At 42.4% G+C, this 144179-nt stretch overlaps 2 protein-coding genes across 2 annotated transcripts; both read left to right on the top strand.

Annotated features, from left to right (window-relative positions):
• The first annotated feature begins 11125 nt into the window (after positions 1 to 11125).
• On the top strand, positions 11126 to 101876 carry LOC137430972 (acetylcholine receptor subunit alpha). Its single transcript, XM_068121783.2, has 9 exons — positions 11126 to 11494; positions 12101 to 12243; positions 37398 to 37442; positions 44185 to 44294; positions 50451 to 50646; positions 51090 to 51327; positions 72710 to 72933; positions 100949 to 101185; positions 101454 to 101876. Exons 1-9 carry the CDS (start codon positions 11452 to 11454, stop codon positions 101583 to 101585), a joined length of 1368 nt encoding a protein of 455 aa, XP_067977884.2. The 5' UTR covers positions 11126 to 11451; the 3' UTR covers positions 101586 to 101876.
• Positions 101877 to 113008: 11132 nt separating this feature from the next.
• On the top strand, positions 113009 to 115981 carry LOC137430974 (G-protein coupled receptor 84). Its single transcript, XM_068121786.2, has one exon. The coding sequence runs from the start codon at positions 113036 to 113038 to the stop codon at positions 114230 to 114232; it is 1197 nt and encodes a 398-aa protein (XP_067977887.1). The 5' UTR covers positions 113009 to 113035; the 3' UTR covers positions 114233 to 115981.
• The last annotated feature ends 28198 nt before the right edge of the window (positions 115982 to 144179 follow it).

Here is a 144179-nt window from a genome sequence, read left to right on the forward strand (position 1 = left end):
GCCAGACCTAGCCACAGCCATGCTACCACCTGCACGCCCGACTTAGCCACAGCCATGCTATGGCCTACACGCCCGACCGAGCCACAGCCATGCTATCACCTGCACGCCCGACCTAGCCACAGCCATGCGACCACCTACACGCCCGACCTAGCCACAGCCATGCTACCGCCTGCACGCCTGACCTAGCCACAGCCATGCTACCACCTGCACACCCGACTTAGCCACAGGCATGCTACCACCTGCATGCCCGACCTAGCCACAGCCATGCTACCGCCTGCACCCCCGAACTCGCCACAGCCATGCTACCGCCTGCACCCCCGACCTAGCCACAGCCATGCTACCACGTGCACGCCCGACCTAGCCACAGCCATGCTACCACCTGCACGCCCGACCTAGCCACAGCCATGCTACGGCCTACACGCCCGACCTAGCCACAGCCATGCTACCACCTGCACGCCCGACCTAGCCACAGCCATGCGACCACCTGCACGCCCGACCTCGCCACAGCCATGCTACCGCCTGCACGCCTGACCTAGCCACAGCCATGCTACCACCTGCACGCCCGACCTAGCCACAGGCATGCGACCACCTGCACGCCCGACATAGCCACAGCCATGCTACCACCTGCACGCCCGACATAGCCACAGCCATGCTACCACCTGCACGCCCGACCTAGCCACAGCCATGCTACGGCCTACACGCCCGACCTAGCCACAGCCATGCTACCACCTGCACGCCCGACCTAGCCACAGCCATGCTACCACCTGCACGCCCGACCTAGCCACAGCCATGCTACGGCCTACACGCCCGACCTAGCCACAGCCATGCTACCACCTGCACGCCCGACCTAGCCACAGCCATGCGACCACCTGCACGCCCGACCTCGCCACAGCCATGCTACCGCCTGCACGCCTGACCTAGCCACAGCCATGCTACCACCTGCACGCCCGACCTAGCCACAGGCATGCGACCACCTGCACGCCCGACATAGCCACAGCCATGCTACCACCTGCACGCCCGACCTAGCCACAGCCATGCTACCACCTGCACGCCCGACCTAGCCACAGCCATGCTACGGCCTACACGCCCGACCTAGCCACAGCCATGCTACCACCTGCACGCCCGACCTAGCCACAGCCATGCTACCACCTGCATGCCCGACCTAGCCACAGCCATGCTACCGCCTGCACCCCCGACCTCGCCACAGCCATGCTACCGCCTGCACCCCCGACCTAGCCACAGCCATGCTACCACCTGCACGCCAGACCTAGCCACAGCCATGCTACCACCTGCACGCCCGACTTAGCCACAGCCATGCTATGGCCTACACGCCCGACCGAGCCACAGCCATGCTATCACCTGCACGCCCGACCTAGCCACAGCCATGCGACCACCTACACGCCCGACCTAGCCACAGCCATGCTACCGCCTGCACGCCTGACCTAGCCACAGCCATGCTACCACCTGCACGCCCGACCTAGCCACAGGCATGCGACCACCTGCACGCCCGACATAGCCACAGCCATGCTACCACCTGCACGCCCGACATAGCCACAGCCATGCTACCACCTGCACGCCCGACCTAGCCACAGCCATGCTACCACCTGCACGCCCGACCTAGCCACAGCCATGCTACCACCTGCACGCCCGACTTAGCCACAGCCATGCTATGGCCTACACGCCCGACCTAGCCACAGCCATGCTACCACCTGCACACCCGACCTAGCCACAGCCATGCGACCACCTGCACGCCTGACCTAGCCACAGCCATGCTACCGCCTGCACGCCTGACCTAGCCACAGCCATGCTACCACCTGCACGCCCGACCTAGCCACAGCCATGCTACCGCCTGCACGCCCGACCTAGCCACAGCCATTCTACCACCTGCACACCCGACCTAGCCACAGGCATGCTACCACCTGCACGCCCGACCTAGCCACAGCCATGCTACCACCTGCACGCCCGACCTAGCCACAGCCATGCTACCACCTGCACGCCCGACCTAGCCACAGCCATGCTACCACCTGCACGCCCGACTTAGCCACAGCCATGCTATGGCCTACACGCCCGACCGAGCCACAGCCATGCTATCACCTGCACGCCCGACCTAGCCACAGCCATGCGACCACCTGCACGCCCGACCTAGCCACAGCCATGCTACCGCCTGCACGCCTGACCTAGCCACAGCCATGCTACCACCTGCACACCCGACTTAGCCACAGGCATGCTACCACCTGCATGCCCGACCTAGCCACAGCCATGCTACCACCTGCACGCCCGACCTAGCCACAGCCATGCTACCGCCTGCACCCCCGACCTAGCCACAGCCATGCTACCACGTGCACGCCCGACCTAGCCACAGGCATGCTACCACCTGCACGCCCGACCTAGCCACAGCCATGCTACCACCTGCACGCCCGACCTAGCCACAGCCATGCTACGGCCTACACGCCCGACCTAGCCACAGCCATGCTACCACCTGCACGCCCGACCTAGCCACAGCCATGCGACCACCTGCACGCCCGACCTCGCCAAAGCCATGCTACCGCCTGCACGCCTGACCTAGCCACAGCCATGCTACCACCTGCACGCCCGACCTAGCCACAGGCATGCGACCACCTGCACGCCCGACATAGCCACAGCCATGCTACCACCTGCACGCCCGACCTAGCCACAGCCATGCTACCACCTGCACGCCCGACCTAGCCACAGCCATGCTACCACCTGCACGCCCGACTTAGCCACAGCCATGCTATGGCCTACACGCCCGACCTAGCCACAGCCATGCTACCACCTGCACGCCCGACCTAGCCACAGCCATGCGACCACCTGCACGCCTGACCTAGCCACAGCCATGCTACCGCCTGCACGCCTGACCTAGCCACAGCCATGCTACCACCTGCACGCCCGACTTAGCCACAGCCATGCTATGGCCTACACGCCCGACCGAGCCACAGCCATGCTATCACCTGCACGCCCGACCTAGCCACAGCCATGCGACCACCTGCACGCCAGACCTAGCCACAGCCATGCTACCACCTGCACGCCCGACTTAGCCACAGCCATGCTATGGCCTACACGCCCGACCGAGCCACAGCCATGCTATCACCTGCACGCCCGACCTAGCCACAGCCATGCGACCACCTACACGCCCGACCTAGCCACAGCCATGCTACTGCCTGCACGCCTGACCTAGCCACAGCCATGCTACCACCTGCACACCCGACTTAGCCACAGGCATGCTACCACCTGCATGCCCGACCTAGCCACAGCCATGCTACCGCCTGCACCCCCGACCTCGCCACAGCCATGCTACCGCCTGCACCCCCGACCTAGCCACAGCCATGCTACCACGTGCACGCCCGACCTAGCCACAGCCATGCTACCACCTGCACGCCCGACCTAGCCACAGCCATGCTACGGCCTACACGCCCGACCTAGCCACAGCCATGCTACCACCTGCACGCCCGACCTAGCCACAGCCATGCGACCACCTGCACGCCCGACCTCGCCACAGCCATGCTACCGCCTGCACGCCTGACCTAGCCACAGCCATGCTACCACCTGCACGCCCGACCTAGCCACAGGCATGCGACCACCTGCACGCCCGACATAGCCACAGCCATGCTACCACCTGCACGCCCGACATAGCCACAGCCATGCTACCACCTGCACGCCCGACCTAGCCACAGCCATGCTACCACCTGCACGCCCGACCTAGCCACAGCCATGCTACCACCTGCACGCCCGACCTAGCCACAGCCATGCTATGGCCTACACGCCCGACCTAGCCACAGCCATGCTACCACCTGCACGCCCGACCTAGCCACAGCCATGCGACCACCTGCACGCCTGACCTAGCCACAGCCATGCTACCGCCTGCACGCCTGACCTAGCCACAGCCATGCTACCACCTGCACACCCGACTTAGCCACAGGCATGCTACCACCTGCACGCCCGACCTAGCCACAGCCATGCTACCACCTGCACGCCCGACCTAGCCACAGCCATGCTACCACTTGCACGCCTGACCTAGCCACAGCCATGCTACCGCCTGCACGCCTGACCTAGCCACAGCCATGCTACCACCTGCACGCCTGACCTAGCCACAGCCATGCTACCACCTGCACGCCCGACGTAGCCACAGCCATGCTACCACCTGCACGCCCGACGTAGCCACAGCCATGCTACCACCTGCACGCCCGACCTAGCCACAGCCATGCTACCACCTGCACGCCCGACCTAGTCACAGCCATGCTACCGCCTGCACGCCTGACCTAGCCACAGCCATGCTACCACCTGCACGCCCGACCTAGCCACAGCCATGCTGCCACCTGCACGCCCGACCTAGCCACAGCCATGCTACCACCTGCACGCCCGACGTAGCCACAGCCATGCTACCACCTGCACGCCCGACCTAGCCACAGCCATGCTACCACCTGCACGCCCGACCTAGTCACAGCCATGCTACCGCCTGCACGCCTGACCTAGCCACAGCCATGCTACCACCTGCACGCCCGACCTAGCCACAGCCATGCTACCACCTGCACGCCTGACCTAGCCACAGCCATGCTACCACCTGCACGCCCGACCTAGCCACAGCCATGCTACCACCTGCACGCCCAACCTAGCCACAGCCATGCTACCACCTGCACGCCCGACCTAGCCACAGCCATGCTACCACTTGCACGCCTGACCTAGCCACAGCCATGCTACCGCCTGCACGCCTGACCTAGCCACAGCCATGCTACCACCTGCACGCCCGACGTAGCCACAGCCATGCTACCACCTGCACGCCCGACGTAGCCACAGCCATGCTACCACCTGCACGCCCGACGTAGCCACAGCCATGCTACCACCTGCACGCCCGACCTAGCCACAGCCATGCTACCACCTGCACGCCCGACCTAGTCACAGCCATGCTACCGCCTGCACGCCTGACCTAGCCACAGCCATGCTACCACCTGCACGCCCGACGTAGCCACAGCCATGCTACCACCTGCACGCCCGACCTAGCCACAGCCATGCTACCACCTGCACGCCCGACCTAGTCACAGCCATGCTACCGCCTGCACGCCTGACCTAGCCACAGCCATGCTTCCACCTGCACGCCCGACCTAGCCACAGCCATGCTACCACCTGCACGCCCGACCTAGCCACAGCCACGCTACCGCCTGCACGCCCGACCTAGCCACAGCCATGCTACCACCTGCACGCCCGACCTAGCCACAGCCATGCTACCACCTGCACGCCCAACCTAGCCACAGCCATGCTACCACCTGCACGCCCGACCTAGCCACAGCCATGCTACCACCTGCACGCCCGACCTAGTCACAGCCATGCTACCGCCTGCACGACCGAACTAGTGGTCAATGTGAACAACCACCTGTACGCCCAGCTTTCCTGCGAGGGATTTTCATGGTACTCGGTACAAATCGATCTTCATCCATTGATTTTGTGCGATGAGCAAAAGGCCAGTTGTCCTCTCTTCATCTCTGAGTAATTAATTTTAATGGTGGAATGGTAATCCTGGAATGTTGCATTTGAAACATCTCCCTAAAGGTCAAGTGTAAAGCTCATGTGTACGATTCTGTGTTGGATTATTCAATAAACTTGCAATTGCCGTTGAATTTTAAGTGTCTGTTGTATCATTTTTAATGAAATTCACACCTTGTATTACAAACCTTCTTTCCATGACTCCCAAAGGAAATATCACGTGGTTGACAGTTTAGTGTAGCAGCATAGCAAACCTGTTGTGCATTTTGTCATACAAGCACCAAATTTGGCACAAATGTACATTAATATGTTGCGAACATTTTCAGATATTGGGCCACTTGAAATTCCGTAATTTTTTTTTTCAAATTTTTTCTAATTTCGTAATTTCAAATTTTTCGGGTGACACCGTCACAATTTCGGTCTTCGAGGCCGGCCGATATAGTGGGGCGGCTTAGCCCAAATATTCAAAAGAATTGTGCATTTTGTGATACAAGCACCAAATTTGGCACAAATGTACATTAATATGTTGCGAACATTGTGTGGTCAGCAATGAAGACGAGAGTCTGAATTACATGTATGCAAAAGACCTTGTGAACCAGTGAAGCAAATACACGGGTAAGCATGAATTAAATCTAGGGCATGATATAATTTCCATGATGTTTACCTCTACACTCAATGGTGGAAGGAGGTAATGTTTTGATCCCAGCTTGTCTGTATGTCTGTTTGTCTGTTAGTCCACAAAATTCCAGACAAAGCTTGTAGTAGTGGTAGTTGTAGTGGTAGTGGTGATAACAGAAATTGTTATATAGAACTGAACTTATATTATTATTATATGCAGAAAATAACTTCATTTCTATATGCCCTGCAGTGGACAGGTTAATTGGTTTATGCACTGAAGGGGTCACCCTGGTGTGCACTGCTGTGTTCTGCCTCACTGAGTTGTTCAGGTATGATGTACTCAGCACAAGCTTCCGGTCAGCCCGGAGGTGGGGGTGCGGGGCCTGTCACGGAACGTCAAAACAAACGGCCTGCCGGGGCCGCCCAAAAGTCGGGCGTGAGGGGCGGGGCGCGTCCACTAATGGAACGCCTCTCGCTTCCCAGATCGAGGGCCACGTGGTCAGGAGAACCTCGTCCCTTCCGGTCACACTTTGCCTATCGGTCGGCGTCGAAGACCGAAATTGTGACGGTGTCACCCGAAAAATTTGAAATTACGAAATTTGAAAAAATTTGAAAAAAAAAATTACGGAATTTCAAGTGGCCCAATATCTGAAAATGTTCGCAACATATTAATGTACATTTGTGCCAAATTTGGTGCTTGTTTCACAAAATGCACAATTCTTTTGAATATTTGGGCTAAGCCGCCCCACTAGTTGTATCAGTGGTCCATGGGATAATCATAGGCATATTGTGGTTACCTAGTACATCTTTGGTTGCTTTCATGATCTTTTTTATCATGATCGTTTTTATCATGAAAGCAAACAAAGGTGTCCTCCACAATAGCCCTTTGATTTTCCCATTGTCCACTGGGGGGTAGGAGGGGAGTAAAAAACATGGGGCATGACCATCACCTGTGGCCTGCGTCATCGCCCTATATCAATATAACATTGCCAGGTGTAGCCCATGTCGACCCTCAGATTAGTATTGCGGAAGTCATTTAGGGGTCCATACTCTTGCTTTGTCTCCTGTCTGTGGTGTGCGAGCGATTAACTTGAAGAAGAAACATTTTCCTGGTTCTTAGTTTTCTCACATCCTCAAGGCAGCCAGGTGTTGGCTTCACTGCTCAGGTGTGTCTGAGGATGCCCAGTCGGCGACTGGCTTTGGAGGCCAGCTTGGAAATGTTGTATATGGTTGTGTATGTATGTTGTTTTCGTATGCAGCCTGTGGCTGCTGGCTGCATCATTTCTCTGGAAGCGCATTTGTGCCGCTGATGCTGTGCCCCAATTACCAGCACGCTGGTATTCAATTTGCCCACCACGGAAGGATGACAGACTGAGTCAACCCACCTGGCGTTAATTCAACGACCGACTGGGATTCAAACTCAGGATCCTATGATCCCAAGCCGGCACCCAAACCGCTAAGCCAACACCAATACCAGGGAAGACCCAAAAGTACTGTATGTTTATTTGTTACCAAAACGTCTTCTTCTTCTTAAAATATATATAAAAATTAAAAATACGGTTCGTGAAGCAGTGAACGTAGTGAGATGATGAAGCTGTGTAACTATATATCTATTAATTACGTAATGTTTGATCGCCGGTTGCATCCTGTCTATTAATTACGGACTCTATTAATTATGTACTGTTGGTATATACCTTTCCGCCCTTTAGAATGCTGAGACCCCTTAGACCTTTGAAGACCATTTAAGTCCCCCAAGACCCTTAAATCCAACAAGACTCCTAAAGACACAACAGACCCTGAAGACACAGGAGACCCAAAAATCTCTAAAGACCCAAATTACCCCAAATACCCCAAAGACATAAAAGACCCTGAAGACCCAAAATACCCCAAAGAACCCAAATAACCCAAAGTCCCAAGAGACGCCAAAACACGTGAAGACCCTTAAAGACCCTGAAGACCCAAAATACCTCAAGGACCCAAAATACCCCCAAAGACCCTTAAAGACAGATGACCCCAAAGACCCCGAAGATTCAAAAGACCAAAAAGACCCCAAAGACCCAGAAGATCCAAAAGACCCTTGAAGACCCAGAAGACTCAAAAGACCCCAAAGATCATTAAAGACCATGAAGACCCTTAAGAGCCCCGTAAGATGATTTAGACAACTGTTCACCTGGCGGATATGAAGGGCTAACACCCAAAACGTGACCTTCCTTTGTTTCCGATGTTGGTTGACACCACCTTTGTCAACTTTGGTTTATACATAATGTCGTTGTATAAAAATACACCTTTCCTGTTATGTTCATTTTGTGAGCACCTTGTCCAAAGCATAACTCTTCTAACATTAATTTTTCACAGAAGAGGACGCCATGGTGTGATCTCGACAACTGGAAAGTGCAAACGAACAGCAAAGGTGAAGGTTCAGTGCGAAGACAGATGACCCCAAAGACCCCGAAGATTCAAAAGACCCAAAGGACCAAAAGAACCAAAAGAACCAAAAGACCCCAAAGACCCAGAAGACCCAAAAGACCCTGAAAGATCATGAAGACCCAGAAGACTCAAAAGACCCCAAAGATCATTAAAGACCATGAAGACCCTTAAGATCCCCGTAAGACGATTTAGACAACTGTTCACCTGGCGGATATGAAGGGCTAACACCCAAAACGTGACCTTCCTTTGTTTCCGATGTTGGTTGACACCACCTTTGTCAACTCTGGTTTATACATAATGTCGTCGTATAAAAGTACACCTTTCCTGTTATGTTCATTTTGTGAGCACCTTGTCCAAGGCATAACTCTTCTAACATTAATTATTCACAGAAGAGGACGCCATAGTGTGATCTCGACAACTGGAAAGTGCAAACGAACAGTAAAATGTCTCAATTTAGATCACATAGACAGCTGTCTTACAAATAGGCGTTACCGGATATGTCACCAAAGGAAAAATATCTACAACCACAACTGAATTCCAGACACCAGGTGCTGGAACTAAAATACTACATCATGGAATGGCCGGGACTCATCCATCAATAATGATGATATGTAACATACTCCACAGAGCATTAGTGCTGTTGAGGCAGTTTCTTGACAAGATTTTTGCTGGGTGGTTTAGTTGTGCTGGGAGGTTTGGTTGTGCTGGGAGATTTGGTTGTGCTGGGAGATTTGGTTCTGCTGGGAGGTTTGGTTCTGCTGGGAGGTTTGGTTCTGCTGGGAGGTTTGGTTGTGCTGCTGAGAGGTTTGGTTATCCGCGGGTGGTTTGGTTGTGTTCGCTGGCTAGTATAACTTGATAAGTTAACAAGGGAAAAGAAATATCCAAATGTAATAAGGGTATTTAATGATTTTAAACTTAATAAGGGTATTGTCGCGCGACTCCCCCTCGGTTAAGACCAGGGAAATCACAGATGGAAACGAGCTTACTTTGAGGTGTCAGGTCAATGGCGGATTTTCTATACACACGCGGGAGAAAGAAGGAAAGAAGAAGAAACGGTGAGATTAACCTGGCGGTTCGTGCGCAGTCTCCAACCTGCGAAAGTAACTCACAACGCAAATGGAATTTATGTACAAAAAGAAACACGTTTATTTTATGGAACCCGAGAACAATGGACGCGACGATAAATAAATAATGTTCCTAAATCGGGATCCCGCATACCTCACTTCAAATACAAGACAAATGGGAGAATATGAAAATAAATGTTTCGTTGTGTTTGTGAATGCGAGCTTATCTCAGTCTGGCAGTGTCGGGGATCGTCTGGCTCGAGCGCGTCGTCCGATGGAACTCCGGTCGGCGGGAAGTAGGCCTCGTTCCACCCCCGTTCGCGCTCCACCAGGCCCACATACGCCGCTGCACGGCAAGCCTTGCCCGTATGCTCGTCATTCGCACACCAACGCAGGGAAGAGAATCAACGGCGTTCCTTCTCTCCACCATCTTTCAAACTGCTCCTTCCTCCACCAAAGTCCGAAGGAAGAGAAGGTTCAGCGCGAAGGGGCAGTCCAGAGCAAGAGGGCAAAGTGAAGAGAGCAAAATGCTGGCGAGCGAGAGGTTTTACTCGCCGTCACGTGACGTCAGCCCTCCCATCCTCCAACCAGCACGGTGCCCCTTGACCTCACGAATCTTCTGATCACGTTGGTGTCCTCTCATTGGCCGAGCGCTTTTTGCCCTTCGTGTCATGCCATCGGTCGGTGCCCAATCAGTGCGTCGCTCCTTCCACCAATCACAGGGAAGCTTTCTGCTCTTCCCCTGACCAATCACACATCCTCCCCTACTCTGCCAATTGGTGACCTGCTATGGCGCCATAGTGCGTGGTTGCTTCCGGTCTGTTCTTCCAAAGTCATTGTGGCGGCGGGAGAATTTAATTAATGTGTGCACCAATGGATCTATCTACTGTATAAGAGTGCGTTGCCATACGGGACACCGGGATAATCACAAAGGGGATGACACACAATGGAATCTTATCCTTATTCCCTAATTCTAGTTACCAAGCCCTGCCCCCTCGTGGCGGGGACACAGATCCAACTTATCCGACAACCGGTCTGCAGAACTTATTACATCGAGCTTCTCTAGCACGACAGATGAAGCACCTACCGATGCAGATCTACCTAAATCTATATATGCCCCTACCCCAAAATTCATAATAATATTTAATGATTTTTTATTTAATAAAGGTATTTAATGATTTTTACTTAATAAGGGTATTTTATTATTTTTAACTCAATAAGGGTATTTAATGATTTTTTAATTAATAAGTGTATTTAATGATTTTTAACTTAATAAAAGTATTTAATGATTTTTTAGTTAATAAGGGCATTTAATATTTTTAACAGCCATCCCTAACAGTCACAATATGAATATAAACATCATTTTATTATTGGTCTCATGTAAACTGCAGGTTATTTTTGGCCTCGTTTTAACTGCAAGTTATTTTTGGTCTCGTGTTAACTGCAGGTTATTTTTGGTCTGAAACCACGAGGTCATGGATGCCAAGGCCGATCTGTAAGGGGACACCTGTAACATTTGTATTGGCCGATGGTTCTGAAGTTTGCGTAAACGTCCGCGCTGACAGCCGAACGAGCCGGAAAGTGAAGTTTTGTAAACGATCCTCCATTCACTCGTCGAGCGATAATAACCGTTTTATCACGAGTCGTCCGTCCTTCGTTTCGGGCCCGGGTGTGATTTGCCCCTCCATCTTCTTCCTGTGCCAACAGAGGGGGTGGTGGGCGTGTTCAGGGTCTTGTACAGCACGCCCTCTTCACACTCTACCTCCCCTCACCCACCTTTCCCAACTCTGCCGTCACCCCTTGTTCATACCCAGCTCTGCCCAATGCTCTTCCTCGCCAGTTCGTGATGAGACTTTATACGATCTTTCTACTTCTTCCCGTTTATGCAGGTGAGTATTCAAATAGAGGAAGGTAAAGAAGCTGTTTGTGTTTCCGTTTCACGCTGTTTTAACATGGACGACCTTCCTGTGATGTCGATGACCTGCCCGTGACACCTAATGATTGGTTTGCACCTGAGTGTTTAGCTGCAATTGATAAATTGCAGTGTGTTCACGAATACTCACATCTTAAACACACCAGGTGTCACAACCTGTGCTCATGCACAGCAGGAGTCGAGGAGCAGACAACCGCAGTTGCTTGCTTTTGATGGATCTGAAGTGGACTCACAAAAGATCTAATAAGTTTAGATTAACCTCAATGAGTTACTTGAAACTACGAGTTAAATGCCCCGTTTCCTTGAGCACGTCTCACATGTAAAGCCGCATTAAGCTTGCAGTGGAAACGTTCAAGTCTAGAACTGCCTCGAGGTCAGAGTAAGAACCTCATGTTGAGCATCAGCAGATCACAAATGTATGATGAGTGCTGTAGTTTCCTTAACATGCAGCGTCAGTCTCGGTTTCAGCGATTTGAAGATGATGCAGCTTCATGTTATTTCACTTATAATCAAATGGCCAGTAACTTTGCATTCAACTGAGATAACCTCGCCCACCTCACAGACTTGGTGGAATCATGGGACACCGAGACCAGGTTAATGGCGAAGCTCTTCTCAAACTACAACAAAGTCATTCGGCCGGTAAAGAAGTACAATGATCTTGTCTACGTCACTGTTGGATTACAGCTTCTCCAGCTCACCAGCGTGGTGAGGAATGCTGAGTAATGACCCCTCTTTAATTTATTTTAGCATGTCACTCACATTGGATTTATTCCATAATCGGTACAATAATTTAAAGCCGAGTTGCTACAATTTCGTTTCTTAGTGCTTTAACCTACTATTTCTTTAACAACCAAAGGTATTCTTTAAACACTTTCTCAATAAGCTAAGTTATTCTTTAAACTTTGATTAATAACCAAAAGTATTCTTTAGTCACTTTGTTTGATAACCAAGATTATTATTTTTTGTTTAATAACCAAAATTATTCTCTAAACACTTTGTTTAATAAGCCAAGTTATTCTCTAAACACTTTGTTTAATAAGCCGAGTTATTCTCTAAACACTTTGTTTAATAAGCCAAGTTATTCTCTAAACACTTTGTTTAATAAGCCGAGTTATTCTCTAAACACTTTGTTTAATAAGCCGAGTTATTCTCTAAACACTTTGTTTAATAAGCCGAGTTATTCTCTAAACACTTTGTTTAATAAGCCTAGTTATTCTCTAAACACTTTGTTTAATAAGCCGAGTTATTCTCTAAACACTTTGTTTAATAAGCCGAGTTATTCTCTAAACACTTTGTTTAATAAGCCTAGTTATTCTCTAAACACTTTGTTTAATAAGCCAAGTTATTCTCTAAACACTTTGTTTAATAAGCCTAGTTATTCTCTAAACACTTTGTTTAATAAGCCAAGTTATTCTCTAAACACTTTGTTTAATAAGCCAAGTTATTCTCTAAACACTTTGTTTAATAAGCCAAGTTATTCTCTAAACACTTTGTTTAATAAGCCAAGTTATTCTCGAAACACTTTGCTTAATAAGCCAAGTTATTCTCTAAACACTTTGCTTAATAAGCCAAGTTATTCTCTAAACACTTTGTTTAATAAGCCAAGTTATTCTCTAAACGCTTTGTTTAATAAGCCTAGTTATTCTCTAAACACTTTGTTTAATAAGCCAAGTTATTTTCGAAACACTTTGCTTAATAAGCCTAGTTATTCTCTAAACAATTTGTTTGATAAGCCTAGTTATTCTCTAAACACTTTGTTTAATAAGCCAAGTTATTCTCTAAACACTTTGTTTAATAAGCCTAGTTATTCTCTAAACACTTTGTTTAATAAGCCAAGTTATTCTCTGAACACTTTGTTTAATAAGCCTAGTTATTCTCTAAACACTTTGTTTGATAAGCCTAGTTATTCTCTAAACACTTTGTCTAATAAGCCTAGTTATTCTCTGAACACTTTGTTTAATAAGCCTAGTTATTCTCTAAACACTTTGTTTAATAAGCCAAGCTATTCTCTAAACACTGTATAATAAGCCAAGTTATTCTCTAAACACTTTGTTTAATAAGCCTAGTTATTCTCTAAACACTTTGTTTAATAAGCCAAGTTATTCTCTGAACACTTTGTTTAATAAGCCTAGTTATTCTCTAAACACTTTGTTTAATAAGCCTAGTTATTCTCTAAACACTTTGTTTGATAAGCCTAGTTATTCTCTAAACACTTTGTCTAATAAGCCTAGTTATTCTCTGAACAATTTGTTTAATAAGCCTAGTTATTCTCTAAACACTTTGTTTAATAAGCCAAGCTATTCTCTAAACACTGTATAATAAGCCAAGTTATTCTCTAAACACTTTGTTTAATAAGCCGAGTTATTCTCTAAACACTTTGTTTAATAAGCCTAGTTATTCTCTAAACACTTTGTTTAATAAGCCAAGTTATTCTCTAAACACTTTGTTTAATAAGCCTAGTTATTCTCTAAACACTTTGTTTAATAAGCCTAGTTATTCTCTAAACACTTTGTTTAATAAGCCAAGTTATTCTCTAAACACTTTGTTTAATAAGCCAAGTTATTCTCTAAACACTTTGTTTAATAAGCCAAGTTATTCTCTACACACTTTGTTTAATAAGCCAAGTTATTCTCGAAACACTTTGCTTAATAAGCCAAGTTATTCTCTAAACACTTTGCTTAATAAGCCGAGTTATTCTCTAAACACTTTGCTGAATAAGCCAAGTTATTCTCGAAACACTTTGTTTAATAAGCCAAGTTATTCTCTAAACACTATGTTTAATAAGCCAAGTTATTCTCTAAACACTATGTTTAATAAGCCTAGTTATTCTCGAAACACTTTGTTTAATAAGCCTAGTTATTCTCGAAACACTTTGTCTAATAAGCCGTTATTCTCTAAACACTTTGTTTAATAAGCCAAGTTATTCTCCAAACACTTTGTTTAATAAGCCTAGTTATTCTCTAAACACTTTGTTTAATAAGCCAATTTATTCTCTAAACACTTTGTTTAATAAGCCTCGTTATTCTCTAAACACTTTGTCTAATAAGCCAAGTTATTCTCCAAACACTTTGTCTAATAAGCCAAGTTATTCTCTAAACACTTTGTTTAATAAGCCAAGTTATTCTCTAAACACTTTGTTTAATAAGCCTAGTTATTCTCTAAACACTTGTTTAATAAGCCTAGTTATTCTCTAAACACTTTGTTTAATAAGCCTAGTTATTCTCTAAACACTTTGTTTAATAAGCCAAGTTATTCTCTTAACACTTTGTTTAATAAGCCAAGTTATTCTCGCAACACTTTGTTTAATAAGCCAAGTTATTCTCTAAACACTTTGTTTAATAAGCCAAGTTATTCTCTAAACACTTTGTTTAATCAGCCAAGTTATTCTCCAAACACTTTGTTTTATAAGCCAAGTTATTCTCTAAACACTTTGTTTAATAAGCCAAGTTATTCTCTCAACACTTTGTTTAATAAGCCTAGTTATTCTCTAAACACTTTGTTTAATAAGCCAAGTTATTCTCTAAACACTTTGTTTAATAAGCCTAGTTATTCTCAAAACACTTTGTTTAATAAGCCAAGTTATTCTCTAAACACTTTGTTTAATAAGCCAAGTTATTCTCTAAACACTTTGTTTAATAAGCCTAGTTATTCTCAAAACACTTTGTTTAATAAGCCTAGTTATTCTCTAAACACTTTGTTTAATAAGCCAAGTTATTCTCTCAACACTTTGTTTAATAAGCCAAGTTATTCTCCAAACACTTTGTTTAATAAGCCTAGTTATTCTCTAAACACTTTGTTTAATAAGCCAAGTTATTCTCTAAACACTTTGTTTAATAAGCCTCGTTATTCTCTAAACACTTTGTTTAATAAGCCTCGTTATTCTCTAAACACTTTGTCTAATAAGCCAAGTTATTCTCCAAACACTTTGTCTAATAAGCCAAGTTATTCTCTAAACACTTTGTTTAATAAGCCTAGTTATTCTCCAAAACTTTGTTTAATAAGCCTAGTTATTCTCTAAACACTTTGTTTAATAAGCCAAGTTATTCTCTAAACACTTTGTTTTATAAGCCTCGTTATTCTCTAAACACTTTGTTTAATAAGCCTCGTTATTCTCTAAACACTTTGTCTAATAAGCCAAGTTATTCTCCAAACACTTTGTCTAATAAGCCAAGTTATTCTCTAAACACTTTGTCTAATAAGCCAAGTTATTCTCTAAACACTTTGTTTAATAAGCCTAGTTATTCTCTAAACACTTTGTTTAATAAGCCTAGTTATTCTCTAAACACTTTGTTTAATAAGCCTAGTTATTCTCTAAACACTTTGTTTAATAAGCCTAGTTATTCTCTAAACACTTTGTTTAATAAGCCAAGTTATTCTCTAAACACTTTGTTTAATAAGCCAAGTTATTCTCTAAACACTTTGTTTAATAAGCCAAGTTATTCTCTAAACACTTTGTTTAATAAGCCAAGTTATTCTCTAAACACTTTGTTTAATAAGCCAAGTTATTCTCTAAACACTTTGTTTAATCAGCCAAGTTATTCTCCAAACACTTTGTTTAATAAGCCAAGTTATTCTCTAAACACTTTGTTTAATAAGCCAAGTTATTCTCCAAACACTTTGTCTAATAAGCCAAGTTATTCTCTAAACACTTTGTTTAATAAGCCAAGTTATTCTCCAAACACTTTGTTTAATAAGCCAAGTTATTCTCTAAACACTTTGTTTAATAAGCCAAGTTATTCTCCAAACACTTTGTTTAATAAGCCTAGTTATTCTCTAAACACTTTGTTTAATAAGCCAAGTTATACTCTAAACACTTTGTTTAATAAGCCTCGTTATACTCTAAACACTTTGTTTAATAAGCCTCGTTATTCTCTAAACACTTTGTTTAATAAGCCTCGTTATTCTCCAAACACTTTGTCTAATAAGCCAAGTTATTCTCTAAACACTTTGTCTAATAAGCCAAGTTATTCTCTAAACACTTTGTTTAATAAGCCTAGTTATTCTCTAAACACTTTGTTTAATAAGCCTAGTTATTCTCTAAACACTTTGTTTAATAAGCCTAGTTATTCTCTAAACACTTTGTTTAATAAGCCTAGTTATTCTCTAAACACTTTGTTTAATAAGCCTAGTTATTCTCTAAACACTTTGTTTAATAAGCCAAGTTATTCTCTAAACACTTTGTTTAATAAGCCAAGTTATTCTCTAAACACTTTGTTTAATAAGCCAAGTTATTCTCTAAACACTTTGTTTAATAAGCCAACTTATTCTCTAAACACTTTGTTTAATAAGCCAAGTTATTCTCTAAACACTTTGTTTAATCAGCCAAGTTATTCTCCAAACACTTTGTTTAATAAGCCAAGTTATTCTCTAAACACTTTGTTTAATAAGCCAAGTTATTCTCTAAACACTTTGTTTAATAAGCCTAGTTATTCTCTAAACACTTTGTTTAATAAGCCAAGTTATTCTCGAAACACTTTGCTTAATAAGCCTAGTTATTCTCTAAACACTTTGTTTAATAAGCCTAGTTATTCTCTAAACACTTTGTTTAATAAGCCTAGTTATTCTCTAAACACTTTGTTTAATAAGCCTAGTTATTCTCTAAACACTGTTTAATAAGCCTAGTTATTCTCTAAACACTTTGTTTAATAAGCCTAGTTAGTGCTCTAAACACTTTGTTTAATAAGCCAAGTTATTCTCTAAACACTTTGTTTAATAAGCCTAGTTATTCTCAAAACACTTTGTTTAATAAGCCTAGTTATTCTCTAAACACTTTGTTTAATAAGCCAAGTTATTCTCTAAACACTTTGTTTAATAAGCCAAGTTATTCTCTAAACACTTTGTCTAATAAGCCAAGTTATTCTCTAAACACTTTGTTTAATAAGCCAAGTTATTCTCTAAACACTTTGTTTAATAAGCCTAGTTATTCTCTAAACACTTTGTTTAATAAGTCAAGTTATTCTCTAAACACTTTGTTTAATAAGCCAAGTTATTCTCTAAACACTTTGTTTAATCAGCCAAGTTATTCTCTAAACACTTTGTTTAATAAGCCTAGTTATTCTCGAAACACTTTGTTTAATAAGCCAAGTTATTCTCTAAACACTTTGTTTAATAAGCCTAGTTATTCTCTAAACACTTTGTTTAATAAGCCAAGTTATTCTCGAAACACTTTGCTTAATAAGCCTAGTTATTCTCTAAACACTTTGTTTAATAAGCCTAGTTATTCTCTAAACACTTTGTTTAATAAGCCTAGTTATTCTCTAAACACTTTGTTTAATAAGCCTAGTTATTCTCTAAACACTGTTTAATAAGCCTAGTTATTCTCTAAACACTTTGTTTAATAAGCCTAGTTAGTGCTCTAAACACTTTGTTTAATAAGCCAAGTTATTCTCTAAACACTTTGTTTAATAAGCCTAGTTATTCTCAAAACACTTTGTTTAATAAGCCTAGTTATTCTCAAAACACTTTGTTTAATAAGCCTAGTTATTCTCTAAACACTTTGTTTAATAAGCCAAGTTATTCTCTAAACACTTTGTTTAATAAGCCAAGTTATTCTCTAAACACTTTGTCTAATAAGCCAAGTTATTCTCTAAACACTTGGTTTAATAAGCCAAGTTATTCTCTAAACACTTTGTTTAATAAGCCTAGTTATTCTCTAAACACTTTGTTTAATAAGTCAAGTTATTCTCTGAACACTTTGTTTAATAAGCCAAGTTATTCTCTAAACACTTTGTTTAATAAGCCAAGTTATTCTCTAAACACTTTGTTTAATAAGCCAAGTTATTCTCGAAACACTTTGTTTAATAAGCCAAGTTATTCTCTAAACACTTTGTTTAATAAGCCTAGTTATTCTCCAAACACTTTGTTTAATAAGCCAAGTTATTCTCTAAACACTTTGCTTGATAAGCCTAGTTATTCTCGAAACACTTTGTTTAATAAGCCTAGTTATTCTCTGAACACTTTGTTTAATAAGCCAAGTTATTCTCTAAATACTTTGTTTAATAAGCCTAGTTATTCTCTAAACACTTTGTTTAATAAGCCTAGTTATTCTCGAAACACTTTGTTTAATAAGCCAAGTTATTCTCGAAACACTTTGTCTAATAAGTCAAGTTATTCTCTAAACACTTTCTTTAATAAGCCTAGTTATTCTCTAAACACTTTGTTTAATAAGCCAAGTTATTCTCTAAACACTTTGTTTAATAAGCCTAGTTATTCTCTAAACACTTTGTTTAATAAGCCTAGTTATTCTCTAAACACTTTGTTTAATAAGCCTAGTTATTCTCTAAACACTTTGTTTAATAAGCCTAGTTATTCTCGAAACACTTTGTTTAATAAGCCAAGTTATTCTCTAAACACTTTCTTTAATAAGCCTAGTTATTCTCGAAACACTTTGTCTAATAAGTCAAGTTATTCTCTAAACACTTTCTTTAATAAGCCTAGTTATTCTCTAAACACTTTCTTTAATAAGCCTAGTTATTCTCTAAACACTTTCTTTAATAAGCCTAGTTATTCTCTAAACACTTTGTTTAATAAGCCTAGTTATTCTCTAAACACTTTGTTTAATAAGCCTAGTTATTCTCGAAACACTTTGTTTAATAAGCCTAGTTATTCTCGAAACACTTTGTTTAATAAGCCTAGTTATTCTCTAAACACTTTCTTTAATAAGCCTAGTTATTCTCTAAACACTTTGTTTAATAAGCCTAGTTATTCTCGAAAAACTTTGTTTAATAAGCCTAGTTATTCTCGAAACACTTTGTTTAATAAGCCTAGTTATTCTCTAAACACTTTGTTTAATAAGCCAAGTTATTCTCTAAACACTTTCTTTAATAAGCCTAGTTATTCTCTAAACACTTTGTTTAATAAGCCTAGTTATTCTCGAAACACTTTGTTTAATAAGCCTAGTTATTCTCTAAACACTTTGTTTAATAAGCCAAGTTATTCTCTAAACACTTTCTTTAATAAGCCTAGTTATTCTCGAAACACTTTGTTTAATAAGCCTAGTTATTCTCTAAACACTTTGTTTAATAAGCCTAGTTATTCTCTAAACACTTTGTTTAATAAGCCAAGTTATTCTCTAAACACTTTCTTTAATAAGCCTAGTTATTCTCTAAACACTTTGTTTAATAAGCCAAGTTATTCTCTAAACACTTTGTTTAATAAGCCTAGTTATTCTCGAAACACTTTGTTTAATAAGCCAAGTTATTCTCTAAACACTTTCTTTAATAAGCCTAGTTATTCTCTAAACACTTTGTTTAATAAGCCTAGTTATTCTCGAAACACTTTGTTTAATAAGCCTAGTTATTCTCTAAACACTTTGCTTAATAAGCCTAGTTATTCTCTAAACACTTTGTTTAATAAGTCAAGTTATTCTCTAAACACTTTTTTTTTTGTTTTTTTTGTTTTGTATACAAGATCGAGGCTCGTGAAAGAGCTAACATTAATCACACAAAAAGACAAACCGACACACAAAACACAAAAAAAGGGGAGCGGCAGACAAGATGGGGAGGGAGGGGGAAGGACACAAACACAACATTTGAGAGCAGGGACATCGGGAGGACTTGGGGGGAGGTGGGAGAGGAATAAAACATATGAACACTGCAAGGACTCTGGGGTGAATTACCGGGGGTAGAAAAGATCAAGGTTTTCGATGGGGGAAGATAAGAGATGGTGGTGAACAGCTGTTTTAAAGACCTGGAGGGAGGAGTGGGATTGAAGGGAGTGGGGGAGTTTGTTCCAGAGGCGGGAGAAAAGGGGAATGAAAGAGTGAAGGTGAGCAGAGAGCCTAGACTTTGGCAGTTTAACCAGAAGAGGGTTGCAGGCAGATCTTGTGCGACCTGAAGGAATATTGGGGGGACAGAGCACAGAGAGAGCTGGGGGAGCAAGGCCGGAGAGGAGTCGGTAGAAGACAGAAAGACCACCAACCTGCCTGCGGTGAGTGAGTGAAAGGCCCTCGGAGTTGACTACATCGCAGGAGATTCCAATGATTCTGAAATCTTTGGCCTCAACAGCGTGAAGCCGAGCAAGGTGTGAGGCAGGAGCACCAGCCCAGAGGGGGGAAAAGTATTCCATTGAGCTGCGGATGAAAGCCTTGTATGTGGTGAGGAGCTCAGGTGTGCCAAGGAAGGACTTCGCACGACGGAGGATGCCCAGTCGGCGACTGGCTTTGGGGGCCAGCTTGGAAATGTGGTTTTCCCAAGAAAGATCATGGCAGATAGTGAGACCCAAAAGCTTGAGCGACAGAACTTCTTGGAGAGGATTGTTGAGAAAGTAGATGGGAGGGTTGTCCAGTCGGTCCTTTCGGAGAGACATTGTAAGAGTGTGAGATTTGTCAGGATTGAAAGACATGTTCCACTTGTTTGACCAGTCTGTGATTTTGTCCAGGTCTGCAGAGAGTGAGGACGCTGCAGACTGCCGATCTGAGGGATGAGGAATGGAGCGGCAGATAGTGGAGTCATCAGCAAAGAGATAGAGAGGATTTTCCAGAGAGTCTGAGAGATCATTGATGAAGACCAGAAATAGCACAGGGCCCAGAACACTACCTTGGGGAACTCCAGCCAGAAGGGGAAGGGAAGATGAGAGAAATCCATTCAGGGCCACACGTTGCCTACGACCAGAGAGGAAATCTGCAAGCCATGAGTGGAGATTTCCCTGAATACCATAGGAGGTGAGTTTGGTGAGCAGAGCTGGGTGCCAGACCGTATCGAAGGCACGTGATATGTCAAGTGAGACAGCTCTGATTTCCTGTTTGGCATTGAGGACCTCCATCCATTGTTGAGACAGCAGAAGCAACATGTCCAGAGTAGAATGACCTGGTCTGAATCCAAATTGATGATCAGAGATCAAGCCATTGGAGAAGAGGAAGGATTTGATATCTGAAGCAATGATGGATCCATGACTTTGCTGATAATTGGGAGCAGGCTGATTGGTCTGTAGTTGCAAGGATCTGTTTTTGCACCTTTTTTGTGTAAAGCGGTAATGTTTGCTGATTTCCAAGATGCTGGCAGATGACCTTGAGCAAAAGAGAGGGTGAAAAGAACAGAGAGAGGGTGAGATAGAGCGGCAGAGCAGGATTTTAGGACCCGAGGGCTGATGCCATCTGGTCCAGTTGCAGAATCAGCGTCGAGGTTTGATAAAAACTTCTCCACCTTGTCAGGAGAGAAGGATACAGAGTCCAGGAGCAGTTGGGTTCGACTGGGAAAGGTGGGAACAGAGAGAGATGGGTTTGGGACACAAGATTTTGAGGCAAACACAGAGTTGAGGCATTCGGCTTTGTCACGTGCGGGGTCAACTGTGTAACCATTTGAGGTAAGGGAGGGGATGGAGGGGGAACAAACACCAGAAACGGATTTGACCAGACGCCACCAGGATTTGGAGGAAGGAGACAGGTTTGAGAGTTCAATCTTGAGTGTGGAGAGATAGTGCTTCCTGGCACTCCTGAGGGTAGAAACACACTTGTTTCGAGCTTGGTGGAAGGAACTGAGATTGCCTTCAGTTGGATTTGCCTTCCAAGATGCAAAGGCAAGTTGTTTCAGGGCAACTGCCTCACCACAAGATTCAGTGTACCATGGACGGGAGGAAGGGTAAGACAACTGAAGACGAGATGGGATAAATCTGTGCATGAGAGAAAGCAGTTTGCTTTGGAAGAATTCCCAGGATGAGTTGATGTCAGAGGCATTAGAGATGGGAGACCAGTCCAGTTGATTGATGGCTGCTTGCAGACCGTGCCAGTCGGCCTGAGTGAAATGCCAGACTCGTCGACGCTGAGGAGGCTCTCTGAGAATGGCCAAAGAGATGTCCACTTTAACAAGCACATGATCAGAAGAACCGATTGGAGCAGAAGAAGAGCAGCAGACATTTGCAGGGAAGTTCTCTGATTTGTTTAATAAGTCAAGTTATTCTCTAAACACTTTGTTTAATAAGCCTCGTTATTCTCTAAACCCTTTGTCTCATAAGCCAAGTTATTCTCCAAACACTTTGTCTCATAAACCAAGTTATTCTCTAAACACTTTGTTTAATAAGCCAAGTTATTCTCTAAACACTTTGCTTAATAAGCCTAGTTATTCTCTAAACACTTTGTTTAATAAGCCAAGTTATTCTCTAAACACTTTGTTTAATAACCCAAGTTATTCTCGAAACACTTTGTTTAATAAGCCTAGTTATTCTCGAAACACTTTGTCTAATAAGCCGTTATTCTCCAAACACTTTGTTTAATAAGCCTAGTTATTCTCTAAACACTTTGTTTAATAAGCCAAGTTATTCTCTAAACACTTTGCTTAATAAGCCTAGTTATTCTCTAAACACTTTGTTTAATAAGCCTCGTTATTCTCTAAACACTTTGTTTAATAAGCCTCGTTATTCTCTAAACACTTTGTCTAATAAGCCAAGTTATTCTCCAAACACTTTGTCTAATAAGCCAAGTTATTCTCTGAACACTTTGTTTAATAAGCCAAGTTATTCTCTAAACACTTTGTCTAATAAGCCAAGTTATTCTCTAAACACTTTGTTTAATAAGCCAAGTTATTCTCTAAACACTTTGTTTAATAAGCCAAGTTATTCTCTAAACACTTTGTCCAATAAGCCAAGTTATTCTCTAAACACTTTGTTTAATAAGCCTAGTTATTCTCTAAACACTTTGTTTAATAAGCCTAGTTATTCTCTAAACACTTTGTTTAATAAGCCTAGTTATTCTCTAAACACTTTGTTTAATAAGCCAAGTTATTCTCTAAACACTTTGTTTAATAAGCCTAGTTATTCTCTAAACACTTTGTTTAATAAGCCTAGTTATTCTCTTAACACTTTGTCTCATAAGCCAAGTTATTCTCTAAACACTTTGTTTAATAAGCCTAGTTATTCTCTAAACACTTTGTTTAATAAGCCTCGTTATTCTCTAAACCCTTTGTCTCATAAGCCAAGTTATTCTCCAAACACTTTGTCTCATAAGCCAAGTTATTCTCTTAACACTTTGTTTAATAAGCCAAGTTATTCTCTAAACACTTTGTTTAATAAGCCAAGTTATTCTCTAAACACTTTGCTTAATAAGCCTAGTTATTCTCTAAACACTTTGTTTAATAAGCCAAGTTATTCTCTAAACACTTTGTTTAATAAGCCAAGTTATTCTCGAAACACTTTGTTTAATAAGCCTAGTTATTCTCGAAACACTTTGTCTAATAAGCCGTTATTCTCCAAACACTTTGTTTAATAAGCCTAGTTATTCTCTAAACACTTTGTTTAATAAGCCAAGTTATTCTCTAAACACTTTGCTTAATAAGCCTAGTTATTCTCTAAACACTTTGTTTAATAAGCCTCATTATTCTCTAAACACTTTGTTTAATAAGCCTCGTTATTCTCTAAACACTTTGTCTAATAAGCCAAGTTATTCTCCAAACACTTTGTCTAATAAGCCAAGTTATTCTTTGAACACTTTGTTTAATAAGCCAAGTTATTCTCTAAACACTTTGTTTAATAAGCCAAGTTATTCTCTAAACACTTTGCTTAATAAGCCTAGTTATTCTCTAAACACTTTGTTTAATAAGCCTCATTATTCTCTAAACACTTTGTTTAATAAGCCTCGTTATTCTCTAAACACTTTGTCTAATAAGCCAAGTTATTCTCCAAACACTTTGTCTAATAAGCCAAGTTATTCTTTGAACACTTTGTTTAAAATGCCAAGTTATTCTCTAAACACTTTGTTTAATAAGCCTAGTTATTCTCTAAACACTTTGTTTAATAAGCCTAGTTATTCTCTAAACACTTTGTTTAATAAGCCTAGTTATTCTCTAAACACTTTGTTTAATAAGCCAAGTTATTCTCTAAACACTTTGTTTAATAAGCCTAGTTATTCTCTAAACACTTTGTTTAATAAGCCTAGTTATTCTCTAAACACTTTGTCTAATAAGCCAAGTTATTCTCTAAACACTTTGTTTAATAAGCCTAGTTATTCTCTAAACACTTTGTTTAATAAGCCTAGTTATTCTCTAAACACTTTGCTTAATAAGCCAAGTTATTCTCTGAACAGTTTGTTTAATAAGCGAAGTTATTCTCTAAAAACTTTGTTTAATAAGCCAAGTTATTCTCTGAACAGTTTGTTTAATAAGCCTAGTTATTCTCTAAACACTTTGTTTAACTAGAACGTTACTCAGTAGAGAGCATACCTCCGCCTGATTGGCCATATCACTCAATGTTGAAGAATCACTCAAAAATTTATACCAGCTGGATCCGGATCCAGATCCTCACCAAAATTGAATAAATTCTTCCTTGTCACACACTCAACCTGTCCAACAAGATTGTTCTAAATCCATCCATACCTTTTTGAGATATCCTGCCATGTATGTATCGTTTTTGGCCCCATCTCACAATGGTGAAGAATCACTTTTAAAAAAATTTCTCATATCCGAATCCATAATCAGAACTTCACCAAAATCGAATCGAATCGTCCTTGTCAGACAGACAACCAGTCCACGAAGTTTCGTCGAAATCTGTCCACAAATTTTTGAGATATCTTGTTCACAAACGGACAGACAAATTGACAGACAGGGGTGAAAACATAACCTCCGTCCACTTTTGGTGGCGGAGGTAATAAGCCAAGTTATTCTTTAAACACTTTGTTTAATAACCAAAGTTATTCCTTGACCTTTTTGTTTAATAACCAAAGTTGATCTTTAAACTCTTTGTTTAATAACCAAGGATATTCATGAAACTCTTTTGTTTAATCACCACCAAAGTTAATCTTTAAACTCTTTGTTTAATAACCAAAGTTATTCCTTGACCTTTTTGTTTAATAACCACCAAAGTTAATCTTTAAACTCTTTGTTTAATAACCAAAGTTATTCCTTGACCTTTTTGTTTAATAACCAAAGTTGATCCTTTAACTCTTTGTTTAATAACCAAGGATATTCATGAAACTCTTTCTTTTATAACCAAAGTTATTCCTTGAACTTTTTGTTTAATAACCAAAGTTGATCTTTAAACTCTTTGTTTAATATCCAAGGTTATTCTTGAAACTCTTTGTTTAATAACCAAAGTATTCATTAAACTCATTGTTTAATAACTAAAGTTATTCCTTGAACTTTTTGTTTAATAACCAAAGTATTCATTAAACTCGTTGTTTAATAACCAAAGTTATTCCTTGAACTTTTTGTTTAATAACCAAAGTTGATCTTTAAACTCTTTGTTTAATATCCAAGGTTATTCTTGAAACTCTTTGTTTAATAACCAAAGTATTCATTAAACTCATTGTTTAATAACCAAAGTTATTCCTTGAACTTTTTGTTTAATAACCAAAGTTGATCTTTAAACTCTTTGTTTAATAACCAAAGGTTATTCTTGAAACTCTTTGTTTAATAACCAAAGTATTCATTAAACTCATTGTTTAATAACCAAGGTTATTCTTGAAACTCTTTGTTTAATAACCAAAGTATTCATAAAAAAATTTGTTTAATAATCAAAGTTATTCTTGAAACTCTTTGTTTAATAACCAAGGATATTCATGAAACTCTTTGTTTAATAACCAAAGTTAATCTTTAAACTCTTTGTTTAATATCCAAGGTTATTCTTGAACCTCTTTGTTTAATTATCAAGGTTAATCATTAAACTCTTTGTTTAATAACCAAAGTTAATCTTTAAACTCTTTGTTTAATATCCAAGGTTATTCTTGAACCTCTTTGTTAGATAACCAAGGATATTCTTGAACCTCTTTGTTTAATAACCAAGGTTAATCTTTAAACTCTTTGTTTAATAACCAAAGTCATTCTTGAAAGTCTTTGTTAGATAACCAAAGTTAATCTTTAAACTCTTTGTTTAATATCCAAGGTTATTCTTGAACCTCTTTGTTTAATAACCAAGGATATTCTTGAACCTCTTTGTTTAATAACCAAGGTTAATCTTTAAACTCTTTGTTTAATAACCAAAGTCATTCTTGAAACTCTTTGTTTAATAACCAAAGTATTCATTAAACTCGTTGTTTAATAACCAAGGTTATTCTTGAAACTCTTTGTTTAATAATCAAAGTATGCATAAAAATATTTGTTTAATAATCAAAGTTATTCTTGAAACTCTTTGTTAAAAAACATAAAGTATTCATTAAACTCGTTGTTTAATAACCAAAGTTATTCTTGAACCTCTTTGTTTAATAACCAAGGTTATTCTTTTTACACTTTGTTAATAACCAAAGTTATTCTTGAAACTCTTTGTTTAATTCCTAAAGTTATTCTTGAAACTCTTTGTTTAATCACCAACGTATTCATTAAACTCATTGTTCAATAACTGAGGTTATTATTTTAACGCTTTGTTTAATCGCCAAAGTTATTCTTGAAACTCTTTGTTTAATAACCAAAGTTATTCTTGAAAGTCTTTGTTTAATAACCATTGTTATTCATTAAACTCTTTGTTTAATAACCAAAGTATTCGTAAACTCGTTGTTTAATAACCAAGGTTATGCTTTTAATGCTTTGTTAATAACTAAAGTTATTCTTGAAACTCTTTGTTTAATTCCTAAAGTTATTTTTGAAAGTCTTTGTTAAATCACCAAAGTATTCATTAAACTCGTTGTTCAATAACCGAGGTTATTATTTTAACGCTTTGTTTAATAGCCAATGTTATTCTTGAAAGTCTTTGTTTTATAACCAACGTTATTCATTAAACTCTTTGTTTAAGAACCAAAGTTTTCATTAAACTCTTTGTTTAATAACCAAGATTATTCATAAAACTCTTTGTTTAATAACCATTGTTATTCATTAAACTCTTTGTTTAGTAACCAAAGTTATTCTTCAAACTCTTTGTTTAATAACCAAGGTTATTCATTAAACTCTTTGTTTAATAAGGTTATTTCCGGGTTCGGGTTCAAAACAAAGTGTTCAAAGAATAACTTGGCTTATTAGACAAATCATACTTCCGGGTTCGGTTGCGAGAGGACGCTGGCGTTGCATATTCGCCGCTTCTCCGACTGGATGGATGTACAGGGTCTGCTTCTACCTTTCTGACCTGACATCTCACACCTGTCCTGCCTTTTCACACCCGCACGTGCCGCGTGTTCTCAGGCTGGATAACGGAATCTGCTTTTGATGGTACGGAATACGGAATTCGAAAGGCCCGCTCCCGTTGATTGTGGCCGTGGCCTTGTTTGCCGGTGGCCTTGTGGCCTTGTTTGCCGCTGTGGTCTTGATTAGCGGCTGCAGTCGTTTGCCGCTGCGTTTGCCGCTGCGTTTGCCGCTTTGCCTCCTCGACCTTGGCCTCGTACTCGTCCCTTCGCTCCTGCCTGGCATGGCTCTGAAGTACTCCGCCGCAAGGCTTCTTCTGCTCAATACCCGCTCCACCCCATCATGCATCTCTGCCATCAAATCAAATGGACTCCTCCGACGACCCAGGTACATTCACCGTGGCTCCGGTCGCAAGTTTGTTTATTTGCAATCAGGTCACTCCATCCCCGTCCTCTGGTCGGCTCAGCGCACTCTCACTCTTCGTCCCAGCGCACCTGGTCACAGCAACCCACACGATCGCACCTCTTGCCTACGAACCCTGGCTAAATCACCTGAATTCATCCCTGCTGTTCAAAACAACATCAAGCTCACCCTGTTCAACACCCGGTCCCTCAACAATAAATGCCTCATCCTGAACGAATACATCCTGGATAACAAACTGGACTTTCTCTGTCTCACCGAAACCTGGCAACAACCTCTGGACTACTACACACTCAACCTCACCACACCCAATGGATATTCCTACGTCAATAAACCACGCTCGGAGGGCCGAGGTGGTGGAATTGCCGTTATCCACCGTCAAGACATCAAGACCAACCTCATCTCCATCTCATCTGCTCCATCATTTGAACACCTGGCTTTAAAACTCTCTGGTCACACGCAGTCAGTCATGGCTGTCGTCTACCGCCCTCCCAAACCACACCCATCATTCCTGTCTGACTTCTCCTACTTTCTGACCCAGCTATGTTCCCTCTCCCCCTCAATCCTCCTCCTTGGTGATTTCAATATCCACATGGACTCCACTGACTCCACAATAACCACTGACTTCACTGATTTACTCACCTGCTTTAACCTCACTCAACATGTCGACTTTCCTACCCATATCCGTGGTCACATTTTGGACCTTGTCTGCTCCACTGGATTAAATTTGCACCATCTCTATGGCTCCGACCTCACCCTCTCTGACCACTTAGCCATCACTCTGACCATCAACATCCCCGCCCCAACACCAAGGCATTATCGCACAATCAACTTCCGTAAGCTAAACGCTCTTTCACCTACCTCATTCTCATCCACCCTCTCTGAAAAAATGTCCACTTCTCCCTTCATTGACCTCCACACCCCTTCCGACCTCACTGACTACTACAACCACACTCTCTCCTCCTGCCTTGACCAGCTTGCGCCTGTAAAAACCAAAACAGTTTCTTTCACCCATTCTGCTCCCTGGTTTACCCCTGAACTCCACCTGATGAAAACTCGTGCTCGCCAACTTGAAAGACTCCGCAATAAAACGGGTCTCACAGTTCACTCCCAAGCCTACAAGGACCACATACAACACTACAAAGATGCCCTCTCCCGCGCCCGCTCTGCCTACTACTCTCAAATTATCCACTCTGGCTCCGGAAACCCAAAAGCACTCTTCTCGACAATAAACAAACTCCTCCGCCCCCTGAACACCACCACCCAGTCATTCACAGTAGACAACTGCATCTCCTTCCTCTCTTTCTTCCAACGCAAAATTGACAACATCTACAACAGCTTGACCACCGCCGCACCCGCTCCCCCTCCAACCACCTGCCCCCCCTTGTCCTGCCATCCCCTGTCTCGGTTCTCCCCAATCTCTCCTACTGACCTCTCTGAACTCCTCATAGGAATGAAAACTGCCACCTGCACTCTTGACCCCATCCCCTCCAGCTTTGTCAAAGCCTCCCTCCCTGCTCTCTCTCCACTTATCATTGCAACAATAAACTCCTCCCTGTCTACAGGCATCGTCCCACCTTCCCTCAAAATTGCTGCTGTTACCCCCATTCTAAAAAAACCTGGTCTAAACCCTGACACCCTAAACAACTTCAGACCCATCTCCAACCTACCCTTTCTGTCAAAAGTTTTGGAACGCGCTGTAGCCACTCAACTCAAACATCATCTCTCTGCCAATAACTTGTATGAAACATTCCAATCCGGATTCCGCTCCAACCACAGTACTGAAACTGCTCTCCTCAAAATCACCAACGACCTTCTCCTCTCCTCTGACGCTGGCAACCTCAACATTCTCGTCCTCCTCGACCTCAGCGCTGCCTTTGACACCATCGATCACACTATCCTCCTCACCCGACTTGAATCCACCTTTAACGTCACCGGCACTGCCCTCTCTTGGATTAAATCATACCTCTCTGACAGATGCCAGTTCATCTCCATCAATAACTGCAAATCCCCCACTGCTCCCCTCCCCCAAGGTGTCCCCCAAGGTTCAGTTCTTGGCCCCCTCCTCTTCATCCTTTACCTGTCCCCGCTCGGTCACTTAATCCGCCGTCATGGTCTCCAATTCCACTGCTTCGCCGATGACATCCAGCTTTTCATCTCCACCAAGTCCGTCTCCACCGACACCCACTCTATCCTGACAAACTGCATCACTGAAATAAAATCCTGGCTTCAAATCAACTTCCTCAAGCTTAACTGTGATAAATCTGAAATAATCATCATTGGCCCAAAAACGCTCACAAAATCCACCCATAACTTTGCCCTCAACATCGACGGTATCCCAGTATCCACCTCCCCTCACATCCGGAATCTTGGCGTCATCTTTGACCAAACCCTTTCCTTCGACAAATACACTAAACAGATCACAAAGTCAGCCTTCTTTCACCTGAAAAACATTGCCCGTCTCCGCTCATCCCTCTCCTCCACGGCTGCAGAAACCCTCATCCACGCCTTCATCACCTCCCGTCTGGACTACTGCAATAGCCTCCTCTATGGTTCACCCTCAAAAATCACCAATAAACTCCAATACATTCAGAACTCCGCTGCCCGTCTACTCACTCATTCCCGGACCCGTGACCACATCACCCCCGTCCTTTACAAGCTTCACTGGCTCCCCATCCCCCAGAGAATCCAGTACAAAATCCTCCTCTTGACATACAAAGCCCTCCATAACCTGGCCCCATCCTACCTGGCTGACCTCCTCTCCAGACACACTCCCACCCGCAACCTCCGCTCTGCTGGTACCAACCTCCTGACCCCCTCCATCCGGACCAAATTCAGATCCTGGGGGGACAGGGCCTTCTCCATCGCTGCTCCCACCCTCTGGAACTCACTACCTCACACCATCAGAGACTCCTCCTCACTCACCACATTCAAAACATCACTAAAGACCCACCTGTTCAACGCTGCATTCAACATTCAACCCACAGCATTTAACCCCTGACTATCTCTTCTCCTTCTCCCTCCTTTTGCTTTAAATATTTCCCTATTGATTCTTGTCTTGTCTTTTTGATTCTTGTCTTATATATATGCCGTATATCGCTGCTGTTTGTTTTCTTGATTCTTGTCTTTTTGCAATTGTTGTTTTCATGTATTGTTATGCATTATGTTTTCCACTCTGTCAAAGCGCCTTTGGGCTTCTGGAAAAGCGCTATACAAAATAAATGAATTATTATTATTATTATTATTAATAACAACGGTTATTCATTAAACTCTTTGTTTAATAACCAACGTTATTCATTAAACTCTTTGTTTAATAACCAAGGTTATTCATTAAACTCTTTGTTTAATAACCAACGTTAATCATTAAACTCTTTGTTTAATAACCAAGGCTATTCATTAAACTCTTTGTTTAATAACCAAGGTTAATCATTAAACTCATTGTTTAATAACCAAGGTTAATCATTAAACTCTTTGTTTAATAACCAAGGTTATTCATTAAACTCTTTGTTTAATAACCAAGGTTAATCATTAAACTCTTTGTTTAATAACCAAGGTTATTCATTAAACTCTTTGTTTAATAACCAAGGTTAATCATTAAACTCTTTGTTTAATAACCAAGGTTAATCATTAAACTCTTTGTTTAATAACCAAGGTTAATCATTAAACTCTTTGTTTAATAACCAAGGTTATTCATTAAACTCTTTGTTTAATAACCAACGTTAATCATTAAACTCTTTGTTTAATAACCAAGGTTAATCATTAAACTCTTTGTTTAATAACCAAGGTTAATCATTAAACTCTTTGTTTAATAACCAAGGTTATTCATTAAACTCTTTGTTTAATAACCAACGTGAATCATTAAACTCTTTGTTTAATAACCAAGGTTAATCATTAAACTCTTTGTTTAATAACCAAGGTTAATCATTAAACTCTTTGTTTAATAACCAAGGTTAATCATTAAACTCTTTGTTTAATAACCAAGGTTATTCATTAAACTCTTTGTTTAATAACCAAGGTTAATCATTAAACTCTTTGTTTATTAACCAAGGTTAATCATTAAACTCTTTGTTTAATAACCAACGTTATTCATTAAACTCTTGGTTTAATAACCAAGGTTAATCATTAAACTCTTTGTTTATTAACCAAGGTTAATCATTAAACTCTTTGTTTAATAACCAAGGTTAATCATTAAACTCTTTGTTTAATAACCAAGGTTAATCATTAAACTCTTTGTTTAATAACCAAGGTTAATCATTAAACTCTTTGTTTAATAACCAAGGTTAATCATTAAACTCTTTGTTTAATAACCAAGGTTAATCATTAAACTCTTTGTTTAATAACCAAGGTTAATCATTAAACTCTTTGTTTAATAACCAAGGTTATTCATTGAACTCTTTGTTTAATAACCAAGGTTATTCATTAAACTCTTTGTTTAATAACCAAGGTTATTCATTGAACTCTTTGTTTAATAACCAAGGTTAATCATTAAACTCTTTGTTTAATAACCAAGGCTATTCATTAAACTCTTTGTTTAATAACCAAGGCTATTCATTAAACTCTTTGTTTAATAACCAAGGTTAATCATTAAACTCTTTGTTTAATAACCAAGGTTAATCATTAAACTCTTTGTTTAATAACCAAGGTTAATCATTAAACTCTTTGTTTAATAACCAACGTTAATCATTAAACTCTTTGTTTAATAACCAAGGTTAATCATTAAACTCTTTGTTTAATAACCAACGTTAATCATTAAACTCTTTGTTTAATAACCAAGGTTAATCATTAAACTCTTTGTTTAATAACCAATGTTAATCATTAAACTCTTTGTTTAATAACCAAGGTTATTCATTAAACTCTTTGTTTAATAACCAACGTTAATCATTAAACTCTTTGTTTAATAACCAACGTTAATCATTAAACTCTTTGTTTAATAACCAAGGTTGATCATTAAACTCTTTGTTTAATAACCAAGGTTAATCATTAAACTCTTTGTTTAATAACCAAGGTTAATCATTAAACTCTTTGTTTAATAACCAAGGTTATTCATTAAACTCTTTGTTTAATAACCAAGGTTATTCATTAAACTCTTTGTTTAATAACCAAGGTTAATCATTAAACTCTTTGTTTAATAACCAAGGTTAATCATTAAACTCTTTGTTTAATAACCAAGGTTAATCATTAAAGTCTTTGTTTAATAACCAAGGTTAATCATTAAACTCTTTGTTTAATAACCAAGGTTAATCATTAAACTCTTTGTTTAATAACCAAGGTTAATCATTAAACTCTTTGTTTAATAACCAAGGTTAATCATTAAACTCTTTGTTTAATAACCAAGGTTAATCATTAAACTCTTTGTTTAATAACCAAGGTTAATCATTAAACTCTTTGTTTAATAACCAAGGTTAATCATTAAACTCTTTGTTTAATAACCAAGGTTAATCATTAAACTCTTTGTTTAATAACCAAGGTTATTCATTAAACTCTTTGTTTAATAACCAACGTTAATCATTAAACTCTTTGTTTAATAACCAAGGTTAATCATTAAACTCTTTGTTTAATAACCAACGTTAATCATTAAACTCTTTGTGTAATAACCAAGGTTAATCATTAAACTCTTTGTTTAATAACCAAGGTTAATCATTAAACTCTTTGTTTAATAACCAAGGTTATTCATTAAACTCTTTGTTTAATAACCAACGTTAATCATTAAACTCTTTGTTTAATAACCAACGTTAATCATTAAACTCTTTGTTTAATAACCAAGGTTAATCATTAAACTCTTTGTTTAATAACCAAGGTAAATCATTAAACTCTTTGTTTAATAACCAAGGTTATTCATTAAACTCTTTGTTTAATAACCAAGGTTATTCATTAAACTCTTTGTTTAATAACCAAGGTAAATCATTAAACTCTTTGTTTAATAACCAAGGTTATTCATTAAACTCTTTGTTTAATAACCAAGGTTAATCATTAAACTCTTTGTTTAATAACCAAGGTTAATCATTAAACTCTTTGTTTAATAACCAAGGTTAATCATTAAACTCTTTGTTTAATAACCAAGGTTAATCATTAAACTCTTTGTTTAATAACCAAGGTTAATCATTAAACTCTTTGTTTAATAACCAAGGTTATTCATTAAACTCTTTGTTTAATAACCAAGGTTATTCATTAAACTCTTTGTTTAATAACCAAGGTTAATCATTAAACTCTTTGTTTAATAACCAAGGTTAATCATTAAACTCTTTGTTTAATAACCAAGGTTAATCATTAAACTCTTTGTTTAATAACCAAGGTTAATCATTAAACTCTTTGTTTAATAACCAAGGTTAATCATTAAACTCTTTGTTTAATAACCAAGGTTAATCATTAAACTCTTTGTTTAATAACCAAGGTTAATCATTAAACTCTTTGTTTAATAACCAAGGTTAATCATTAAACTCTTTGTTTAATAACCAAGGTTAATCATTAAACTCTTTGTTTAATAACCAAGGTTAATCATTAAACTCTTTGTTTAATAACCAAGGTTAATCATTAAACTCTTTGTTTAATAACCAAGGTTATTCATTAAACTCTTTGTTTAATAACCAACGTTAATCATTAAACTCTTTGTTTAATAACCAAGGTTAATCATTAAACTCTTTGTTTAATAACCAACGTTAATCATTAAACTCTTTGTGTAATAACCAAGGTTAATCATTAAACTCTTTGTTTATTAACCAAGGTTAATCATTAAACTCTTTGTTTAATAACCAAGGTTATTCATTAAACTCTTTGTTTAATAACCAACGTTAATCATTAAACTCTTTGTTTAATAACCAACGTTAATCATTAAACTCTTTGTTTAATAACCAAGGTTAATCATTAAACTCTTTGTTTAATAACCAAGGTAAATCATTAAACTCTTTGTTTAATAACCAAGGTTATTCATTAAACTCTTTGTTTAATAACCAAGGTTATTCATTAAACTCTTTGTTTAATAACCAAGGTAAATCATTAAACTCTTTGTTTAATAACCAAGGTTATTCATTAAACTCTTTGTTTAATAACCAAGGTTAATCATTAAACTCTTTGTTTAATAACCAAGGTTAATCATTAAACTCTTTGTTTAATAACCAAGGTTAATCATTAAACTCTTTGTTTAATAACCAAGGTTAATCATTAAACTCTTTGTTTAATAACCAAGGTTAATCATTAAAGTCTTTGTTTAATAACCAAGGTTATTCATTAAACACTTTGTTTAATAACCAAGGTTAATCATTAAACACTTTGTTTAATAACCAAGGTTATTCATTAAACTCTTTGTTTAATAACCAAGGTTAATCATTAAACTCTTTGTTTAATAACCAAGGTTAATCATTAAACTCTTTGTTTAATAACCAAGGTTAATCATTAAACTCTTTGTTTAATAACCAAGGTTAATCATTAAAGTCTTTGTTTAATAACCAAGGTTAATCATTAAACTCTTTGTTTAATAACCAAGGTTATTCATTAAACTTTTTGTTTAATAACCAAGGTTAATCATTAAACTCTTTGTTTAATAACCAAGGTTAATCATTAAACTCTTTGTTTAATAACCAAGGTTAATCATTAAACTCTTTGTTTAATTATCAAGGTTAATCATTAAACTCTTTGTTTAATAACCAAGGTTATTCATTAAACTCTTTGTTTAATAACCAAGGTTAATCATTAAACTCTTTGTTTAATAACCAAGGTTATTCATTAAACTCTTTGTTTAATAACCAAGGTTAATCATTAAACTCTTTGTTTAATAACCAACGTTAATCATTAAACTCTTTGTGTAATAACCAAGGTTAATCATTAAACTCTTTGTTTAATAACCAAGGTTAATCATTAAACTCTTTGTTTAATAACCAAGGTTATTCATTAAACTCTTTGTTTAATAACCAACGTTAATCATTAAACTCTTTGTTTAATAACCAACGTTAATCATTAAACTCTTTGTTTAATAACCAAGGTTAATCATTAAACTCTTTGTTTAATAACCAAGGTAAATCATTAAACTCTTTGTTTAATAACCAAGGTTATTCATTAAACTCTTTGTTTAATAACCAAGGTTATTCATTAAACTCTTTGTTTAATAACCAAGGTAAATCATTAAACTCTTTGTTTAATAACCAAGGTTATTCATTAAACTCTTTGTTTAATAACCAAGGTTAATCATTAAACTCTTTGTTTAATAACCAAGGTTAATCATTAAACTCTTTGTTTAATAACCAAGGTTAATCATTAAACTCTTTGTTTAATAACCAAGGTTAATCATTAAACTCTTTGTTTAATAACCAAGGTTAATCATTAAAGTCTTTGTTTAATAACCAAGGTTATTCATTAAACACTTTGTTTAATAACCAAGGTTAATCATTAAACACTTTGTTTAATAACCAAGGTTAATCATTAAACTCTTTGTTTAATAACCAAGGTTATTCATTAAACTCTTTGTTTAATAACCAAGGTTAATCATTAAACTCTTTGTTTAATAACCAAGGTTAATCATTAAACTCTTTGTTTAATAACCAAGGTTAATCATTAAAGTCTTTGTTTAATAACCAAGGTTAATCATTAAACTCTTTGTTTAATAACCAAGGTTATTCATTAAACTTTTTGTTTAATAACCAAGGTTAATCATTAAAGTCTTTGTTTAATAACCAAGGTTAATCATTAAACTCTTTGTTTAATAACCAAGGTTAATCATTAAACTCTTTGTTTAATAACCAAGGTTAATCATTAAACTCTTTGTTTAATTATCAAGGTTAATCATTAAACTCTTTGTTTAATAACCAAGGTTATTCATTAAACTCTTTGTTTAATAACCAAGGTTAATCATTAAACTCTTTGTTTAATTATCAAGGTTAATCATTAAACTCTTTGTTTAATAACCAAGGTTATTCATTAAACTCTTTGTTTAATAACCAAGGTTAATCATTAAACTCTTTGTTTAATAACCAAGGTTATTCATTAAACTCTTTGTTTAATAACCAAAGTTATTCTTGAAACTCTTTGTTTATTAACCAAAGTTATTCTTGAAACTCTTTGTTTATTAACCAAGGTTAATCATTAAACTGTATGTTTAATAACCAAAGTTCTTTAGACTCTGTTTCCCAATCAAATTTATTTTTTATTGTCTTTGTTTAATAACGAATGTTGTTCTTTAATCCCCATTGCCTAACAACCAAAGTTGTGCTTTTTTCCTTGTTGAAGAAACAGATAATTACCTTCTGTGCATGTTTTCAAGAAACAAATGTTCATTGAAATGTTAAGCGATATCATTTACAGATTTAAATCTTGAAGGTAACACCAAAGTCTACTTGCAACATTTATTTCATACAAATGTATTCTTGCAGGGGTTAAAATGCAAGATGAATCAAATCATAAATTAAAGATACCGTTTCCATGTTGTGCAGAGAAGCAGTAGTTTCCTTGTTCAAAGTGATGATGTAACAAAACTTTCAGGATGAAGTTAACCAGGTTGTGGAAACAAACGTCCGAATAAAACAGGTGAGGAAATGTGAAAGTGTTAATTTAAATGCTTGTTTATAAAATACAGTTCAAAAAATGTACGTAAATTACGATTTATTCCATTAAATGGATTTTTTGATGAACAATCTTCTATACATCATATATTTACAGTAGTTTGGCGAGAGCACTTTTGAAATCTGGACCACACACATGATATCTGTATAATGCACTTATATCTGTACCACTCACTTATGATATCTGTATCACACACTTATGATATCTGTATCACACACTTATGATATCTGTATCACACACTTATGATATCTGTATCACACACTTATGATATCCGTACCACACACTTATGATATCTGTATCACACACTTATGATATCTGTATCACACACTTATGATATCTGTATCACACACTTATGATATCTGTATCACACACTTATGATATCTGTATCACACACTTATGATATCTGTATCACACACTTATGATATCTGTATCACACACTTATGATATCTGTACCACACACTTATGATATCTGTATCACACACTTATGATATCTGTATCACACACTTATGATATCTGTATCACACACTTATGATATCTGTATCACACACTTACGATATCTGTATCACACACTTACGATATCTGTATCACACACTTACGATATCTGTATCACACACTTATGATATCCGTACCACACACTTATGATATCTGTACCACACACTTATGATATCCGTACCACACACTTATGATATCTGCATCACACACTTATGATATCTGTATCACACACTTTTGATATCTGTACCACACACTTATGATATCTGTATCACACACTTATGATATCTGTATCACACACTTATGATATCTGTATCACACACTTATGATATCTGTATCACACACTTATGATATTTGTATCACACACTTATGATATCTGTATCACACACTTATGATATCTGTATCACACACTTATGATATCTGTATCACACACTTATGATATCTGTATCACACACTTATGATATCTGTACCACACACTTATGATATCTGTATCGCACACTTATGATATCTGTACCACACACTTATGATATCTGTATCACACACTTATGATATTTGTATCACACACTTATGATATCTGTATCACACACTTATGATATCTGTATCACACAATTATGATATCCGTACCACACACTTATGATATCTGTATCACACACTTATGATATCTGTATCACACACTTATGATATCCGTACCACACACTTATGATATCTGCATCACACACTTATGATATCTGTATCACACACTTATGATATTTGTACCACACACTTATGATATCTGTATCACACACTTATGATATCTGTATCACACACTTATGATATCTGTATCACACACTTATGATATCTGGACCACACACTTATGATATCTGTATCACACACTTATGATATCTGTATCACACACTTATGATATCCGTACCACACACTTATGATATCTGCATCACACACTTATGATATCTGTACCACACACTTATGATATCTGTATCACACACTTATGATATCTGTACCACACACTTATGATATCTGTATCACACACTTATGATATCTGTCCCACACACTTATGATATCTGTATCACACACTTATGATATTTGTATCACACACTTATGATATCTGTATCACACACTTATGATATCTGTATCACACAATTATGATATCCGTACCACACACTTATGATATCTGTATCACACACTTATGATATCTGTATCACACACTTATGATATCCGTACCACACACTTATGATATCTGCATCACACACTTATGATATCTGTATCACACACTTATGATATTTGTACCACACACTTATGATATCTGTATCACACACTTATGATATCTGTATCACACACTTATGATATCTGTATCACACACTTATGATATCTGGACCACACACTTATGATATCTGTATCACACACTTATGATATCTGTACCACACACTTATGATATCTGTATCACACACTTATGATATCTGTATCACACACTTATGATATCTGTATCACACACTTATGATATCTGTATCACACACTTATGATATTTGTATCACACACTTATGATATCTGTATCACACACTTATGATATCTGTATCACACACTTATGATATCTGTATCACACACTTATGATATCTGTACCATACACTTATGATATCTGTATCACACACTTATGATATCTGTACCACACACTTATGATATCTGTATCACACACTTATGATATTTGTATCACACACTTATGATATCTGTATCACACACTTATGATATCTGTATCACACAATTATGATATCTGTATCACACAATTATGATATCTGTATCACACACTTATGATATCTGTATCACACACTTATGATATCTGTATCACACACTTATGATATCTGTATCACACACTTATGATATCTGTATCAAGTGCTTATGATATCCGTACCACACACTTATGATATCTGTATCACACACTTATGGTATCTGTACCACACACTTATGATATCTGTATCACACACTTATGGTATCTGTATCACACACTTATGGTATCTGTATCACACACTTATGATATCTGTATCACACACTTATGATATCTGTATCACACACTTATGATATTTGTACCACACACTTATGATATCTGTATCACACACTTATGATATCTGTATCACACACTTATGATATCTGTATCACACACTTATGATATCTGGACCACACACTTATGATATCTGGACCACACACTTATGATATCTGTATCACACACTTATGATATCTGTATCACACACTTATGATATCTGTATCACACACTTATGATATCTGTATCACACACTTATGATATCCGTACCACACACTTATGATATCCGTATCACACACTTATGATATCTGTATCACACACTTATGATATCTGTATCACACACTTATGATATCTGTATCACACACTTACGATATCTGAATCACACACTTACGATATCTGTATCACACACTTACGATATCTGTATCACACACTTATGATATCCGTACCACACACTTATGATATCTGTACCACACACTTATGATATCCGTACCACACACTTATGATATCTGCATCACACACTTATGATATCTGTATCACACACTTATGATATCTGTACCACACACTTATGATATCTGTATCACACACTTATGATATCTGTATCACACACTTATGATATCTGTATCACACACTTATGATATCTGTATGACACACTTATGATATCTGTATCACACACTTATGATATCTGTATCACACAATTATAATATCTATACCACACACTTATGATATCTGTACCACACACTTATGACATCTGCATCACACACTTATGATATCTGTATCACACACTTATGATATCTGTATCACACACTTACGATATCTGTATCACACACTTATGATATCTGTACCACACACTTATGACATCTGCATCACACACTTATGATATCTGTATCACACACTTATGATATCTGTATCACACACTTATAATATCTGTATCACACACTTATGATATCTGTATCACACACTTATGATATCTGTATCACACACTTATGATATCTGTATCACACAATTATGATATCCATATCACACAATTATGATATCTGTATCACACACTTATGATATCTGTATCAAGCACTTATGATATCCGTACTACACACTTATATCCGTACCACACACTTATGATATCCGCACCACACACTTATGATATCCGTATCACACACTTATGATATCTGAATCACACACTTATGATATCTGTATCAAGCACTTATGATATCCGTACCACACACTTATATCCGTACCACACACTTATGATATCCGTACCACACACTTATGATATCTGTATCACACACTTATGATATCTGGACCACATACTTATGATATCTGTATCACACACTTATAATATCTGTATCACACACTTATGATATCTGTATCACACACTTATGATATCTGTACCATACACTTATGATATTTGTATCACACACTTATGATATCTGTATCACACACTTATGATATCTGTATCACACACTTATGATATTTGTATCACACCCTTATGATATCTGTATCACACACTTATGATATCTGTATCACACACTTATGATATCTGTATCACACACTTATGATATCTGTACCACACACTTATGATATCTGTATCACACACTTATGATATCTGTACCACACACTTATGATATCTGTATCACACACTTATGATATTTGTATCACACACTTATGATATCTGTATCACACACTTATGATATCTGTATCACACAATTATGATATCTGTATCACACAATTATGATATCTGTATCACACACTTATGATATGTGTATCACACACTTATGATATCTGTATCACACACTTATGATATCTGTATCACACACTTATGATATCTGTATCAAGTGCTTATGATATCCGTACCACACACTTATGATATCTGTATCACACACTTATGGTATCCGTACCACACACTTATGATATCTGTATCACACACTTATGGTATCTGTATCACACACTTATGGTATCTGTATCACACACTTATGATATCTGTATCACACACTTATGATATCTGTATCACACACTTATGATATCTGTATCACACACTTATGATATCTGTATCACACACTTATGATATCTGTATCACACAATTATGATATCCGTATCACACACTTATGATATCTGTATCACACACTTATGATATCTGTATCAAGCACTTATGATATCCGTACTACACACTTATATCCGTACCACACACTTATGATATCCGCACCACACACTTATGATATCCGTATCACACACTTATGATATCTGAATCACACACTTATGATATCTGTATCAAGCACTTATGATATCCGTACCACACACTTATATCCGTACCACACACTTATGATATCCGTACCACACACTTATGATATCTGTATCACACACTTATGATATCTGGACCACACACTTATGATATCTGTATCTCACACTTATGATATCTGTATCACATACTTATGATATCTGTATCACACACTTATAATATCTGTATCACACACTTATGATATCTGTATCACACACTTATGATATCTGTACCACACACTTATGATATTTGTATCACACACTTATGATATCTGTATCACACACTTATGATATCTGTATCACACACTTATGATATCTGTATCACACACTTATGATATCTGTACCACACACTTATGATATCTGTATCACACACTTATGATATCTGTACCACACACTTATGATATCTGTATCACACACTTATGATATTTGTATCACACACTTATGATATCTGTATCACACACTTATGATATCTGTATCACACACTTATGATATCTGTATCACACACTTATGATATCTGTATCACACACTTATGATATCTGTATCACACACTTATGATATCTGTACCACACACTTATGATATCTGTATCACACACTTATGATATTTGTATCACACACTTATGATATCTGTATCACACACTTATGATATCTGTATCACACACTTATGATATTTGTATCACACACTTATGATATCTGTACCACACACTTATGATATCTGTATCACACACTTATGATATTTGTATCACACACTTATGATATCTGTATCACACACTTATGATATCTGTATCACACACTTATGATATCTGTACCACACACTTATGATATCTGTATCACACACTTATGATATTTGTATCACACACTTATGATATCTGTACCACACACTTATGATATCTGTACCACACACTTATGATATCTGTATCACACACTTATGATATTTGTACCACACACTTATGATATCTGTATCACACAATTATGATATCTGTATCACACAATTATGATATCTGTATCACACACTTATGATATCTGTATCACACACTTATGATATCTGTATCAAGTGCTTATGATATCCATACCACACACTTATGATATCTGTATCACACACTTATGGTATCTGTATCACACACTTATGGTATCTGTATCACACACTTATGGTATCTGTATCACACACTTATGATATCTGTATCACACACTTATGGTATCTGTATCACACACTTATGATATCTGGACCACACACTTATGATATCTGTATCACACACTTATGGTATCTGTATCACACACTTATGATATCTGGACCACACACTTATGATATCTGTATCACACACTTATGGTATCTGTATCACACACTTATGATATCTGGACCACACACTTATGATATCTGGACCACACACTTATGGTATCTGTATCACACACTTATGATATCTGGACCACACACTTATGATATCTGTATCACACACTTATGGTATCTGTATCACACACTTATGATATCTGGACCACACACTTATGATATCTGTATCACACACTTATGATACCTGTACCACACACTTATGATACCTGTATCACACACTTATGATACCTGTATCACACACTTATGATACCTGTATCACACACTTATGATACCTGTATCACACACTTATGATACCTGTATCACACACTTATGATCGCTGTATCACACACTTATGATACCTGTATCACACACTTATGATATCTGTATCACACACTTATGATATCTGTAGCACACACTTATGATACCTGTATCACACAGTTATGATACCTGTATCACACACTTATGATACCTGTATCACACACTTCTGATATCTGTATCACACACTTATGATATCTGTACCACACACTTATGATACCATGTCTGCATTATGTACCATGTGTGATTCTTATCGCTCTGCATAATGAATTTGTTCTTCTGAACAGCAATGGAGAGACTTCCGATTGATGTGGAACCCCCAAGAGTACGAGGGAATATCACGTGTTCGCATTCCATCTTCAGATATCTGGTTACCTGACCTCACTCTGTACAACAAGTGAGATCACATCGCTTACAATTTTTCTCTTTATTTGTCATCCCTTTATTACTAGCACAGCACCTAAAGTTGATAGAAGATTTTAAATTTTATTTCTACGTTGTCTAAGGCTGTTGGAAGCTTGCTGTTCCCTTAATGGTTAAAGTGGCTGGCTTGAGATCTTCGGGTCTTGAATGTGAGCCCCAGTCATGCAGTTGAATTAACACCAGGTGGGTGACTCAGCCTGTCATCCCTCCGATGTCGGAAAATGAGTACCAGCTTGCTGGGATGAAAAAGCAATTCAAGTATTGAATAAGCATTACCACGGGCAATGGCCCACAGTTCATTTCAGCTGAGTTCACTACATATCTTAGCGTCAATGGAATTAAACATATCCGCACGGCCGTGTACCACCCACAGGCCAATGGAGGGGTAGAAAGGTTTAACGAAATCCTCAAGAATGGAATTCGAGCGCACCTAGCTCAAGGTTGTACGTTTAAAACAGCCCTACTTCAGACCCTCATGCACTACAGGGCAATTAAGCACACCACCACAGGTGCCTCACCAGCAAAGTTAATGAAAGGACGTGAGCTATTGCTGCCGATGCACAGGGTTCGACCCAAGGGGTCTTGCTTACCCTCACCGGCTGCCAGCATTACCGCACAACTGAGCCAGCAGCGCATGGAGCAACGCTTTGACAGAGTGTACAGATCGAGGCCACTTGTGATAAAGGTTCATGACTGGGTCAGAGCTAAAATATACTCATCGGAAAAACAAGATGGAGTCATCCTGGTCCTCCCCACTTGGTGTGAGCCGACAGCTTGCACCAGTGACTTTCCAGCCTCAGGATGGGTCTCGGTGGCACGCCAGCAGACTACGGAAAGTGTCAGCCCCTGTGACCCAGCCTTTGATTACATCTAGCCAGCTGGGAGTTGGCATGTGCCCCACCAATACAGGTGATACGGCTGATAGAGGAAGGGATTGAACCTGTGGGGGGCACTGCAACGGCCTCAGAGAGCCCGAGAGAGGAAAGAGGATTTTGTGACCTCATTCCATACCTGAACTTGGTGGGAGAGGGGAGAAAATATTGTGTTCTTTCTTGCGTACTTGATTATTTTCGAGTTTGCAGTTGTTGTTGTTGTTGGTGAATTGCCGGATGTTTAGGGATTGCTGGGAAGGGATGATGATGTAAGCGGAGGGGATTGTAAGAGAGATGAGAAGTACGCCATCTTGACGGTGTCGGACATATGATGGTGGATCCATGCCTCGAATAAATGGTCTTGTACATAACGGTCAGTGCCATTGTTTAGCATTTATTGAGCGACACAACATTATTCATGAACACGTTCCCATTGTTTATTTGTGTGGCAGACCAGATTATTGAGGATATTCATGAACACATTCCCATTGTTTATTTGTGTGGCAGACCAGATTATTGAGGATATTCATGAACACGTTCCCATTGTTTATTTGTGTGGCAGACCAGATTATTGAGGATATTCATGAACACTTTCCCATTGTTTATTTGTGTGATGGACCAGATTATTGAGGATATTCATGAACACATTCCCATTGTTTATTTTTGTGATGGACCAGATTATTGAGGATATTCGTGAAAACATTCCCATTGTTTATTTTTGTGATGGACCAGATTATTGAAGATATTCATGAACACATTCCCATTGTGTATTTGTCCAGATTATTGAGGATATTCATGAACACGTTCCCATTGTTTATTTGTGATGGACCTGATTATTGAGTATATTAATGAACACATTCCCATTGTTTATTTGTGTGATGGACCAGATTATTGAGGATATTCATGAACACATTCCCATTGTTTATTTGTGTGATGGACCAGATTATTGAGGATATTCATGAACACATTCCCATTGTTTATTTGTGTGATGGACCTGATTATTGAGGATATTCATGAACACATTCCCATTGTTTATTTGTGTGATGGAACTTGATTATTGAGGATATTCATGAACACATTCCCATTGTTTATTTTTGTGATGGACCAGATTATTGAAGATATTCATGAACACATTCCCATTGTGTATTTGTCCAGATTATTGAGGATATTCATGAACACGTTCCCATTGTTTATTTGTGATGGACCTGATTATTGAGTATATTAATGAACACATTCCCATTGTTTATTTGTGTGATGGACCAGATTATTGAGGATATTCATGAACACATTCCCATTGTTTATTTGTGTGATGGACCAGATTATTGAGGATATTCATGAACACATTCCCATTGTTTATTTGTGTGATGGACCTGATTATTGAGGATATTCATGAACACATTACCATTGTTTATTTGTGTGATGGAACTTGATTATTGAGGATATTCATGAACACATTCCCATTGTTTATTTTTGTGATGGACCACATTATTTAAGATATTCATGAACACATTCCCATTGTGTATTTGTCCAGATTATTGAGGATATTCATGAACACATTCCCATTGTTTATTTTTGTGATGGACCAGATTATTGAGGATATTCATAAACACATTACCATTGTTTATTTTTGTGATGAACCAGATTATTGAGGATATTCGTGAACACATTCCCATTGTTTATTTTTGTGATGGACCAGATTATTTAAGATATTCATGAACACATTCCCATTGTGTATTTGTCCAGATTATTGAGGATATTCATGAACACGTTCCCATTGTTTATTTGTGATGGACCAGATTATTGAGGATATTCATGAACACATTACCATTGTTTATTTTTGTGATGGACCAGATTATTGAGGATATTCGTGAACACATTCCCATTGATTAGTTTTGTGATGGACCAGATTATTGAGGATATTCGTGAACACATTCCCATTGTTTATTTTTGTGATGGACCAGATTATTGAAGATATTCATGAACACATTGCCATTGTGTATTTGCCCAGATTATTGAGGATATTCATGAACACATTCCCATTGTTTATTTTTGTGATGGACCAGATTATTGAGGATATTCGTGAAAACATTCCCATTGTTTATTTTTGTGATGGACCAGATTATTGAAGATATTCATGAACACATTCCTCTTGTGTATTTGTCCAGATTATTGAGGATATTCATGAACACGTTCCCATTGTTTATTTGTGATGGACCTGATTATTGAGGATATTAATGAACACATTCCCATTGTTTATTTGTGTGATGGACCAGATTATTGAGGATATTCATGAACACATTCCCATTGTTTATTTGTGTGATGGACCAGATTATTGAGGATATTCATGAACACATTCCCATTGTTTATTTGTGTGATGGACCTGATTATTGAGGATATTCATGAACACATTCCCATTGTTTATTTGTGTGATGGAACTTGATTATTGAGGACATTCATGAACACATTCCCATTGTTTATTTTTGTGATGGACCAGATTATTTAAGATATTCATGAACACATTCCCATTGTGTATTTGTCCAGATTATTGAGGATATTCATGAACACATTCCCATTGTTTATTTTTGTGATGGACCAGATTATTGAGGATATTCATGAACACATTACCATTGTTTATTTTTGTGATGGACCAGATTATTGAGGATATTCATGAACACATTACCATTGTTTATTTTTGTGGTGGACCAGATTATTGAGGATATTCGTGAACACATTCCCATTGTTTATTTTTGTGATGGACCAGATTATTGAAGATATTCATGAACACATTCCCATTGTGTATTTGTCCAGATTATTGAGGATATTCATGAACACGTTCCCATTGTTTATTTGTGTGGCAGACCAGATTATTGAGGATATTCATGAACACATTCCCATTGTTTATTTTTGTGATGGACCAGATTATTAAGTATATTCATGAACACATTCCCATTGTTTATTTGTGTGATGGACCAGATTATTGAGGATATTCATGAACAGTGAGTGAGACCTCAAGCTTTTGGGTCTCACTATCTGCCATGATCTTTCTTGGGAAAACCACATTTCCAAGCTGGCCTCCAAGGCCAGTCGCCGACTGGGCATCCTCCGTCGTGCGAAGTCCTTCCTCGGCACACCTGAGCTCCTCACCACATACAAGGCTTTCATCCGCAGCTCAATGGAATACTGTTCTCCCCTATGGGCTGGTGCTCCTGCCTCACACCTGGCTCGGCTTCACGCTGTTGAATCCAAAGCTTTCAAAATCATTGGAATCTCCCGCGATGAAGCTATCTCTGAGGGCCTTTCACTCACTCACCGCAGGCAGGTAGGTGGTCTTTCCGTCTTCTACCGACTCCTCTCCGGCCTTGCTCCCCCAGCTCTCTCTGTGCTCTGTCCCCCAAATATTCCTACAGGTCGCACAAGATCTGCCAGCAACCCTCTGATGGTTAAGCTGCCGAAATCTCGGCTCTCTGCTCACCTTCACTCTTTCATTCCTCTTTTCTCCCGCCTGTGGAACAAACTCCCACACTCCCTTCAATCCCTCTCCTCCCTCCAGGTCTTTAAAACAGCTGTTCACCACCATCCCCCATCCATAACCTTGATCTTTTCTACCCCCACTAATTCACCCCAGATCCACCTTGTTTGAAATTCCAACTTCTTTCCTGGAAATCCTGGCAGTGTCCATATGTTTATACCTCTCCCACCCCCCCCCTTCACATGCCTCCCCCCCAAAGCCCTCTCCCTCCCACAGATCTCTCGATGTCTTCATGTCTCTCGGTCCCTGCTCTCAAATGTTGTGTTTGTGTCCTTCCCCCTCTCTCCCCATCTTGTCTACCGCTCCCGATGTTATTTGTTTTATGTGTCTGTTTGTCTTTCTGTGTGATTAATGTTCGCTCTTTCACGAGCCTCGATCTTGTATACAAAACAAACAAACAAACAAACAAACAAAAAAACAAAAAAACAAAACAAAACACATTCCCATTGTTTATTTTTGTGATGGACCAGATTATTGAGGATATTCATGAACACATTCCCATTGTTTATTTGTGTGATGGACCAGATTATTGAGGATATTCATGAACACATTCCCATTGTTTATTTGTGTGATGGAACAGATTATTGAGGATATTCATGAACACATTCCCATTGTTTATTTGTGTGATGGACCTGATTATTGAGGATATTCATGAACACATTCCCATTGTTTATTTTTGTGATGGACCAGATTATTGAGGATATTCATGAACACATTCCCATTGTTTATTTGTGTGATGGACCGGATTATTGAGGATATTCATGAATACATTCCCATTGTTTATTTGTGTGATGGACCAGATTATTGAGGATATTCATGAATACACTCCCATGGTTTATTTGTGTGATTGACCAGATTATTGAGGATATTCATGAATACATTCCCATGGTTTATTTGTGTGATGGAACAGATTATTTAGGATATTCATGAATACATTCCCATTGTTTATTTGTGTGATAGACCAGATTATTGTGGATATTCATGAATACATTCCCATTGTTTATTTGTGTGGTGGAACTGATTATTGAGGATATTCATGAACACATTCCCATTGTTTATTTGTGTGATTGAACAGATTGTTGAGGATATTCATGAACACGTTCCCATTGTTTATTTGTGTGGTGGACCTGATTATTGAGAATATTCATGAATACATTCCCATTGTTTATTTGTTTGGTGGAACTGATTATTGAGGATATTCATGAACACATTCCCATTGTTTATTTGTGTGATTGACCAGATTATTGAGGATATTCATGAACACGTTCGCATTGTTTATTTGTGTGATAGACCAGATTATTGTGGATATTCATGAATACATTCCCATTGTTTATTTGTGTGGTGGAACTGATTATTGAGGATATTCATGAACACATTCCCATTGTTTATTTGTGTGATTGAACAGATTGTTGAGGATATTCATGAACACATTCCCATTGTTTATTTGTGTGGTGGACCTGATTATTGAGAATATTCATGAATACATTCCCATTGTTTATTTGTTTGGTGGAACTGATTATTGAGGATATTCATGAACACATTCCCATTGTTTATTTGTGTGATTGACCAGATTATTGAGGATATTCATGAACACATTCCCATTGTTTATTTGTGTGATGGACCACTTTATTGAGGAAATTCGTGAACACGTTTTAATTGTTTATTTGTGTGGCAGACCAGTTTATTGAGGATATTCATGAACACGTTCGCATTGTTTATTTCTGCTCAGTGCTGATGGAGACTTTGTCCCACCAAGTGGGACCTCCTTGAAGGTGGAGAGCTCTGGGCAGGTTACTTGGACTCCTCCAGTTATCTTCAAGAGCTATTGTGAGATCATTGTCACCTACTTTCCCTTTGATCAGCAGAACTGCAGCATGAAGTTGGGCACGTGGACCTATGATGGCAGCAAGGTTTACATCAAGCAGGTGCTCCTTCGTTTAATTGGTGTTTGTCCCACAAACAGTTGTCTACATGTGAGATAAATAATGCCTTTCATTATAATCATGTTTAATTGGGACTTAAAAGGACCTCAAATGGCAGGTTGTCTAATTGAGGATATTATTGTACTATTGTTCCTTGAGACTGATTAGCTCAGTGTTGAGTGGGTAAAGCCTCATTGCATTTCCTTCACTGACATGGGTTTGATTCTGTGGCCCAGAGAAAAGATGGCCACCATGGATGAAAAAGAAAAGATAAGATGAAAAGATGGTTTACTTGCCCATAGAAAGCCACTATGGCACCCTAACAAGTTTAATTAGGTTTTTTTTTGTTTTACCACATCCACCACCAACACCAGTGGAATCACCTTTTCAGGAATTCTCACACATTCCTCCCTTATATTGTGCTACTTTGCATTCGTTTGATGCAGGAGGACTTACAGCCTGACCTTAGCAAATTTGCGGAGAGTGGCGAATGGGTGATGAAAAGTTATCGAGGCTGGACCCACTACGTGTACTACACCTGCTGTCCTGACACTCCTTACATCGACATCACGTACCACTTCGTGATGCAGCGCTTGCCCCTCTACTTCATTGTAAACGTCATCGTTCCTTGCCTCCTCTTCTCCTTCCTCACGGGCCTCGTCTTCTACCTTCCGACTGATTCAGGTCTGGTCCAAGCTTTCCATCAAATGACATTGGTGACACACTTACCACCTGCCTCGTCGATACACCTTTCACTTCTCATAACGTGCATTTTTTGTTTGTCCGCACTTTGCTTCACATACAGCATCTCACCTTGTTTTTGTGCTGCCGCAGAGTTGTTTGGTGTACGATTGCTAGATATCATACTAAAATATGCAATTTGGTGTCTGTCTGTCTGTCTGTCTGATGATTTTTGACCGTGATACATTCTGTCGTTACTTATCCAATCTCAACCAAATTTGACAGGAGGACTAAGGGTCACACAATGAAGGTTGTGGTGAATTAATATGACCTTCTCCGCCAAGGGAGTTTTCCCTGCTAATGGGGATGCGTGTTGAGGTGTATATATATATTCCTATACACTATACAGAGTCAAGACTCGTGTAAGAGCTAACACATTACACACGAGAACAGGCACAGACCCATAAAACATACAATAAATAAAGGGAGTGGGAAACAAGAGGGGGAGGGAGAGGAAAACATACAAGCACAACAACAGTAGAGAACAAGGATGTCGGTAGATCTGTGGAAGAGAGAGGGCTGGTGGAGGACAAGGGGGGGTGTGGGGCAGGGTGGTACACGGTATGAAACAAATTGACTCAACTATGAATTTTAGGAACGAAGTTGGAGATTGAAAGAGGTGGATTGGGGTGTTTTAACGGGGGTAGCAGAGATCAAGGTTTTGGATGGGGGAAGATAAGAGATGGTGGAGAACAGTGTTAAGATAGTTTTATCGTGGCGTTTTTCCAACACCGCTTGTAATTACAAAACTAATGATAATAGCATAATACTCGTATTAATGTTATTGCAAAACAATATTAATACTAATAATAGCCCACCTCCCCAAGGGGTTTCCCTCCTTGAACAAACTGCTGTGTTAACGTTTATAAACACCTCATGGTGCCGTTTTCGTGGGAGCACCTCTACCAGAGGTAAAATTATTACAAACAACAAACACGTTTGATTACCTTCTGAAACGGTCACTACTGCTGTTTAACACGAAACTGAAAGGGAGAAAACCCGGGGTGTGTTCAGTTACCAAGCAGTTTGCTGGCGCTTACCAAGCCAGCCGTTCCTTTAAACAGTTTTGAATGGAGTGCTTGCTCGAAAACCTAACGCACTTGGCAAGCTCTCTTCAAGAAACTTGCTAAATGAACACGCCCTCCGAAGTTCTTGAGGGTCGATCTTAGATCTACTGTAATCTATATAACCACAGAGAAGAATGATCCTTCCTGTAGGGAACAGGTGTACTAGTTGTTACAAATGTGCTTTTACACCTACAATGCAGCCTTTCCACTTCGTTGATGTTTGGCCTTCTCAGTTCATTTGTATTAGCAAATAGCCTCAAATTTCATATCTGGACTTTCTACAGGCCACATCATGCTTGTGAATGTGCCCTCGGGCTCCTTGAACTAATAAGTCCCCCACATTTCCTACATTGATGCGATTGCTATATGATTGAGATAATTGGCTTAATGGAAGGTGAATCCCATGCTGACGAGTTGTGGGTCGGGCATGATTGAACAGACCCTTCCTCATCAGATCCTAGTTTTGTGTTGATTAATGAGACCATTTGCTGAAATGCAGCCCCATACTTGAATTGAATATCCACTACGCTTCGATGAACATATTGTTCTGGTATTCCTCATTTAACGTGGTTTCTGCATTCCGAGAATTTACTGCATTAGCTGAAAATGCGTAAAACGAAATTAATTTTCCCATAAGAAACTAGATGGTATTCATTGAATACTTACCCTGCACAGTCAACTTGGTGTGAGCCAACTCTTCTGTTTTTGAACGTTTTTTAAATTTGATCCAATATGGCCACCAGACCATGTGAGCAATTACATCATAAGCTTATATTCTCCAATATAACTTTTGCATAGATTACGCTCAATAAATTTCAAACTGATCAGGCTAAGCATTGTCCCTGCCGAATTATGACGTCATAATTACAGCACCAATGAGATCATCAGTAACATATCTTATTCCCCAAGGTAAGGGGAGTACTTGACAATGAGCCATGTTTCAATTTTTTTAATGGAGTGGTTTCAGAGATGTAGAGGCAAAACTTTTTTCGATTTTTCCAAGATGTCGCCTGTACAACATGACCTATGACGTCACAATTATCATTAGAACAATTCTACAGGAGGAGCCGCTCATACTCTGAAAATTTAGTGTTCATCGGACTAACAGTTGTAGCGGAATAATTTTTTTCATACTGATCAGATCAAGCGTTGTACAGTCACGTGAAATTAGTAAGTACACCTTATGTAAAGTTTTGACTTTTTCAACATACTTCAACATACAGCTATTTGATCTTTATTTCAACAATATTGAAAGATAAAGGTGATATAATATAACAAATATCATGAAACATTTACATTTTGTAGTCCATTGTATAATTTAAATAAATATAAATGTAAATTTCGCATGTGGAAAAAGTAAGTACCCCCTTGGCTCTAATACTTCCGGACATGATCTTCCGGACACTCTAATAGGTGCTATTGCCCCCTTTGGCAGAAACAACCTCAAGTAGGCGTTTCTTATAACTGTCTACCAGTCTCTGACATCAACGAGGAGAAATTTTTGCCCACTCCTCCATGCAGAATTCTTTCAGCTGTGCGATGTTTGAGGGGTTTCTTGTATGCACAGCTCGTTTCAAATCCCCCCACAACATCTCGATGGGATTTAGATCCGGGCTTTGACTTGGCCATTCCAGAACCCTCCATTTCTTTCTTTTCAGCCATTCCTTGGTGGATTTACTGGTATGTTTAGGGTCATTGTCATGTTGCAAGGTCCACGTTCGGTTGAGCTTCAACTTTCTGACAGATGGCCTCACATTATCCTCAAGCACCCTCTGGTACAATGAAGAATTCATAGTGGATTATATGATGGTGAGCTGCCCAGGCCCTGATGCAGCAAAGCTGCCCCAAACCATAATATTTCCACCACCATGCTTTACAGTTGGTATCAGGTTATTGTGGTCAAATGCTGTCTTTGGTTTTCGCCAAACATGTCTTCTGGTACTGTGGCCAAATAGCTCTACCTTTGACTCATCTGTCCAGAGCACATTGTTCCAGATGTGCTGGTCTTTGCCGAGGTGTTTATTGGCAAACTTTAGTGTTGCCCTGATGTTCTTTCTGGACAGCAAAGGTTTCCTCCTGGCACACCTCCCATGTAGATCAAATTTGTGCAGCCTCTTTCTAATGGTAGACTCATGTACTTTGACATCAACAGTGGCAAGAGCTACCTGTAGGTCCCGTGATGACATTCTGGGGTTCTTCGAGACTTCTTTCAGCATCTTGCGGTCTGCTCTCGGGCTGAACATTCCTGGGGCGGCCTGGCCTGAACAAGTTGGCAGTTGTTTGGGATCTTCTCCACTTGTAGATGATCTTCCGGACAGTCGAATGATTGATTTCAAATTGTTTGGAGATCTTTTTAAATCCCTTCCCAGACTCGTAGGCATCTATAACCTTCTTTCTGAAAGCCTCAGAGTGCTCTTTTGATCTAGGCATGGTGACGCCGCACACTTCAACAACAAAGAGCAAACCAAACTAAATGTCTGAGGTTTAAATTAGACAGGTTCCTCCAAGATCCTCTCTAACGATGTTCTAATCATTTGCACCTGAGCTGGTGCACCTGATTTCTAATTTTAGGTATTTGAAGTAGTGATAAATGTAGGGTGTACTTACTTTTTCCACATGCGAAATTTGCATTTATGTTTATTTAAATTATACAATGGACAACAAAATGTAAATGTTTCATGATATTTGTTATATTACATCACATTTATCTATCAATATTGTTGAAATGAAGATCACATATCTGTATGTTGAAATATGTTGAAAAAGTCAAAACTTTACATGGGGTGTACTTACTTTTTCACGTGACTGTACTTGTCGAATTATGAGGTCATAATGGAGGCACCTATGACATCACCATTAACATATCTTATTCCCCATGGGGTGTATTTGACAATGAGCCATGTTTCATTTTTCTTCCATTAAGTGGTTTGGAAGATATAGAGGTGTAATGTTTTTCCAAATGGCGTCCGTACCACGTGACCTATGACGTCCTAATTATCAGCAAAAAAAATCTACAGGCAGAGGCGCTCCCATGGTAAAATTTCATGTCAATCGGACCAACGGTTGCTGAGAAAATGAATTTTTAAAATGCAGACACAGCACACATACGTCAATGCACATGTTGTTGCATTGTGACATCCACACCAGCCCGATTGCCTTCCAGGTCTTCTCCAGTTAAACATTCCCCATTTAAATTTGAGTTTCCCCCATTTACCTCCAGACGCTCCCCATTTACCTCCAAACATGCTGTCTCCTGTGCCCCAAACTCATTCTTTAGTTCTTCCTTCAATTCATTCGTTTGTTCTCTTTGGGCTTTTATTTCTTCAGTCCCAGCATCCAATCTTTCACTACAGGCCTCCAATCTTTTATTACAGGCTTCCAATCATTCATTGTTATTCATTTGTTCCTTCAATTAATTCATTCCCTTCATTTCGTCACTCATTCCCCTTAATAAATTTAACATGGCCTGGAAAGACATCGGACCCGTCTCCTGGCTCGATCGCTCTGTAGCAGGGGAGTTTTCAATCCTATTCTCATGCAACTATAACCCTGGCCTGCTTCCATACTCTTCGGGATCCCCCACTCACTCAGCCATGCAGTTCACATCCGCCATTACATGCTGACAATGCGGTATTTCCCCTCCCGCATACTTTACCTCAGATAAAAAGAAAATTTAAATTTAGCGACGCGCTGTTTGTGCTCTTTCTGACAACAATTAACTACAAAATTTGGACACCTAGTACTACAATCGCCCCCCCCCCCCGCTACCCCCCCCCCCCCTCGACGAGGGAAAGACAATCGTTAAAAAAATGGAATACCAAAAGCTGAGCACAATTTGCCCTCAGCGGGTGTCGAACTCGCAAACTTCAGACACTGAGTGTCCGAGGTTCGAATCCCACTCCTGACACCAGTTGTTGTGCGACTACCTTGTGGTGAACACCGCAGGGTGACAAAGATGACCAAACGAGCTTTACTCCAAGGCGTTCAATCCAAAAATGATGGTATTCTTTATAGGTGTGTGGGAAAATAGGATGACAAACTTACCTGGATGGCTTCCACCCAACTTATTCACACCTGGATAAATTAATTCCAAGCCGACACAGGATTAAAATGTACAAAAATACCGGCTTTTTAAAAGAAAATGCCGGTAACAAAGAATGCATGATAAAACTAAATTCCTAATTGGAGCGCCCCCATGCAGACCCGAATACAGACAAAGGGAATAATAAAAGTCGGGCAGAGCGTTCTTTTATACTCGGGGCTCTGACGTCATCTCACGATGTCTCCGTGTCCACTCCGATCAGCAAGTGCCATCTTAGCAGTCTTTGCGCCAATCAATCCCGGACCAATCACTGCTCTTTGGGGCATGGCCTCACGGCCCTGCCTTTGCCTGTATGTTCACCAGGTCGGTGATATCCGCTGTAGTGCTCAATGTCCTGATTCCGGTTGGTTTTTTATTTAGGGTTATTAATGCGCGATTTCCTGGCTATGAGTGTGCTGCGTGTCAAAGGAACAGAGGAAAAATAACAAAGGCCCTTACATACAGGGGATTTACCATTAATCCTGAACTAATTAACATAATCCCACCCCTCGTGATGGGAACAAAGATACGCTCTTCCACGGCATACGGTCTACCGGATCCCTACTTATGATACATGAGGGTTTCTTCTTCTTCACGACAGTTGGAGCACACTACCTATTCAATTCCACCTGAACTAAGGTATTGCCTACCCCCAACAAATGTAACTATATATATATATATATATATATATAATATATATATATATATATATAAATATATATATATATATATATATATATATATATATATATACATACATACATACATACATATATATACAGACTTGGCATTTAATATGGAATTTTATTTTTTTTCTTGACTTGGGTTTACTTTCTGAACTCGGTATATCAATATGGTGAGTTTCTTTTACGCTTCGGTGATTTCTTTGTTAAAAGAAGCATGTCACTGATTGTCTGTCGCAGCAAGAAGTCAATAACAGGATTATATCACAGGTGGCGTGACAAAATGTACGGACAGGTACATTTGACGATTGGCTTCACAATCGGGTAAATAAGGGTTGTTGCGTTCTGTATTCGTGGAAAACAACTGCTGCACGTCTACAAAAGTTATTGCCGCTTCCCCTGGAGATGGTCCGTCAACTCGACAATGCTGTTTGTCATTTAGTGGTGGCTTTACGAAATTCCGGCATGAAACAGCGTGCTATTGCTCGGCAGTATGGCATCACTCAAGGTCAGGTGTCAAAGATCCTGAAACGAAATGCTCAGAGGGGTGTCCCTACTCCAATACCGAGGCCAGGACGTCCCCGCAGAACCACAAGGAGGGATGATCGCCAGCTGCACCGGTTAGTCGGCAATGGCCGTACCAAGTCAGCTAATCGGCTTCGGGCTGAGTGGCAGCAACTGACAAATGTGCCTGTATCCAGAAGGCTAGTCAACCAACGACTGGTTCAAGCAGGCTATCGTGCCAGGCATCCCCTGAGAAAGCCACGTCTGACCAGACAACACCGCCAGCGCCAATTGCAGTGGGCCAGAGAGCACCATCAATGGCAGCCAGGACACTGGAATCACGTGATCTTCAGTGACGAGTCTAGATTTCTGGTCTATCGTCAAGATGGCCGCGTCCGAGTGCGCAGACAAGTGCATGAAGCCTACAACGAAGATTGTATAGTGCCAAGAGTCCAAGCTGGAGGTGGTGGGGTGACCGTTTGGGCTGCTTTTCATGCAGGGGGTAAAACTGACCTGGTTGTTCTGAATGGAAACCTGAACCAGTTCAAGCACAGGGCCATTCTGGAAGAAACATTGCTTCCATTTGTTCGTGCAGCCTTTCGAGGAAACTTTGTCTTCCAAGATGACAATGCACGGCCTCATCATGCTCGCATGATCCAACACTTTCTTGCTGACCATGGTGTAGAGCATATGGAGTGGCCTGCCATGTCCCCGGATATGAATCCGATAGAGAACTTGTGGGCAGAATTAACGCGTCAAATCGACAACTCGGACCAGCAGCCTGCCTCTGTGCATGAATTGCAGCAGGCTATTGTAACTGCATGGCAAGCGATTCCTGTCCAAACCTTGGCAAATCTCGTGAACAGCATGCCTCAACGTGTATGTGCTCTCCTGAATGCTCGTGGGGGTTACACGAAGTACTCAACTGTAATTTTACTGTCCGTAATCCCAGTCGTAATTTAACTTTTGTCTTTGTTAAAAAAAATTTTGTCTAATGTGCAAAAAAATAAAAAGATACTTCTGGAAAACGCACAGAAGTTTAACACAGTACTGTCCGTGAATTGAGTTCGATATCAGTTTACATCACTTTCAAGGATCAATTTATTTCCTTCAAAATGTCAAATGTGGTTTTTGTTTCTTTTAAAGGTCACATTAACAAAATCTAGAATAATTTCAACATAATTCCAATGAACTTTTGGTTCTCAGTCATCTTGCAAAGTAAGTTCACCCCCACAAAAAAATATTCCATATTAAATGCCAAGTCTGTATATATAATTATATATATATATATATATATATATATATATATATATATATATATTCAAAACATACCTGGTCACAAGTGTGCCGCACTGACCGGGTCCTCAGTCGAGGTCCTCAGCATCATCCCGTTTCGGCCCTTCAACCTCAATACGGTCAGCTAAGGTGGGCCAGCAGGAGCACATACACATCCATATGCAGCGACTACACCTGGATGCATACGTACCCCCACCCCCAGCCAGTGCAAATGCAGACTACAACAGCAAGACCTCCACATCCAGAATCCACAGCACCAAACAAACATGGTGGAACACTCAAACACCCACCTTTATACCCTTCACCACTCCCTAACAAAACACACCAGATCATTCATACACACACATCCACACACATACACACACAACACCAACCAACCACCTACCCTTACAACATACACCTGTCGAGGGCTTTGCGCAGCGGGTTTTATAGCTACGCCCCCCGAACCTTCTGGAACTCACCAGACTCTTCTAATCACGCCCTCTGACGCCACGCCGCCGCCACCACCTCTCAGCTCTGATTGACGGCTCGTGCTTACCGTCATCGCTTCTGCCGCCCCGCCTCGACTCCGGCCCGATCCTTCCTAGGCCTACCTCGTGTTAACTCGGCCAATGATCACCCAATGCTTAACAAACTGGATCGAGGCTAGGGTGGCTGGGAAATCGGTGGCAAGTAGGGCCTATCTCCCTGGCTCCTACTCAATGCAGAATTAACACTGGAAGGGAACTAAGCTCACAAATACTAAGACATAACGATACTATTGCGAGTCTACATTTGCTCGTGTGACTAACTATGGGGGACAGACTTTAACCTTTATTAACTCACTTGACAGACTCAAAACCGCAACAATATATTGTTATGGTTCTGAGAGTGTAAATATAACATCATTAAAGGTTAAAGGTTTGCCCCCATAGTTAGTCCACAAGCAACACGTAGGCCACCTTAGAACATTAGTTATGTCATAGTATGTGTCAGGATAAGGCCATTTCCATTAGTGATACCTGCATTGTGTAAAATAAATAAGTATAGGCCCCGTTCATTTTGCGGCCCACCCTCCAAATCGACCTCGTTGAGCAGCATCCATCCCGCGCCCCGATTCGGCTAATGCACCGTGCTTGCCAGCAGTGTTCGCTGCTCTTGGGTTTTTGCTCAAACTAGTCGGGTGGCCACGAGGTAGGCCTGGAAAATGGGAGGAGCACGAGGAAGAGGTGTGGCTGCATCAAGCAGCACATCAGAAGGCGGTGACGGTGAGAGCCAACAACCAACCAGGGCTCGGTGGGCATGGCTTAAGAGGGCGTGGTAATGGCGCATCCAGTAAGTGCTGGAAGGTTCGCTGAACAAGGCTATATAAATGCGCGCACAAAGCCCTTGAAAGGACTGTCCAGGACTGATGCAACAGCGCACATGAAAGAGGACTGATGAGCGAGGGGCTTTGTAATTGGAAGAGGACTGCAGCAGATACGCGCTTGTATGAAGACGTATGCTATTGAACTTGCATTGGGGAGTGCCTTTTGAGCAGTATTGGGAGCGCATATAGCGCCAGTTCATCTAATACGTACGCGACCATGGTCGCCAGTAACCACCAGCCAGCCTTGCCTTTCGCCCTATAATTGTCTGCTCCACGTAAACGACCCATGGGGAGCTTCTGCCGCCCTGACCATCTGCTTCACGGTAGGAGTCGGGGACCGGAGTGAACTGCCTGGACGCCATCATCCCTGGACCATCAACCCGACCATCTACATCCCCGTGTGAGTGTGTCTGAGAGTGAAACGGGCCCATGTCCTGGGATAAGTTAAGACTGTATAAGCTTCACTGTGTGTTCTTCTTCTCCTTCGTGTACAAATTGTAAATAAACCAATCTGTTCTTCCTGTCTTTCCTGATTCGACCGTATCAGTCTTTTCCTCCATTGGGTAAGCGTGGCATGATTCAGAACCGCTCAGATCGGGTTTAGTTCTTGTTAACGGCTCGGATCACGGCTCGCTATCGCTCGGCGTTTCCACTATAACCGTGATTTGGGCGGGGTTATTTCCTTGCTTCCTGGGAGGCGTTGGTAATTAGGTAATAGGAATTCGGCCTACGACCCTACTCAATGCTGACCGGAAGGAATGTCATAGCCCCGGATCGCGTCGGCTAGTAAAAGACAAGGGGACTAATCCCCCCTTGGTAAGGGGAAAGGCCGACGTTGAGATCCACAACATTTGGTGTCAGGGAAGTGGGATTGGACCCGAAGTGCGCCTAACGCACTCAAAATTACGAGCGGCCGAAATTTTATTAAAAACCAAATTATACTCGTGCCATGGATAGCCAAGATGGTCGGATGCCGGTGGGTGTAAATTAGGAGGTAGAGGAGGAATTAGAGTCAATAACACAGGACCCCCGGGAAGAATGGGAAGAGGAGGAGAACATTGATGAGGGTGCAGCAGTAGGGGTGGCAGGCGAAGAAAATGGCGGCGCATCACACATGGCCGCGGTAGCCGAGCCTGCAGCACCAATAGATGTGGGCCTTATTATGGTGCAAATGATGGGGTATATGGAAAAGATGGCTGAGAAATCCACCAGGAAAATGGAACAAATGATGGAAAAGACCGGTGCGCGATTGGGAAATCAAATTGGGGGATTAGAAAGCAAAATGGGGGGCTAGATGAAGGAAATGGGGGGGCAATTGAAGGCCATGGGTGGCCAAATGAAAGAAATGAAAGAGGGGTTAGTAGGGTTGGAAAACAGGATGGCCACCCAAGAAAATCAAATGAAAGAAATGAAAGAGGGGTTAGAGGGGTTGGAAAACAGGATGGCCACCCAAGAAAATCAAATGGTAGGAATGAAGGACGGGTTAAAAGGGTGTGGTAACAGAATAGGAGGCCAAATAAAAGAGATGGGGAAAGAAATAAAGTGCAGGTCAAGCGGGAAGGTCGCATTGGTACGCGACGAGGTAACACGATCTGAGAAACGTGTGGAGAGCCTGGTAGAGCAGAGCACGGTTGGGTGGACCGGTATAGAAATCGTGACTCGGGGTGTGGAAAAGCCGACGGCCGCTGAATTAGAAAATTTTATTTTATGTGCACCAGCGACCGTCGAGCTTAATAAGGAAAAAGAAATTATAGTTGAAATTGGGGTTGAGGAGATGGCAGAGTTAGTACATGAATTGAAGAAAGAAATGGAATGTACTCAAAGTCTGCATTCGCATTGTGATGTCGTGCTGCTTAACCAAAATGAAAGTTTGCAGATGCGGTTAGAGGAGAAAAGGATCCCGAAGGTGAGTAGGGCTGTGTATGGCGCGAAAAGGTTTGGCACGAAAGTGTTTGGCGGGAAAAGATTTTTCACGCGCTTGGGATCCCGACGTCACCCGGGCGCTTGTGGAAGGTCCGTGGTGCGCTGTGTGAAAGCGAATAGCGTGCGTGTGCAGACGGCGCCGGAGCGCGAGTGTATGACGGAATGTGAGTGGGAAGAGGGTGAAGAGTACGACACAGAGTGTGAGATGGACGAAGAGAGTGTGCGAGGATGCACACCAGAGCATGTTGGAGAGAGTATGCGGGAGTGCACACCAGAGCACGTGATTGGGTGTGCAATAGAGTGCACACCCATGGTGGTTACGGAGTACATAACGAGAGAGTGTGCGCGAGGGTGTGCGGTGATGATTGAGTGTGTGCAGGAGTGCACACCCGTGGGTATTACAGACTGTGTGCGAGAAGAGTGCACAACAGAGTATGTGGAAAGCGCATGTGCGCCTGGTTGTGCGGTAAGGGAGTGTGTGATAATGGAGTGTGCGAACGGCGTGAGTGCACCTGAGTGGTGTGCACCTGAGTGTGCAAGGGATGAGTATGCACGAGCGAGTGCAGTGACGAAATGTATGGGGGGCACTGGAACGCCTGGGTGTGCGAGAGAGGAGTGGGTCGCGTGGTGTGAAAATGCGGCTCAAGCATCGACACAGACCGGGGCAGTGTTTAGGCCGACGTATAGCTGACGCGAGCTCTCGGGGCGTGGTGTGCTTTGTGTACTGCGGGGGCCAGCGGGGATCGTTGCCGCGGCTGCGTGCATGATTCGGGCCGGGCCCCGCCCTGTATGGTCGGTGCCGTGCCGTGGCACAAGGGGCAAACGGCATGATTCCAGGGGAGGAAGGCGAGGTCGGACCTTCGCCCCCTGGCGGGCGCAGTGCTCCGACCGGGGGAGTTTGGGCCATCGTGCCGGAGACCAAAAGGCTCCGCGCAGGGATGGCGCCTGGAACCTCGGCCCGAGTATGCCTCCTCCCCTGAATCGAAAATGCCGGACGGACCCAACCAACAGTAGACCAACCACCCGCATGCATTGCTCGGCTTTTCGAAGCCGAGCTATGAAAATGTATTCCCACCCAACAAGGCTCGAGAGTAGTGGACTAGTAGTAATGGCGTTGGCGAATGGTAACTTTACCATTCATTTGGGGCAAAGGAGCAGTAGGTTTATGGGGTTTGGTAGTGTGAACTAACCGAGGGCGGGCTAGGATATTGTTAGGGATTTAGAAAATACAGTAGGGACGAGATTTAAGTGGAGACATTGATACAGGTAGAGGGGATGTAGAGAGATTAGAAGGATGTTAATGACGAGGGAAGTGCTTAGTATAAGGGAAGACGGGGAAAGCAAGAGTATTAGAGGGAAGGAGATAGTTAGATGATGCTGTGTGTGTGTAATTGTGGGTGCCTCTTGGGCTTGGTGAAATGAGGCATTGATCGAGAAAGGTTGTGTGTGTGAGGATCTTTGGAATGAACTTGGTGAAATGAGGCATTGGTCTGGGGTGACCCGAGAAGGTGTATGAGTGGTGTATTGAGGATAAGCGTAAGTGTGTTGAGTGATTGACTTGCATGGCGTGCAAGTGAGAATACTGAGTTGTGTGGAATAAATGGTGTGGAGTAAATGGTGTGTGGAATGAGTGGTGTGGAGTGAATGGTGCGAAGGAGTGGATGGGGGAAGATGGACCCCTTCACGAATATCCGGGGAGGGTAGTTTAAAGTTAGGTAGAGGGTTTAGGTAAATTGTTTGGATATTGACATATGTGGTGCAGGGAGTAGCAAGTTGTTGCTTTGAGGGGTGCATGAGTGAGTGGAATGGCTGGGCGTGTGGGCTTAATTGGTGAGTATGCTTAAATGGGCACTCCGCCACTGGTAGTCTGTCGGCCAGGTGAGGCCGCAGGTAGGCTCTGGGAGCCAGGTAGAGTTCAGTGTAGGGTTCAGCAGGGCCCGTGGACCCGAGAGAAGGACCCGGGTAGCCCAATGTGAGAGAGGGCATCAGAGGGGTGAGAGAGCCAGGAGGGCCTTACCCGAGTTAGGGTAGTTGTGATGAGCTAGGCAAGCTTGGGTGGTGACTTCAGTGGCGGAGGGGCGCAGGTAGGTAGACCTGCTGGTAGAGCCACATGACCCAGCCCCGAAATTGTGCGAGGGCACAGTCGGAAAAATTGGGGGAGTGAGACCCTAAATTGGAAGGCACCACAGAGTGGGTCAATGGGAATTCGTTTTTAGAACTGCATAGTTTGAGGAGGCCAATTGATTGGCAGGGCAAGACCCCAGGTAGAGTAAAAGAGTTAATGTTATTAGAAGGATAGTTAGGATGAAATCTCTTTGCACCATAGACATCCACTCACCAAGGAGACGGAACTCCACACCAGGTTTTTGCAGTTGATTTGGAATGAAAGACGCATCATGATGTGGAAGTGACAATGTGTTTATTCCATCTCTTCCTTCTTGGGAGGGATTGGAAACGAATTTGGCATAGAGGGAGATATGGGAGACAAGACAGTAGAGGCGGAATTTGTAAAGTGTAAATACGGGGAAGAGCAAGGGTAGTGTAGGTTGACATGGGGGGGGGGGGGGGTGGGGGGGGGTGACGAACGGCAAGGGACGAGCTTTCTCTGCTCGCTCCCCTGCGCCCCTCATGTTGCATTACCTTGCATTGTGTGTACCCTTGCGCCCTTTTCCCCGCTGACTCTCTCTGCTTTGTCTTTCCTCCCCACCCATGGACCCATTATCTTTTGTTGAGGGGGAGTGTGCAGGAACCCTGAGCTGTGCGGCTGCACTTTTGCACTGCACCCTGCTACCTGTTGCCTGCACCGGTACACCTATGGACCACACGTTCTGTGGCCTGGCACCTTTGCTGGGGCAGACAATTGCTGCAAGCATTACCTTGTGCCCTGCGGACCACTGCTTTAAGTGGCATCAATTCCATGCAGTCGGACCACCTAAGTTGGCCCTGCTGGCCGGAATAAAAATGGACACGGTTTGTGCCTTTTTATTAATTCCTTTGGTGTGTCAGGAAAAAAGACTCTACGTTTTTATGATGGCACACCGAAGACGAAGCAAGAAGACGCCGCAGCCCAGCAGCCAAGCACAAGACATCATTGATTATTTTAAAATGTGATTGTGCATTTATTGATGATTGTGCATGATTGTGCATTTTTTGGTGCATATTGGTGTATGGTGTATTGGTGCAGTGCATTCTATGTTTCTCTCTTCAAATTATTTCCCACAAAAGAACAGGTCCTGGGTTGTAGTGTGGTAAATCATTAGATTAGTCTTGTACATAGCATGCTCCCCACCGGCTTTATGTATAGTTTGCGAATTCTTTCCATAATTCGGTTAATTGTGGGTGTGAGTCTGATAGTTCGTACACAACGCAGTACGTGCAACATATCTCGTGTTTCAAACTGGGATGTTGTTTCAAACTGGTTTTTCACAGGGTGTTAGAGTAAATGTAGAGGGAAACCACACCTACGTGTCACACTAAGTTAAAAAGTAGTCCTGACACTTGCATCAGAACCGTTCGCACTCACTTGTGTGGGTTCGGCTCGGGGACGAGCCTGGCAAAGGAGGGGTGCAGTGTTACGGTTCTGAGAGTGTAAATATAGCATCATTAAAGGTTAAAGGTTTGCCCCCATAGTTAGTCCACAAGCAACACGTAGGCCACCTTAGAACATTAGTTATGTCATAGTATGTGTCAGGATAAGGTCATTTCCATTAGTGATACCTGCGTTGTGTAAAATAAATAAGTATAGGCCCTGTTCATTTTGCGGCCCACCCTCCAAATCGACCTCGTTGAGCAGCATCCATCCCGCGCCAGCCAGCCAGCCAACCGCCAGCCAGCCTTGCCTTTCACCCTGTAATTGTCCGCTCCACGTAAACGACCCGCGGGGAGCTTCTGCCGCCCTGACCATCTGCTTCACGGTACGAGTCGGGGACCGGAGTGAACTGCCTGGATGCCATTATCCCTGGACCATCAACCCGACCATCTACATCCCCATGTGAGTGTGTCTGAGAGTGAAACGGGCCCATGTCCTGGGATAAGTTAAGACTGTATAAGCTTCACTGTGTGTTCTTCTTCTCCTTCCTGTACAAATTGTAAATAAACCAATCTGTTCTTCCTGTCTTTCCTGATTCGACCGTATCAGTCTTTTCCTCCATTGGGTAAGTGTGGCACGATTCGGAACCGCTCAGATCGGGTTTAGTTCTTGTTGATGGCTCGGATCACGGCTCGCTATCGCTCGGCTTTTCCACTATAACCGTGATTTGGGCGGGGTTATTTCCTTGCTTCCTGGGAGGCGTTGGTAATTAGGTAATAGGAATTCGGCCTACCACCCTACTCAACGCTGACCGGAAGGAACATCATAGCCCCGGATCGCGTCGGCTAGTAAAAGACAAGGGGACTAATCCCCCCTTGGTAAGGGGAAAGGCCGACGTTGAGATCCGCAACAATATGTATATATATATATATATATATATATATATATGTATGTATATATATTTATATGCTCGTGGGGTATGCTTACACATTGTAAGCAATAACAAACCGTCCTTCGTACGTAGTTATATAATAAATATAAGTTTTATGATTATAGGCAAGCATTACCAACCTGCTGCTAGATATCAATTTAAGTTTATCTATTTACTTATTACTTGAAAAATCTTCGATTTTTCAAGTATATTTGTTGGTCTTGTGCATTATTCTGCCTGTTTGTCTGTCTCTCTGTTTGCCTGTAAATCATCTGCAGGTCACAATTTTAAACCAATCTTCACAAAACCTCACCAAATGGTAGAGTTGGTCATAAGTAAGAAGCTTATTAATTTTGAGGTGAAAGGTCAAAGCTCATGTTCAGGTCAAATTTCTAAAATTGTAATTTTTCATCTGATAGACATGAAAGTTGAAATGCATTTGCATATTGAGTCATTAAATTGGGAAACCAACTATTTTTGAGTTCAAATGGTCAAAGGTGAACTTAAGGTAAAACTTCTAATATGATCAATTTTCATCTGAAAAATAATAAATTTTTATCCGATTGATTTTAATGATTTAAGATTATCAATTTTAAGCTTGATGAAATGGACAATATGATGTATCCATGGCAACCCTTTATTTTGGGGAGGGTGGATTTTGCAAGTATTGTGCTCTGCATGACGTCTTCTTGTTTATTTATTTGACGGACATGTTTACAGTTTTTATGTAAATTTTCATTGGGATTTTTATTTTACAGTTTACATTTATAGAAATTACAATTTTCAAATGCTCGATATTGATTGAGTTTTTTTTTTTACATATGCATTTACGACTTTTTACGTAAATTTTCATTTACGGGTGCTTTCCGATGGTTCTGTGATTTTTCCTGTTGTACTAGCTTTGATGTCCGTTGGCACGCCAAATTTCAGCTTTCTACGACACCCAGAAGGCACCGAACACTAATATGAGTCAGTCACTGGTTAGAAAAAGCTTTATATGTTAGATTTATCGTTATATATACACACACGCACACACATACACACACACACACACACACACACACACACACACACACATACATACACACCACCGGCGCGGTTTGGGGGGAGGGCGGGGGCACAATACCCCACCTTAATTTTTTTCATTAGTTTACAATTAAGATAAAAACATCCCGTATTTAAACGTGAGTAACAACAAGCATTCTGAGTATTGCGCTGCAATACATGTCCACTACCAAAGTTCAAGGTGCCATAACTTTGTCAAAAATGATCGAATATGCAAATTTATGCACGGTTGATGCTGGTTTTCAATCTTGATCTGAGGTATGCTGAGACACGACACATGTGTGTCACGCCTCGCCTCGTTGATAAGCCCGCAAGGTCGCTCCGTGGAGCAGCCTGCACGTATTGCACTGTGTGAATTATATAATTTATTACCAACTCACGGTGTGAAGTACTGGCGATTCAAGAGATATCCATTTTTAAAAATATTTTCGTTTAATTAACGATATCTGCCAAACCACGTGCCCTATCGCAAATTCCAAAAGGTCATTTTAGTCGACTGATAAGCTGAACAGCTCTGTGAAGTTTCCCCTCGATTGGATCAAAAATGAGTGAGAGCTCGGTTTTAAACGTTCATGCTTAAAAACGTCATAAATCTGAAACCATTTGACGCATGACGTCATGCTCGCTGACTTTTTTGTTCGTCATGGGTATGCGATTCTGCCTGCAAAGGTTGGCCTCGATCTGTTCAGCCGTTGCAGAGAAAAAGGGGTTTTCGTGTTTTCACGAAAAACAATATGGCGGCCGAACCACGTGATCTGTGACATCATAATTAACATTAAAATATTCTACAGATCGATTCCCTCCTATGGTGGAAATTTGATCTCGATCGTTCCTATTATTGCAGAGAAATTGGTTTTCACGCGGCACGTGACATAGTCACTTTTTTAGTCACTTTAGTCACTTTTAGGGTGACATAGTCACTTTTTCGGTCTTCGAGGCCGACCGATAGGCACAGTGTGACCAGAAGGGACGAGGTTCTCTTGACCGCGTGGCCCTCGACTCGGTGGGGTTTGTCCGCACAACGTGGCGCATCAGGATGAACTTTAGCCGGGGAGCGTTTGGGCGCGTGGCGCCTTTGGGCGCCCCAGCCTGATACTGCTGCCCACGCGCAGAACAACTTGTGAGTGCACGTGGGTCCCGGCGATCCCACTGGCCTAGCGCTACCATGTTTAGACAGCGAGATCCGTCCCCGGGCACCGGCACCTACTCCCGGAAGTCGAGAGAATAGCGGCGCCAGGCACGGTAGGACACCCGCGGAGCCCCGGCGGACCAGGGGCGCGCGAGCCTACGCGTTAGCGTGCTACAGCGGAATCAACGGCTTCGGCCACGGCCGGGCTGATACTCGGCCCGGTCGCACCGGAAATGAACTGGTTCGACGCCCGCGCTAGAGAGGTCGCGGGCGACTGAGATGTTTTAACAAATTAGTTAATTAATTTGAGACGTCCGATTTCTAGTGTTTGGAAATTTGGAAGAGCTTGACCCTAGCCTTTCCCTTGCGAGGGCAAGGAGGAACTTAACACTTGACACTTAAGCTTAGTTTGAAGTACACCCTGCCAGCGCCCACGGCGGGACGGCAGGGCAACCAGAAGGGATGAGGTTCTCCTGACCACGTGGCCCTCGATCTGGGAAGCGAGAGGCGTTCCATTAGTGGACGCGCCCCTCACGCCCGACTTTTGGGCGGCCCCGGAAGGCCGTTTGTTTTGACGTTCCGTGACAGGCCCCGCACCCCCACCTCCGGGCCGACCGGGCGACCGGAATGAATCCCGGTGTCCCGATCTGAACCTTCAGAGCGGGCCGGCTGGGGAGTGCCAAGCACCCCGTACCTGCACTTTCCGTCCCTACGGTCCCAAATACCGGAACCACCCGAATACCACTTTATTCGACAAAATGAGGTGCGGCCTACAGCCTTAGAAAACTAACCCTATATAAGTCAATACCTCCAACGACACAGGCGCGCATTCGTGCCGCGTGACGTGGTGACGTCATCGCGCTTTCACCTTAAAAGATTTATTTGATATAAATTGATATTTTGATATAAGCCTTAGAAAACCAACCCTACAGAAGTCAAATGGTCCAATAAAGGGTGATGGGAGGGTGATGGCAGGGTGATGGGAGGGTGGTGGGAGGGTGATGGCAGGGTGGTGGGAGGGTGATGGCAAGGTGATGGGAGGGTGATGGCAGGGTGATGGGAGGGTGATGGCAGGGTGATGGGAGGGTGATGGCAGGGTGATGGGAGGGTGATGGCAGGGTGGTGGGAGGGTGATGGGGCAGGGTGATGGGGCAGGGTGATGAGAGGGTGATGGGAGGGTGATGGGAGGGTGATGGCAGGGTGATGGGATGAGAAGGAGGAGTTTGTTTTGATGTTCCGTGACAGGCCCCGCACCCCCACCTCCGGGCCGACCGGGCGACCGGAATGAATCCCGGTGTCCCGATCCGAACCTTCAGAGCGGGCCGGCTGGGGAGTGCCAAGCACCCCGTACCTGCACTTTCCATCCCTACGGTCCCAAATACCGGAACCACCCGAATACCACTTTATTCGACAAAATGAGGTGCGGCCTACAGCCTTAGAAAACCAACCCTATCTAAGTCAATACCTCCAACGACACAGCCTCCAACGACACAGGAAATTAAAACTTAAAATGGCACTGAGTTAAGGATCATGAGAATTATCATAATTCCCAAAGTTTAAAGTGCCATAACTTTGTCAAAAATGATCGAAACGTCGTGAAGTTCGAACTTGATCTGTAACTTATCATGAGGAAACCATGTGCCAAGTTTGAAATCATTAGCATTAAGAGTTTAGAAAAAAAGTCCGGAAAACTGTTCTTTGGGTGACGGACTGACGGACTGACGGACTGAGGGACTGCGTGAAAACCTATAGTCCCCTCCGGTGTACACCAGTAGGGGACTAATAATGAACGTAAACTGTATTTGTGATTTCACGTACACTGTAACTATACACGAACAAACGGTAATTTTGGAAGTCAGGCCAAGCTACCCATTATTAGTCCCCTACCGGTGTACACCGGAGGGGACTATAGGTTTGCACGCCGTCCCTCCGTCCGTCAGTCTGTCAGTCCGTCAGTCCGTCAGTCCGTCAGTCCGTCAGTCCGTCACGCAAAGAACAGTTTTCCGGACTTTTTTTCTAAACTCTTAATGCTAATGTTTTCAAACTTGGCACATGGTTTCCTCATGATAAGTTACAGGTCAAGTTCGATCTTCACGACGTTTCGATCATTTTTGACAAAGTTATGGCACTTTGAACTTTGGTAATTCTGATAATTCTGATGATCCTTAACTCAGTGCCATTTTAAGTTTTAATTTAATTTAAAAACCAATTTCTCTGCAATAATAGGACCGATTGAGATACAATTTTCCCCGTAGGGGGGACTCGGTCTGTAGAATATTTTAATGGTAATTATGACGTCAAAGGTCACGTGGTTCGGCCGCCATATTGTTTTTCGTGAAAACACGAAAACCCCTTTTTCTCTGCAACGGCTGAACAGATCGAGGCCAAACTTTGAGGCAGAATCGCATACCCATGACGAACAAAGAAGTCATCGAGCATGACGTCATGCGTCACATGGTTTCAGAGTTATGACGTTTTAAAGCATGAACCGTTAAAACCGAGCCCTTCCCTCATTTTTGATCCAATCAAGGGGAAACTTCACAGACCTGTTCAGCATGTCAGTCTACTAAAATGTCCTTTTGGAATTTGCGATGGGGCACGTGGTTTGGCCGATATCGTTAATTAAACGAAAATATTTTTTTAAAATGGATATCTCTTGAATCGCTAGTACCTCAGACCGTGAGTTGGTAATAATTTATACAATTCACACAGTGCAATACATGCAGGCCGCTGCACGGAGCGACCTTGCGGGCTTATCAACGAGGCGAGGCGTGACACACATGTGTCTCAGCATACCTCAGATCAAGTTTGAAAACCAACATCAACAGTGCATAAATTTGCATATTCGATCATTTTTGACAAAGTTATGGCACTTTGAACTTTGGTAGGGGACATGTATTGCAGCGCAATACTCAGAATGCTTGTTATTATTGAGCCCTTGTCCCCCCCAAATAGAGAAGTCAAACTACGCCTATGATTACACACAAACACACACACAAACACACTCACATACACACACATACATACACATACATATACACATACACACATACAGACATACACACACACAGACACACTCACATACACATACATACATATACACATACATGCATATACACATACACACATACACATGCATACATACACACACATACACACTCACATACACATACACATACACACACACATACATATACATATACACACACATACATATATACACACATACACACATACATATATACACACATACACACATACATATACACATACACACACACACTCACATACACATACATACATACACACATACACATACATATACACACACATACAAACATACATATACACATACACACAGACACACACACTCACATACACATCCATAAATATACACATACATGCATATACACATATACACATACACACACATACATATACACATACATACACACACACACACACACACACACACACACTCACTCACATACACACACATACATACACATACACACATACACACACATACACACACATACATATACCCATACACACATACACATACATACACATACATATACGCATACACACTTACAGACATACACACACATGTAGAGTATGGTACAAGTACATGATTGTGCCGAGTATGGTACATGATTGTGTAGTGTATGGTACAAGTACATGATTGTATAGACTGTAGAGTATGGTACAAGTACATGATTGGTAGGTCTACAGCATATATTAACGATTTCACAAAAAAAAATTCTAGGTGAGAAAATGACTCTAGGTATATCTGTCCTGATCTCTCTTACCGTCTTCCTCCTGGTCATTGTGGAACTCATCCCATCCACGTCGAGTGCCGTGCCCCTCATCGGAAAATACATGCTCTTCACCATGATCTTCGTCATCATGGCCATCATCATCTCGGTCATTGTTATCTATATCCACCATCACTCCCCGAATGCACAATCCATGCCTGAGTGGATGAGAAAGGTGAGGAAGAAGCACTTGCATCAACATTTATTTAAATGTCCATTTAACATCACTTTTTATTTCACAAATGTATACAGGTGAGACATGGCAAGGTTTTGTATTTCGTGTGTGTGTGTGTGTGTGTGTGTGTGTGTGTGTGTGTGTGTGTGTGTGTGTGTGTGTGTGTGTGTGTGTGTGTGTGTGTGTGTGTGTGTGTGTGTGTGTGTGTGTGTGTGTAAGTGTATATATATATGTGGATGTGTATTGTCCTGCCACCAGTGGTTAAGACCGCTGGATGATGGATAACCGAAACAGTTTTACTCCCGAGGTGGCACCCCCGAAAAATGGCGGTACTTCTGTGGGGCACAAAATGAAGGGATGTGAAGCATTTACCTGAACGGAACACACGGGTTTATTCCGAAACCACAAACAAGTAAACACGAGAAGGAAAATTCAACAAATATGATTTAATAAAGATAAATCAAAGAATGAAAATGAATGCTGAGGTAAAACTAAAATTCTAACTGAGGTACCTTCACACTCGGACTCAAAAACAACAGACAAAGGGAAATATAATGAAATAAAATAAAATCCCTTTTTGGCCTCCCGGCAATCAGCCTTGATCTGAAGTGGCCCTTTTTGAGTGGTGGTGACAAGGCTCAGAAAGCACACAAGATGGCGACCACCGACGAAAAACCCACGCTTCGAAGGCAGCCAGAGTCGTGGGGCAAGCAGTGAAGACCGCCTTCTTTCAGGCTCCACTGCCTGGGCGAGCACAACGCGGCCTCCAGCTCCCCCGAAGAGCACCAAAGCCGAAACCTCTTTAAAAATGCTGCAGATGCAACAAAAGCTCCACAAGCCCTTCAAAAGCATGCACACTTGACTCGGCACCAAAATGGCCAGCTTCCTGTCAGACCCACCAGAAGAAGCGCTTTCCACTTCCGCCCGAGCAAGAACCAATCGCGTCCCTCGGGGGTTGGTCTGCTGGCTTTCTTCTCCGCCCACTGATGCTCCTCCTCTACTCTGTGAGGCCTTTTGCCTATTGTGTTCATGTGGGTTGGTCTTAGTTACCGTGAGTGTTCCTAGGGCTGGTGCTGGTTGGAAATGTTGTTTAATGGGGGTTTTCATAGCTGGCCTTGTAAATGTGAAACGTTAGGGAAAAAATCAAATAGGGAATATCACATACTGGGGAAAACCAGCCGTAATCCCGAAATAATTATCACTGCTTCACCCCTCATGTGAAGATGCATAAACAATCTTAAGCTACAGTTTCCCGACTTAAGTACATCGAGTTTTCTCCTACGCGTCCACAGTCCATGCTATAATTATACAGCCCTACCTTTACTATGGGATTCCTTCATCTACCACCACAAATGTAACTATATATATATATATATATATATATATATATATATATATATATATATATATATATATTGTTGTGGATATGAGAATTGTGTTTTTTTATTGTGTAGTAAATGGTAAAATATCACCCTCCTTCCTCCAGTTGTGTATAAAGGTCAAAAGGGCGTCCCTTAGTTAGGTCATATACAATCACGTTAGCCAATAATAGATTTCCTCCTTGTTGGTAGTTTATTTCCTTATTCTGTGTATTAGGTTAAGGCTTTGTCTTCCATTAATTAATACTCCTTGCACCGAATTAAATAAGAATAGCTCCCCTTCAATAATTACATTTCCCAGCCCAAACTCCCTCTCTGGGTAAAGCAGCTTCACAAGCGTGAGGTGCGCGCCCTCTCATTTCGCTGCAAATAGTGAATATGTGCTTCGTGCTCTGTTTGAACAGGAGGGGCGGGGTCGCCAGGAAGAGGCAAGCCCAGGGCGCGCCACGAGGGGCGGGGCTGTTCAGCCCCATGCCCAAATAAGGGAACAAGCCCGTAGCTCGCCACGAGGGGCGCGCCGTTCGGCGCCATGTCCAAATAAGGAGGCAAGCCCGTGGCATTGCCATATAAGGTCACAGAGCACGGGGGGAGGGCGGTACCGAAACCGACGAGGGCGTGTCACACCCACGCTTAAGGATGAGATATGCGTGCGAAGATCGCGCAAGAGAGAGAGATGAGTGAGGGAGCCCCACGAGCAGTTCTGCAGAGGGAGTTCTGAAGTGAGAGTTCTGTGAAGGGAGTTGCTTGAAGGTTCAAGAGAGCTGGACAAAGTAGGTACAAGGTCGGTGAGAAGGCACGAACGAGAGGCGTGATCTAGCAAGACTGAGAGAGAGAGAGACGTGAGGGGGTGCCTGTATTGCGGCAATAGGTCAATACCCTCTAGGCCCTATTGCCGGTCGGTGAGACGCGAGGCTGTGTTTGCCGGGTTTTCGCCTCGACCCCAAAGCGTGGATCGGAGCGCGCGCTTGGAGCCGGACCTCGACGCCTACCATCTGCCTGGACCCTCCTCTGCCGTCCCAAACCATCCCTGCCTTTCCATCCTTTTGTGTACGTGAGTTTGTTCTGTGTGTCTTGTCCCTGGGAATAAGTTAAGCTTGTATAGTTAAGCTAGAAATTGCACTGTGTCCTTCTGGTCCGTAACTCTTTCTGTCTTTATTTTTGTATCCTTCCTTCTCCTTGGTTTCTTTGGTCTTGTAAATAGTAGAAATAAATCATATTTGTATTTCCTACCTTGGTTCTTCTTCTTCTTCTTTCCTTTACATCCGTGTCGTCCTTGTCTTTTCCCAATTGAATACCTGTGGCACGATTTGGCCAACGTTTCGGAATCGGGTTAGTGAATGCTAATGACTCAAACTTAGGGTTGCTAAAAACCGCTCGGCAACTAGACCATCTAAAACCGGGGTTCGAGCGGGAGTCCCTCCCTTGCTTCACGGTCAGGAGTGGCACTCAGGTCCTTGGGACTTTTTGTAGACCAAATACCCTGGCTGCTCCCGAGCGGAAGGAGCGTTGGGACCCCCAGGACTCACGTCGGTCAGTCACGGACAAGGGGATTAATCCCCCCTTCTTAAGGGGGAAAGGCCGACGTAGAGATCCATAACAATATATATAATATATATTGTTATGGATCCGGGGGACGGCACTCCCGTTAGCAAGGGGGGTTTAATCCCCTTGTCTTGTTAAGCTGGCCGTCCGACCGGTCCTGGTACTTGTAACGCTCCTTTGCGGGGTGGGATTGAACAGGGTTATTGGTCCAGGTATTAGCCCGAATACCTTTATCAATCCCTCCGCAAAACAGGGAGACAAGTACCGCTCGAATCCCGGACGAGATGGAGTTTGCCGAGCGGTTTAGCAATCCGGAATCCGAGCCGTTAACAAAAGACTAAACCCGATTGTAAGCGGTTCTGCCAAAATCGTGCCACAGATATTCAATAGGGAAAACACGAAGACGATCGGACGAGAATGAAAACCAAAGAATAAGGAGGAACTGGTTTGTATAGTTAGTTAATAAATACCTAAGGGGAAGAGAAGAAACGAAAGTAATTTACAGAAGAAGAAGACATAGTGCAAATCCTTAAACAAGCTTAATTATACCCAGGGACAAGAAAAACAGAACAAACTCACGTACACTAATGGGGTTTTCAGGCAGGAATGGCGGGAAGGATGAGAAAGGCAGATGGTCCACAGGGCTGGTGGCAGGGAGGTTCGGGAAACGCGGCACGCCGTTGGTGGCCCACGTGAGCGTCCACGCTCCGGTGCAGTGGCGAAAACCCGGTCGTCAGTGCTGGTTGGTAACGCGTCTCTCTCCAGTGTTCCTTTCTCATGAACCTCCTCCCGCATCTCTCTGGTGGGGGCCTCGCGCCAAGGGTTTTATATCCACGCCCGTGGAACTCTCTCGAACTCACCAGACGTTTCTTGCCACGCTCTTGGAACCCCCTCGAACTCTCTAGATGTTTCTTGCCACACCCTATCAAGCCATGCTCACCGAGCCCTGGTTGGTTGGTAAGGCTGGCTGACTCCACCTCTTTGTGACGAGGTGGGGCCACGCCCGTGCTCTGACGGCTCCTCCCCCCCTCCTTGGCCTCGTGCGTAATGGAGTTTGGGGCGATGTGGAGCCAGTAAACACAGCCCCATGCAACTTACTGGCACTTTCATGAGGCCATTGGGGATATTGAAAGGGATCTATCTCATTTGATTGATGCAACGTAGAGTCAACTATTGGAAACACAGCCTTACCTGAAACACATACTAATGAAATAACTAAAGAGAGGTCCTAAAGTGTCCTACGTGTTCCTCGTGGACTAACTAAGGTGCAATCTTTAATTAACAGCCAATTAAGGGGAAATGTACACAGGGGTTATTTATAAGGGAATTTACTACTAAATTTACATGTGAAGGTTCTAAAAATCATAACACAGCACCCTCATTCCTCACGGCACGTCTCGGGCCGAAAAAACTTTAACTGAATGTGACACGCAGGTGTAATACCCCTCTACTATTAACCTTGCCCTTGAGTGCGACAGTTTTAAAACACAATTAAGTATGTCCCGCCTGCTATGTTGCATCCTGCCTAACAGATTCACACCCACAGGATAACCGAATTGCGGAATTAATTCTCAAATTACACATTTACGGTGGGGAGCATTATTTACAAGACACTATTTGTATTTACACTGCAACCCAGGACCTGTCATTTTTGGGAAACAAAAGAGAATCCTGTGGGAGGGAGGAAAAAGCATGCACTGCATCGATACACCACCTCTACATGCCCGGGGATGCAGGATTGATATTGCAATGCATCCCCGAGCATGCGAGCACCAAAGCACCAATAAGCACCATCAAGCACCATCCAGTGCTACATTGCACACACAATAAAAACAAACTGATGGTCTTCTTTCTGCTCTGCTCCCTCTGCTGGCCGATGTCTCTTCCTGGTGTTGTCGTTCTTGGTGGCTTGCTGCCTATTTGCAATAATAACAATAAAAAGCACAAAACGTGTCCATTTTTTATTTGGGGCCCACAGGGGCCAACTATGGGTGGTCCACCTGTAGGGCAAAAGGGGCCACCTCACCGTGGTCCGCAAGCAAGATCTCTTTCTGGCCAACCTGGCCGGTCCCAGCAGAGGGGTCAGGCCCCAACACGTGGGGTCCATCAGTGGTGCTCGGCCACAGAACCGTGGTCCATAAGTGTGGTGCTTGGCCGCAAGACGTGCGGTCCATAAAGTGGTGCATCGATCCAGGCAGCTGGCAGCTGGAATGCGGGCGCACCGATGCGGCTCCCGCATGCTCCCCCTCAGTGCCCAGAGAGCACGGTCCATGGGTGGGGAGGAAGACAAAGCAGAGTCAGCGATGGGTAAGGGCACAAGGGTACACATCAATAAAGGCAATGCAGAGGTGAGGTGCGCCTGGAGATCGAGCGGAGAAAGCTCGTCCCTAACATACGTCACCCCCCCCCCCCCCCCCCGTCACCTACTCTACCCTCACCCCTTACCCCGTATTTACACAACAATTTACAATCCGTCTCTATCGTCTCGTCTTCCCCATATCTCCCCTAATCCAAATTCGTACCAATCCCTCTAACCAAATTTGCCATCACCCAATTCATCATCAATCCCTCCTAAGGAGTGAGAGATGGAACAACCAGCACAATGTCTCACCCACGTCATGATGCATCTCACATTCCCAAAAACATTTGCACAAAAATAAACAAACCATGGAATGGCGTGGAGCACTGTCGTCACCTCCAGTGAGTGGATGCAGATGGTGCGAGGAGATTTTAAAAAATCCTAACTACTTTCTAAATGACATTAACACACTTTACACTCTACCCGGGGTCTTTCCCTGCCAAACCATTGGTCATCTTACACTATGCGGTTCTAAAAACCGAACTCCCATTGCACATACTGTGGCGCTCTCCAATTTGTGGTCTCACTCCCCCGATTCAACTCCCTGTGCCTTCGCACAATTTCGGGGCTGAGTCGTGTGGCTCCCCTAGCAGGTCTACTCACCTGCACACCTCTGCCACTGCAGTTGCCTCCGAGCTTACCTGCTCCTTTACCCTAACCTATCTAACTGGGGAAGGCCCTCCCTGGCACTTACCCCCTTGGTGCGCTCTCTGGCACTGGGCTACCCGGGTCCGTCCTCCGGATCCTCTGGCCCCATTCACAACTCTACCAGCTCCCAGAGCCCACCTGCAGCCTCACCTGGCCGACATCCTCACAATGGCGGAGTGCCCATTTAACCACACACACTAACAGGCCACACGCCCAGCCATTTCCACGTCACTAATGCACCCATCCAAACACCATTCTACCACACGCACCACAGATGCCAATATCCACCACAATTTACCTATACCCTCTACCTAACTCTTAAACTACCCTCCCTGGGTATTCGTGATAGGGGTCCATCTTCCCCATCCACTCCTTTCGCACCAACCACTCCACTCCACGTTTTCCACCATACTCACTCCACACCATCCATTCCATACTCCATGTATCCCAGACCATTCATTTCATTCAACCATTCTCCATACACCTGTTCACTTGCACACCTGTGCTCACACACACCTGGTGGCTCTTGCACCCTCCTTTCCCCCCCAGGCTTCTTCTTTCACTACAATGCCATTCACCCACACTCACAATACTCTGCTCAATACTTATTCTACACACACATCCAGCATCATCTGATCTAACTACTCCCTTCTGAAACTCACGCTCCCCCGTCACCCCTTATACTATTGCGCTCCCTCGTCGTTATAATCCTACTAATCTACCTACGTCCCCTACTACAGGTATCATGTCGCTACTTAACCCTACAGTTACCTATGGTCATATCTTGGTCCCTAATCATTATCCAAACCCTCCCTCGGCGAGCTTACCCTGCCAAACCCCATAAACTATAGCTCATGTGCCCGGGGGGATGTGAGGGATGGTGGATTTGCCATCCCTCCACATCGGCTATCTCTCACTATTAATTTTGCCCATCCAATTTTCTGCCAATCAAAATTTGCCAATCCAATTTGCCAATCATCAATTTCACTACCTATCACATGTCCATTAAACTTGAGCCTCGGTGCGTCATTACATTTTCAAAGCTCGGCTTCGCAAAGCCGAGCAATGAATTCGGGTGGTTTGGTCGCCTGCAGGTTGGGGTCCGTCCGGCATTCGGTTCAGGGAGGAGGTTTGGTTGGGCCCAGGTTCAAAGCACCATCCCTACGCAGGGCCTTTCGCTCCCAAGCGCGATGGGCCAACCTTGTCCGGGTGGAACGCCGCCACCACGGGGGGGGGGGGGGGGGTGCCATTCCGATCCCTCCTACCTTCCCTCGAACCGGACCGGTCGCCTTGCCCGGCAAAGCCCGGACTCGACCGTGCGGGGCGGAGTCCGGCCCGGATCGTGCGCGACGCTCCGAACAGGAGGGACGCAGCACCGATCCCCGCCGGCTCCCGCAGTACACACAGCCCGGCACGGACCGAGGGCTCGCCTCGGTTATACGTCGGTCTGAACGCTGTCCCGTTTAACGTCAATGCCTTACTCGCATGCTCGCATCCATACGCGACCCCTTTCACACTCTCCAAACCCGGCACTCCAACGCCGTTCGTATATCCCACACACTTTGTCACAGCACTCGCTCATGCATTCTCCCCTCGCACAAACTCAGGTCTACTCATAACACTCACATACTCTTTTGTGCACTCATCCTCACTTTCACACTCTGTTTCCCACTCACCCTCACTTTCACACTCTGTTGTGCACTCATCCTCACTTCCACACTCTGTTGTGCACTCATCCTCACTTTCACACTCTGTTGTGCACTCATCCTCACTTTCACACTCTGTTGTGCACTCATCCTCACTTTCGGTAACACACTCGCGCTCCGACGCCATTCGTACACGCGCACCGTTCACCTTCACACACCTTTTCTTCACACGCGCGCCATTCGCTTCAACACAGCACACAAAGGACCTTCCACGAACGCCCGGGTGCTTTCGCGATCCCAAGCGCACGAAAAATCCTTTCGTGCCATATACAGTCCGACTCACCTGGGCGCTTCCTCTTCCTCCCTGCTCCAACACCTGCAAATTTTTATTGGGGTTAAGCACGGCATCAAGGTGTGAGCTTAGACTTTGTGCGCAATCCATTTCTTCCTTCTGCTGGTGCTCTTCTAATTCTGCCGTCTCTACAAGCCCGATTTCAACTATTTCTTTTTCTTTATTCACCTCAACGATCGCTGGCTTTATTAAAATTCCCTCTTCCACCTCAGCGGTCGCCGGCTTCCCCACACCCCGGGTCGCGATTTCTACCCTGGTCCAGTTACCTGAGCTTGGCTCCAACTCGCTCAATCCGCGCTCCTCGACCCGCGTTACCTCATCGCGTACCCGTGCGCCCCTCCCTCTCAACCTGCGGTTAACCTCCCTCTCCAATGCTTTTATTTGGTCACCTATTGTGGTTCTAAACCCTTCAATTTGATTTCCCACCTCCTTTTTCAATTCCTCAATTTGGTTTCCCAATTGCTCCCCTTGGATATCTATTTTACCATTCATTTTATTCATGCCAATATTCACTTCCCGAATTTCTTTGGTGGACTTGTCATTCATTTGCCTGATTTCCGACATGAATTGTGCCATTAACGCTTGCATGTCCCCAGCCAATACTTGCGCAGCGGGCGCGGCCCTCGTCGCCGCGTGCGAAGTGCCGCCATTTTGTCCCTCTGCAACCTCCTCTACTGTGCCCTCATCGGCTCCCTCCATTACCAATTGTCATCCTCCTTCCCTGGGGTCCTGGGTTAATTTTAACCCTTTTATTTCCCGGGTCGATTTGTCCCCACTTCTCCCATTTCTGCCCTTAATTTGGCCCTCTGCATTTCTACAGATGCTCGTAATTGCTCTATGAGTAAATGCAGGTCCCAAACCGCTGGTACCTTGGGCTCGACCCTCGCTGCCATGTTCGAGGCGTCATTTTGTGCCCCTCTAACCTCGTGCGAGGTGCCGCCATCTCGTGCGCCTGAAATCCCCTCTACCGCATTCTCAATGCTCTCCTCCTCCAATTCCTCCCTGGCGTCCTGGGTTACCTCCAACTCCTCTTCTTCTACCCCCACCGGCATCCGACCGCCTTGATCATCCATGGCACGACTTCAATTTGGGTGTTATAATAAAATTTCGGCCGCTCGTAAATTTTGACCAAATTTTTAGATGGATTAAAAAATTTGGCTCGGGCTTCAATCCCACTCCCCAACACCAATTGTTACGGATCCAAGGGATGGCACTCCCGTTAGCAAGGGGGGTTTAATCCCCTTGTCTTGTTAAGGTGGCCGTCCGACCGGTCCTGGTACTTGTAACGCTCCTTTGCGGGGTGGGATTGAACAGGGTTATTGGTCCAGGTATTAGCCCGAATACCTTTATCAATCCCTCCGCAAAACAGGGAGACAAGTACCGCTCGAATCCCGGACGAGATGGAGTTTGCCGAGCGGTTTAGCAATCCGGAATCCAAGCCGTTAACAAAAGACTAAACCCGATTGTAAGCGGTTCTGCCAAAATCATGCCACAGATATTCAATAGGGAAAACACGAAGACGATCGGACGAGAATGAAAACCAAAGAATAAGGAGGAACAGGTATTTATTAACTAACTATACAAACCAAAGGGGAAGAGAAGAAACGAAAGTAATTTACAGAAGAAGAAGACACAGTGCAAATCCTTAAACAAGCTTAATTAGACCCAGGGACAAGACAAACAGAACAAACTCACGTACACTAATGGGGTTTTCAGGCAGGAATGGCGGGAAGGATGAGAAGGGCAGACGGTCCACAGGGCTGGTGGCAGGGAGGTTCGGGAAACGTGGCACGCCGTTGGTGGCTCACGTGAGCATCCACGCTCCGGTGCAGTGGCGAAAACCCGGTCGTCAGTGCTGGTTGGTAACCCGTCTCTCTCCAGTGTTCCTTTCTCATGAACCTCCTCCCGCATCTCTCTGGTGGGGGCCTCGCGCCAAGGGTTTTATAACCACGCCCGTGGAACTCTCTCGAACTCACCAGATGTTTCTTGCCACACTCTTGGAACCCCCTCGAACTCTCTAGATGTTTCTTGCCACACCCTATCAAGCTATGCTCACCGAGCTCTGGTTGGTTGGTAAGGCTGGCTGACTCCACCTCTTCGTGACGAGGTGGGGCCATGCCCGTGCTCTGACGGCTCCTCCCCCCCTCCTTGGCCTCGTGCGTAATGGAGATTGGGGCAATGTGGAGCCAGTAAACACAGCCCCATGCAACTTACTGGCACTTTTATGAGGCCATTGGGGATATTGAAAGGGATCTATCTCATTTGATTGATGCAACGTAGAGTCAACTATTGGAAACACAGCCTTACCTGAAACACATACTAATGAAATAACTAAAGAGAGGTCCTAAAGTGTCCTACGTGTTGCTCGTGGACTAACTAAGGTGCAATCTTTAATTAACAGCCAATTAAGGGGAAATGTACACAGGGGTTATTTATAAGGGAATTTACGACTAAATTTACATGTGAAGGTTCTAAAAACCGTAACAATATATATATATACACACTACCGGTCAAAAGTTTTAGAACACCTCAATTTTTCCAGTTTATTTTGAAATTTATGCAGTTTAATGTCTCAATGTACTCTGAAATTAAGCATAGAACAAATAAACAATTGGAGATAAAAAATAAATCATGGAATCATTTTGTTTAACAAAATTTAATTTAAATTTTTGACTCAGCAAAGTATCCACCTTTTGCAGATATAACCGCCGAACACACTCGTGGCATTCTTTCTACAATGGAAATCAAATATTGTTTGGGAAGTTCTTCCCAACACTGTTGCAGAAGTTCCCACAAATGTGTTGCACTTGTAGGTTGCTTTGCTTTCACCCTTCTGTCCAGTTCATCCCAAACCAGCTCGATGGGGTTTAAGTCTGGAGACTGTGCTGGCCATTCCATGATTTGAAGCCTACCGTCTTGTTCTTTTCCTCGAAGGTAGTTTTGACATAGCCTGGAGGTGTGTTTAGTGTCATTATCTTGCTGTCGGATGAACCCCTGACCGTCTTGGCGTATACCAGAGGGTATTGCATGGCGCTGCAAAATGCTGTGGTCGCTCTTTTGGTTCAGGGTGCCAGTCACTCTGTGCAAGTCGCCGACTCTGGATCCAGCAAAAGAGCCTCAGATCATCACGCTTCCTCCTCTATGTTTGACAGTTGGTGTCACACACTGAGGAACCATCCTTTTGCCTACTCGACGGCGTATAAAAACCCTGTGTGATGAACCAAAGATTTCAAATTTTGATTCATCGGTCCAGAAGACCTTCTTCCAGTCTTCAGTAGTCCACTGGTGGTGCTTCATGACCCAGGCAAGCCTCTTTTTCTTATTTTGCCATCTTAGCAATGGCTTTCTTACTGCCACTCGACCTGTCAAACTTGCAGTTCGAAGTCTTCTCTTTACAGTTGAAACCGAGACTTGCTTGCTTCGATCAGTGTTAAGCTGTGCTTGAAGCTGTTGTCCTGTGAGCCGCGTATCACGCAAGCTGTTAACTCTCAGAAACTTGTCTTCTGATGCTGTTGTGGCTTTGGGTCTGCCATACCTCTTCCTGTCAGAGTTTCCTCCAGTTTCCAAGTGCCTTTTGATGGTGTAGGAAACTGTACTCACTGACACCATGGCTTTCTTTGCAATTTCTCTAAAGGAAAGACCTACACTTTTAAGGGTTATCATGGTCTGTCTGTTTTCCTTTGTTTATTGCCTTTGTCTCGCCATTGTGATAGCAATATACTACTTCCTTCAGTGCAATATTGTTCAAATAATGCTTCAGAGGGTGTAATAACAGTCTGTTCCAATGCTGCTTTTATACAGACAGGGGGTTTGTAATCAAGTAATCAGCAGACGTTGGGACACCTGTAGGGATTGTTCTGCATAAACCTGCAAGGCTTAATTTACTTACATTGCTGCAGAACAGCTGTAAGTTGTTAACCCATTACTTGTTCCCTGAAGAAGGCCTTTTTTCACAATATAATTGTGCAATTTACATTATTTTCCCGTTTTTGCGAACCTAAAGTTTTTTTTTAACCTCGAGCAGTTTATTGCTTACCTTTGTACCATTTCAGGTAATTCACTGGATTTGAACTGCTTAAATTTCAATAAAAACTGGAAAAATTGAGGTGTTCTAAAACTTTTGACCGGTAATGTATATGTATATATACTGTACATACATGGCAGTGTTCATGCCTTTATTTTACTGCAAAGTTACAAAGGAAAATGTTAAACCCCTTCCGAAACCGTTTGTATTCAGACATATTCTTCTTCTTCTTTCCTTTTGCTCAAAATAACGAAAACAGTTTTTAAAAGTACAAAATGAAAGATGATGATTTTATGCAGCCTTGACCTTTGAGCTTTTGAACTAAAAAACAATCTGCTTCTAGCTTTTTTTTGGTGAACAAATTAATTGACCCAATAATCAAATTCTTAAAATCCAAGGTAAATCGCATGAAAATTGAGATTTTATGTGACGCTGACCTTTGACCTTTTGACAAAATTATTAATTTGCCTTTTTTTTTTTTTTTTTTTTTTTTTGTATACAAGATCGAGGCTCGTGAAAGAGCGAACATTAATCACACAGAAAGACAAACCGACACATAAAACATATAACATCGGGAGCGGTAGACAAGATGGGGAGAGAGGGGGAAGGACACAAACACAACATTTGAGAGCAGGGACCGAGAGACATGGAGACATCGAGAGATCTGAGAGAGGGCAAGGGCTTTGGGGGGGGGGGGGGGGCATGGGAAGGGGGCGGTGGGAGAGGTATAAAACATATGGACACTGCCAGGACTTCCAGGAAAGAAGTTGGAATTTCAAACAAGGTGGATCTGGGGTGAATTAGCGGGGGTAGAAAAGATCAAGGTTTTGGATGGGGGAAGATAAGAGATGGTGGTGAACAGCTGTTTTAAAGACCTGGAGGGAGGAGTGGGATTGAAGGGAGTGAGGGAGTTTGTTCCAGAGGCGGGAGAAAAGAGGAATGAAAGAGTGAAGGTGAGCAGAGAGCCGAGATTTCGGCAGTTTAACCATCAGAGGGTTGCTGGCAGACCTTGTGCGACCTGTAAGAATATTTGGGGGACAGAGCACAGAGAGAGCTGGGGGTGCAAGGCCGGAGAGGAGTCGGTAGAAGACAGAAAGACCACCTACCTGCCTGCGGTGAGTGAGTGAAAGGCCCTCAGAGATAGCTTCATCGCGGGAGATTCCAATAATTCTGAAAGCTTTGGTTTCAACAGCGTGAAGCTGAGCTAGGTGTGAGGCAGGAGCACCGGCCCATAGGGGAGAACAGTATTCCATTGAGCTGCGGATGAAAGCCTTGTATGTGGTGAGGAGCTCAGGTGTGCCGAGGAAGGACTTCGCACGACGGAGGATGCCCAGTCGGCGACTGGCTTTGGAGGCCAGCTTGGAAATGTGGTTTTCCCAAGAAAGATCATGGCAGATAGTGAGACCCAAAATCTTGAGCGACAGAACTTCTTGGAGAGGATTGTTGAGAAAGTAGATGGGAGGGTTGTCCAGTCGATCTTTTCGGAGAGACATAGTAAGAGTGTGAGATTTGTCAGGATTGAAAGACATGTTCCACTTGTTTGACCAGTCTGTGATATTGTCCAGGTCTTCAGAGAGTGAGGAGGCAGCAGACTGCCGATCTGAGGGAAGAGGAATGGAGCGGCAGAGAGTGGAGTCATCAGCAAAGAGATAGAGAGGATTTTCGAGAGAGTCAGAGAGATCATTGATGAAGACCAGAAAAAGCACGGGGCCCAGAACACTGCCTTGGGGAACTCCAGCCTGAACAGGAAGAGGAGATGAGAGAAACCCATTCAGGGCCACACGTTGACGACGACTAGAGAGGAAGTCCGCCAGCCATGCGTGGAGATTTCCATGGATACCAAAGGAGGAGAGTTTGGTGAGCAGAGCGGGGTGCCAGACCGTGTCGAAGGCACGTGATATGTCGAGGGAGACAGCTCTAATTTCCTGTTTGGCATTGAGGACCTCCATCCATTGTTGAGACAGCAGAAGCAGCATGTCCAGAGTAGAGTGACCTGGTCTGAAACCAAATTGATGATCAGAGATCAAGCCATTGGAGAAGAGGAAAGATTTCATATCCGAAGCAATGATGGATTCCATGACTTTGCTGATAATTGGGAGAAGGCTGATTGGTCTGTAGTTGCTAGGATCTGTTTTTGCACCTTTTTTGTGCAAAGCGGTGATGTTGGCTGATTTCCAAGCAGATGGCAGTTGACCTTGAGCAAAAGAGAGGGTGAAGAGAACAGAGAGAGGGTGAGATAGAGCAGCAGAGCAGGATTTTAGGACCCGTGGGCTGATGCCGTCGGGTCCAGTTGCAGAATCAGAGTCGAGGGTTGACAGAAACTTTTCCACCTTGTCAGGAGGAAAGGACACGGAGTCCAGGAGCAGCAGGGTACGACTGGGTATGGTGGGTACAGAGAGGGATGGGTTTGGGACACAAGATTTAGAGGCAAACACAGAGTTGAGGCATTCAGCTTTTTCACGTGCGGAGTCAGCTGTGTAGCCGTTTGAGGTAAGGGAGGGGATGGAGGGGGAACAAACACCAGAAACGGATTTGACCAGACACCACCAGGATTTGGAAGAGGGAGACAGATAAGAGAGTTCGGTCTTGAGAACGGAGAGATATTGTTTCCTGGCTCTCCTGAGGGTGGACACACACTTGTTTCGGGCTTTGTGAAAGGAAATGAGATTTCCTTCCGTTGGATTTGCTTTCCAGGAGACGAAGGCAAGTTGTTTCTGGGCAACAGCCTCACCACAAGATTCCGTGTACCATGGACGGGAGGAAGGGTATGACAACTGAAGACGAGATGGGATAAATCTGTGCATGAGAGAGAGCAATTTACTTTGGAAGAATTCCCAGGATGAGTTGATGTCAGAGGTGGTAGAGATGGGAGACCAGTCCAGATGATTGATGGCTGCTTGAAGACCGTGCCAGTTTGCCTGAGTGAAATGCCAGACTCGTCGACGCTGAGCAGGCTCCCTGAGGATGGTCAGAGAGATGTCCACTTTAACAAGGACATGATCAGATGATCCGATCGGAGCAGAAGAAGAGCAGCAGACATTTTCAGGGAAGTTAGTCATAACCAAGTCCAGAAGAGAAGATGTTCCGTTGACTGAGATCCGGGTCGGGAAATTGACAGATTGTGTCAGTCCCAGTGAGTCGCAGAAGTCCTTTGCTGAGGAGCCATGGCTGGTGAGAGAGGTACCCACACCCAGCCAACTGGCATGATGACAGTTGAAATCACCACATATGAGGAAGAGAGAGTTGGGATGAGTAGATAGAAGTTGGTCCATATCATCAGACAGCGAGATGTAGATGGAGTCATCACTGTTTGGTGGACGGTACAACACACATATGAACAAGAGGTGGGAGCGAAGGGGAAGCCGTAGCCAGAGGTATTCCTGGGGGTGAGGTGGAGAGAGTGCAGTGCAGGGCGAGTGAGGAAGAGAGTTTTTGATAAAGATAGCAACCCCGCCTCCAGGACGAGGCTCAGGTCTATCCTACCGGAGGAGGGAGTAGCCCGGGAGAGATACTATGGAATCAGAGACATCATAAAGGAGGAAAGTTTCTGTTAAGCTGATCACGTCTGGTTTGACAGAAGCAACCTGTATGGAGAGATCAGTTAAGTTTGAACGAAGGCCCCGGATGTTTGAGGTCCATACCGTTAATGAAGAGGAAGGGGGAGCATCAGATACAGAACAGGGGGGAGGAGGGGTAGGGTAAGATGTGGAAGAGGTGGAAGGGATAGGGAGAGCTGTTGAAGGTGTGTCAGAGATTTCAGAATAGCTCGGAGAAAGGGAAGGATGGGGCGGACAAAAGGTTTGATGGTGATTGGGTGAGCCACAATGAGGTGTTATTTGAGGAGGGGGAAGAGCGAGGCAGAAGGTTGGGGGAGATGGAGGTGAGAGTTTGAAGGGGGAAGAAGCGGGGAGGACGCTTTGAGGAGGGGGAGTGAGAGGGGGGAAATTGAGAAGCAATGAGGGTGGGGAGATTTGAAGGGGAGGGGTGAGGGGGGAGTTTGGGAGGGAAGGGACAAGGGGAGGGATTTGAAAGGGATGGGATATGGGGGAGATTTGGAGGGGAGGGGTGAGGCAGGAGTCTAGGAGGGGAGGGGCGAGGGGGCGTCTTGGCGGGGAGTGGTGAGGGGGTAGTTTAGGAGGGAGGGGGCAAGGGGGGTGATTTGAAAGGGATGGGTGATGGGGAAGATTTGGAGGGGAGGGGTGATGGGGAAGATTTGGAGGGGAGGGGTTATGGGGAAGATTTGGAGGGGAGGGGTGAGATTGGATTTTTGAAAGTGTACGATTTATGGGAAACGAACATTTATTGCAAAATGAGTTTCTTGTGACCTTCGAGTTAAAAATACGTTTAAGGACGCTGGATGGAGGATGGAGTGCAGGAGAGTTTAGGGAATGTAGAAAAAAGGCACTATAGGAGATGGATATTTTTTTGGGGATGAATTGATTTGGTGAGCAAGTCGAAAGCAGCCTTTTAAAGAAGAAGAAGAAAAAGGTGTTATAAAATATGACGGAATACATAACTTGAGGGGAAAGTGTAAACATTGAAGGTTAATGAGTGAAAACTATCTGGGGAAATGGGGGAGAAACACGTGGTCGAAGAACGAACGAACGAATAAGAATGAATAAACGAATGAGAACAGAGAAGGAAATGTTTTTTTTGTTTGTTTGTTTTGTTTTTGAGTTGAGATTTACACAAGGAAGTAGGCTATGGGTGAAAAGACTGGGAATACAGAGAACGAAAGTTATTGGATCACAAACGACGGACCGCTGAGAGAAAACAAAGCCTCAAGGTTGTACAGTGCACACTGTACAAGGCCTCAAGACACGACACGGCAAACAGACGATCAATTTATGAAAGATAAACACCGAGAAACAACCAAAGTTGCACACAATAACTTCACACAGCGAAAGATAAATACAGTTTCGACAAAATACAATTGTGAACAGACTTAACTTCGAAAAACGTGGAGACCGTGTGGAGCTTCGAAAATCCCTCCCACCGTCTCCGAGATCTCCGGCTCGCCCAGGGCCTTCTCCATATTCTCATAATCAAGCTTTGGTGAAAATCTGATGACAAAACTCAAATAGTAAAAAGGTTACAGCCCTGACATGGACACGAAACACACACACGAACACACACAGGGAGACACACACAGACACACACACACACACACACACACACACACACACACACACACACGAAGACACACACACACACACGAATACACACAAATGGACACACACACCCACAGCATTCAAAGACTTATGGGAAGTTACGAGGAGCGGAAATTTAACATCTCTCCCCGAGCGTCATTTTTCCTTGATACGCCACCGCTCCACTGTACCTGCGATGTGTTTTTTAAATTTCCTCTAGATGATGGACCCAGATTGTGTATATCATATTCCCATCAGGAAAAGATTCATTGTTACCCAGCAACGCCGGGTACTTTTGTTAGTATATATATTGTTGCGGATCCGCTGCCGGCCTTCTCCCCTTACCAAGGGGGGATTAGTCCCCATGTCTTTGACTGACCAGCGCGACCCGGGACCTATGATGTCCCTTCCGGACAGCGCAAAATAGGGTATTAGGACCAAATTCGCTATTACCTAAATACTCGCGCTGCCATGAAGCGAGGAGATAAGCCCCACACGAACCACGTGTGGTGATATGCCGAGCGGTTGCGTACACGTGATCCGTGCCATTATCACTTACTAGACCCCGATTCAAGCGGTTCTTATTCGTACCACGCTTAGTCAATGGAGAAATCACAAAGGCGATCGATTTGGGAATCAAAGGAATAACAGGTTTAATTATTATTATTTACAATGTACAATGGTTCAACAGCAGAGACACAGAGCAATCCTTAAAAACAGTCTTATACTTAATCCCAAGGACACGGGCCTGTCTCACACACACATACTCACACGGGGCTTGCAGATGGCAGGACGATGTTCACCAGCTCGCCCAGGGATGGCTCTCGTGCAGTTCTCTCCGGTCCCCGACACGTCCTTTGGAGTAGGTGAAGGCAGGAGCTCTCCGCGTGTCGTCTGGACGGAGCGAGTTATCACGGGGCGAATTGGTAGGGAGCGGACTTCGACGCGGCTGGCGGTTATTCACTTGCGGCTATGGCCGCGCTTACTCGCATGGGTGAAAAGCGCTATTCGCGTTCCCGGGGCGTCTGGCTGCGCCTGCGTACGTGTACCGCCAACGCTTCTCCTTCTTCCCCTGGGCGCGCACGTTATACTGCGAGGTTATAGTTCACAATGGCGTCTCCACTGACCAAGTCCTTCTGACCCTCTTGCATCAAAGTCCTGCTGATAAGTCCTCTCCCAACAAGTCCTTTGACCAAGTCCTTTCCCAACAAGTCCTCTCTGTAAGTCCTTTTGAGGGCTTTGCGCAGCGACTTATATAGGCACGCCCCGCGAACCTTCTCGAACTCACCAGACGCGTCTCACCATGCCCTCTCACGCCATGCCGCTAGAGCCCTGATTGGCTGGTGGCTCTTACCGTCTCCCGCTGCCGCTCCCCGACCTCAATGCCGCCCCCACCCTTTTTAGGCCTACCACGTGTTACTCAACTAGTGGGCAGCCAATGCTTAACAAACTGGATCGAGGCTAGGGTGGCTGGGAAATCGGTGGCAAGTAAAGCCTATTTTCTTGTCTTTACACAACGCAGGCACTAAGAGGGGGAATGGCCTATTCTTACACATACTAAGACATAACTGTACTAAAAATGGGCCTTTATGTTGTTCGTGTGACTAACTATGGGGGGCAACCCTTTAACCTTTCATGACTTCAATGTGCCAATCTCAAAACCGCAGCAGTATATATACTAATCGTGGAATTTGAATCCTGTTTATAAAAATTGATTTAATCTTCAATGCACTTCTGCATATGCACACATACATACACATACATATACTTACGCTAACATTCAGGGTCTGCTTAGCAGGCATGTAAGACACCAGGCATTATAAAGCTCACAGTGTTAAGTGTGGAAAGTTTTGAGGAGATTACGGCTGGCTCAATAGCACAGTGGGCTGTTGACGCATAATCAATCGAGGTCTGTGGTTGGAGTCCCGTATTGAGTCAGAATTTTTCACACTTAGCCGCTCGCAGGAATTTGATTCCTGTTTATAAAAATATATATATACATACATGAGTATATATTGTTACATTTGTGGGGGTAGGCATGAAATATGTTAAGAAAGTTCAGAATATGTAGATTAGCATGCTCCGTATGCCGCGAAGCCATCTTGATGTACGTAAGTAGGCCGCCTGTTCATGTAAGAGCGTTTGCATGTCACCATAAGGGGCGTGGTTTTGTGCTAATTAATTCTCGGGCTTAAATATAAATTCCCCAGTGTGTAATTTGCCTCCTGTGGTCTTCTTCAGTTTTATTACATTCGGCCAGCCAAGAAATTGAGGGCTCAGTAAAACAACTATAACAAATGGACTCATTTGCTCACAGCGCCACCATGGCCGACAGCAACAGCATTTGCCGATCGGCAAGGGAATGACGTCATCCAAACATTCCTGAACAGAGATTAGACTCTGCCCCCCAGCGACTCGTAACATGGAGGCCACGCCCCGGCCTTCGTGATTGGTGGAGGCACGATTGGATGATTGAGTGGCGCTCGATGATTGACCAGAGTGTAATGCCAGCGTGGAACATTCGAGAGCTGGCGAAAAAGATGCGGTCTTGCCTTTTTTGGTCTCTCTGTCCTGGCGTTCGTTGGAGGTGGTCTCATTTCTCTTGTGTGCGGGCTTTCAAGAAAACGGCTGTGTTTGCCTTTTTCTCTTTGTTCTGGCTTGGTCGCGGGTGGTGGCTCATCTTTGGTGAGTGTGCATTTGTGGAAAGAGATTGAAAAATAGAGGTTCGGGGCAATCGGCATCGCGAGAAGTACCTCACGTTGGGATGTCGAGGAGCGTGACTCCGCGCCATTTTGTGCGCTTCCCGTGCGGTGGTTTGGAGGTGACGAACGACCAGCATGCCTTACCAGCCATTTGTGGACGCAGAGCTGAGTGCCGGCCGATTACCAAATCATTTTATTTTCTTTTATCATTCCCTTGTTTGTATATGAGTCTGACTGGGGATGTCTCAAATTAGGAAATAGTTTTACCTTTTATTCATTTTATTTGGTTTACAATTACTTTTAATAAATTCATTATTTGTTGGATTTTACTTTTATGTTTGTTTTGTTTTTGTTTTGTGGGTTCAAAATAACCCCGTGTGTTCCCGATCAGATAAAACTTCAAACCTTCCCACGTGCGCAAAGATATAATCCCGCCAAGTTTGAAATATGCCTCGGAGTTGAAGCTCATTTCGGTCATTTGTCCTCTTGGGGTGTTAACCCCAGGGACACGACAATTGGTGTCAGGAGTGGGATTTGAACCCTCTAAAAAAATAATTGGTGTCAGGTAGTGCCATTCGGACCCGGCGGACACTCAGTGTGCGGGGAAAGAGTGTGACACTCGCTGAGTGCAAATTGCACTCAGCTTTTGGAATCGAAAATTTAATGATCATCTCTCTCTTTCAGAGGGAGGATATATTGTAGTACTAGGGTGTCCGAATTTTCAGTCGATTGGTGTGCGAAAATGCAACATCGTGTTTTCAAAATTGTTTACAAAAACGTTTTTTCTGAGGTAAATTCAGCGCGCGCGGAGAAGCTCCTCGTCACATAATGGCAGGCGTGTATGAAATAGAGGAGCAGCTAGAAGGTTCCGAAGTGCAAGGAAGCGGGTTGGGGGTAGATTTTTACGGAGGTACGGCTGGAACCTCCCCAGTCCCGAGCAGCAGAACTCCTTTCCCAGTAATGTCGGAGTCTGAGACACAGGGAATAGTCTTGTCTCTTGGGTGCGATGCCCGACCAGATCTGGATACAATTATTAATGGGAATGACGGGTGTGAGTATAAACATTGAATGAATTGAGGGTAATATTAATGAATTGAAGGAACAAATGAATGTCCAATCTAACAAAATTGATGGAATGGAAAATAAAATGAATGCATTGAAGGGATAATTGAAGGGACAAATTAATTGAATAGAAAACAAAATTGATGCAATGGAGGGAAAATTTGAGGCAATAACACAGAAACAGGGGGAACGAATTGACAAAGTAGCGGGGGAGGAAATTGTATTAAAAATTGAAGAGGGTACAACCCAGGCTGTCCGAATAGGGGAAAAGTTTGAAGACCAAATTTGGGCCACTAGTACAAGAATCAATAAAGGAAATGAGGACCTGCAAGGCTATCGGACTTGTGTGGATGCCAGAATGTGACAACAGGTAGAGGAATGGGGACTTTAAACAACAGGGGGGGGGGGGGGGTGGTGAATTGGCTGAGGAGGTAAAAGGGTTGGAAGCCCGAATTGCAGAGCAAGAGCCGGTGTTTGTTAGTAAAGGCCTCTGGCAGTCAGAACTGATTGGGGATAGAGTGGATTAAGTGTTACAGGAGCGGCTGAACACCTGGGACAATACCTTCAAGGGGGAGGTTGCTCGGGTCCAACAGAGTCTGCAAGATGAGGTGAATTGGTCTGGTAAGCATCTCCAGGATGAGATTAAGGTGACCCTGGGAACCCTCACCACGAACCACAATTGGGCACCGGAGGATCCGAAATTGAATACCCAGTTAGGGGGGGGGTGGGGGGGAGGGTTGGTTTGGCCCCGAGCTGGATTCGGACAGAGAGGAGTTGGGGAAAAGAGCCTCTGGAAAAGCAATCCCCCTTGTGCATTTTGATTGGCCAGGGAGTTTAGAGGCTTTCCTGATGCAATTTCTGCGGGGGCCAGCTGCAGACATGCTAAACATTGTCCCAGAGGGAATATTGACCAGTAGGGGCATTTGCAACGCCTTGAACCATAGGCTTGAGACGGGTGCAAGGTGCGACCTGGTCCGGGCGCAGCTGCTGCATCCTAAGTTAAAATCTGGTGAAACATTGCAGGAGCTGGCCCAGGGTATTTACCAATCTGTGAGGATTGCGTATAGTGACCTACCAGCACAGGCGTGGGACAAGCTGGTGATGGAGAAATTTATGGTGGTTCTTCCTGACCCCAACGTCCGAACTCTGGTAGAATTACAGGACCCGGCCACGGTGCACCGAGCAGCTATGTGCATGGCGAGACTGACCTTTTTAAGGTGGTCGAACCGTGCACCAGAGATCTCACCTGTTACAGTACAGCAGGTGGAGGTATGGAAGCAGGAAGAGAAGCAGGAAGAATTGGCCATTCCCGAATGTTAAGGGAAATCAGCCACCAGCTGCCAAATTTGATGAGGGGTAAATTTGCATCAGGCGAGTCACAGCGGTGTGGTCCGGGTTCGCCATGAGGGCGGCCCGATTTTTGTTGGGTTGGCAAGGGAGTAAGGATTGTTCTGCCTGGGGTTCAGAGGGGTCCGTTCCTGGGGACTTGTTTTAGGTGCAGGAGAAGAGGACATGTGCAGCAGTACTGTCAGGAACCACCGAGGCCACAACCTGCTAACAGGCTTCACAGCCCAGAGAGGAGAGGACCTCCCGAAGGACCACAGGGTCCAGGGAGAGGGTCACCGCCTAGGGCTGTCCAGCCACTGTAGGCTGTTTGGGAAATTAGAACGAGCTGAGCATACGTGGCCATGCTCGGCTTGCAAGTGTGTGGAGAAGCATCCTCCTTTGGTGAAAGTAGTGAATTGCGGAAAAAAATGGCACGGGTAACCTGAGGGTTAGATGCAAAATTGAGGGGGACTTTTGTGAAGCTGTGGTGGACACTGGGGCCAGTGACACAATTTTTAATCCGAATGTGTTAGACCAAAGTGTTGGGGGCTGGGGCAAAATTGATAGGTTTGTAGGACACAGCCTTCAACTGGCTACGAGGGTGACGGTGCCAATATTGGGATGCGGGGTTGGACTGGGGGATGACAAGAAGGTGCAGGGGACGTGGCTGGAGGTGCCACCCACTATGACTGTGCCTCCCAGGTCCGAGGCCGTGGTACTGGTGGCGTTGGCAGCAGGTGCTCACCACATTGGCCAGCTGGGGCTAGTGGAGCCATGGCCCTCGCAGGGGACCAAAGGATTGGTGGTGGGTTGCACCCTTGTGGACACTTGTGGGCCTATGCTGGCGGTTCGGCTGCTCAACTTGTCCGATAGCCCTCGCACGTTAAGGGGCGGAGCTGTCGCAGCCAAGTTTAGTAGCGTAGTTGAGGTCACCTGAGGAGGTGGATCCACATGCTTGCCAGTACAGCCGGGAAAAGGGGAAATTTTGGGGGAAATTGGTTGGCCCAAGGGAGTGTGGGACATGATGACACGTTCTGAAGAGGGCCTAACATCGGAAAAGGTAGAGACATTGCACAATTTGGTTGGTAAGAAGTTGGATTTTTCTCTCTCTCCCCCGAGGATGTTGGATACACTAACCTCATCAGGTGGGAGATCAATGGGAAAGCGATGTGCTGGGACTCTCACCAAATTGGCTGTGTGAGGTGCTGTAGATGGGCTGTCTGAGCCAGCTAAGCGATGTGCTGGGACTCACACCAAATTGGTGGTTTGAGCATGGCTGTCACCATGTTCAGTGTGCTTTCAGTACAGACGCTCATTGCCCCAAACCCATTCCTCCTAAAGCCGTTTGCGTTTAGACCAACTCAAATCACTCAGAGACCACGTGACTTTATGTGCGTATTTAATAAGTAAAATGGGAGGGAGGGCTTAGGACATTAGAGCATTTATTTTCAGTTTATTCACAAGGACACGCATCCTGGGTATCAGAAGAATGGAATCGACTGTGGTCCATGTGTTAAGGACATTCTACAAAGCCTGGTGTAAGGCTGATTTATGCTTCTGCATTTGCGAGTCTGCGACCATGCACGCATGTCCCTGCAAAAATCCGCATGGTTGTTTGCCAACATACTTGCACGTTGTTGAGATTTTGGAGGTGTGCGCATCGACCCCTCTGCGAGCCTCTGTGGGCTACGGTTACCCAGAAACCCCTTCTCTGGCGTAGCTACGGTTACCCATAAACCCCTTCTCTGGCGTAGCTACGGTTACCCATAAACCCCTTCTTTGCGGGCTATGGTTACCCATAAACCCCTTCTCTGTGTAGCTACCGATACCCATAAACCCTCTCTCTGCGTAGCCATGTTTACCCATAAACCCCTTCTATGCGTAGCTACGGTTACCCATAAACCCCTTCGCTGGCGTAGCTATGGTTACCCATAAACCCCTTCTTTGTGGGCTACGGTTACCCATAAACCCCTTCTCTGCGTAGCTACCGTTACCCATAAACCCCTTCTCTGCGTAGTTACGGTTACCCATAAACCCCTTCTCTGCATAGCTACGGTTACCCATAAACCACTTTTTTGCAGGCTACGGTTACCCATAAACAAATTCTCTGCGAAGCTATGGTCACCCAGAAACCCCATCTATGCGTACCTATGGTTACCCATAACACCCTTCTCTGCGTAGCTATGGTTACCCATAAACCCCTTCTCTGCATAGCTATGATTACCCCTGAACCCCCTCTCTGCGGGCTATGGTTACCCATAAATTCCTTTTTTGCAGGCTTCGGTTACCCATTGTTACGGCCTGAAGCACACCAAGCCAAGCCTTCAATCACACTGTCTTTATTTATGGATTAATCACACGAAAATCTCTTCCCACACATAAAACCAAGAAGGGAGAAAAGAGGGAAAAACCCGAATAGGCCAGTCCAAGAGTAGGCAGGTCCAAGAGTAGGCCGGTCCAAGAGTAGGCCGGTCCAAGAGTAGGCCGGTCCAAGAGTAGGCCGGTCCAAGAGTAGGCCGGTCCAAGAGTAGGCAGGTCCAAGAATAGGCCCCAGGGCAGGCCCCGTAGTAGGCCCCACGGCAGGCCCAACAGTAGGCCCCAAGGCAGGCCCAACAATAGGCCCCAGGGCAGGCCCCATAGTAGGCCCCACAGCAGGCCCAACAGTAGGCCCAAAAGTAGGCCCCAGGGCAGGCCCAGTGGTAGGCCCCAGTGCAGGCCCAGCATGAGGGTAGGAGTAGGCAAGTTCACGAATAGGCCCCAGTGGTAGGCCCCAGTGCAGGCCCAGCACCAGAGGGTAGGAGTAGGCAGGCCCCAGTGGTAGGCAGCAAGAGTTCGATCAACGTCACCCTTCAGGTAAGGAGATTGCAGCTGGACACTCCACAACACCCGAAAAAGCACTCTGCCATAAGCCCTCCTCCAAAATGGCCACTCACTCCTCTGAATCACCTTCCTGGCCACTCCTCTGAATCACCTTCCTGGCCACTCCCCTGCCCCATAGCCAATCATAGGCTTTATACACGTGGACCAAACCACTTGGTCTAACTCACAGGGGGGGGGGTGGGGAGAAGGAAGATGAAAAAGGTCACAAACCGTAACACCTACCCCCCTTAAAGAAGAAAACTTTACCCCAAGAAAAGTTTTCTTTTACAAAGGCAGGATAAACAGTGCAAGCATAAACTTAACCCAGCATAAACAGTGCAATAAACAAACAGCCATCTCTCCTTGTGACATTTACAGGCATCATAGCTCATAGTACCTTTTAAGCATTGTAACGTGGCACACCCGGCGGGGTTTCCATCTGTCATGGGTCCGCACCACGTAGTTCACCTCACTCAGTTTTTTTTCGACCCAGTAGGGACCGCTAAACTTCGCCAATAGTGGCTCCCCAGGCAGAGGTAGTGAAACTAGCACTTTGTCTCCAGGCCTAAAATTACGAGCTGTCATATTCAGGTCAAAACGGGCCTTCATTACTCGCTGAGGTACTTTCAAATGTTCCTTGGCGACATTGCAGGCGGTGGTAAGTCTTTCCCGGAAAGTACCTACATAGTCCCGAAGGTTAGTGTTCTCCGTCTCTTCGAGGAATCTCTCTTTCACTACTGGGGAAACACAAACCCTATTGCCAGCCAAATCATTTCCCAATACGAAACTAATACCCTCTATGGGGAGAGTGGGGACTATTCCTACCATCACGGGTCCTGTGACCAAATCACACTTCAAGTTCACCCTATGTAAGGGGACTGGGACATAACGACCTGCAATGCCCTGAATTAAGGCACTCACTTTCCCCAAACTACTCAAAGTCAATGGTAAAACGGTAGACAACATCAATGACTGGGCGGTCCCAGTATCCCTCAGAATAACTACGGACTTGACTTTCCTGTCCCAAGACACCTGGCCCTTTGACACAAAGGGTTTATAATGGTCCTGTACGGGGCTCGGAAGGTCCGCAGTATACTCAGCCTTAATTGTAAGGGTACGATCCCTGTGGCTGTCCATTTTGGTTCGAACCAATGCAATAGGTCTAACGGAGTCTCTCTGCTTCTCCTCCCTTTGCAATTTCCAACAATTCGACTTCAGATGTCCCCTCTGTTTACAGTAATAACACGTGGGGGCTGGTCCCTGGCGAGATGCCTGACTGGACCACTCAAACTCTCTACCCAGAGACGGCCGCACCAATGGACCCCTATGGTCTGTCCACTTCCCCTCTGACCGGTCCTCACTAACCCCCTTCTTGTTATCCCAGGTAGTACCGTAATGAGGAAAACCAAGGCCTCTCTTATGGGTATGTTCATAATCATCTGCACCAACAGCAGCTTTTTTCAACTCACCAACCTTGTGATCCATAAGGTGTGTCCTAATGTCCAAGGGGATACTGTTCCTGAACTCTTCCATCAAGATAACCTCCCTTAGATTACCATAGGTCCTATCCACTTGTAGAGAATGATACCACCGATCAAAACTCATTTCCTTCTCCCTTGCAAATTCAACAAATGTCTGCCCAGCCTGTCTTTTTAAGGTTCGGAACTTCTGCTGGTATGCTTCCGGAACTTGCTCATAGGCTGACAACACAGCCTTTTTAACAGCCTCATAATTCTCTGACTGATCCTCTGACAGAGCTGAATGCACTTCTTGGGCTCTCCCTATGAACCAACTTTGTAGTGGCAGGGTCCTGTATTGTATGGGCCACTGAAGACGTTTTGCTATCTTTTCAAAAGACAGAAAAAACGTTTCCACCTCCTCCTCGTTAAACTTGGGAACAAGCCTAATGGTCCGAGCCACATCGAAGGAACGGGGGAGATCATTTTGACCCCCACCTGAATCGATGGAAACCGGGTGGGCCTGTCCCACCTGAATTTCTAATTTTCTTAACTCAAACTCTCGTTGTCGTTCTTCTTTTTCTCTTTCAAACTCTCTTTGCTTTTCTTCCTTTTCTCTTTCAAACTCTCTTTGCCGTTCCTTGTCTTCTAACTTCAGTCTGAGCTGTCTTTCTTCTGATTCTATCCTGGCCAATTCCAAGGCTTCACTCCTCAATCTTACCCCTAGTTCTAAACCCATGTGACCGACTCCAAAGAGACCCGACACCGGCGCGTCGGGGGCCAACGCACCGGCCTTCCACCGTCCATGGAGGAGGCCCCGATCGAAAGGACTTGGACCCCCGAGCAACACCGGGAGGTGCGAGCTCCTGTACGCAACAACTCCACGTATTTAGCCTTGGATGGAGTTTACCACCCTCTTTCGGCTGCATTCCCAAGCAACCCGACTCCAAAGAGACCACTCACTCCTCTGAATCACCTTCCTGGCCACTCCCCTGCCCCATAGACAATCCTAGGCTTTATACACATGGACCAAACCACTTGGTCTAACTCACAGGGGGTGTGGGGGGCAGGAAGAAGAAAAAGGTTACAAACCGTAACACCCATAAACCCCTTCTCTGCGGGCTATGGTTACCCATAAACCCCTTCTCTGCGGGCTACGGTTACCCATAAACCCCTTCTCTTCGGGCTACGGTTACCCATAAACCCCTTCTCCACGTAGCTACGCAGAGACGTTTACGTGGATCTTGGCAGAAGCATAACTCCGGCTTTTATGGTTAAGGAGGCTGGCTTAAGATCTTAGAGTCTTGAGTTCAAGATCTTAGAGTCCCGTTGTGCTGTTGGAATAACACAATGTGGATTGAAAATGAAACCACAATGAAATGGCCTATGATATCTGAGCTAGAGGTTTAACGTGGAGTTTCGTGGTTCAGTTACTAATATGGTATCTTACGAGTTTCAGAGCCTAGCCGCACTACCCACATGTGGTTGTTGTGTTTGTCTTTGCTGCAGATTTTTATCGAAACCATCCCCGGCTTGATGTTCTTCTCGTCCATGAAACGTCCGGTCGAGCAACACAAACCACCTCGGCTGCCCGAAGACTTGGACATTGCAGAAATCTCGGGAAATCAGCGTCCTGCGGGCAACTTGTACCAGTGGCCACTGGCCTATGATCCAGACGTCCGCTGTGCTATCAGTGGTGTCAAGTACATTGCGGAACAAATGAAACTGGAGGACGAGTCCAACCATGTACGGAAAGAGGAAGCACTTATCACTTTTGTTTATTTTAGACTTTGCAAACTTGTAGAAACAAAAGGTTGCAGAACTAAAATAATGTTTGACAGCATCAGAAACAGCTCCATAACCCAAACATTTCTTCTTTGTCATTTTGTGAACTTCAGTAATTTCTTTAGAGTTAAATTTCTTCATCATATATTTATCCTTTTAAACTCTTTTGAGGAGATACAACCATTTTAAGCAGTTCCTCAAACTCTCTGTTTTTTCTTCCCTTTTGCAGGAGGCAGATGAGTGGAAGTTTGTTGCTATGGTAATCGACCACCTCCTGCTTGGGGTCTTCCTCCTGGTTTGCATAATTGGCACAATTGCCGTGTTCGCTGGACGCCTCATCGAGCTTAGTCAGGAGGACTAGCTTCACAATGCACTCAATGCCAAAATATTCTTTCCAGGAGAACGACATTTGAAGGAAGTGGGATGCTGGTGAAGGTTGGAAAAGGAGGCTGACGTCAAGTGGATTTGATGTAAATGTTACTGCAAGTTAAGGAGATCAGTGGGAAAATGGGGCAATTTGTTGAGCATGTCCATTTCAGTTTGTGTGCTCTTGAGCAGAACATTAACGGAATGCAGTCCATGAAAGATTGAAAAGTGCCAGCATAACACTGAAGATGTGAAAATAAAGGAATCTGACTTTGGAATTTCATAATGTATAATGTGTGTGCACCAGTCGCCCTCTCTTATTGCTCGACCCCAATGGTTCATGTGGCCCTCACTCGATCACGACTTTACTGATGTCACCAAACTCTGCCCTTATTGCTCGACCCCAATGGTTCATGTGGCCCTCACTCAATCACGAGTTTACTGATGTCACCAAACTCTGCCCTTATTGCTCGACCCCAATGGTTCATGTGGCCCTCACTCAATCATGAGTTTACCCATGTCACCAAATTCTGCCTTTATTGCTCGACCTTAAGGGTTCATGTGGCCCTCACTCAATAATGAGTTTACTGATGTCACCAAACTCTGCCCTTATTTCTCGACCCCAATGGTTCATGTGGCCCTCACTTGATCACGAGTATACTGATGTCACCAAACTCTGCCCTTGTTGCTCGACCCCAATGGTTCATGTGGCCCTCACTCAATCATGAGTTTACTGATGTCACCAAACTCTGCCCTTATTGCTCGACCCCAATGGTTCATGTGGCCCTCACTCGATCATGAGTTTACTGATGTCACCAAACTCTGCCCTTATTGCTCGACCCCAATGGTTCATGTCGCCCTCACTCAATCACGAGTTTACTGATGTCACCAACCTCTGCCCTTATTGCTCGACCCCAATGGTTCATGTGGCCCTCACTCAATCATGAGTTTACTGATGTCATCAAACTCTGCCCTTATTGCTCGACCCCAATGGTTCATGTGGCCCTCACTCAATCATGAGTTTACCCATGTCACCAAATTCTGCCTTTATTGCTCGACCTTAAGGGTTCATGTGGCCCTCACTCAATAATGAGTTTACTGATGTCACCAAACTCTGCCCTTATTTCTCGACCCCAATGGTTCATGTGGTTCTCACTTGATCACGAGTATACTGATGTCACCAAACTCTGCCCTTATTGCTCGACCCCAATGGTTCATGTGGCCCTCACTCAATCATGAGTTTACCCATGTCACCAAATTCTGCCTTTATTGCTCGACCTTAAGGGTTCATGTGGCCCTCACTCAATAATGAGTTTACTAATGTCACCAAACTCTGCCCTTATTTCTCGACCCCAATGGTTCATGTGGCCCTCACTTGATCACGAGTATACTGATGTCACCAAACTCTGCCCTTATTGCTCGACCCCAATGGTTCATGTGGCCCTCACTCGATCATGAGTTTACTGATGTCACCAAACTCTGCCCTTATTGCTCGACCCCAATGGTTCATGTCGCCCTCACTCAATCACGAGTTTACTGATGTCACCAACCTCTGCCCTTATTGCTCGACCCCAATGGTTCATGTGGCCCTCACTCAATCATGAGTTTACTGATGTCACCAAACTCTGCCCTTATTGCTCGACCCCAATGGTTCATGTGGCCCTCACTCAATCATGAGTTTACCCATGTCACCAAATTCTGCCCTTATTGCTCGACCCCAATGGTTCATGTCGCCCTCACTCAATCACGAGTTTACTGATGTCACCAAACTCTGCCCTTATTGCTCGACCCCAATGGTTCATGTGGCCCTCACTCAATCTTGAGTTTACTGATGTCACCAAACTCTGCCCTTATTGCTCGACCTTAAGGGTTCATGTGGCCCTCACTCAATCACGAGTTTACTGATGTCACCAAACTCTGCCCTTATTGCTCGACCCCAATGGTTCATGTGGCCCTCACTCAATCACGAGTTTACTGATGTCACCAAACTCTGCCCTTATTGCTCGACCCCAATGGTTCATGTGGCCCTCACTCGATCATGAGTTTACTGATGTCACCAAACTCTGCCCTTATTGCTCGACCCCAATGGTTCATGTCGCCCTCACTCAATCACGAGTTTACTGATGTCACCAACCTCTGCCCTTATTGCTCGACGCCAATGGTTCATGTGGCCCTCACGCAATCATGAGTTTACTGATGTCACCAAACTCTGCCCTTATTGCTCGACCCCAATGGTTCATGTGGCCCTCACTCAATCATGAGTTTACCCATGTCACCAAATTCTGCCCTTATTGCTCGACCCCAATGGTTCATGTCGCCCTCACTCAATCACGAGTTTACTGATGTCACCAAACTCTGCCCTTATTGCTCGACCCCAATGGTTCATGTGGCCCTCACTCAATCTTGAGTTTACTGATGTCACCAAACTCTGCCCTTCTTGCTCGACCCAAATGGTTCATGTGGCCCTCACTCAATCATGAGTTGACTGATGTCACCAAATTCTGCCCTTATTGGTCGACCTTAAGGGTTCATGTGGCTCTCACTCAATCATGAGTTGACTGATGTCACCAAATTCTGCCCTTATTGCTCGATCTTAAGGGTTAATGTGGCTCTCACTCAATCTTGAGTTTACTGATGTCACCAAACTCTGCCCTTATTGCTCGACCCCAATGGTTCATGTGGCTCTCACTCAATCTTGAGTTTACTGATGTCACCAAACTCTGCCCTTATTGCTCGACCCCAATGGTTCATGTGGCCCTCACTCAATCATGAGTTGACTGATGTCACCAAATTCTGCCCTTATTGGTCGACCTTAAGGGTTCATGTGGCTCTCACTCAATCATGAGTTGACTGATGTCACCAAACTCTGCCCTTATTGCTCGACCTTAAGCGTTCATGCGGCTCTCACTCAATCACGAGTTTACTGATGTCACCAAATTCTGCCCTTATTGCTCGACCTTAAGGGTTCATGTGGCTCTCACTCAATCTTGAGTTTACTGATGTCACCAAACTCTGCCCTTATTGCTCGACCCCAATGGTTCATGTGGCTCTCACTCAATCTTGAGTTTACTGATGTCACCAAACTCTGCCCTTATTGCTCGACCCCAATGGTTCATGTGGCTCTCAGTCAATCATGAGTTGACTGATGTCACCAAACTCCGCCCTTATTGCTCGACCTTAAGGGTTCATGTGGCTCTCACTCAATCTTGAGTTTACTGATGTCACCAAACTCTGCCCTTATTGCTCGACCCCAATGGTTCATGTGGCTCTCACTCAATCTTGAGTTTACTGATGTCACCAAACTCTGCCCTTATTGCTCGACCCCAATGGTTCATGTGGCTCTCAGTCAATCATGAGTTGACTGATGTCACCAAACTCCGCCCTTATTGCTCGACCTTAAGGGTTCATGTGGCTCTCACTCAATCATGAGTTGACTGATGTCACCAAATTCTGCCCTTATTGCTCGACCTTAAGGGTTCATGTGGCTCTCACTCTTCCTCTAAGAAGCGGAGGAAGTTTTACCTCTAAGTTGTCGCCGTGCAATTGTGTGCCTTATCCCGAAGAAAGGAGACTTACAGTCTTTACAAAATTGGCGGCCTATCTTCCTGCTTTGTGCGGATTACAAAATCCTTTCCAAAGTAATTGTAAACCGCATAAAGCCTCTCCTTAGTTTTTTTTTAATACACTTTGATCAATCGTGTTTGTCTTGTGGGATGTTTAAGCCTGGTGTTGGCTTAGCGATTATGGTGCCAGCTTGGGATCCTAGGATCCTGGGTTCGAATCCCGGTCGATCGCTGAATTAACGCCAGGGGGGTTGACTCAGCCTGTCATCATTCCGAGGTCGGCAAATTGAGTACCAGTTCACTGGTAATTCCCTGTGTGTCGCAAGAGGCGACTAACAGGGTTTGCCGACAGGAAGAGCATGCGGCCATAAAACATTGCTTCACAAAAGGGACCATGGTGTCCGAAAAAGGCCAAGCCCTGCTCTGTGGGGAAAGATGGCCTCTAAAGGTGGTTCACTTGTGGGATATCTGTGCTGCACAAAAACAGAATGCTGGCCTGTTTTTACTTGCGAAAGAGAAAGCATCTATATCATAATAGCGTAAGGACTCGACTTTGTTATCCCTTTTACGCCGCACCCAGTGACCCGATGCCCACGGCACTAATGCATTTACGATCTACGAACCGCGCTCTTTGTTTATCACGTACAGCCATACTCGAAAAATCTGAATTAGCCGACGTTGGGGCCCAAAAGCTTCCGATTAACTGCCGATACGACGCCATCTTATGACGCCATCGTGTGGCGTCTGCTGGGCGAAGGCGAAGCAAGCCGTCCACTGATTGGACAGGTGAAGGCGAAAGCAAGCCGTCCACTGAGTGGACAATCCAGAGCATGCATTTGTGCCGGTGTCGGCGATCGTTGTTCATATACGCACTCTTCATTCTCATCTTTCTTCCTAACTCTTACTCGGACAAGCAAATCCCCTATGCCATCCATAATGGTACACTCTATCCATACACCACATCCTCCCTTCCATGGATGTTCCACGGGTTTCGGCTAGTTTGACACTATTAGCCATGAATATGTTTTTCATACCTTAAAACCCAAACCTGCAACTAACCCTGTTCCACTGGTATCCACCTACTTCCCCATCTCATCCCAATTGCCAAGTATTTTGAATAAGGCCCTTCTATCTCCTCCATCAGTCTGAAACACTCTGCACCACATTTCCTCAACCTCCACTGACGTTATTTTGACGTGGTCGGACACTCGGGGAGCTTTCAGTAAAAGCAAAGCACCGACAGCCCCACAGCAAAGAAACTAAGATTCCAGACTTCCATAATGCGTTTGTGTGGGAGATAGCACTTGTTACTAACAGGTCGTGCAACATTTGCTGTTATGGGACTCGACCTGCCTCATCAAGTTAGGGGGTTCGATTTTTATTTAACCAGCTTAGAATAGACACAAATAAATGATTTAGCAGTATGTCGTCCTGCCGAGCACATAACAACAGTGAAATGTGGATTGTCGGGTCTGCTTTCATTTATTTGGGACCATAAATCCCGGTCTTCAAAGCCACGAGTATCACATGGACGCGATCCTAGTTTTGAGGTGATGTGTTGGCTTAATGAATGCACATGATGTGAGCATCATGTTGTATTTACAGTCGGATTTGCTTTTTGTTGTACACCGCTCCTTCCCTATGCCATCTCCAGGCATTGCATGACGTCATTGCCGGGCACCAAAGGGGGCTCAGCAATGACGCACGCTGAAAGGGAGTACTCAGTTTTCACTCTGGTTGTTTGTTTTCTTGCTTTCTTGCTTACTTTCTTTCTTTCTTTCTTTCTTGCTTTCTTTCTTTCTTGTTTGTCCGGGCGATATCTCAGCCATCCTTTGAGCTAGGAAACTAAAATTTCGGCACAATAGTGAGCAAGTCCTTTGTCAAAAAGGCTAATTTTTTTTGATTAATCAATTAATTGAGGAGTTATTTAATTATTAGCAATTACTTAAGTACTTATTTAATTACTTAAATTTCCTTTCTCTTCTGACCATTAACTCAGGCACCTTTTGAGTTAGGAAGCTGATATTTGGACATGCCAATGACCAGGTGATTTGGCTGCAAAGGCTATTTTTGATTTATTAATCACTCCCGCCAGGGAGTAATGCATTCACTCGTGTCCGTGTGTGTGTGTGTGTGTGTGTGTGTGTGTGTGTGTGTGTGTGTGTGTGTGTGTGTGTTCGTGTGTTTGTGAACAAGATATCTGGAAAAGTTCTGAACGGATTTGGATGAAAGTTGGTGGGATGATTGCCCTTGCGATAAGGAAGAATTGATTAGTTTTTGGTGAAGCTCAGGATATTATTCCCGATCCAGGAATTTTTTGAAGGATTTTTTTTACCATTGGAAGACAGGACTCATTTTTTTAAACATTATCTTCTATATATTCTATATTTAACATTGTGATATGAAAATAGTTTTCATATTTGTTGTAAATGTAGTTTAAACACGTGGTTATGCATTAGAGCGGTGTATTTTTTTAGGAGCGTCGTCTTCAATGTTCATTTTTTAAATTATAATAAAGACATATTCTGTCATTTTAAAACCACCAAAGTGTGTATTAGGTTTCCCCGTTTAATAAAATGTATCGTTTGATACATAGAATGCTTTAAAACTTTTTTCTTTTTTCTTTTTTTACCTCAGAAGAGATATCAACATTTAGCTCAGCGAATGTCATTTGCGGTGTCAGTATTTGATGAACTTATAAAGACTTAGTTCCAGATTTGTCAATGGCTATGGTATATTAACAAACGAATAAAACAGATTTGGCAAAATTTCAACTTTTTAAAAAAAGATTGCATATTCATCCAGGGGTGTGAGTGGCTGAAGAAGAAGAAACTTCGTATGGGCTTCCCAGACCAAATAAATAATTCTGGTTCTGGCTCTGCGATTTTCAGGTTTATTACTCCCGCCAGGGAGGAACGCATTTGATCGTGTCCGTCCGTGTGTGTGTGTATTCGTATGTTCGTGTGTTTGTGAACAAGATATCTGGAAAAGTTCTGAACGGATTTGGATGAAAGCTGGTGGGATGATTGCCCTTGGGATAAGGAAGAATTGATTAGTTTTTGGTGAAGCTCAGGATATTATTCCCGATCCAGGAATTTTTTTTGGAAATTTTTTTGGGAAAGATTTTTTCTGTTTTACTGCATTAATGCTTTTATTCTTATTCTTAAATGATGTTTTTCTCCTCTAATTCTGAGATATATCAAAATAAATTATCTGACAGTTAGGGTTTACTTTCTTTTTCATTTATTGTTTTGGGGAGAGGGGATGTTAAACAAACTGTATTATTCCAACTAAACCCACGGTGGGAGTATGCGCTCTACTGAGTGGCGTTCTAGTTGATCAATTAATCAATTAATCGATTAATTATTTAATTATTCGATTAATAACTTTTTTTTTTTTTTAAGTTACAGATTCTGATGAAATGGTGGTGGTTTATGTGTTCTATGACCGAATTGATTAATAATTAAATTTTTTAATGATTATTATTTATTTATTTTCATTATTAATCATTTATTTATTTTCTTTCTCATTTGGCCAATATCTCAGGCACCTTTTGAGCTCGGAAGCTAATATTTGGACATGAGGGTGACCAAGTGATGTGGCTATCAAGAATATTTTTGATTTATTGATTAATCACTTAATCGATTAATTATTTATTGATTAATCAATTAATTAATTTTTTTTTTTATTAATGACGTATTTAATTGTCTAAAAGATACATCTTCGGATGAAGCACTAGTGGTTTAGTTATGCTATTAGCCAATTTATTAAGAAAATATTTTGTGATAATCTTTTTTTGATTTTAATTATACAATTAATCAATCAATTAGCGTACACCTCTCCCTCCCAATGCAGCCTCTATGAGCTGCACTGCGCTATTGCCGGGCGCCGGAGGCGCCCCGGCAATGCTGCGCTGTGGGATATTTAATTATTTGGCATGGGGGCGGTGTACTTTGAATGTATCTTCACTTGTTTAACTTCTTTTTTTTTAAACATGATCAAAGGCTCGTAGTGGGACTGCCATAGTGCCATACACATGGATGGATATACAGCCATACATATGTGACGCAACTAAAGACTGTTAGATGAGACAAATACAGACACTGAGCTTGATTGGAGGTGCCGTCACTGTCCGCGGAACTCTGTGTCCCAGTGACGTCACAACAATGCAGCCGCAAAATATTAATCACAAAACTCGAAATATTTGTTTACCTGAAGTAACAGCCTTATTCAATTGTCAGCAATTGTTAGATTTTCCGATTGTCACCTCAGCATATGCTGATGATGTGTGTGTTGTGGTACGTAGCAGTGATGATGTCACCATGCTGCTAAACAATTTGGAAAAAAAATTATTCGGCATACACAACTGCAATAAATTGGAACAAATGTAAAGCTCTATGGATTGGCCATACCCCCGCTGTTGGTTTGCCTTCACTTCCCAGAGGCTTGCAGTGGGAGAAGGAAGGCATCCATTCTCGAGGTGTGTACATTGGCACTTCAGCTTTCATGGCAAAGAACTGGGTCAATGCAGTTAATAAAATTGATAACAGACTAGAGAAGTTGAGAGGGATATTATCTACATTGTCGTACAGAGGACGTGCCTTAAGGTGCAGTCACACTATAACGTATAGCAGTAACTTATGCCAACGTATGTGAATTTTCACCAACACGCTGGTGTACATTGACATAGGTTAGGGGTAGGTTTGGTATAAGTTGTATACGTTAAAAGCACGCTGGTATAAGCTGGCATACGTTGTTGTATGCAGAGGCCGAAATAAATTTTTGTGCATGCACAAAAATTTTGGGCGTATGCCGACGTCCTCTTCATAGGTTAGGCATACGTTAGGCATACGCTAGACATACGCTAGACATACGTTAAATACGTTAGAGGTAGGTTACTCATACATCGAGATACGTCGAGATACGTCGAGATACGTTGGCATGAAGGTGTACCGTACAGCTCACTTATTGATAACCTATGAGTAACTTACTTCTAACCTATATCTAACCTATATCTGACGTATCTGCAACGCATATTGACGTATTCAGACGTATTAGACGTATGTCTGATGATGGAGTAACTTATTGAACGTGTTTCTACCGTACAACTAGCGTATTATTGGCGTTTTGCCAGCGTTTTGCGGTCACTGTATATATGGGGGCCTGTGAGTAGCTCACCATCACTTCTCCACCCGTCATCAGAGAAGATGGAGGATCCTGAGAGGCTTCGACAAGAATACCAACTAGTCGTTCTCCAACATCAGTATGACATCATCGAATTGGCACTTCACCAGATCCATACTGTAGAGATCGGCGCCGTATTTATGCAGAACGTCACGTGATCGTCGGCAACACGCCGAGCGCGCTGCGCATAGGTTTCTCATAAGTTACTCATACGTTGGGCATAAGTCGAGAACGCTGGACATACGCTGGGCATACGCTGGCCATACGCTGTGATACGCTGTCATAAGTTATATATAAGTTAGTGGTAGGTTACTAATAGGTTAGACATACGCTATGTATACGTTCAATACGTTATGCATACGCCCAATTTATTCATGCTGTAGAATTTTCAATGCTTTTTTGGGCGTATGCCGACGTGTTGACATTATTTTATGATTTTTCATACGCTAGATATGTTTCTCTAAAACGTCATAGTGTGACTGCACCTTTAGTAATTAATAATGTAATGGCTTCCTTGTGGCACAAAATGATTGCTTTGCACCCTCCTGAAGCACTGCTGCTGACACTCCGGAAACACCTACTGGATTTCTTCTGGGGGTGGCAAGCATTGGGTCAAGCCTGAAGTCCTTTACCTTCCATTGGCTGAAGGTGGCCATGGCCTCATAGACATTGTCAGCCGACTAATGGCTTTTCGAGTCGCCACTGTTCACCGTTTTCTTTTTTTCACTTCGCTGCCGTGGTGGCTCACTGCCAACTACCTGTTGAAAATGGCTGGCATGCTTGATTTCAACAAGGAACTTTTTCTCATGGACCTGCAATATGTTGACATCTCACCATTGCCTCCTTTCTACCAAGACCTGCTGCAAGCCTGGCATCCTCTCGTGGTGCACCGAGATATGGCTCATTACAACACCAACAACCTCCTCGATGAGCCTAGCTCTTACAATGCACTCTTTCCCAACATACTTCGATCACGTACTTTTGTGCAATGTTTCACAAGTTCTGGTGTGAATGTCATACGAGACCTGCGGGATAACCGGAACGAAACTTGGCACTCAGCAGGACATATTGCAACCGCTGTTGGAATGCGCTCTGTAAGAGCTGTCTCCCAGCTTATTCAAGAGGTGTTGCATACCTTCAGAGGACTGGGACTCCACTTTGATGCCAACAACAATGACCCTGCAATGCATGCTCTCTCCCTTCATCAGGTGCAAATATCATCAGCTGCATTAACAGAATCTGTGTGCCTGTCTTCCTCTCCACTTCCTAGTGCTGGAAGAAATTGCCTGTACCACCTTTGTGTTTCCATTCGGCATCCTTACGTGTGCAACGATAGGTTTGGATCCCACTGCTGTTTCATGTATTCATGTTTCATGCCCCTTTTGTACGGCCTCTGAATGCCCCTTTTGTACGGCCTCTGAATGCCCCTTTTGTACGGCCTCTGAAGATTTACATCATGCTTATGTTGACTGTGCAAGGCTGACCCCACGTTTTCTTTGTTGTCACGATTGTGCTGCCATGTGAATGTTTATTCTTGTTCTTTACGTATGTTTATTTCTGATTTGCCGTTCAATCCCATACTCCCAACTACTGACAGGTGAACATGGTGATCAATGTTGTTACCTGTTGGAACCACCTTTAGAGGCCATTTTTCTCCGCAGAACAGGGGTTGGCCTTTTTCGGGCAACATGCCCTTCCTGCCGCCAACCCTGTTAGTCGCCTCTTGTGACACACAGGGAATTACCAGTGAACTGGTACTCAATTTGCCGACCTCGGAAGGTTGACAGGCTGAGTCAACCCCCCCCCCCCCCCCCCTCCTGGCGTTAATTTAGCGATCGACTGGGATTCGAAGATCCCAAGCCGGCACCCTAACCGCTGAGCCAACACCAGGCTCATAATGTTGTTACCTGTTATAAGTTCTAATTATGTTCCCAACTCAGGTATTCATAATCCAGAACATAAATTGCCTCTGCATCTTCGAGGGTAGAAAGAAGCATTTTCTCAAAATGTGACGTTTTCATTTCTCCATAAAATATGGATAAGGACATCAGTAGGAAGCGCATTAGAAAATGTAGTGCTCCTGGTTTGGGTACCTTGAAAAATATGGCCATTTCAAGCACCTGGTGCTCTATTATACGCAGGTGAAAACCGTGTATTTTCTGGGGGCTGAGGTTGGGGGTGTCGGCTTTGTGTTACCTGCTTGAGCTGCTTCATTGCCTTGTGAATGACCTGACCCCAGGGCATCGAACAGCATTATCGGATTGTTTCATATTTTAAATTGGTTTCGTTATAACTTTGCTGCTATCATTTATTTTTGTTGGTTGTATTGTCCACGGGCAGCAAACTTGCTACGGTTATACAGGTACACGTGGAGGGTGTACCACAATCCTGTCATGCTGCATAAAGACCTTTGGATCCAGGTGAATATCCAGGTGAATTGACAGCAAACATGCCAACACGCAGAGGAAAGAAAGTTAATTTTGCTGATGGTCTTTGCGAGGATTGAGGAAGTGTACAATGTTGTAAATGTGAAACATTCCAAAACACTCCCTCCCTCCAACACACATTTCCTGTGTGGAAACACAAGGGGTCTATCAGTAAAGGAAGGAGGTAAGAGCACAAACATATGAAATGAATAAATAGGGATGAAGGAAGACGGGGGAATGAGAAGCGAGTTGGCAAATTTCACACCCTCGCCATGGATGCTGCTGCCAACAACTCCTACTCCTGCTACGATGATTCCATCGCGTCGTACCGGTACTTTGGAGCACTTCTTGGCATCTTGGTCACTCTCTCTGGAACCATTGGCAATGTGCTCACTCTCTTTGTAATTATCACAAATGCGAAACTTCGCACCAGGATCAACCTGTTCATCCTCAACCTGACCCTCTCGGACTTGCTCTACTGCACCTTCCTGCAGCCGTTCACTGCCGACGCGTACCTTCACCTGACCTGGCGCTTTGGCGCTTTGGGGTGCAAGTTATTTGGTCTATTTCTTTTTATTTCCAATTCGGTCTCCATTCTCAACCTCGGCCTCATCGCGGTCAGCCGTTACCTTGTGATCCGCAACAAGGCTGCGTTTGAAAAGAGGTGCACGACGGTTCGCCTTTGGGCGTTCCTTTTGTTCATTTGGCTGGTCGGTTTGGCATCGTTCGCTCCTCTTTGGTACAGCTACGATTTCCAGCAGCAGGTGTGCACGTGCAGCTTTGACCGGATTAAAGGTCGTCCGTACACCACCATCTTGCTTTTCCTTTACTTTGGCCTGGGACTCTCGTCCATTGGAATCTGCTACTTCCTCATTTACAGGAAGCTTCGTGCCTCCGCCAAAGCTCTGGCGAGCCACAAACGACCTGAGGAATCGATGGCGGTGGCGACCGCTCACCTCCCCGGGCCATCTTCCAACGCCGGACCACGTGACGGCTCCGACAAAGATGGCGCGGAGTTTAGCGCCGAGAGCGTCGAGGAAGGACACGTGGAGACCAGCGTGATCGAAGATTCGTCGACCGACGAAATGAGTGGGAGCACCACCAGCACGTCAGGACTTGGCGTCGGCAGCAAGGCCGAAGGGGCCAAAGGGGACATTGTTAAGCGGATGTTCCGGAAAATGGCGACGAACAAAATGGCGACAAAGAAAGTTGATGTTGATACGGATTCTAGAAAGGTCACTCGCATGTGCTTTGCTGTATTTCTCGTGTTCGTCATATGTTACCTGCCTTTCTGTCTCCTCAACATTGTCGATGCTAAGGGTAGGGCTCCTCAGGTTGTACACATGATGGCGGCAAACCTCACCTGGTTAAACAGCTGTATAAACCCTATTTTGTATGCACTGATGAACCGTCATTTCAGGGAAGCGTACGGTAGACTGCTCAGGTATCCTCTGTCGCTGTGCAGGTAAAGGGTAGGCAATTTGTTTTCACTCTCAAAGTACCTTTACCTTCTGTTTTGTTTAATAATTTCTACTTTTCTTTCATAATCTCATCAGTTAGTCACAAGATCACCTTTGACCTTTCTTGTCTAGATTTGAACCCTAATGGAGTTACATTTTTTAAACTACAAACTACACTTCAGATAGGTGTCAGTCGGGGGTTCCATGTTGGAGTACCCCGTCCTTGAGATTGGGAAGAACCTCAGTTGTCCCATATATATTTACCTTGTGGACAGGAAAGGTGCCAAGTGTATGCCTTCCATTTGATTTCCTTGTTTAACTTTTGTTTCTACGAATGTACCGGTATGCAGGTAGATTTTAGAAAGTACATGTTCATGTGTTTAAATGGCAAAGTATCAAAAACTCCCATAAAAACAGGATTGTTATTTTACATTTTTAAATCTGTATGTGTAAGGGCGTTCCCGCTACAAGCCTACTTCCCCTTCTGTATACCTGTTGCTTTTCTTGAAGGAAATAAATGTTGTTTTGATTGATTAATTGATTGATTGCTTGATTTTTTTTTTGGATGTTTTTTTTGTATACAAGATCGAGGCTCGTGTAAGATTGATTGATTGATTGATTGATGTAATCTCGTGTAAGATTGATTAATTGATTAATTGATTGATTGATTGTTTTGTTTGGTTTCTTTTTGTATACAAGATCGAGGCTCGTGTAAAATTTTAGATTATGTAAGATTGATTGATTGATTGATGTAATCTCGTGTAAGATTGATTAATTGATTGGTTTTTTTTTGGTTTTTTTGTATACAAGATCGAGGCTCGTGTAAAATTTTAGATTATGTAAGATTGATTGATTGATGTAATCTCGTGTAAGATTGATTAATTGATTGATTGTTTTTTTTGGTTTCTTTTTGTATACAAGATCGAGGCTCGTGTAACATTTTAGATTACGTAAGATTGATTGATTGAATGATGTAATCTGGTGTAAGATTGATTAATTGATTGATTGTTTTTTTTGGTTTCTTTTTGTATACAAGATCGAGGCTCGTGTAAAATTTTAGATTATGTAAGATTGATTGATTGAATGATGTAATCTCGTGTAAGATTGATTAATTGATTGATTGTTTTTTTTGGTTTCCTTTTGTATACAAGATCGAGGCTCGTGTAAAATTTTAGATTATGTAAGATTGATTGATTGATTGATGTAATCTCATGTAAGATTGATCAATTAATTGATTGATTGTTTTTTTTTGGTTTCTTTTTGTATACAAGATCGAGGCTCATGTAAAATTTTAGATTACGTAAGATTGATTGATTGAATGATGTAATCTCGTGTAAGATTGATTAATTAATTGATTGATTGTTTTTTTTGGTTTCTTTTTGTATACAAGATCGAGGCTCGTGTAAAATTTTAGATTACGTAAGATTGATTGATTGAATGATGTAATCTCGTGTAAGATTGATTAATTAATTGATTGATTGTTTTTTTTGGTTTCTTTTTGTATACAAGATCGAGGCTCGTGTAACATTTTAGATTACGTAAGATTGATTGATTGAATGATGTAATCTGGTGTAAGATTGATTGATTGATATGGTGCACCCTAGATAAGTAAATTCCCAACTTGTTTTAAAACGATGTTGTTCATATTGATGTTAATTTGACTTGTGTGGTCTCCACTGATAACTTGTGTCTCTGTTTGTCTGATGTTGATCTTCATGCCAAGATCATTACTGCTGCAGTAAACACGATATACGAGAATTTGCAGGTCTTCTGCTGTCTCTGTTAACATGACAATTTTTTCTGTGAATCGCAGGTTTGATATTTAACTTTTACTTGGATGTTAACTCCTTGCGGCATATCATGTGTTGCATGCAGCATTACAAGTTCAAGGCAGCAAGTTGAAGAGCAGGGGTGATATCACACACCTCTGACGGACGCAAACTGTCGTACTGAACCAGCGAGTCAGATCTCCAATCACTGTTGCTACCCTCTTTGACCTGGTGATTTTAATAGGGATTTTCAATGACTGTTACTACCCTCTGACTTGGTGATTTTAATAGGGATTTTCAATGACTGTTACTACCCTCTGACTTGGTGATTTTCAATCACTGTTACTACCCTCTCTGACTTGGTGATTTTAATAGGGATTTTAAATCACTGTTACTACCCTCTCTGACTTGGTGATTTTAATAGGGATTTTCAATGACTGTTACTACCCTCTGACTTGGTGATTTTAATAGGGATTTTAAATCACTGTTACTACCCTCTTTGACTTTGTGATTTTAATAGGGATTTTAAATCACTGTTACCACCCTCTCTGACTTGGTGATTTTAATAGGGATCTCCAATCATTGTTACTACCCTCTTTAACTTGGTGATTTTAATAGGGATCTTCAATCACTGTTACTATTCTCTTTGACTTGGTGATTTTAATAGGGATCTCCAATCACTGTTACTGTTACTATCCTCTCTGAGTTGGTGATTTTAATAGTGATCTTTAATCACTGTTACTACCCTCTTTGACTTGGTGATTTTAATGGGGCTCTCCAATCACTGTTACTACCCTCTCTCACTTGGTGATTTTAAGTGTTTTATAGGGGGACTTAAAGGGTTGTCAAAGGTCTGAGGAGTCTCAACAGTCTAATCGTAATTAAGAGGGTTAATTTAGAGGGTGTTAATTTTATTTGAAAATAAATAAATAATCAATTCCACTTCCAAAAAAAATATTTAAATCTCTTACAGTCATTCCTCCCTACATTCTCTAAACTCACTTTCATTCCACCCCTACTCTATCGTTCTCAAAGGGATCTCTGACTTGAAAATCACAATAAACCGAGGTTGTAATAAATGTTCGTTTTTCATCAATTGTACACTTTCTAAACTCCCTCCTCACCCCTCCCCTTCAAAACTCCCCCCTCACCCATCCCCTTCAAAACTCCCCTCACCCTTCCCCTTCAAAACTCCCCCTCACCCCTCCCCTTCAAAGCTCCCCCCTCACCCCTCCTCTTCTAATCTCCTCCCCTAAAATCTCTTTCCAAATCCCCCACCTAACTCCTCCTCCTCCTCAAAGCTGCCTCCTCCCCTACTTCCTCGCCCTTCTATCACATACCTCCACCTCCTCCAACCTTCGACTTTTCTCTGTCCCTCCTCAAACACCTCACTGTGCTCTTCCCATCACCATCAAACCTTTTGTCCTCATCCTTTTGACCTTCCCTTTCTCCTAACTCTTCTGCAATCTCCGACACATTATGAACAGCTCTCCCTACCTCCCCATCTCACCCCCACATTATACCCTACCCCTCCCCTCCCGTATCATGTACCCGATGCTCCCCCTCCCTCCTCCTTAAAGGGATCGACCTTAAACATCCGGTGCCTTCGCTCATACCTGATTCATCTCTCCATTCAGGTTGCTTCTGACAAACCAGATGTAATCTGCTGAACAGAAACTTTCCTCCTTCAAGATATCTCTGATTCTTTAATATCTCTTTCTGGTTACTCCCTCCTCCGGTATGATAGACCTGAGCCTCGTCCTGGTGGTGGGGTTGCTATCTTTATCAAAAACTCTTCCTCACTCTCCTTGCACTGCCCTCTCTCCACCTCACCCCCAGGAGTACCTATGGCTACGGCTTCCTCTTCACTCCCAACTTTTGTTCATGTGTTCTGTACCGTCATCTAAACAGTGATGACTCCATTTACATTTCGCTGTCTGACAACATGGACCAACTTCTATCCACTCATCCCAACTCTCTCTTCCTCATTTGTGGTGACTTCAACTGTCATCATGCCAGCTGGCTGGGTATGGGTACCTCTCTCACCCGCCACGGCACCTCAACAAAGGACTTCTGTGACTCATTGGGACTGACACAATCTGTCAATTTCCCGACCCGGATCTCAGTCAACTGAGCATCTGCTCTTCTCGACTTGGTTATGACAAACTTCTCTGCAAATGTCTGCTGCTCTTCTTCTGGTCCAATCGGTTCATCTGACCATTTGCTTGTTAAAGTGGACATCTCTCTGGCCATTATCAGAGAGCCTCCTCAGCGTCGACGAGTCTGGCATTTCACTCAGGTCAACTGGCATGGTCTTCAAGCAGCCATCAATCATCTGGACTGGTCTCCCATCTCTACCGCCTCTGACATCAATTCTTCCTGGAAATTCTTCCAAAGCAAACTGCTCTCTCTCATGCACAGATTTATCCCATATCGTCTTCAGTTGTCTTACCCTTCCTCCCGTCCATGGCACACTGAATCTTGTGGTGAGGCAGTTGCCCTGAAACAACTTGCCTTCACCTCATGGAAGGCTAATCCAACTGAAGGAAATCTCAATTCCTTTCACAAAGCTCTGAATAAGTGTGTGTCTACTCTCAGGAGAGCCAGGAAACAATATCTCTCCACTCTGAAGACTGAACTCTTAAACCTGTCTCCCTCCTCCAAATCCTGGTGGCATCTGGTCAAATCTGTTTCTGGTGTTTGTTCCCCCTCCAGCCCCTCCCTTACCTCTAACGGCTACACAGCTGACTCCGCATGTGAAAAACTCGAATGCCTCAACTCTGTGTTTGCTTCACAGCAAACACAGAGACAAGAATAAAGGAAATAACAGACAAAGCGAAACAGCAATTATTTGAAGACATTAATCGGATGACTCAAAGAGAGAGAATCTTATTATTATAGAGAAAACGCATATGGTTATGTTTATATACCACCAAAACGTCTTCTTCTTCTTCAAATAAAATTAACACCCAAAACAGTCCATGAACTCTTAATTACGTTTAAGAAATTTAGTGTCCAAACCCATGTTTTCAGGGTCATTGAATATGATTAGCACATTTCTGGATTAATTATATGCATTGAATAATGTGAAATATGCGAATCAGGGCTGAGCCGCCATTTGGAAAAAAATGACTTTCTGCAATAACTGTAAATAAGTATTCAATCATGACAAATAAAGTAGGTTAGACCCATCTTATCTGGATTAATGGATATGATTAGCACACTTCTAAATTAATTATACAAGGCTGACTCGGCGCGCTCTGTGCGCCTCACCGCACGTTGTTTCAGGGGTAGAGGCATCTTTGACCATTTCGGTGTCTTTTGGGTCTTTTGGGTCTTCAGGGCCATTTGGGTCTTCAGGGTCTTTTGGATCTTCAGGGTCTATTGGATCCTCTGGGCCTTTAAGGGTATTTTGGATATTTGGGGTATTTTGGGTCTTTGGTGTTGTGGAAATGTAACTCATTGATTGTAACTCAGTATAACTCATTGGTTGGAAGCAGGTACTAGCAGGTGGTTGTAAGAATGTCAGGAATGTATCTCGCTCTGTCGAAGCTGGGAGTCCTTTGTCCACCTTTATTACGACCCCGGGCTAACACACATTCCCAAGCCCGCACTATTTGTTTTTGGACATCGGGATGCAAAGAGGGTGAAGAACCTCCCCAGCAGGGAGGCGGTTGTGGATGACCAAGGAGCTTCAGCGCACGGAGGATTAACATTCAGCGCACGGAGGATTAACTCCAATTTGCCCATATAACCAAGAGCAAACTTTGAGTCAGGAGGACTTGCCACGAGAACATCTGCCGGACGGACGAACGAGTATGCAACGGGAAAGCAGCGCCAGGAGAGCACCGGCCAATGAGGAAGAACCAACGACTTGAATTACTAAATTCGTTATGGTATTGTAGTTCCTTATTATATTGAAACAAGTGAACTAGTAGTTAATAAAGTCTTGATCTTTTGTAAACCTGTTTCCGGTCATTGGAGTCCTGTGAGTCATACACGAAATTCTACCACAATTATGGAGGCACCGCTGAAATTTCGAGTGGACGTCGCCAAGGTGAGCATGTAAGCATGACGTCTTGGGGATCTGTCCATTATGAAATATGAATTCTGAAGATGGAGGATTTGGTGTGTGGGACTTGCATTCCGTAGGTAATCCAAGGAGTGTAAAAGTATTTTTGTCACGACCGTCCAAGGTAAAAGTCACGGATGGAACGGTTTAAATGATTCTATTATTCGTGTGCTTGCATATGCATACGGTATACGCTGGGTGTTAAGAGCCTTACTCTGGTCTGCGGGCAAGTCGGCTCATGAAGTGCACCATGAGGCGATTTGTTTGCCGGGTCGGTAAGGTTCGGTAAGGTCCGTACACGTGTACAATCGTGTACACCCGTTTTAAATATAGAATTTTTTTCAGTTTTCCCGCCATAACTAAAACTCGTTCGATTTTTTTTGACGAAATTTGCTAGATAAATAGCATGGGTGACACGGATTAAATGATTTTATGATTATGAATTAATGAGGAAATGATTTTATATTTAAATATAAAAATTGATCTGCTTGGTGTTAGTTTAAGGGCTGTTCCAAATTTATCTTGATTATGAGACAAAAACAGCAGAATGGGAATCAACAGACAATGGAACAGCTCGCGACGAGTGTTTGTGGGTGACAACCACCCTCTGGTCGAGGCTCATAGAAGGGGTGATGCTTACTGATTCGGCACGCTTACAATAGGTGTTAATGGTGGGATGTCAGAGGTTTTGGCGTGGGCTTAATAGTCACACTGTTTGAAAAATAATGCTCGATGCAACATGATCCTAAAAAGAACCCATCCCTACTCGAAGGATCAGGAAGGGAAGGAATGGAAAATTTGAATTATTTGTTGTTGGAACTTGTTGGAACTTGTTGTTGGAACTTGTTGTTGGAACTTGCTGTTGGAACTTGTTGTTGGAACTTGCTGTTGGAACTTGTTGTTGGAACTTGTTGTTGGAACTTGTTGTTGGAACTTGTTGTTGGAACTTGCTGTTGGAACTTGTTGGAACTTGTTGTTGGAACTTGCTGTTGGAACTTGTTGTTGGAACTTGTTGGAACTTGTTGTTGGAACTTGTTGTTGGAACTTTTTGTTGGAACTTGCTGTTGGAACTTGTTGTTGGAACTTGCTGTTGGAACTTGTTGTTGGAACTTGCTGTTGGAACTTGTTGTTGGAACTTGCTGTTGGAACTTGTTGTTGGAACTTGCTGTTGGAACTTGTTGTTGGAACTTGTTGTTGGAACTTGTTGTTGGAACTTGTTGTTGGAACTTGCTGTTGGAACTTGTTGTTGGAACTTGTTGTTGGAACTTGCTGTTGGAACTTGTTGTTGGAACTTGTTGTTGGAACTTGTTGTTGGAACTTGCTGTTGGAACTTGTTGTTGGAACTTGCTGTTGGAACTTGTTGTTGGAACTTGCTGTTGGAACTTGTTGTTGGAACTTGTTGTTGGAACTTGTTGTTGGAACTTGTTGTTGGAACTTGCTGTTGGAACTTGTTGTTGGAACTTGTTGTTGGAACTTGTTGTTGGAACTTGCTGTTGGAACTTGTTGTTGGAACTTGCTGTTGGAACTTGTTGTTGGAACTTGTTGGAACTTGTTGTTGGAACTTGTTGTTGGAACTTGTTGTTGGAACTTGCTGTTGGAACTTGTTGTTGGAACTTGCTGTTGGAACTTGTTGTTGGAACTTGTTGTTGGAACTTGTTGTTGGAACTTGTTGTTGGAACTTGTTGTTGGAACTTGTTGTTGGAACTTGTTGTTGGAACTTGCTGTTGGAACTTGTTGTTGGAACTTGCTGTTGGAACTTGTTGTTGGAACTTGCTGTTGGAACTTGTTGTTGGAACTTGTTGTTGGAACTTGTTGTTGGAACTTGTTGTTGGAACTTGCTGTTGGAACTTGTTGTTGGAACTTGTTGGAACTTGTTGTTGGAACTTGTTGTTGGAACTTGTTGTTGGAACTTGCTGTTGGAACTTGTTGTTGGAACTTGTTGTTGGAACTTGTTGTTGGAACTTGTTGTTGGAACTTGCTGTTGGAACTTGTTGTTGGAACTTGTTGTTGGAACTTGCTGTTGGAACTTGTTGTTGGAACTTGCTGTTGGAACTTGTTGTTGGAACTTGCTGTTGGAACTTGCTGTTGGAACTTGTTGTTGGAACTTGTTGTTGGAACTTGCTGTTGGAACTTGTTGTTGGAACTTGTTGGAACTTGTTGTTGGAACTTGTTGTTGGAACTTGTTGTTGGAACTTGCTGTTGGAACTTGTTGTTGGAACTTGCTGTTGGAACTTGTTGTTGGAACTTGCTGTTGGAACTTGCTGTTGGAACTTGTTGGAACTTGTTGTTGGAACTTGCTGTTGGAACTTGTTGTTGGAACTTGTTGTTGGAACCCGTACTTATTTAATTAATTACATTTCTTAATACATTACAGTAATTACATTACAGTAATTACCTGAGGTAATTACAGTAATTACAGTTCCGGTAATTACAGTAATTACAGTAATCATTACAGTAATTGCAGTAATCTTATTACAGTAATTACATTACATTAACTCAGGCACCTTTTGAGTAAGGAAGCTGATATTTGGACATGACACTGACCAAGTGATGTGGCTGTCAAGGAAAATATTGATTTATTGATTAATCATTTAATAAATTAACTCGTTGATTTATAAATGACTTATTTAATTAAAATTCCTGAGAGATACATCTTCGGATGAAATACTTGCAGATTGGTTATGCTATGAGCCAATTGATTAAGGAAAATATTTTGTGATGGCCATATTGGCAATTTCGTGGCCATATTCGTGGCAACTCAGTTAGTGCCACTGCACCTTTAAAATGCATCCCTGCGTTCATTTTTCGATCGATTGAGTTGAAATTTTGAACAATCGGATCTGGACTGTCGTTGTTAACGACTCTAGCACGCACTCGTCCAATCAGGATGGAGCGGTATGGTCCCCGGATCATCACTGCCCGCAGTTTTAATTAATTTTACTTTTTCTCTTGGGCATATAATTTTGAAGACATGCATGTCATGATAGAGGAAATGTTTGTTCTGTTAAACGGAATAAATGTTGTTTATTTGTGTGGGGGTGTATTTTTGTGTATTTTGGATATATTTTTCACGACTAATTCCAGTTAACATCCTGCAAAATTTGCTCGTTTGCTGGCCGAGTCGAAATTACGTTGAGTTTCTATGGCATGCGCCATTAAAAGCGCTGTGTAATGGTTGAGCTCCCTTTATTTCGTTTTGGCCATGCGGATGAGCAAACAAAGTGACAAATGCTGCGGCTGGAGCAGTAAAAGCGATGTTTTTTTTAAAAATGGAAACGATGTAATGAGTAATAAACGTGGGAGGGGGCAACACCACGCATACCTCTTTTAAGGTGTGTATAAACCCTGGAATATTTCAGCAATCAATACAATGCTGAAACTATGTAAGTTAAGTTAATGAGTAATTTAATGAGTAATTTAATGAGTAATTTAATGAGTAATTTAATGAGTAACTTAATGAGTAATTTAATGAGTAACTTAATGAGTAATTTAATAAGTAACTTAATGAGCAATTTAATAAGTAACTTAATGAGCAATTTAATAAGTAAGTTAATGAGTAATTTAATGAGTAATTTAATGAGTAACTTAATGAGCAATTTAATAAGTAACTTAATGAGCAATTTAATAAGTCACTTAATGAGCAATTTAATAAGTAATTTAATGAGTAATTTAATGAGTAATTTAATAAGGAATTTAATGAGGAATAAACGTGGGAGGGGGCAACACCACGCATACCTCTTTTAAGGTGTATATAAACCCTGGAATATTTCAGCAATCAATACGATGCTGAAATGATGTAATTTATTGTGTAATATGGTCGACCTTGGGTTTGTTTGGGTTTGTTGTTTATTTTTGTGGGTGTCTATTTTTGAGTATTTTGGATATATTTTCACGACTAATTCCAGTTATCGTCCTGCAAAAGGTCTGCTCGTTCTTTTCCTTTGAGTCGTAAATTCCTGTTGAATTCTCATTAAAAAGCGGAATTAAGTACGCTGTGTGATGATGGAGATCCTTGATGACGAATCAGGAATAGTGAATGAGCAGACAAATATCACGGATGGTACACCAGATAGGGAAAATGTAGATGAAACCCCTTTTGCTCAGGTGCTGTGTAGCGCTGCACAAAGATCCATATGAGCGGGGCCTGGGTGCTGTGTAATTAGTACACAAAGAACCAATTACTAGGGTGCTGAATAAACACAAAGATCCATTTTTGGAGCTGGTTCTCCCGGTGCTGTGATTTATTCAAAGAACCAAAATCTTGTAAGAATTAAGATATGATTTGTCGACATCATAAATACTTTAATATATGTAACGATTTTTGTAACGATCATCCTGCAAAAGGTCTGCTCGTTCTTTTCCTTTGAGTCGTAAAATCCTGTTGAATTCTCATTAGAATGCGGAATTAAGTACGCTGTGTGATGATGGAGATCCTTGATGACGAATCAGGAATAGTGAATGAGCAAACAAATATCACGGATGCTGCGGCTGGAGCAGGGGAAGCGATTTTTGAATTGTTCAGTGATTATTCGATATTGTTATGACTTATTGTCAATAGGTATACTAAGTGGCCATGAGGTAGCCTGTTGCTATGTACAGTTTTATTCTATTGTTGATTATACCACATAGCTGTGGTGATAAAGGAAATGTTCGTTTTAAATAGATGATTATGATAGGACCATGACTATAAAATCATGATGATTATTATGAATGATATCATAGGGTTCAAATGCAGAATGCTGCATGAACTTGGGAAAGAACTTTCAAGCCCTATGGGATAAATTGGGTATTACAAGCGATGGAGTTTCAAAATTTAGCATGATTGAAGAAATTTTACAGTCTTATTTCAGGAGTTTTACGAAATTTATATTGCCAAGAGATTTTGGATACTATTAAAAGAAAAATGATGAGATATTTTTCCCAATGAACTTTAATATCTGCCATCCATTTTGGCTGTCTCACGAATGAAGGATGAGTTGCCTTTAGTGGTTGCAAAGAAAATTTGTGGAGACCAGGCAAAATGGGGAAATATGTCAGATATGACCCTAGGACAGGACGGTGATTCATCAATTGACATGAGGTACGAACCAGAGGTGACGACCGATGAGTCGATCTCAGTCAATGGATGGACCTGTCCTGACATCATTGGGGAAAGGGCTTATGCAAGGAGTCATTCAAAATGATTAATTTGATTTATTGATGAATATTGATGAATTAATTGAAATTGAATAATTGATTGAATTGTTAATTGATTGAATCTAATTGATTGAATTTAATTGCATAAATTGAACTGAATAAATTGAATTGAATATATTGATTGTTTGATTGATGAAAATGCGGTCTCAAGAAAGAAGCTTTGATATATTTGCGAGATATTATCAATGTGGAGACAACCTGGGAAAATTGAGCAAGGTGGTGAGTTTATATACAGATATATATGTGCGGTTACCATTGTGTGATTTCCCCGTCAAACAGAGCGGACACCTGAGGATTCACCCACTTCATACTGACCCTCCGGCTCATCTGCAAATACTGATCTGTGAGATTGGATTGTGCAAAAGCCACAGCTGAGGGAGATTCTCTGGAAATCACCGTGCGAACAGGTGGAGAGATCCTTCCTGGAGGTACGAGTGAAGCTTTAGAGGAACCTGGAACAAGCTACAACACATCCAACGCTACTTTGATAAAAGGCAGAATGGGAAATGGAGCCTGCAAGAACACACAAGGACAACCAGAGATTCCACAAAAAGGTACTTGTACACATCATATGTACGACCGTTATGGTGCCGAAGCTATAAGGCAGGTCGAGAATTGGTATTTGTGGACAAAGGGACATGATGAGGAGTTTCCAAGAGATGGTACATTTGAGCGAAGTCGATTGGAAAGATTGGAACAAAGATTGAAAGCCAGGAAGAGACAGAATCTAACGGTAGACTGGCTTGCATTCCATCTTTGGGATGGTGAATCCAGACAACGGGAACAGCAAGAACGGATAACGGAACTAGAACTTAAAATAAAAAGGATACAGGATACAGTGGAGGAGACAAATGCACAACTGCCCTCGAAATTAGGAATGAAAGTGACAGTTGTCCCATCAGATTTCCAGTTGTCTCCCCAAAAAGGACGGTACAGAGAATTTTTTCGTGTTTCAGGAGATAACGAGAGATTGCAGTGGCAACTCAGGGATGTAGAGATGCAGCCCAGCAATACAAGTGCACAGGCGCACAGATCAGACAACGACAGAAACCGGTGTTTCGAGTGTGGAAAGATGGGACATTGGAGAAGAAGATGTCCGTATGTCAACAGGAAGACAAGGTCATGGGGCAAACCAAGATCAAGGGTACCAGTGCTTACCGGTACCTCAGACAATGATTAGGCCTTCATTGCTGCAAATCCCAAATGATGATTGGCCTCAACAGATTCGATTACTGGACAAACATGAACAACTGTCAATGATTCTTGTGTCTGAAAAGTTTTCAGAGCAAGAATGATTCATTTTTCTTTTTGCTTGTTAACAAATTAATAATTAATTGATCAAATGCCAAAATTGGATCTTCTATTTTGGGCACAGCAATTTTAAATTTACAAAGTTTGGAACAATTGCGTTGCAATTGTTGGCAAACCAAGTAACAAGAGTCACATGATGATCAGGTGGGAATTTCGGACTATTGTTCCGCACGATTGATAGGTCAATGGTCGACTGACATGCAAATGGGTGTGTAGTCAAAATTTGGATAGATTATTGTGAAGGCAGAAAGGGTAATTTCAATTTGACATCATAAGGGTTTTCTAAGAATGGACTTTTGGTTTATTTGTCTATAAGCATTTTGAATTTGATTGACAAATTTTATGAAATTGAAATAAAATTGACACCCATCTGATCTGTAAATAATGGTTCCAACGCAAACAAATATGCATAATGCATGTGTGTGTGTGTGTTTTTGTGTATCAATCTTACAAGATTGTTGACACCGACAGTGTGCCTGTCTGGAAATGGATAGTTATATGTGGATGGGATTGGAATATGTGGATGGGATTGAATATCCAGAGAATCCGTAAAATAAAATAGAAATATAATTTGATTATGAACATTATCTCTTTTGTCAAGGGAAATGGAATATAAAAAAATTTGATGTGCTGGGTTATGAGCAGCCATTAATTAATAGTAAAATTGTGAGTAATTTTGGGATTCCATTTTTGATAGAATGTATATGAGAATAACATCTATTTATGGATATGAGCTTCATAAAAGGAAATGAGGAAGTACAAAATCATCCAAATTTGGGAGAGGTCTTACACTGACTTCCCAGAATACTCTGCTCATGGATTTTATATATATAAACTTGAATTTTATCAGCATATAAATTGTGCTGTATGTATGGATGTGTTTTAGGCATAGATGATATGGGAAAAGAGTAAAGAAAATTTTGCTGGTTTGAACTATTGTGGGTTTTTCAGTTCTGGAGTTTAAACAAAGTCACTGGTTAACAGATGAGAAAGGATAGTAAATAAATTATTCTCTGCTGGGCAAATTAAGTACGATATTACTAAGACTTATGAGAGCTATTGTTCCGCCTTACAGCAGTGGAAAATTATTGGAAAAAATTAGATCCAACATAATGAATCTATAAAAGAATGTGATAGGGATAATATCCTCAATTTGTACTAATTATTTGATTGTGGGTAAAGGAATTAAGTCATCGTAGTGGATTGTTAACAGCAGCCTGAAAATGTCCTGAGAGTGTGCATCCATGTAATCAGAAATCCCAGATTTGTTTTTACAAACAACATTTTGGTAGAGGTCTTGTGTGGACGAACACTTCCTTGGTAGATAAAAACGGTACTGCATGCTGGCAGCCACTTTTGCGGCCAGTTAGGCCAAACAAATTGAGAGGAAATTGTAGTTAAATACGTAAGTTACACATGGCTATTTGTAAAAAAGGAAATTTGTTGAGATGGGAAACATTTTTTCGAAGGTTTATTAAGGTGTTATAATATGACATGTGGCAAGGCAAACTATTGGATGGGAAAATTAGATCTGGCTATAGAATAAATTTATTGACCCCTTGAAGTTAATCCTTCGAATCATTGTTTCACTGGCATTTTTGTTCAAATTGGAAATAGTTTGGTAGAGCTTTGGTTAAAACCTTTGGTTGCGGTATCTTGGAACGAATTGATAAACCATAGGAGATTGATAAGAATAGAAACAAATATGGACCCAAAATAGAAAGTTGGATTCATGCCTCTCATTGCAAGCAAGCACATGGGGCTAAGGTGGACGATCCCACAGAAAATGAGGCTGCACCTAGCAGCCCAGCAGAACATTCAGTGGTAGAAAAATGATAGTCATGATTTACAGTCATTTGAATTACATTTTAACACCCCTTGCATTGATAAACATTACATTTTCAACATGTGATATTCCTACTTGGAATAGTGACATTTATTTGCCTACATGACATACAATTACCTGCTGATATTAATACAGCATGAGTGAAAAAAATGTATCACAACTACACTCATGATCAGGGGATTGAGTTCAACCCCGGGAGATAGGGGGATCAGGGTAAGACAAATAATCTGATTATGTTACATATTAAGGGATTTTCTTTATTTACCTTTTAGGAAGCTTGTTAGTTTGGTATATAATGTTAAATGTCATCGACATATAACTATGTCATAGATATGAATATATACAAGGAGTAGCAGACTTGTTTGTTGGTTTAGTAGTTATATTGGCAATTGTTTTAGTGGTGGCTTGCTTGAAAGCCTTAGTGACGGTGTGTTTGAATAAGGTAACCAACAACACGATGATAACACATGAAGTGACAAATGAGGAAAGAAATGTGGAACCAGAAAAGGAAGACTTTTATGGCGACATAAACAGTAGAATTAAGATAATGGCATAACGACAATGTTATGAGTTGTGTCAATTACAATATCAATGAACTCATATCACCACGAGTGACACACTGTTAGGAAAAAAAAAAAAGAAAAAAAAAAAAGAGGGAAAAGAAAAAGTGGAGAGGAATTATGGTAATAATACATTATGCTTAATTTGTTGGTTTGGGAAAATTGTTGTTGGGAATTAGGTATTCCCGTTTGTGATTGTAATCATATACAATGCTATTCTTAGTTTAGTAATAAAATACATACCTGATTGAATATTATTTGTGTGACGCATATAAATGAATATAACTTTTTGTGTTAAGGAAAAACAACAAATTGTTGAATGTGAAACTGTCGGAAGATATACATGATTATGCTGATTTCATGGTAAGATGTACCCTATCTGATTCAGTGTGTGCGGAAAGCAGATTCAGATATGACTGAGCATAAGGATAAGACGAGATCACATTTTGGAGGGATTGCTAACGGAATTGGGAAGAAGAAAGAAAGAAAATTTGTGGCTAAAAAATGAAGTTAATCGTGGCATACACCCTCTTTCTCAAAGAATGATGAAGACATTCTCCCGTGTAACTTGGAGATGGATGCTTACCTTCACCAAGGAAATGTATGTGACCATCTGCCTGGATCACACTGCAACATATGAAAGAAAGGCGATCACTTACTCTTGTTCGAAGGCTTGGAACATTCATCACATCAGAAGTTGCAGGACAACGACATTTTACCTGCAACCTCTGTGAAATGCGGGAACATATGTTATTACTTCACCAACTTGCGGGGAGCCAGCATGGAGCTGCAAACAAATGGCTGTGCCTTTTCACAACAGCTGTGCACAATTCCGCTGGTTGCTCATGGTATGGACCATGGATGACCTGAACACCATGGTCCCAACATCATTGTGGATGCATCCGGCATCCCTGTTCCACATCTTGCTGGCCAATCAACGTCACACCAATACTTGCTGCCCACTCATAATGAGGGAAGAGGCAAGTCGACTACAACTGGGCGAAGGCCTTGTTCAGGAATTACTATGGTTTACAGCAAAAGTGGCAAGAATGCTACATGGAGAGCAGGGTCAGTCTATGACTCCGCACTGTTACCACAACAGCGAAATCCTACACGAAGTAGTGCAGGTGTTATGAAGACAGAAAATGTTTCATACCTGGATTCAAACACAAGTGATCAGCCCTTCCTTTCAAACAAAGAGTCAACATTTGTGTGGAGGCAAACGTTTTTGCCAGATGTTGCAGATGCTTTACAAAACTTGAAAATGAAGTGAAATTGTTGTATCTTGGTGATGGTGAAGTGTTGTTTTGAAAAGATATTTGGGATGCAAATGCAATAGATTGAACAATATGGAAGGAGTCAATGACCAACGAAATGTTTTGTGATTCTTGCAGGATGACGGTGTATGCCCAAGGGAATGTAATTACCAAAGTTGTGGTTTGAGTACTTGTATTGATATTTACTTATACTTGTATTGATATTTACTTGTAGTGATTGATATTTACTTATACTTGTATTGATATTTACTTGTAGTGATTGATTATTTACTTATACTTGTATTGATATTTACTTGTAGTGATTGATTATTTACTTATACTTGTATTGATGTTTACTTTTAGTGATTGATTGTTTACTTTTATTGATGTTTAGATTAATGGTTAATATAAACAAAAACAAAAAGATGAGGGAATTGTGGAAATGTAACTCATTGATTGTAACTCAGTATAACTCATTGGTTGGAAGCAGGTACTAGCAGGTGGTTGTAAGAATGTCAGGAATGTATCTCGCTCTGTCGAAGCTGGGAGTCCTTTTGTCCACCTTTATTACGACCCCGGGCTAACACACATTCCCAAGCCCGCACTATTTGTTTTTGGACATCGGGATGCAAAGAGGGTGAAGAACCTCCCCAGCAGGGAGGCGGTTGTGGATGACCAAGGAGCTTCAGCGCACGGAGGATTAACATTCAGCGCACGGAGGATTAACTCCAATTTGCCCATATAACCAAGAGCAAACTTTGAGTCAGGAGGACTTGCCACGAGAACATCTGCCGGACGGACGAACGAGTATGCAACGGGAAAGCAGCGCCAGGAGAGCACCGGCCAATGAGGAAGAACCAACGACTTGAATTACTAAATTCGTTATGGTATTGTAGTTCCTTATTATATTGAAACAAGTGAACTAGTAGTTAATAAAGTCTTGATCTTTTGTAAACCTGTTTCCGGTCATTGGAGTCCTGTGAGTCATACACGAAATTCTACCACAGTGTCTTCAGGGGATTTTGGGTCTTAAGGGTCTTTTGTTTCCTCTGGGTCTTTAAGGGTCTTTGGGGTATTATGGTTCTTCAGGGTTCTTCAGGGTATCCCTGGTTCTTCAAGTACTCCGCCGCAAGGCTTCTTCTGCTCAATACCCGCTCCACCCCATCATGCATCTCTGCCATCAAATCAAATGGACTCCTCCGACGACCCAGGTACATTCACCGTGGCTCCGGTCGCAAGTTTGTTTATTTGCAATCAGGTCACTCCATCCCCGTCCTCTGGTCGGCTCAGCGCACTCTCACTCTTCGTCCCAGCGCACCTGGTCACAGCAACCCACACGATCGCACCTCTTGCCTACGAACCCTGGCTAAATCACCTGAATTCATCCCTGCTCTTCAAAACAACATCAAGCTCACCCTGTTCAACACCCGGACCCTCAACAATAAATGCCTCATCCTGAACGAATACATCCTGGATAACAAACTGGACTTTCTCTGTCTCACCGAAACCTGGCAACAACCTCTGGACTACTACACACTCAACCTCACCACACCCAATGGATATTCCTACGTCAATAAACCACGCTCGGAGGGCCGAGGTGGTGGAATTGCCGTTATCCACCGTCAAGACATCAAGACCAACCTCATCTCCATCTCATCTGCTCCATCATTTGAACACCTGGCTTTAAAACTCTCTGGTCACACGCAGTCAGTCATGGCTGTCGTCTACCGCCCTCCCAAACCACACCCATCATTCCTGTCTGACTTCTCCTACTTTCTGACCCAGCTATGTTCCCTCTCCCCCTCAATCCTCCTCCTTGGTGATTTCAATATCCACATGGACTCCACTGACTCCACAATAACCACTGACTTCACTGATTTACTCACCTGCTTTAACCTCACTCAACATGTCGACTTTCCTACCCATATCCGTGGTCACATTTTGGACCTTGGGTGCTCCACTGGATTAAATTTGCACCATCTCTATGGCTCCGACCTCACCCTCTCTGACCACTTAGCCATCACTCTGACCATCAACATCCCCGCCCCAACACCAAGGCATTATCGCACAATCAACTTCCGTAAGCTAAACGCTCTTTCACCTGCCTCATTCTCATCGACCCTCTCTGAAAAAATGTCCACTTCTCCCTTCATTGACCTCCACACCCCTTCCGACCTCACTGACTACTACAACCACACTCTCTCCTCCTGCCTTGACCAGCTTGCGCCTGTAAAAACCAAAACAGTTTCTTTCACCCATTCTGCTCCCTGGTTTACCCCTGAACTCCACCTGATGAAAACTCGTGCTCGCCAACTTGAAAGACTCCGCAATAAAACGGGTCTCACAGTTCACTCCCAAGCCTACAAGGACCACATACAACACTACAAAGATGCCCTCTCCCGCGCCCGCTCTGCCTACTACTCTCAAATTATCCACTCTGGCTCCGGAAACCCAAAAGCACTCTTCTCGACAATAAACAAACTCCTCCGCCCCCTGAACACCACCACCCAGTCATTCACAGTAGACAACTGCATCTCCTTCCTCTCTTTCTTCCAACGCAAAATTGACAACATCTACAACAGCTTGACCACCGCCGCACCCGCTCCCCCTCCAACCACCTGCCCCCCCTTGTCCTGCCATCCCCTGTCTCGGTTCTCCCCAATCTCTCCTACTGACCTCTCTGAACTCCTCATAGGAATGAAAACTGCCACCTGCACTCTTGACCCCATCCCCTCCAGCTTTGTCAAAGCCTCCCTCCCTGCTCTCTCTCCACTTATCATTGCAACAATAAACTCCTCCCTGTCTACAGGCATCGTCCCACCTTCCCTCAAAATTGCTGCTGTTACCCCTGTCAGGGAATTTGTACTGGGGGACTCACAGGACTCCAATGACCGCACACAGGTTTACAAAAGGTCTGGTTTATTAACTGGTTATACACTTCATTCCCTTTACCAAATAATACCGCATAATTCAATAGACCAGGTTAACTCTTTTCGCTAATGCCTTCTCGTTCGGCTGATGTTCCTCCGCCATGGTCCCGTTCGTCAGAGCTCCTCGTAGCAAGTCCTCGTTCATTCCATCGTTCCGTCGGGCAGGGCTTCTGAGGACAAGTGTACTTTACTCAACGTTTGCTCTCGTTATATCGCCAAACTGGACTTGATCTCCTCTCCGCTAATGTCCCGAGGTCATGCATCGCACCGAGTCCTGGCATCAGCTCGCTCCCCTCCTGCTGTGTAAATGGAAATCACAGCAGGGGGGGGGTGCTCTAGCCTGGGGCCTTGACCAGGTGTTTCAAGAGATTACATTGTTCATACACATAAAATGTATCTGCTTTGTTACCAGGTTAATTAATAAGTTACCAGGGCCAATCAATATGTTACACTGAGTTACACTTCCACAATTCCCTCATCTTTTTGTTTTTGTTTATATTAACCATTAATCTAAACATCAATATAAGTAAACAATCAATCACTACTAGTAAACATCATTACAAGTATAAGTAAATAATCAATCACTTTAGTAATCAAATTCCCTTAGGCATACACCGTCATCCTGCAAGAATCACAAAACATTTCGTTGGTCATTGACTCCTTCCATATTGTTCAATCTATTGCATTTGCATCACAAATATATTTTCAAAACAACACTTCACCATCACCAAGATACAACAATTTCACTTCATTTTCAAGTTTTGTAAAGCATCTGCACCATCTGGCAAAAACGTTTGCCTCCACACAAATGTTAACTTTGTTTGAAAGGAAGGGCTGATCACTTGTGTTTGAATCCAGGTATGAAACATTTTCTCCTAATGTTTTCATAGCTCCTGCACTACTTCGTGTAGGATTTCGCTGTTGTGGTAACACTGCGGAGTCATAGACTGACCCTTCTCTCCATGTAGCATTCTTGCCACTTTTTTTGCTGTGAACCATAATGATTCCTTGAACAAGGCCTTCACCCAGTTGTAGTCGACTTGCCTCTTCCCTCATTGTGAGTGGGCAGCAAGTATTGGTGTGACGTTGATTGGCCAGCAAGATGTGGAACAGGGATGCCGGATGCATCCACACTGATGTTGGGACCATGGTGTTCAGGTCATTCATGGTCCTTACCAGGAGCAACCAGCAGAATCGTGCACAGCTGTTGTGACAAGGGCACAGCCGTTTTTTGCAGCTCCATGCTGGTTCCCCGGACGTTGGTGAAGTAATAACATATGTCCCCGCATTTCACAGAGGTTGCAGGTAAAATGTCGTTGTCCTGCAACTTCTGATGTGGTGAATGTTCGAAGTCTTCGAACAAGAGTAAGTGATCGCCTTTCTTTCATATGTTGCAGTGTGATCCAGGCAAATGGTCACATAAATTTCCTTGGTGAAGGTAAGCATTCATCTCCAAGTTACACGGGAGAATGTCTTCATCATTCTTTGAGAAAGAGGGTGTATGCCACGATTAACTTCATTTTTTTAGCCACAAATTTTCTTTCTTTCTTCTTCCCAATTCCGTTAGCAATCCCTCCAAAATGTGATCTCGTCTTATCCTTATGCTCAGTCATATCTGAATCTGCTTTCCGCACACACTGAATCAGATAGGGTACTTCTTACCATGAAATCAGCATAATCATGTATATCTTCCGACAGTTTCACATTCAACAATTTGTTGTTTTTCCTTAACACAAAAGTTATATTCATTTATATGCGTCACACAAATAATATTCAATCAGGTATGTATTTTATTACTAAACTAAGAATAGCATTGTATATGATTACAATCACAAACGGGAATACCTAATTCCCAACAACAATTTTCCCAAACCAACAAATTAAGCATAATGTATTATTACCATAATTCCTCTCCACTTTTTCTTTTCCCTCTTCTTTTTTTTTTTTTTTTTTTTTTTTTTCTAACAGTGTGTCACTCGTGGTGATATGAGTTCATTGATATTGTAATTGACACAACTCATAACATTGTCGTTATGCCATTATCTTAATTCTACTGTTTATGTCGCCATAAAAGTCTTCCTTTTTTGGTTCCACATTTCTTTCCTCATTTGTCACTTCATGCGTTATCATCGTGTTGTTGGTTACCTTATTCAAACACACCGTCACTAAGGCTTTCAAGCAAGCCACCACTAAAACAATTGCCAATATAACTACTAAACCAACAAACAAGTCTGCTACTCCTTGTATATATTCATATCTATGACATAGTTATATGTCGATGACATTTAACATTATATACCAAACTAACAAGCTTCCTAAAAGGTAAATAAAGAAAATCCCTTAATATGTAACATAAATCAGATTATTTGTCTTACCCTGATCCCCCTATCTCCCGGGGTTGAACTCAATCCCCTGATCATGAGTGTAGTTGTGATACATTTTTTCACTCATGCTGTATTAATATCAGCAGGTAATTGTATGTCATGTAGGCAAATAAATGTCACTATTCCAAGTAGGAATATCACATGTTGAAAATGTAATGTTTATCAATGCAAGGGGTGTTAAAATGTAATTCAAATGACTGTAAATCATGACTATCATTTTTCTACCACTGAATGTTCTGCTGGGCTGCTAGGTGCAGCCTCATTTTCTGTGGGATCGTCCACCTTAGCCCCATGTGCTTGCTTGCAATGAGAGGCATGAATCCAACTTTCTATTTTGGGTCCATATTTGTTTCTATTCTTATCAATCTCCTATGGTTTATCAATTCGTTCCAAGATACCGCAACCAAAGGTTTTAACCAAAGCTCTACCAAACTATTTCCAATGTGAACAAAAATGCCAGTGAAACAATGATTCGAAGGATTAACTTCAAGGGGTCAATAAATTTATTCTATAGCCAGATCTAATTTTCCTATCCAATAGTTTGCCTTGCCACATGTCATATTATAACACCTTAATAAACCTTCGAAAAAATGTTTCCCATCTCAACAAATTTCCTTTTTTACAAATAGCCATGTGTAACTTACGTATTTAACTACAATTTCCTCTCAATTTGTTTGGCCTAACTGGCCGCAAAAGTGGCTGCCAGCATGCAGTACCGTTTTTATCTACCAAGGAAGTGTTCCACACAAGACCTCTACCAAAATGTTGTTTGTAAAAACAAATCTGGGATTTCTGATTACATGGATGCACACTCTCAGGACATTTTCAGGCTGCTGTTAACAATCCACTACGATGACTTAATTCCTTTACCCACAATCAAATAATTAGTACAAATTGAGGATATTATCCCTATCACATTCTTTTATAGATTCATTATGTTGGATCTAATTTTTTCCAATAATTTTCCACTGCTGTAAGGCGGAACAATACCTCTCATAAGTCTTAGTAATATCGTACTTAATTTGCCCAGCAGAGAATAATTTATTTACTATCCTTTCTCATCTGTTAACCAGTGACTTTGTTTAAACTCCAGAACTGAAAACCCACAATAGTTCAAACCAGCAAAATTTTCTTTACTCTTTTCCCATATCATCTATGCCTAAAACACATCCATACATACAGCACAATTTATATGCTGATAAAATTCAAGTTTATATATATAAAATCCATGAGCAGAGTATTCTGGGAAGTCAGTGTAAGACCTCTCCCAAATTTGGATGATTTTGTACTTCCTCATTTCCTTTTATGAAGCTCATATCCATAAATAGATGTTATTCTCATATACATTCTATCAAAAATGGAATCCCAAAATTACTCACAATTTTACTATTAATTATTGGCTGCTCATAACCCAGCACATCAAATTTTTATATTCCATTTCCCTTGACAAAAGAGATAATGTTCATAATCAAATTATATTTCTATTTTATTTTACGGATTCTCTGGATATTCAATCCCATCCACATATTCCAATCCCATCCACATATAACTATCCATTTCCAGACAGGCACACTGTCGGTGTCAACAATCTTGTAAGATTGATACACAAAAACACACACACACATGCATTATGCATATTTGTTTGCGTTGGAACCATTATTTACAGATCAGATGGGTGTCAATTTTATTTCAATTTCATAAAATTTGTCAATCAAATTCAAAATGCTTATAGACAAATAAACCAAAAGTCCATTCTTAGAAAACCCTTATGATGTCACATTGAAATTACCCTTTCTGCCTTCACAATAATCTATCCAAATTTTGACTACACACCCATTTGCATGTCAGTCGACCATTGACCTATCAATCGTGCGGAACAATAGTCCGAAATTCCCACCTGATCATCATGTGACTCTTGTTACTTGGTTTGCCAAAAATTGCAACGCAATTGTTCCAAACTTTGTAAATTTAAAATTGCTGTGCCCAAAATAGAAGATCCAATTTTGGCATTTGATCAATTAATTATTAATTTGTTAACAAGCAAAAAGAAAAAATGAATCATTCTTGCTCTGAAAACTTTTCAGACACAAGAATCATCGACAGTTATTCATGTTTGTCCAGTAATCGAATCTGTTGAGGCCAATCATCATTTGGGATTTGCAGCAATGAAGGCCTAATCATTGTCTGAGGTATCGGTCAGCACTGGTACCCTTGATCTTGGTTTACCCTATTAACTTGTCTTCCTTTTGGTATACGGACATCCTCTTTTCCAATGTCCCATCCGTCCACATTTGAAACACCGGTTTCTGTCGTTGTCTGATCTGTGCACCTGTGCACTTGTATTGCTGGGCTGCATCTCTACATCCCTGAGTTGCCACTGCAATCTCTCGTTATCTCCTGAAACACGAAAAAATTCTCTGTACCGTCCTTTTTGGGGAGACAACTGGAAATCTGATGGGACAACTGTCACTTTCGTTCCTAATTTCGAGGGCAGTTGTGCATTTGTCTCCTCCACTGTATCCTGTATCCTTTTTATTTTAAGTTCTAGATCCGTTATCCGTTCTTGCTGTTCCCGTTGTCTGGATTCACCATCCCAAAGATGGAATGCAAGCCAGTCTATCGTTAGATTCTGTCTCTTCCTGGCTTTCAATCTTTGTTCCAATCTTTCCAATCGACTTCGCTCAAATTTACCATCTCTTGGAAACTCCTCATCATGTCCCTTTGTCCACAAATACCAATTCTCGACCTGTCTTATAGCTTCGGCACCATAACGGTCGTACATATGATGTGTACAAGTACCTTTTTGTGGAATTTCTGGTTGTCCTTGTGTATTCTTGCAGGCTCCATTTCCCATTCTGCCTTTTATCAAAGTAGCGTTGGATGTGTTGTAGCTTGTTCCAGGTTCCTCTAAAGCTTCACTCGTACCTCCAGGAAGGATCTCTCCACCTGTTCACACGGTGATTTCCAGAGAATCTCCCTCAGCTGTGGCTTTTGCACAATCCAATCTCACAGATCAGTATTTGCAGATGAGCCGGAGGGTCAGTATGAAATGGGTGAATCCTCAGGTGTCCGCTCTGCTTGACGGGGAAATCACACAATGGTAACCGCACATATATATCTGTATATAAACTCACCACCTTGCTCAATTTTCCCAGGTTGTCTCCACATTGATAATATCTCGCAAATATATCAAAGCTTCTTTCTTGAGACCGCATTTTCATCAATCAAACAATCAATATATTCAATTCAATTTATTCAGTTCAATTTATGCAATTAAATTCAATCAATTAGATTCAATCAATTAACAATTCAATCAATTATTCAATTTCAATTAATTCATCAATATTCATCAATAAATCAAATTAATCATTTTGAATGACTCCTTGCATAAGCCCTTTCCCCAATGATGTCAGGACAGGTCCATCCATTGACTGAGATCGACTCATCGGTCGTCACCTCTGGTTCGTACCTCATGTCAATTGATGAATCACCGTCCTGTCCTAGGGTCATATCTGACATATTTCCCCATTTTGCCTGGTCTCCACAAATTTTCTTTGCAACCACTAAAGGCAACTCATCCTTCATTCGTGAGACAGCCAAAATGGATGGCAGATATTAAAGTTCATTGGAAAAAATATCTCATCATTTTTTTTTTTCTTTAATAGTACCCAAAATCTCTTGGCAATTTAAATTTCGTAAAACTACTGAAATAAGACTGTAAAATTCCTTCAATCATGCTAAATTTTGAAGCTCCATTGCTTGTAACACCCAATTTATCCCATAGGGCTTGAAAGTTCTTTCCCAAGTTCATGCAATCATTCTGCATTTGAACCCTATGATATCATTCATAATAATCATCATGATTTTATAGTCATGGTCATATCATAATCATCTATTTAAAACGAACATTTCCTTTATCACCACAATTATGTGGTATAATCAACAATATAATAAAACTGTACATAGCAACAGGCTACCTCATGGCCACTCAGTATACCTATTGACAATAAGTCATAACAATATCGAATAATCATTGAACAATTCAAAAATCGCTTCCACTGCTCCAGCCGCAGCATTCGTCATTTTGTTTGCTCATCCGCATGACCAAAACGAAATAAAGGGAGCTCAACCATTACACAGCGCTTTTAATGGCGCATGCCATAGAAACTCAACGCAATTTCGACTCAGCCAGAAAACGAGCAAATTTTGCAGGATGTTAACTGGAATTAGTCGTGAAAATATATCCAAAATACACAAAAAATACACATCCACAAAATAAACAACAAACCCAAACAAACCCAAGGTCGACCCTCTTACACAGTAAATTACATCATTTCAGCATCGTATTGATTGCTGAAATATTCCAGGGTTTATACATACCTTAAAAGAGGTATGCGTGGTGTTGCCCCCTCCCACGTTTATTCCAGGGTTTATACACACCTTAAAAGAGGTATGCGTGGTGTTGCCCCCTCCCACTTTTAATTCCTCATTAAATTACTTATTAAATTACTTATTAAATTACTCATTAAATTACTCATTAAATTACTCATTAAATTATTCGTTAAATTACTCATTAAATTACTCATTAAATTACTCATTAAATTATTCGTTAAATTACTCATTAAATTACTCATTAAATTATTCGTTAAATTACTCATTAAATTACTCATTAAATTACTCATTAAATTATTCGTTAAATTACTCATTAAATTACTCATTAAATTACTCATTAAATTACTCAGTAAATTACTCATTAACTTAACTTACATAGTTTCAGCATTGTATTGATTGCTGAAATATTCCAGGGTTTATACACACCTTAAAAGAGGTATGCGTGGTGTTGCCCCCTCCCACTTTTAATTACTCATTACATCGTTTCCATTTAAAAAAACATCGCTTCTACTGCTCCAGCCGCAGCATTTGTCACTTTGTTTGCTCATCCGCATGACCAAACCGAAATAAAAGGAGCTCAACCATTACACAGCGCTTTTAATGGCGCATGCCATAGAAACTCAACGCAATTTCGACTCGGCCAGCAAACGAGCAAATTTTGCAGGATGTTAACTGGAATTAGTCGTGAAAATATATCCAAAATACACAAGAAATACACAAAAATACACTCCCACACAAATAAACAACATTTATTCCGTTCAACAGAACAAACATTTCCTCTATCATGACACGCATGTCTTCAAAATTATATGACCAAGAGAAAAAGTAAAATTAATTAAAACTGCGGGCAGTGATGATCCGGGGACCATACCGCTCCATCCTGATTGGACGAGTGCGTGCTAGAGTCGTTAACAACGACAGTCCAGATCCGATTGTTCAAAATTTCAACTCAATCGATCGAAAAATGAACGCAGGGATGCATTTTAAAGGTGCAGTGGCACTAACTGAGTTGCCACGAATATGGCCACGAAATTGCCAATATGGCCATCACAAAATATTTTCCTTAATCAATTGGCTCATAGCATAACCAATCTGCAAGTATTTCATCCGAAGATGTATCTCTCAGGAATTTTAATTAAATAAGTCATTTATAAATCAACGAGTTAATTTATTAAATGATTAATCAATAAATCAATATTTTCCTTGACAGCCACATCACTTGGTCAGTGTCATGTCCAAATATCAGCTTCCTTACTCAAAAGGTGCCTGAGTTAATGTAATGTAATTACTGTAATAAGATTACTGCAATTACTGTAATGATTACTGTAATTACTGTAATTACCGGAACTGTAATTACTGTAATTACCTCAGGTAATTACTGTAATGTAATTACTGTAATGTAATAAGAAATGTAATTAATTAAATAAGTACTTCATTAATCGTTAATAATGAAATAATTCCTGAATTCTCATTCGATTCACTTGACATTCGAATGTCCCCAAAACGTTGGAGCAAAACGTTGCAACAACGAAAGTGAAACGTTGTAGCGACGTTGTGGAAATGTTAGCAAAACCCAACATTTGAATGTTCCCATTCATTCCAACAACAAGTTCCAACAACAAGTTCCACCAACAAGTTCCAACAACAAGTTCCAACAACAAGTTCCAACAGCAAGTTCCAACAACAAGTTCCAACAACAAGTTCCAACAACAAGTTCCAACAAGTTCCAACAGCAAGTTCCAACAGCAAGTTGCAACAACAAGTTCCAACAAGTTCCAACAACAAGTTCCAACAACAAGTTCCAACAACAAGTTCCAACAGCAAGTTCCAACAGCAAGTTCCAACAACAAGTTCCAACAGCAAGTTCCAACAACAAGTTCCAACAACAAGTTCCAACAACAAGTTCCAACAAGTTCCAACAGCAAGTTCCAACAGCAAGTTGCAACAACAAGTTCCAACAAGTTCCAACAACAAGTTCCAACAACAAGTTCCAACAACAAGTTCCAACAACAAGTTCCAACAACAAGTTCCAACAACAAGTTCCAACAGCAAGTTCCAACAACAAGTTCCAACAACAAGTTCCAACAGCAAGTTCCAACAACAAGTTCCAACAACAAGTTCCAACAACAAGTTCCAACAGCAAGTTCCAACAACAAGTTCCAACAACAAGTTCCAACAACAAGTTCCAACAGCAAGTTCCAACAACAAGTTCCAACAACAAGTTCCAACAGCAAGTTCCAACAGCAAGTTCCAACAGCAAGTTGCAACAACAAGTTCCAACAAGTTCCAACAACAAGTTCCAACAACAAGTTCCAACAAGTTCCAACAACAAGTTCCAACAGCAAGTTCCAACAACAAGTTCCAACAACAAGTTTCATTTGCTATAGCAGCCCTTGTATGGGCTAAATGTAAAAAAGTATTAATCCCGTGTAATCCATCGGATTCTAAAGGTGTGTCTTTATCCTTCATCAAACTTCTCTTCTGCTTTTGTCGTTCCGCATGATCATATATCTGTGTATCATTTGCTGGTGTTGCGTTTTGTTCCCTCATTACCCCAAAATAATCCATACAACACAGAGTCCCCACTACCAGAGAACCCATTCCTAGGATAAATATCACCATTTTCAAGGAGTATCTGAAGTAGAAGTCTCTGGTTTCCCTTGATTGGTCGGCTTGTCTTGATACGGTGTTTCCCTTTGTCCCACCTGTATCCATCTGTAAAACATGTGTCTGACTATCATCTTTATCTCTGTTTGTCTCTATGTCTCTCTTTCTTTCTTTTTCTGTCTATCTCTCTCTGTCTGTCTCTCTTTCTCACTTTGTCTCACTCTGTCTATCTCTTTTTGTCTGTCTCTCTCTATGTGTCTGACTATCATTTTTATCTCTGTTTGTCTCTATGTCTCTCTTTCTTTCTTTTTTTCTGTCTATCTCTCTCTGTCTGTCTCTCTTTCTCACTTTGTCTCACTCAGTGTCTATCTCTTTTTGTCTGTCTCTCTCTATGTGTCTGACTCTGACTATCATCTTTATCTCTGTTTGTCTCTATGTCTCTCTTTCTTTCTTTTTCTGTCCATCTCTCTCTGTCTGTCTCTCTTTCTCACTTTGTCTCACTCTGTCTATCTCTTTTTGTCTGTCTCTCTCTATGTGTCTGACTCTGACTATCATCTTTATCTCTGTTTGTCTCTATGTCTCTCTTTCTTTCTTTTTCTGTCTATCTCTCTCTGTCTGTCTCTCTTTCTCACTTTGTCTCACTCTGTCTATCTCTTTTTGTCTGTCTCTCTCTATGTGTCTGACTCTGACTATCATCTTTATCTCTGTTTGTCTCTATGTCTCTCTTTCTTTCTTTTTCTGTCTATCTCTCTCTGTCTGTCTCTCTTTCTCACTTTGTCTCACTCTGTCTATCTCTTTTTGTCTGTCTCTCTCTATGTGTCTGACTATCATCTTTATCTCTGTTTGTCTCTATGTCTCTCTTTCTTTCTTTTTCTGTCTATCTCTCTCTGTCTGTCTCTCTTTCTCACTTTGTCTCTTTGGTCCATTCGCAAAGCCAAAACGAACGACCACAGAACCCTCGCCATTAATATCTATTGTAAGCGTGCCAAATCAATAAGTATCAATTTTTCTATGAGCCTCGACCAGAGAGTGGTTGCTACTCACAAAACACCATTTCCTGTAATTATCTCTCACTAGGGCATGCCCATACTATATATATATCTAAAATTATATCCCCCGCCGAGCAAGTCGCTGGCTCCAAGTCGAGTGCTTTGAACAAAAAGAAGTACTCTTAACGGTGGTTTTTTATTCAACCGTGAAGCATGTCTCAAAGGCTTCTTGATGGACCTGGACAAAATTTGATGCAATTTTTTCCTCAATCGCCATCTTTCATCATAATTCTGGACCGGCATGAGGGGGGTTGTCTGTCATGAATTTATAGGCATGGCGGGAAAACTGAAAAAAATTATTTATTTAAAACGGGTGTACACGATTGTACACGTGTACGGACGGACCTTAGCGAACCGGCAAACAAGTCGCTTCATGCACATCAGTGGTGCGTTTCTTCGTGGCGCGTGTCAGAAGAATTACACAGCGCAGGAAAAATACGTATTTACAGAAATCGTTAATAAAAACTCGGATAATCGCTAAAATCGTTGTGGCCGGTGTACCATATTGGAAATATATATATATATAAATATAATTCCGTTTCCCGGTTCCCTGTCGCTCGCCGAGCGCCGATCAAGTCAAGTGC

The sequence above is a fragment of the Myxine glutinosa genome, chromosome 7 (genome assembly GCF_964187855.1).
Source record: "Myxine glutinosa chromosome 7, kmMyxGlut1.1, whole genome shotgun sequence".
Classification (NCBI taxonomy): Eukaryota; Metazoa; Chordata; class Myxini; order Myxiniformes; family Myxinidae; genus Myxine; species Myxine glutinosa.

What these genes read in the sequence shown, in the direction of transcription:
- LOC137430972 (XM_068121783.2), top strand. Translation starts at nt 11,452, where the DNA reads ATGAGACTTTATACGATCTTTCTACTTCTTCCCGTTTATGCAG. An exon ending in GCAAGGTTTACATCAAGCAG is followed by an intron (nt 50,647 to 51,089) that starts GTGCTCCTTCGT and finishes CGTTTGATGCAG; the next exon opens with GAGGACTTACAGCCTGACCT. An exon ending in TGCCTGAGTGGATGAGAAAG is followed by an intron (nt 72,934 to 100,948) that starts GTGAGGAAGAAG and finishes TCTTTGCTGCAG; the next exon opens with ATTTTTATCGAAACCATCCC.
- LOC137430974 (XM_068121786.2), top strand. Translation starts at nt 113,036, where the DNA reads ATGGATGCTGCTGCCAACAACTCCTACTCCTGCTACGATGATTCCATC.